This window comes from Chenopodium album, chromosome 23 (genome assembly GCF_948465745.1).
Source record: "Chenopodium album chromosome 23, dcCheAlbu1.1, whole genome shotgun sequence".
Lineage (NCBI taxonomy): Eukaryota > Viridiplantae > Streptophyta > Magnoliopsida > Caryophyllales > Amaranthaceae > Chenopodium > Chenopodium album.
The window spans coordinates 28,992,110-29,110,411 of NC_137856.1; the positions used below are offsets into that span (position 1 = coordinate 28,992,110).

Genomic DNA, 118,302 nt, shown 5'->3' on the forward strand with positions numbered 1-118,302 from the left:
TCAAGAGTAATATGTCTTTTCCATAGCCTCTCCTTTACGGCCATATTACCCTTTATAGCATTCCATAGGAAGTGCTTTAACTTTGGTGGGCCTCTAGCATTCTAAACCGACGTCCATAGATCCTCTTAACCTGCATTATTACCAACATTTCTAGCACCCATCTTCGCTAGCCAATATCCAGCTTTCATCGAATAAAGACCATTCTTTGACAACAACCAATATCGAGAATCAGTGGTAGGCGTGGTAGGTAGTGGGATTGGTTAGGACCCGGCGGCAGTAGCGGACCCAGCGTTGTTCACGTTGGGTCACGGGACCTAGGAAATTTCAGGTTAAAATCAAATTGAAAGCATAAATGTAGTGTATGCTTCTATATGGTTCAGTGGTTGAAAGCTATAAGTGTCTATCTTAACTGGCGCAGGATCGAATCCCATAGCAAACATTTTGTGTTTTTTTTTTCCAATTTTTCCTGCTGCAATTTTGAGAAGCGAGCTTGCAGGAAAATGAACACAGATAGAAAATTTTCTTCTATTCTTGTCATTAAATGGTTTGTATCATGACATTAGTTTGTCAGATTTCTTTATAGGCTACACTTTATGTATTTATTTTCAATTTTTTTCCCTAACCTTTTTATTTTGTACATGTATGTATTTTATTGTATATATACTTTACATTAATGAACTAATACTGCTATAAGTAGTATATAAGGGTAATGAGGGATGTTCTTTAATCAACCAAGTATTGTCAGAGTATTTATAATTTTGTTAGTCAAATGTGGTTGTGATTTTTTGCAATTTAGATCTACCCATTAATCCCAATGTTATATTTTGTCAATTAGTACAAGAAATCTGAGTATGCAGTGGAGTATTAAATTTTGTAGGAATTTGTTGAATTTTGACCCAAATTAGGTGAAATTTTTTTTACCATGATTCCCATTAATTTGGAGCCTACAAAGCAAACTTATGCAACTAGTAGTCTTGTAATTTTTTTAACAAATAGTAATCTTATAATTGGGTATGCTCTTTGTTCAATTTTACTAGCTGTGATAATTTAATATGCAATTACTCAGCTTAATTATCTTGGATTGTTTCCGCTTTAGGGGGTTGGATTTTGGAGAAACTAAGTGATCAATGGTTGGTGGTGACCTGGCACTGATGGGAAGGAGAACGGTAGGTCGTTGGGCTACCACCCCACCCTATCAAACAAAATTTGTAACTTAACTAACCCCTATTTAGCGTAGTGGTAAGTCAAGGTCGAACCCAAGGGAATGGATATCAAATGCACGATGCCTAAATCAAGCTATTTCGGAGTCAAGAAGGGGTTTGAGGTAGAACTTAGGCTAAACTAGGTAATGCAAAACTTATACGAAATCAATCTAAGACACTAGGGCAATGGATCCACATGCAATCATAATGGAAACGGTAATTTGGGAGGTTAAACTGACTAAGTCAAGCGATATGAAGGAAAATCATCATGTATCCAAAAGAGCATACTAAGATGGTTCACCTAGAGGTCTAACTAGCGTCAACTACGCTAAACACTACCTAGGGAACGTCACAAAGCACCTCAATCGTGAAATTGCAAGTTTACTAATCAATGGTCCGTATCATAGCAAGCTTACAATGCAATCTAGTGTATTAATCAAAGATGGCCAAACCTCAATTAATCACACACATGCACATGAAATATCAACCAAATTTAATCATATCATCAACTCCATCAATTATCCCCAAATTACACTATTCCACCATTCATACATGCTTCACCATTTCCCTAGCTAGGAAACTACTCACTAGCCATAGGAATTAAGATCAAAACTACAACAAGCATCAATTTCATCATCAACATAATTGAAATCAAAGATTAAACCAACAATCAATCAAAATCAATCAAAATTCAATCAATAACCAAATCAATCATCAATAACATGAAAAACTAATGAAATCAACTAAAATCAAACTTGTATTGAAATCAAGAAGAAGATCCTTACAAAACTTTGATCCAAAGATCAAATACAATGAGGAATCCTTGAGCAATCACCAAAAATCATGAGTTTCTCTCTCTAGTTCTTGAGTTTCTCTCTCTAAAATTCTCCCAAAAACTAACTATCCAATTCAATCTAAAACTAAAAACTCTTTCCTAAAAATAGGTAGAAATAACTATATATACAAAGGAGAGGTCGGTAATGACGCCCAAAAATAGACCCTCGTAAGTGCGGGCGCTCGGAGGAGAGAGAATGGCGCGCACGGGACACACCCAGACTGGTGCGCCCGCACGCACCTGGTGTGCGGCCGCACACGACCAATGTGCGGCCGCACACTCCCTTAGTGCGCCCGCACATTGCTGGGTCTTTCCCCCTTCTTCTCTTCGTCCTAGCTCAAGTGGTGCACGCATCCAGGATGATGATGATGGAGGACAAAGTAGGCAGGAACTTTCTTGAATTTCTTGAAGAGTATAAGCCATGAGGAAGACATAAACAAAGCCTTGAAGCTTGCCCCTTAGATCCACCTTTGATTTGGAACTTCTTGCACCTTCTTTAGGCATAAAAGCAATGAGAACTCGTAGAGAGGAAGCTCGGGAATTCTTGGACAATCAATTACCACCTACAAGCAAAAGATAAAAAGCAAGTAAAAGAGAAAAATAACAAATAAACTAGAAAAAGACATGAAAAAGAGAAACTAACTACAAAAAGCATAAAATGAAGAAAACAAGAATAAAACTAAGGAAAACTAAAGAAAAGAGAGATAAAATGAAATAAAAATCATCCAAAAAGGAACCAAATGAGTGCCAAAAATGTCACTCATCAGGCACCCGTAAAATCTTGGATCCGCCACTGCCCGACGGGTCCAAACCAGGAACTGGTTTCACCGGTTCCAATTCCAGGTCCTAAATTTAGGACCCGTTTGGTACCGGTTCTAATTCCAGGTCCACGATTTTTGGATCCGGTACCCACTAGGTACCCGGTTGTATAGTTGAGACTTGCTGAATAATACAAGTAGTACACTAGTACTTTTGTCCAATCTTTACAGCCCAAGTTAAAACAAGCCCAATATATTTTCATTTAGTTATATTCTTTGCATTAACCCTAAAATCACACAGCCTCCATCACATATTCTCTTAGCTCTCATCACCCCATCACCCCATCACCAATCACCATCACCATCACGGTCGGTGTTCACATCCTCCGAGAGCTCCACACCACCACCAATTCCTTCTGCTGTTGCCCACCACCTACATCCCTGTTCCACCTTTTTTGCCTCCTACCTCTAGTCGTTTATAAAGTAGCCACCATTGTTACCCAAGCCAGCTTCTTCAAACTTAAACCCCCCAAAATTACCACCTTAATTAATTCCTCTTGAATGGTTGAACCCACCAAAATCAAAGACACCCACATCATAATAATCAAGATAATTCTTTAATATTCTCATAAATAAAAAAGATAATTCTCTAATATTATCTCTCCTTCAACGCATACTCATCTTCTTGTTTCTCTTTGAAGTGATGCTGCTACTAAAATTATTCAAGCCCATTGGAATGAACTTATGAAAATTACGATGAATTAAAAAAGAAATCGGGTACCCGGATTTGGAACTGGTTCCAACCGGTTCCAAGACCGGGTCCAAAAATTTGGGACCCGGTATAACCGGTTCCAAGACCACTTCCAAATATTTGGGACCCGGTATAACCGGTTCCAAGACTAGGTCCTTCGAAATCAACCGGGTACCCGGTTGTGCTCACCCCTAATAGCCATCATTATGCTCTCTCTTGTATCGAGGTCAAATAATTCATTAACCTTCGCTGCATTCCACTCTCTTTTGTCCTCTGACATTAGTCCCATACCAGCATATTAGAGTTCACGGGGGAGGGGGGGGGGGGGAAGACATGACAACCACTGTGTCATCTTTTAGTACCCAGCCATCAGACTATACTCTAATGCCACTCCAACATTCCACCCTCCATGCAAGTCCATCCCTTAATAAGGATTTAGCTCCCCAAATACTTTGCCATGAGAAGCATCATGACCTCTATTCGCTGCTATAACATAGACTTCTTAAAATACCACGTCTAGAGAAAACGACCGTGTTTGTGAGAAGACGCCAACATTGTTTTGCTAAGAGAGCTTGATTAAAACATTTCAAATCACGAAACCCCATTCCACCCTTTGCTTTCGAAAGGCATAATCTTTCCCAACTTTTCCAATACAACTTCTTTTCATTCTCCTTTGAACCCCACCAAAATCTATTGAACAAAGTACGAATGTCATCAACGAGGCCTTCCGAAATTTTAAAAATACTCATCATGTAAGTTGGGATTGCCTGCGCCACAGCTTTAATTAGCACCTCCTTCCCCGACTTTGACAATAATCATTCCTTCCACCCATTCAACTTTTTCAAACTTCTCTCCTTAAGAAATGCAAACACAGCTTTTTAGATTTACCAATTATCGTTGGCACCCAAATATTTCTCATGTCTGTCAACTTTATGGACTCCAAGAGTATTTACTATCAATTGTCTCCTATCACCTTATGACACATTTGCTGAAAGCTACCTCTGTCTTACTCAAATTTACTATTTCACCAGATGCTCTTTCGTTTTACTCAAATTTAACTTCACGCAAAGCAAGTTTATATAGGGTCACATTGAGGCAAAGATAGAGTTCTACTTTAGAATATGGCAAAAGTATCTCCACGGGATAATAGCTACAATAAACTGTACAAAGGCTACCACAACATGTGTGTGTGTGTGTTAATTACATTGTGTAATATTTGTTTAAAATCGGGTGTATGACAATTATTCCTATGTGACAAAAGAGTTAAAAATCTCAATTACATATTCAAAAAATTATCAAACAAAGGAATATATATATATATATATATATATATATATATATATATATATATATTTGGTAAAACCTCTATTTCAAATTATGTAATCCAATAATTGATAATAAATACGAATCAATTACCTTATCATAAAGTCAAATAATTAGCTTTTAAATAAATTGATAATAGGTTACAGTAGGCCAGTGACAGCTAGTGTAAAACTGTCACATCGCTTTACATGAGGCACAATGATTGAGAGTAGTACTAGGATGGGTGACCTCCTAAGAAGTCCTCATGTTGGTTTATGTGGCCGACCCATTTATTAGATTAGTACGTTCAGGATGAAGAAAAAGCTAGATAATAGATATGAAGAAATTCAGATTGCATTTGAAAAAAGTTAATGCAACTTTCTCTCACTATTCATATTATTGCAATGTACTTTGTACAACCAATATAATTTAACTTTACATAACTAAGGAGACTAAAAAAAAAATAGCTATTTCATTGATAAATTATACTCCCTCCGTTTTTAAATACTTGCTCCACTTTCCTTTTTCGGCCGTTTTTAATTAAATACTTGCTCTATTTTCTTATTTGGAAAGTTTTTACAATATTTAATTAATTTCTCTCACTTAGTGGACCCAACATAAATCATATTTTATTAATTTCATATTCTCTCTCCTCCTATTCTCTCCACTTCTTTTAATTTACTTTATACAATTTTTTATTCTTCCACCCACCCCACTACCTACATATTGCATTATTTTATCCAATTTCTCTTAAAACTCCGCGCATGAAAAAATGGAGCAAGTATTTAAAAACGGAGGAAGTACTTCGAAACAAGTATTTCTTCAGAAAATAAAAAAGGTATGAAATTCCTTTTAACAGCTCAACCACAAACTACAATTTTATTTATGTTATAAATTGTAAGCTAAGTGTAATTTATTTATACCTTTTTCTTGTATATTTTTAAACGTTCGAGAAACAATTTTACTACCTCCTATTTTTTTAATTGTAACTTTGAAATATTTTATATCACTCAAATAATACTCCAAAGTTGCAACTAAAAAAAAATTGAAGGTAGTATTTTATTTTTTTGAATTTGGGGGGACATGTGTCCCTCCTAGTTCCTACGTGGCTTCGCCACTGCTTTTAGGTATGGAGGTATGCAGGTAATTACACAAAGCTATAAATTTCAAAAAAATACATGGCTAAAATTCAACAAACATTGCGAAACATTTTTAATGTTGATTACAGAGGGCTAAATGCAATCCATTTTTGCAACATTGCAAAACATTCTCGCGTCTTATATTCAGGGGCAATATGTCCTGCTCCCTACAAAATTACAAATTTGACTAGTATTAATTGTGCTAACTAAAAAGTGATTAACGATTTGTCTAGTGTTACTAAGTAAAGTAATGAATAATGTTACTCCCTTCGTCCCTAAATTACATTCCTATTTTTAGCATTTATTCCTCACATAATAGAGGAAAGTAGAAATGTAATTTAGGGACGGTGGGAGTATCTAATTTTGGTAAACTTGTACGAGCAAAATTTTACAAAGTAAGCCCATGTATAAATAAGATTAGTTTGGTAAACATAAGTTCAACAAAACTAAGGTACGTCCAATAAAATAGAAGTTAATTTTAGCAAAAAGCAAGTTAAGTTTATTGGAAATAAGTTTTAATCAATAAAATTTTATAATAAAAGAAAAAATAAAAATATATAATAATTTTAATCAATAAAAATTATTGAAATTGAACAAAAAATACTTTAGTTACAAAAAAATTATTTAAATTATTTAAATAAATTTAATCTTAGTAAAAATGATCAAATAAGTTTAATTCATAACAATGGGTATATTAAAGATTAAATTGAGTAATGCTTATACCTTAATTGTAGTAAATGTCAAATTGTAGATGTTATTTGAATATTCTGTAACATATCTGCATGAAACAAGAAATTCTCATAACATACTAAATTAGATTTATTTTAGTAATAAAATACGGTTGTAAAGGAAAAGTGAAGCAAATATTAAAATACCCCCTCCGTATTTCATTACTTGCTTTACTTTTCTTTTGCTGTAGTATTTTATATTACTAGTGTAGATCCTGTGCATGCACGGATAGTACTAAGATTTTTATTTAACTTATTAATTCAAATATTATCATAATTAAGCTTTAATGATAAATATGTCTCACCTTTGAATTTATAGTACTAACATTAAATGTATCAGAAATTATTATTATGTATAATATTTTTTTAAAATTTTTTATCATAGTTTATACATTTTCCTTATTTGTTGATTAGCAGAAATTTTAAAAATTATTGATTTAATTGAATAATGTTTTTCCAACTTTAGATTTGTTGTAATATAAAAAGAAAATTTATTGTTATTAATAGTTAATGAAATAGGCAATGAAATATCGTGTATGCACTTTCCTTGAAAATGATAATTTAAGTTATGGTAAGATTCAGTAACAACTGCACTAAAAAGAAAATTTTGGAAAGTAAAATTAGGCAGGAAAATATTTTATCACAAAATGACATGTGTCATTTGAGATTTGTCTTTAGTGTAGGTTTATTGATTACTTGCTTCATTTTCTCTTTTTGAAACCTTTAACAATATTTACTAATTTATTCTCTTTAAATGAAATCCTTAATTATCATACTTTAATATTTCAAGATTTTCTCTCTTAATTTCGAACTATCATACTTTATTTTTCCACAAACTGCACTTAAATTCCTTCTTATTAATTACGAGTAGGACCTGTTCTTTTTGGCTTAATTTCACTTCAGTTCAGTTTCTAATTTCCTTCTTTCATAAACAATTCAGTTCAGCTCAGTATAATTCAGTAAATCAGAACAGGCCCAAAGTTCACTAAAATATTTTTTTTTTGACATATCTACCTACACGTCATAATAGGTTGCAGTGTTAGATCGCTTCGTCCAACTCATCAAGATATAGATTCATTCTTAGATGCTAATTTATTTCATTTTTTTAGATGGTATTTTATTTCATTTAATAAGGTAAGGTATAATCTTTAGAGAAGACCCCTAAAACTTGATGAATTCCCCCACCCCACCCCACACACAAAAAGAAGAAAAAGAAAAAAAAAATGACAATAATAATTGCTCAGAATTTTTTAGGAATTTACCCTGTAACTTGGTCATTAAGAAACCAAGGCCTCCAATTATCTTTTGGGACGATATTTAGCGTTTTGATCCATTTCAATGTTGACATATACGGAACCATCATATCCTGGTCACCACTGTTCAACAAAGTCCACGTTAGCATAGTCAATGTATGCAATCAAGTAACCAATTAATTATATGACAATCTACTGCACAAATTTTCTTATTATCATCACCCGTTTCTTTATATTTCAAATAATTTTACGGCTATTTCACCAAATGCCACTGAGTAATTTAAAAATTCACCAAATGCCATCAGACTTTTCAGAATTCACCAAATGCCACCCAGTTTTTTAAAAATTCACCGAGTGCCATTAATGACCAACGGCCGTTAACTCCGTTAGTCATTAGGGGTTAATCATGACACATGTCATGATATAATTGGTCAATTTATCTTAATTCATTATAATTTTTTTTAAAAAAAACAAAAAAATTAAAATAACAAAAAACAAAAAAAAACCGAAATTTCTCAGCCACCTACCCACCACCGCCAAACCCTAGGCCCTCCCCTTATCTCGCCGGAAAACGGCCGGTAACCTCCTTAACCACTAACAATCGGCCGGCCGGCCCTTAAGCGCCCCACCTGACCCACCGCCGACCCCCAAAACCTCCTACACAAACTGCCCCGACCCCATAAACCACCATTATCGAAATCGGTCCCTTACCTCCGTCACCAAAATCAACCACCCTCCCTTTACCTCCGTCGCCAAAATCGTCCCTCCTTCCTTTCCCCACCCTCGATCGGTTGTTTCGACGGTGGGAGAAGGGAGGAAGGGCGTTTTATTGGTGGTTTTTGGGGTTGGGGCGATTGTGTGGGTGGTGTTTGGGGTTAAGGCGGGCAGCGTGGGTGGTTTTGGGGGTCGACGGTGGGTCAGGTGGGCACTAAAGGGCCGACCGACCGATTTTTGGTGGATAAGGTGGTGGCCGGCCATTGTCCGGCAAGATTAGGGTGGGGCTAGGGTTTGGCGGTGGTTGGGGTGGCTGGGGAAATTTTGGGGTTTTTCTTTAAATTTTTTTTTTTTTTGTTATTTTAATTTTTTTTTAAAAATTATAATGAATTAAGATAAATTGACCAATTATATCATGACATGTGTCATGATTAACCCCTAATGACTAACGGAGTTAACGGCCGTTGGTCATTAATGGCACTCGGTGAATTTTTAAAAAACTGGATGGCATTTGATGAATTCTGAAAAGTTCGATGGCATTTGGTGAATTTTTAAATTACTCAGTGGCATTTGGTGAAATAGCCGATAATTTTATTTTATTTTATTTTATTTATTTTTGTGGTAAAATTGGTAAAAACCACCTTTTATGTTCAACTTTTTTGAAAAAACCACCTTTTATGTTTTTTTTTAATTAAACCACCTTTTAAGTATCTAAATTTTTAATTGCACCACCCCTATTTCAATTATGACGAAAAAATTAACTAAAACGTCAAAGGGGCCCACAACTTGTGACTTTCGCTCCTAAATCATGTATTTTTTTCACCTCCAAATACATTTGACCCTCCCCTTTATATATATGCATGACTAAATTGAGTAAAGCTCTAAAAAACCAAACTTAATTTTGCTACAAAAATTAAATTGTAGTATTTGTTTATTCTCAAAACCTAAATTGAGGTAATTCAAGTGGATGGTTGAGATGGAAGGGAAAGATTTGCTATGGTTGATGATTTGGAAGTGGATGGTTGAGATACAATATGTTAGATTTGAAATAGGGGTGGTGCAATAAAAAATTTAGGTACTTAAAAGGTGGTTTAGTTAAAAAAAAAACTTAAAAGGTGGTTTTTTCAAAAAAGTCGGACAAAAAAGGTGGTTTATACCAATTTTACCTTTATTTATTTATTTTTTCCCATAAAATACTCATTTGTTGCAATTAAAAGAAATAAATGTAGTTTTACTTTACAAAAAGTGTTACTCCATCCGTCCCTAAATTACATTCCTGTTTTCAGCATTTATTCCTCACATAATAGAGAGAAACAGAAATGTAATTTAGGGTTGGAGGGAGTACATGTATTGCATTTGCTTGGTCAGAGTCTCTAACCAAATATTACAACTCATACAAACATAAAAATTAATTTTATCATATGCGATCTTGTTTAGTTTATAAATCTTTAAACACTAGATATGTATAATTGTAAGATTACGTAATTAAATATATTAAAAGGTACAGTGAGAGATTATATAACCATTTTTTTTTTTGAAACCAGATTATATAACCATTTTAGCGAGATGAAGGTAGTGTATGTATACTACAATGAGATAATAATATGAAGTAACTGTTATAACTAGCACATCATGTTACTTAGATCATTTTTGGCCTTGCAAATAAGGCATCCTACATACTAGAATATGTTCGATTCTCGTTAATTCCAACTTTATTGTTAGATATTGAACTAGTTTCATGCGTAAACCACAATAATTTACAAATAGAGAATATATATTGTTAGTGAATATGCTTAATATTCATTGATCCCTTTGTATTCTATAATTATTAGTGTGTAGCCTTCTGTATTCCATCTTTATTAGCTTGTAATATTTCCTTATATATTTCTGATAATGAGAAGGCAATCTCCAAGGAGAATTACACAAATTAACTATCTTACATGGTATCAGTTGCCTAAGGGTGACTCATTATCTTCTCTTCTTTTCCCTTTCGATCCTAGGCCTGCCGAAGCCTTCTAGCAGCCGCCATATCTCCCTCCTTCATCTATGGCCGGTGATGATGAAACCCCTCCACCTCCCTCCAACACCTTCCAACCCGCCTATGCCGTCAACAACATCAAAAATCTGATTAGCATCACCCTTGATCAAGAAGAAGGGCAATACGCCACATGGGTTGAGCTCTTCCATATTCAAGCTTGTGCGTACAATGTTCTTGACCACATCGATGCCTCCGTTTCTCGACCCTCAGATATTGATGATGCGACATGGACAAGGTTAGATGCAATTGTGAAGGGTTGGATTTACAGTACTATCTCCAAAGACCTTGTTCATACCATCATGAAGCAAGGTGCAACCGCTCTTGAGTTATGGACTCGTCGTGAAGAAGTTTTCCATGACAACAAGCACACTAGGGCTGTGTACTTGGAGGAGAAATTCAACACTACCTGACTTGAGAATTTTGCTAATATGGCAGATTATTGCAAAGAGATCAAGCTTCTTGCCGATCAATTGAGTAATGTTGACAACCCGGTCTCTGACAGAAAGATGGTTCTTCAGATGATTTCTGGTCTTCCAAAGGGGGAATATGACACGGTTGCTGCGATGATCTCACAAACCGACCCAACCCCGAGTTTCAGCAAGGCCCGCTCAATGTTTTTACTTGAAGAAACCCGAAAATCAAAACAGGAAGAACACGGCCACCAAGCCCTCGTAGCGCAGCAGCATACCACGGCCACCACCACCTCAGCACCGCCTGCTCAGCAACCCCAACAGCAGCCAGACGGTCAGCGTGGAGGTGCTGGCAGAGGTGGTCGAGGACGCGGCCGTGGGAACACCAGGAATGGAAAAGGTCGTGGGAGGGGGCGATCTTCTTTCTCACCACAACACCATCAGTCCAATGGACAACAATTTCCAGCCCAACAGCACCAACAGGGCCCGTAGTGGGGTGCCCAACCCACTTGGCAGCAACAATAACAACCTGGACAATAGGCCTCCCCACCTTGTCCATTTCCCACAGGTCCGTTTCAGCAATATAGGGGACAGCAGCAACAACCCTCTTTGTTGGGCCCACGCCCCACCCAAAATCAAGCTTACTATGCTACCCCGGCCCAATCTGGTTATGGTCCACTCATGTCTCCTACGGAATTCGGTCAAGCTTATAGTTCCATGAACTTCCAAACTCCCGATAACTGTTGGTACATGGACACAGGGGCGACTTCTCACATGACTCGTGATTCGGGTAACTTTTCTAAGCTATTTAATTTGAGCATTCCTCAATATATTTTGGTCGGTGATGGCACACGCATTCCAATTCATGGCTACGGATCCACCACTACCCCCCCACCTAACTCTTCTTTCCATCTGAAGAATGTCCTCTATGTCCCTAGCATTATTAAAAATCTTATTTCTGTAAGAAAATTCACTTGTGATAATTATGTTTCTATTGAATTTGACCCTCTCGGTTTTTCTGTGAAGGACCTTCATTCGGGGACAATTCTAGCGAGATGCAATAGTGTGGGGGACCTTTATCCACTATCCACAAATTCCGCTTCACACTCTCAACTTTCTCTAGCTGCAATTTCTCCTTCAACTTGGCATCATAGACTTGGACATCCCGACGCACCAGTTTTTCACTATCTTAGGAAAAACAATCTTATCAATTGTAATAAGCGCACTAGTACTCCTTTTTGCTACTCATGTCCTTTAGGAAAACATGTACAACTCCCTTTTAAGTCGTCCACTACTGTAACGTTTTCCCCTTTTGATATAATTCATGCGGACTTATGGACTTTTCCTATTACTAGCAAGTTGGGTCATAAATATTATTTGGTGTTGCTTGATGATTTTTCTCATTTTCTTTGGATTTTTCCTCTAAAATTCAAATCCCAAGTCTATGATATTCTCTTAAATTTTCGTGCTTTTGTGAAAACACAATTTGAAAGGGACATCAAAACCTTTCAAAATGACAATGGTCGGGAATTCGACAATTCTCCTTTTCTTACTTTTTGTGCAAAAAATGGCATTGTCTTTCGTTTCTCTTGCCCAAACACTTCTTCCCAAAATGGCAAAGCCGAAAGAATAATCCGTACTATCAACAATATGTCTCGCACAATTCTTTTCCATGCTTCTCTCCCACCTTCTTTTTGGGTTTATGCAATTCATATGGTAGCCTACATTCTCAACATTCTACCATCAAAAACCATCCAAAATAAAACACCAACCGAAGTCTTATACCGTAGGTTTCCCACATACGATCACCTTCGTATATTTGGTTGTCTTTGCTACCCAAATTTGAGTGCCACCGCTCCTCATAAGCTAGCCCCCCGTTCCAAACCTTGTGTTTTTTTGGGTTTCCCTTCCAACCACCGGGGTTATCTATGCTATGATATATCATCAAATAAAATAACTATTTCACGACATGTTACCTTTGTAGAGGATGTTTTCCCCTTTTCTGACCTCTCACATTTTCGTGAAAATGATTATGAGTTTTTGGACTCTAATGTCCCTTCCATTATGGCGCCTCTACTCACCCACGCTCATAGCAGCCCAGCTCCTAGGCCCAATAATGCTGGCCCAACTCCCCCACAAACAAACCCGCCTATTTCCCCTCCCCAATCTCCCTCACAAACTCCTCTCCAGACCAGTCCACAGGTGGGCCGTGGATCAGCCCAGCACGCCGCACCCAACCCACGGACCTCCCTGCCCAATTCGCCAAATACACCTTTTTCCCCCTTGATCCAATTTGGATCAATTCCAACCTCTGCTATTCCTAATCCTCAATCACGCTACATTCCAGTTCCCTCACATACAATGACTACTCATGCTCAGAGTGGGATTTTCAAACCAAATCCGAAGTACAATTGCTCGGCTCAAGCAATTTCTTCCCTTCCTAAAAATCCCAAAGTAGCCAAACTTGATCCGAATTGGAATGCCGCCATGCATGAGGAATACAATGCTCTTATGAAACAGGACACTTGGGAACTTGTTCCAAGACCGGAAGGGGTGAACATTATTCGATGTATGTGGCTATGAGAATGGTGACTTAGAGAGACACAAGGCGAGACTTGTTGTAAATGGCAAGTCTCAACAGGTTGGAGTTGATTGTGATGAGACTTTTAGCCCGGTGGTTAAACCGGCGACTATTCGTACAGTTTTGAGCATTGCTATGGGAAGAAATTGGCCTATTCATCAGCTTGATGTCAAAAATGCATTTCTTCATGGGGATCTCAAGGAAACTGTCTTTATGCATCAACCTCCAGGTTTTGTGGACCCTAGGTTTCCTCATTATGTGTGCCGGCTTCGAAAGTCTTTGTATGGTCTGAAACAGGCTCCTCGGGCGTGGTACCAACGGTTTGCGAATTATCTCCTTCGGATTGGTTTCGTGTGTAGCAAAAGTGATAACTCACTATTCATCTTCCGTCATGGCCCAAATGTTGCTTACTTACTTTTGTATGTTGATGACATTGTTCTCACCGCTTCTTCGGAGTCACTTAAATCCGAAATTATTGGGCTCCTAAAATCCGAATTTGATATGACGGACCTCGGCAAGCTACATTATTTTTTGGGCATTTCTGTGACACGGTCTCCAAGTGTTATGTTTCTCAGCCAACAAAAATATGCCGAGGAGATTATTAGTCGTGCCAACATGGGAAATTGCAAACCGGTTTCCACCCCGGTTGACTCCAAGTCGAAATTGAGTGCACTTGATGGTAAACCAGTCGCCGACTCTTCCTTATACCGTAGTCTTGCGGGTGCTTTGCAATACCTCACTTTCACTCGACCGGACATTGCCTATGCCGTACAGCAAATTTGTTTGTTCATGCACGACCCTCGTGAGCCGCATTTCAATGCCCTCAAACGCATCATAAGGTACATCAAGGGCACTGCCGACCATGGGCTTCACCTATACAGGTCCGCTCCTAGCAGCCTAGTCTCATATACGGACGCCGATTGGGGTGGCTGTCCGGATACACGAAGGTCGACCTCCGGCTATTGCGTTTTCCTCGGCGATAACCTTGTATCTTGGTCCGCAAAACGGCAACCAACCTTGTCTAAGTCAAGTGCCGAAGCAGAATACCGTGCCGTCGCGAATGTTGTTGCGGAAACCTGTTGGATACGCAACTTGCTGCTCGAACTTCATTGCCCAATCAAGCGAGCAACCCTTGTCTACTGTGATAATATTTCGGCTGTGTATTTGTCCAGCAATCCTGTCCAACATCAGAGAACAAAGCACATAGAACTCGACATCCTCTTTGTTCGTGAGAAGGTAGCCTCGGGTCAAGTAAGGGTGCTTCACGTACCTTCATCCTACCAATATGCTGACATTTTCACAAAGGGTTTACCTCGGCAGCTCTTCTTGGACTTCAGAAACAGTCTAAGCGTTCGGCCCCCTCCCGCTACAACTGCGGGGGTATGTTAGTGAATATGCTTAATATTCATTGATCCCTTTGTATTCTATAATTATTAGTGTGTAGCCTTCTGTATTCCATCTTTATTAGCTGTGTAATATTTCCTTATATATTTCTGATAATGAGAAGGCAATCTCCAAGGAGAATTACACAAATTAACTATCTTACATATATGAAGTATATATTACCTGAAAATTAGTGCCCTGAGAGGCTTGGTGGTAAGATTTTGATAATAACTGATGGCACTATCAGCATCAACATCAATATTGTACATAAACTTATCATCGCTGCGACGACCGCGGCAGCGAAACCATTCGTTAATCATTCCCTAAATACAATGTCAATATTAGATTGCAAAACAGGCAACACGATAACAACATCTAGCTAATAATAGAAAGTACTAATCTTCATCATTAGGCCCTAAATCAATTTTTTCACCTATTAAAATATCATTAGCAAATAAACAATTATTTCATAAATTAAACTTTAATTAACAAAATCTTAGTTAGAGATAGGAAATTTTGTCAAAAACTATCAATTAAAGCGTGTATTTTGAAAGCAAATACCTGTTAAATATTTTTTTTTTTAAAAGAACTACCACAAATTTGTAAAAAGTTTAAATAGCACTACTACTCTAACATCCAAAAAGTTCCTACCAAATATTTTCGTTTTTTATCCAAATTCCTCTCCTTACTCATTTTTTATTCAAATAAAAGATATTCTAACATCTCGTCATTTTCCTTCCTTTCTTGTCCCTCAATTTCCTTCAATCCAAACACAAGACTTCGAGCAATCCTTTCTATGAATCGATTTCATACCTCTCGAACATGAAGAGCTGCTTGGACGTTAATGTCATTTGCCCACAATTGAGACATGTAATTACGGTAGTATACCTGCACCATCAAAAACACACACGCACACACAAATTGTACAAATTCAATATTTATTACGAGTATTAATCACATAAAGTCTACTATTTCTGTGTCCAACAACTTTAATTTCCATTTTGAACAAAATTGTCTTAAAAATAAATAAATAAATAAATAACAGTGAAGTACTTTAATAATTATAGCCTCTTCAACTTTGAGAAATTTTGAATGAAAGAGGTAAGTTAAGCAATACGTACCCGACACCACTTATCGGGTGTTGATACATTGCATTTGGATTCCAGGATAAATGATTCTTCTACTGGATCAATGCACTGCATAGGAAAATCCGAAAATCGCATATCTTAATATATTAGATCATAAGATAGACCAATATAATTTAGTTTATCACACATGTATCCTTCGTTTTTGGGATATTGCATATTAGTTATACCATTTCCTTATATGGTAAATTTATCAATTTTTGGTTGTTTTCACACACAAAATTTCCTACTTACCCTTGTTTATATTTGATCACAACTATTATTATTATCCCACCTTTTCTATCTTTTATTATTATTATTATTATTATTATTATTATTATTATTATTTAACAATATGGGTACTTTTGACATACTCCATCTTTTACCCTTTTTCCTTAAATCTATTCAACCCAAATGGTGGAATTACATTATTAAAAAAAAGAGTAAGTATCATTTTGTGTGCAAATTGTTGAATGTAAAATATACTCACATTTGATATAGCTTCAAGATTCTCTTTGCATTGTGTATTACCTTCAGCAGCAATTGGCCGATAATCGTCATGGCAACTTAATTTGGCCGACTAACAAAGGTAATATACATGATGCATTCGTGAAATGATTATATTAATACAAAGAACACAACAAAATTAAAAGAGAATACATTAAAAATGCCTCATTAGAAGAGATTTTAAGAGTACATTTATTTAAATAGAGGAACAAACAATAATTTGAAGTTCTCAAGTAATCCAATTTTGTTGTGAACAAGGGTAAATGGCGTACCAATATTGCCAAGGCAACAGTCGTGTTAGTGTTACTAGGCCTAAAATTTTACAAAGTTTAATTCTGATACAATAATCCTTACTACATAGTGAGCAAGTACGGAGTATTAATTGGTTTATTCCTGTAAAGAATGCCTTATACTTTCTCCATTCTTTTGCAATATTTTTCATTTTATGCTTGTCAATGTATTGTTTTTAATTAGTTCTTTATATATTTAATTGTCAAAAAACTAAAAAAAAAAAAAGGAAAATTTGTTATTATTAATCCCAACTTTGGGTCATTTACTTTGATTAATCCCAACTTTCCATAATTATTGAATAATCCCAACTTTGAGGGGCATTTTCTTCTATCAGGTCATGACCGGTCAATAAAAGTCAAAGACCTATTATAACAGGTAATCTGACACGTGTCAAGCCCTGATTGGTCTAAAAAATTAAAAAATACCAAAATTGTAAAAAAACAAAACAAAAACTCCAGCCTCTTCCCTTCCGTTCACTGGACCATGTTATTAAAATATGAACAAGAAGGATAATATAGCTAGCAATAATGCAAAACCTACCTCACTTGAATAAATTTCTCCTAAACTAATAATCACCAAATAGTCAAAATAAAGCCCGTAAATAATGTTGTAACCTTAAAAGTAATTTAGTGACACAAATATGCTGATAATTAAGTACTAATACTACTAACCTCAAAAAGATCATCTGACAGTATAGATATACGGTGAGCATATTCGATTGCATGCTTTGAAGGGAATTTATCCGTCAACGGATTACCAATAATGTATGGATTACCAATAATGTATCCCTGGATTCAAATGTTATGAAAGGAGATATCATTACAAATTTCCTAACATACAACTCAGAAATTTTAAAATTGCCTAATGATCCTAGGGCTTAGTAACGATTAGTTTTTTTTTTTTTTTCCTAATAAATACTCCTTTTGTCCCTGTTTGATTGTAGTAAACATTAATATAAAAATAAAAGTTAAATAGTATACAAGTAGTGGCGGATCCAGGATCCCTAAAAAAAAAAAAAAAAAAAAAAAAAAAAAAAAAAAGTGACGGATCCAGGATTCCGGATTAGGGGTAGCACTAAACGCATACTAGAAAAATTAAAGGGACGAATAACCAGTATACACCTATGAAACTCAAACTAAATTTAATTAAGATGGTAATAACACATCAAGTTAAAGTTTTTGCATATTTGCGATTTTGCATAATTAAGATGGTAATAACACATCAAGTTAAATTTCAACTATCTGTACATTTTGCTTTGAGTTATTATTGCGGATAAAATTATGCATGTACAACATATTAGCTATCAAAATATATATTTCGTGAGAGTGAGGGATAGCTCAAGTGGTTAGAGCTTCCCTCCCGATTCCAAGAGATCTTGGGATCGATTCTCACCCCCGCCCTTGTGGCTCTCTAAACACCAAAAAAAAAAATATATTTCGTATAACAATCAAATAAAATTAGTCAATTTATCAGATATTACTAATTTTCTTCACGGATGAATAATCTATATATATTTATATATATTTCATACTATTATTGTTGTTGAACAAAATTTTATGGAAGTTTTTTTTATGTAATGTATTTTAAAATGAATGTCAAAAAAGTGAAAAGTTATTTGGAAAGAATCAAATTTTGCTGAAAGTCAATTTTATCTTATCTATTTAAATGTCAAGAAAGAGGAAAATTACTTGGGGTGGGATAAAAAAAATAAAGCATTGATAGGTGATTTTTGTTCAAAAAAAAAAAAACATAAAGACTTATAATAAACCAAAAAGAAAGTGTTTGTTGTCAAAAAAAAAAAAAAATATGAGAAAAAAAAATGAGCAAAATAAGGAGAGCAGAAATATGGAAGCTTTAATTACTTGCTTTGTAATTAAGGAAGAAAAAAGGAAGTGTAAGAGGAGAGAATTGAACTGCTGACCCCAGGGCACTTCAAAGGAAGCTTTATTTACCTACTTTGTACAGCTGAAGCAAATTCAATATTCATGAAATACATGCATTGTTTAATACTTACCAAGCATTTAGAAGGAAGGTTTTTTATACATTTTTTTTTCTTTTTCCCGGGGGTAGCACGTGCCCCCCTGGGTTCAAATGTAGATCAGCCAGTGTATACAAGTCTACAGGGATTACCTTTCTTCTTCTTTTTATTTTTATTTTGTTTTTTGTTTAGGAAGGGGATAATCTTATTGTCATATGATTTTCAAATGGAACCTTTCAAACCTTTGGGACCTTTAATGACTTAAGTGCACTGGGCCAATTTATCCATGTGAGTAGTTTGGTGTTGTTTCATTACAGATAACTAGTTCTGTGCAATGCATGAGTTACTCATAGAAAATTGTATTGAGAGATAAGTGAGAAAATATCAATAAGTCATTATGGGATATAATGTGTAATTGGAAACATGGTTGGGGGGGGGGGGCAAAAATTAAAGAGGGAAGAGGAAAAGATTGAATTGAAGAGGGGAGGTGAAGATGAAGAGATGAAGTGTGGATGAAAGATGAAGTATAATTTTAATGACAATTAAAGAAAGATAGTGTTATAAAAGTTAATAATGTAAGAAGACATGTGGCATTTTAGTTAGAGAAGAAGATAGAGAAGTATAATAGGATGGGGACGTGTGTCTTTCTTAGTTAGAGTTTTTGAACACAAAGTATAGATTGGTAGTGTATTTATTTATGTTTTATGTTTAAATAATGGTAAAGTTTTGGGTGAGACGGACTCACGTGAGTCCACTATCATGTTTTTGGTGTTGCGGGCCTCGCGATCGGGTTTAGTTAGCCCGCGCCTTTTATTGGACTTTTGTTATTGAGCCCGGTCTCACGTGAGTCCGGTCTCACACAAAACCTTTTGTTAAATAATATGATTGGTATATAATGGGTAAAAAGTTAGAGGAAGACTAGCTCGGTTTGTAACATTGATAATAAACTTGCAGATGCTTATCAAATGTCATTTTTTATTTGGAAAATTTACCAATTATAACTGATAAAACTACCCATTGTATGAGTTAGTGAGTTACAACTATCAAAGTTTATTTTTGCAAATTGCACAAAAAAGTCACCAAGCATATTAACTATAATTTGGTTTCAAAACCCTAATCTAAGGGTTCGTTTGGCATCATTGTGGTTTTCCAGTTTTTTGGTTTTTTGTTTTTAAAATCATAGTATGATATATATCATATAATGAATTAAAAATTAGTCAAACTTATTAAAATCATGATAATTGAAAAACTGACAACAGAAGTGAAAACATCTTTTTCTTGTTTCCTATTTTTGGTTTTAAAAAAAAAACAGAAAACTAAAAACAAAAAATAATGCCAAATAAACCTTAAGTTTACGAAAGCATAAAACAATAATACATACATTTTTCCCTGATTTCATTTGAGTATTGAAACAATTAAGGAGAATGATTTTTCAAACCCTGAGTTTAGTTTTCACTTTTTCGCTTTTTAGGTATTTGCTCAATTTTGAGATTGATTATAATGAATAATACAGCAAGGAAGATCATGAGAAGAAGGAAAGGGAAAAGTAAGGAGTGGGGCCTAAAGTGACGTACTGCAAAAAACTTTGGGCAAAAAATTGGTAAAATTGGTTGTGTTTAGAAAATGGTTGGTAGTAAAATAAAAGAAAAAAAAAAAATTTGTTGGTGGTATGTAATTACTACACTTTAAATATAGTAAGTGATAGTTATCAAATTTTTCAAAAATTAATGATAACAAACCTGAAGATTTATTCTTGCCCCAGATCCTGCTTCATTTCCTATAGAACATGAAACTCATATTTAGATAAATTGACATCAATGCAAAACCTATCATCATATTACATAATTTCCCATATAAAAAACATAATAGTTAAAGTTAGTACATGATTCCATACGAGCTACTAAAAGGGGACGTAGTTTATCAAATGATAAAAAATTTATTTAGTATAAGTCTATACGACCTTGTTACTTTCACCTTATTTATGTTGAACAAATATTTTTTAAGTCAAACTTAAATAACTTAATTTTATTGAATTCTGATCTCTATTATATTTGTTCTTTAACTTAATAATTTTTATTGATTACAATTTAATTTTATTAAAAAAAACTTAATTTTGTCGAGCTTAAATTACTTAATTTTATTGTTTTGCTATAATTGCACTTTAAATTACTAATTTTTGTTGAATGAACTTAATGCCAGAAATTAGGACCTTGGTTGTGATATTCAAAATTAATTTAAATTAATTATAATGAATATTACTTGAATAAGGTAAAGAGACCGAGAATACCAAAATTACTAAGTAATATATTAACAAAAGAAAAAAAAAATTAAATTCATTAAAGCCTTACAGTAACTAATTTAAATATGAAAAAAAAATTGGTTTTAAATAATCCCAACTTTTGATTATTATGGAATAATTTCAACTTTGGGCTCCCTTTTCTTTCTTCAATCTCAAAGACCGGAAACATGTTGAGGTTTAATTTTTTTTATTTTATTTTTTTTAAACAAGGCAAGTGTCGCATATTAGTTAGTTAAAAATTAAAAACAAAAATTTAATTACCCACCATCTCCCTTGAGCCACATGCCAGCTACCTTCCTTCCCTTTGCGCCAGTACCCAGATTCCACACATTCCCTTGCGCCAATTTCCCCTTCCCTTGCATTGATGCTCATCACCGATATATGACCCACCCCCACCGCACTCTCTCGAGTTCTCCCCCACCATAACCCCTCGAAAATCCCTCGAAACCCATCTGTTACCTTCAAATACCCCCAATCGCCCTACCTCGAAAACACAAACTGCTACAGTTTTCGAGGGTGGGGGAGGGTAATAATTGAGGGTTTTTTAGGGGTAGGGGAGGATTTTCTTAGGGGGAATAGGAGGGGTTTTGGGGAAGAGGGGATGGTGGTTAAGAGGGAAGAGAGAGGGGCGATGACTGGGATGAGGAAGAGGTGGCGAGCCGGCGAGACTAGGTTGGGCGATGGAGGTGGGGAAGAGGAGGGGCAAGGGGTCGGGTTTTCTTTTTAGTTCTTTTTTCACTTTATTTTCATTTTATTTTTTGGACCAATCACAGTTTGACACTGTCAAGTAACCTGTTATAATAGGTTGTTGACTTTTGTTGATCAGATGAGATTGAATAATAAAACAACCTTCAAAGTTGGGATTATTAAAAAAAAAAAACCAAGTAAATTTAGGATTACTAAAGCCAATTTTTTCGATAAGAAAATGTACAAGCTAAGCATTAAACACCAAATTTTCAACATGCAACCTACATAATTTTACAATTCTAAAACTAATTATGAATTGTCTCACTTTGTTTTGCCGTTGAACAATTATTATATAATTGCTTTCTTTGTTTCGTAAAATGTACCTACTTTTCGTTTTCATCCATTATCCTATGTTCATCAACTTAATTTTCCTTTTTTCTTTCAAAAAAAAAAAATAAATAAATTAAATAAAACTTAATTTTTTTTCCCCTTTTTTATAGCAACTTTTATTCATTTTTTTCTCAACTACAACCCTACTTTATGAGGACTAATTATATTTGTTAAATACAGGTCTGGGCCGCACCCGTCATGGGAGAGTGCAAGTCTACCACTTTACAAGACCAAGGAGGTTCCACCTCAAAACCATATGGCAATGAGGGGAGTAGCTCCTTAGCCTTATATTGTGGTGATAACTCTTGTATTCTTTCAATGTGGGATTTCATAACCACTACACCCCCCCTTTAGTGTTTAGTGTGGGACAAGAAGAATGCTCACATGTGGGTTGTTCATGAGCTCAACCCTCCCCCTCACATGTGAGCTGTCCATAGTGTTTTTGGCCCAATATACTTTAGCAAGGCCCCAATCGTGGGCCTGGCTCTGATACCATGTTAGATTTCGGGAAAACTCCTTGGGTTGGAGTGTGTACCATTGAATAATATATATAGTGTTACAATACTAGTCCTAATCTTGTTAGGAAACCTAGTACGATAAGAATACAAACTATATCACAAATATATACAAATATATCCTACTCTGCGACAAATATTATAATAATCCTATAATATCCATCACACCCCCGCAGTCATAGCGGGAGGAGGGCGTACGCTAAGACTGGACCTAAATTCCAGAAATAAATCTCGTGGTAGGCCTTTGGTGAAAATGTCTGCAAACTGATATCTAGTAGGAACATGCAAAACCCGAACCTGTCCCAAAGCAACCTTTTCTCGAACAAAATGAATATCCATCTCCACATGTTTGGTGCGTTGGTGTTGTACCGAGTTGCCAGAAAGGTAGATAGCACTGACATTATCACAATAAAATATAGTAGCCTGCTGTAGAGGACAATTTAACTCTAGTAAAAGATTACGAAGCCAACATGCCTCTGAGACAACATTTGCAACGCCTCGATATTCCGCCTCTGCACTCGACTTGGACAAAGTATGCTGACGCTTAGACGACCAAGACACGAGGTTGTCCCCAAGGAAACAACAATAGCCCGATGTGGAACGTCGGGTATCGGGACAACCTCCCCAGTCAGCGTCAGTGTAAGTAATAAGTCGATGAGAAACAGTCGGATATAAATGTAAGCCGTGATCAATGGTACCCTGAACATAACGCAGAATGCGTTTTAATGCCTCAAAGTGAGGTTCCCGAGGATCATGCATAAAAAGACACACCTGTTGTACCGCATAGGCAATATCCGGCCTAGTGAAAGTGAGGTACTGAAGAGCACCTGCTAAACTGCGATACAAAGTCGGATCTCGAAATGGTGGTCCTGCATCTGCACTAAGTTTTGACTTAGTATCAACTGGAGTAGCTGCAGGTTTACATGAGCCCATACCTGCACGCTCTAAAATCTCCTGTGCATACTTTTCCTGTGAAAGTAGCAAATAAGAGGGAGTGCGGGTCACCGCTATCCCTAAAAAATAACTCAACGGATCCAAATCAGTCATAGGGAACTCAGTTTGCAACTGAGATATGATCCCTGCACGCAACTTGTCAGAAGAGGTAGTTAATATAATATCATCAACATATAGAAGCAAATATGCCATATCATCACCCTGTCGAAAAGTAAACAGAGAGTTGTCACTCTGAGAGATGACAAAACCCAATTCGATGAGAAAATTTGCAAAGCGTTGGTACCAAGCTCTGGGAGCTTGTTTCAAACCATAGAGAGCCATGCGGAGTCGACAAACATGAGTGGGTGCTTTCTGATCAATAAAACCCGGAGGTTGGTGCATATAAATAGTTTCCTGCAAGTCACCATGTAAAAATGCATTTTTGACATCTAGTTGATGTATCGACCACTTTTTAGCCATAGCTAAACTGAGAACAGTGCGAATAGTAGCCGGTTTAACTAACGGACTGAAAGTCTCATCACAATCTACACCAATTTCCTGCGACCTGCCATCACATACAAGACGAGCTTTGTGCCTCTCAAGGTCACCATTAGACTTGTATTTATGCTTAAAGAGCCACATACAATTAACAACATTCACCCCCGCAGGCCTAGGCACTAATTCCCATGTCCCTGTTTTAATTAAAGCACTACATTCATAATTCATCGCCGCATTCCAATTATGGTCATTTAAAGCTTGTTTATAGGACTTTGGAAGTGGTGATTTATGATGATGGAGACCCGAAGGTTGAACGGTGAGGTTACAATATTTCGGGTTTGGCTTAAAAATTCCCCGTTGACTACGGGTGACTCGGGGAGAGGGAGGTGGTGGCCGGGTGGGTTGAATGGGTGGTATACCACGCAAAGGAGGCGGTGTATAAGGTGGAGTTTGAGTGGCTGGGCTGCTAGCCGAAACTGGCGTGGGCAGTGGGGTCCGCAGCCCACCCGCGGCTGACGCTGGGCTGCCGCAGCCATGCCGCGGAGTGGACTGCTGGGAGGGTGAAGAATTGTTGAGCTGCTAGGGTGGGCTCGTGTTAGAGAGCTGGGCAGATCTGGGCGGAGAGTGTTGTGGGCTGGGAGAGGTAGCTTGTGAGCTTTGTGGGCTGACAGGAGGCGCAAATGGGCCTTGGATGTGTGGGCTGCAGTTTGGGGTTTGAGGAGATAGTGGGCGTGCTATTTGTTGCGGAGTGTGAACAATAGGATGCAACAAATGAGGTGAGGGTGAATCATCACCTAAAAAATCATAATCTTGGCTACGAAATTTAGCTAAATTTCGGAATGGGAAGGTCGCTTCATCAAAAGTGACATGACGCGATATGATTATTTTATTTGTGGTGAGATCAAGACACCTATACCCTCTATGGTCAATAGGATAACCCAAGAACACACATAGTGTTGATCGAGGAGCTAATTTATGTGGAGCTGTTGCAGACAGATTAGGAAAACAGAGACACCCAAAGACACGGATATGATCATATGAAGGAGTTTTTCCAAACAAGGCTAAAGCAGGAGTATTGTGTTTAAGGGCTTTTGTTGGCAGAATATTTAAGAGATAAGTGGCCGTTTCAAGAGCATAAAACCAATACGAGGGGGGGAGAGACGCATGAAAGAGAATTGTACGCTTAATATTATTAAGTGTACGAATCATACGCTCAGCTTTGCCATTTTGTGAGGATGTGTGTGGACAAGAAAAGCGGAAAAGCATTCCATGGTCAATACATTTTTGCTTAAAAGGGTCATTATCAAATTCCCTACCATGATCACATTGAAAACATTTAATCTGACGTTCAAATTGGGTTTCAACATAATTTCGGAAATTAATAAATGATTGAAAAGCTTGAGATTTGTATTTTAGAGGGATTGTGCACACAAAATGAGTATGATCATCTAATAAGACTAGATAATATTTGTGACCTTGAGAACTACGAATAGGGGATGTCCATAGATCGGCATGAATAATATCAAAAGCACAAACAGTAGTATTATTAGAATTATCAAAGGGAAGGCGAGTATGTTTTCCTAATTGACATGAATTGCAAAAAGTGGAGTCATGCTCCTTATTACAATAAATATGATTTTTAGACTTAAGATAGCTAAAAATATGAGCTCCAGGATGTCCTAGACGGCTATGCCAAGTGGAAGGGTGAGGGAGGTAGCTAGACAGGTTGACGGAGTGGACTTGGTGATTTTGACTGGATATAAATCTCCCGAGCTATCACACCTCGTTATTATTGTCCCCGTACGAAGATCCTTCACAGAAAAACCAAAAGGATCAAACTCAATAGACACGGAATTATCAGTGGTGAATTTACGAACTGAAATAAGGTTCTTTATGAGTTGAGGTGCTAGGAGGACATCACGTAAAATAAGAGGTGTTTTAGGATGTGGAATAGTGCCATGACCATAACCTGTTACTGGAATACGATGACCATTGCCAACTAAAATATGATTTTTAGTGCTTAAATTAAAAAGGGGCAAGAGATTACCAGCATTATTCGTCATGTGAGATGTGGCACCCGAATCCACGTACCATTGGTTGTCGGGATTTGGAAGAGGCATTGTAGAGAAAGAGGATGCCAAGTCCGTATGGGTCATGGGCTGCCCATAATGTGCTGCGTAGGCCTGCTGCTGTGGCTTGGGTTGACCAAGGATTGATTGTTGTTGCTGGACCGGAAAGGGAGCAGGAGGTCTGGCCCATGTGGCTTGCTGAGCCCATTGTTGGAAGCTTGCCCATAATTGTTGCTGACTTGGGCCAGACGGATTAGAAGAGGTGGATTGGGCCGAGGCTTGTTGTTGGTGCTGCTGCTGGCCACCACGCCCTCTGCCTTTGGTCTTTGGCTTGCCTCCCCGTCCCTTGCTGCCACGTCCTCCGCCACCACCGCCCCTGCCCTGCTGATGTGGCGGCTGCTGCTGCTGGGCGGCTGCCGCGACGGTGGTGGTGGCGTTGTTAGCTTGAGTAACAAACGCTTGACCGAAATTGTCTTTTGCGGATTTGCGTGACTCCTCTAACAAAATTCTTGATCTTGCTTCATCAAATCCGGGAAGAGGTCGAATTTGAGTGATGGATTGAGCCACTCCATCATAATCTGAGTCAATTAAACCTGCACAAAGACGTAATACCAATGTTCTTTCGGACACGGGTTGACCAACGTTGGCTAGTTGATCTTTGAGTTCCTTCAATTTCTGACAGTAGGAAGACACATCTGGAAAATTTTCAACAAAAAGATTGTTAAACTAGTTTTCAAGATAAATAGCATGGATTTCTCCATTGTCTTGAAAAATATTAGCGAGCCTATCCCATGTTTCCTGTGCCGTAGCGTTCTTGTACAACACCGTGCTTCTTAAATCTGCAGAAATTGTATTGTAAATCCACTTTTTCACAATCGAGTCAAGGCGGTTCCACTGCGCCGTTGTGAGGTCCGTAGGACGAGGGGATTTAGGATCAATATGATCGATAACATTGCAAGAATGACAATGAATTTCAAAAAGTTCAACCCAACTACCGTAGTTCCCTTTGTCACGATCAAGAATTTCTGGAACCTCATTCTTGATGTTGCTAACTGCATTAGCAGGGTGATAGTCATTAGACGGAGGAGGAGGTGGTGGGGTTGGGTTTTCATTATCTTTGGCCATTGAAAATTAAACAAGAAAGAAACTTGCTACTGACCAAACAAATTCTTGCGGCTAGGAGGTCAAAGAAACAATGATGGAGGTAATGGAATTACCACGTAGAGAGGTAGCGGAAGAGAAAGGATTTGATTTGTCTTAGGAAATTAAAAAATTTGTGGAACCCTAAAAAAATCTAGGCTGTGATACCATGGTTAGATTTTGGAAAAACTTCTTGGGTTGGAGTGTGTACCATTGAATAATATATATAGTGTTACAATACTAGTCCTAATCTTGTTAGGAAACCTAGTACGATAAGAATACAAACTATATCACAAATATATACAAATATATCCTACTCTGCGACAAATATTATAATAATCCTATAATATCTATCAATATTAAAGAACTAGGTTAGGTCCCGTGCCATGCACGATAATTTTCAATAACTATTTTTCAAATGAACATTATGAGTCTGTTCACTTCAGCTTAATTTCAGTTCAATTCAGTTCAGTTCAGTTCTAATCAGTTCTATTCAATTCAGTTCAACTCCTAATTTCCTTCTCTCATAAAAATATTCATTTCAGCTCTATTCAGTTTAGTTTAGTTCAGCTCATTTCAGTAAATGTGAACATATATACCCTATATTAAACATTCGACTTTCATAAGTTATATTCATATCAATTGAAGAAGAACAATAAAAAAAAATGGTAGGAAAAAAAAAATCACACTAATTAAGGGCAGGTTCAAATCTGCTTAATTTCAGTTTAGTTCAATTCAGCTCAACTCCAATCAGTTCAGTTCAATCCAGCTCTAATCGGTTTAGTTCAGTTTAGTTCAATTAAGCTTCTAATTTCCTTCTCTCATAAAATATTCATTTCAGCTCTATTCAGTTCAGTTAAGCTCCAATCGGTTCAGTTTAGTTCAGCTCAGTTCAATAATTGTGAACAAGCACTAAGAATAATCAATGTGTGTTGTTCTTGGCAAGTATTATTGAAGTGTCCATAGCTAATTATAGATTATTAATTGATTAAAATTTTAATCACAAATCATTCAAGAAAATAACAAAAGTATCCTTTGTTGATTTGATATTTATATTTCTTTGTTAAAATTTGTAACTTCTATTACATTACTTTAAAAAATAAATAAATTCGAGAAGAAAAAAATTACATGATCTTGTACTGTCGTAATAAACGTAGTACATAATAATATAATACTAGTATATGTCTTTCCAAAAAAAAAAAAAAAAAAAAAAAACTCCATATGTCACAAGTTATGTTAAGAATCTTTTTATTTATTTTTTATTTTATTGCTTAAGTTTATAATTGTTAATATGTTTATTTTGAAAGGATATGATATATCGAATCTTTTATTACACACCATAAGTAATTATTACGATATAGTATTATATATTTAAAGATTCGTTTCTTATTAACAACTTTTTTTTAAAAAAAAAAAAACTAAGACACACCAAGAGATGACACGTGTCATTGTTGGTGTGTCTTTTAGTATATGTACTAGCATAGTGCCCGTGCGATGCACGGTTTATAAATCAAACTACTAATAATTATTAATCTCATATGGGAAAAAAAACAAAGATAATTCATTTAATACTAAGGGCTTATTAACTAATGGTGGATACAAAAATAAAGGATCCGAATGTAATTTGAATAGTATTGTAAGCTATTAGTATTTTTTAAGAATTCAATTTATTAATTAATTAAAAATAAATAAATATTGCTTCACATAATAATTAATACTTCATTTTCTATCTCAAGTAGAAAAAAAATTAAAATTTTCTTGTCATACATTTTACTTTAGTAGTTACAATTTTATACGAAGTATATATTTTGCCCGTCGTATTCACCAAAATTTTGTAATTATTATTATTATTATTATTATAAATTTAACATAAACTTTGCTTGGAAAATATTTTTTAACTTTTAGGTGTATATTTTTTAATCTAAGTTAATTTAATTTTACTTTAGGCTTGTATGTTAAACATTTGAAAACTCTATATTTATTTAAAATTACATTAGATAGTAGTCTAAAATTGCATAGCTAGAATGGAAAATATTATTTATAGAAATGGAAAGTATATGAATCAAAATAATCACAAATTCACAATTATATGATATGAAAAGGTGAACATATACGTAAAAAACTATGAACATAAACATTTTAGAAAGACAATATGCATAAACAGATTTAATTAATATTTCATGAACAACACATATTTACATTATGAATATTTGAAATTATATATGGACATATAAAATATTATTATGAATATAATGCATTTAATTATGAATATAAAAATTTGAAGAAATAAAAAATAATATGATTATGAAACATAGGCATTATAAGTATTAAATATTCATTTTTTTACGTGTTCATTTTTTATTATTAAATGTTCATTTTTTTTCATGTTTATATTTTTTTTTTACTAAATGTTCATTTTGTAGAGCATAGTGTTAATTTTGACGGATCGCGGATATGTTGTCTGGGTTATTAATTTAGGCCGCGCGTTTTGGGTCTTCCCTTGTTGCACCTATCTTAAGGCCAATTGCATTCACTCTAGCAAGTTGGGTTCAATCAAGTTAAATTTGTGTCTAATTCAATTTCAAGATTGCGTTGTATGTTGTATCGATTCAGGTTTAATAATGCAGGTTTATTGCCCATAAATTCGGGTTCAGGTAGAGGCTATCAGTAATTGAGTTAGGCCAGATATAAGTATATGAAATTTGGTGCTCAAACCCACAAATATGGTCCGGCCAATATGAGTTTTTTGCCTTTTTTGGGCTTTTTTCAAGTAGGACTTGAGTCTAGAAACAATATTAGATACACCTAACTCACGTCTTTTCAAGCCAGACTATTGTTGATTAACAGGCCCAATATTTGGGCTCAATAATTATTGGTTTAGATAATGATCAAGGGTTTAGTCTAGTTTAACCTATAAAACTGTTTGTTTGTTTGTTAATATCGAGTCAGTTCAGGTCAAGTTATAGTTTACTACTCCGTAGTTTTACCCCACTGTTTGGGTGTAAGTCGGATTCAAGTTATTTTTACGACATGTCGGTTTCTAGAATCTGGTCAACTTATGACAACTTTAGTAAAAACACTAGCTTAGGTCTCATGCCATGCACAATAAGTCTAATTTTTGTCATATAATAAAAAAAAAAGTATATTTAACAAATAAAAGTGATGCTTTAAAGTAATTTCTTTAATATATCAATAATATGAATCAATTTTACCATGGAGTATTACTTTTTTTTTTTGGCAAAATCTAATATTACTCTATTTATTAAATGATTAAATAGGAGTTGCAATAATATTTTAGGGAATATTTTGTCATATAAACAATATAAAAGATTTGGAATAACTGAGTTTTTTCAGTGCGGCAGGCCATATGTTGCGGCAGGGTTACTTGTATTCTAGGTTACTTGTTTCTGGAGTTACTTGTAGAATGTTACTTGTATTCTAGGGTTACTTGTATGGGTTATTTATATTTTGGGGTTACTTGTATGAATTACTTGAATGGGTTGAGTAACACCTACAAGTATCCCAAGACCAAAACCTCGTACCAAACCAATAACACCTTACAAGTAACGCTAACCAAAACCAGTAACACCCATACAAGTAACCCCATAATACAAGTAACACCTGACCAAAACTAGTAACACCGATACAAGTAACCCTAGAATACAGGTAACACCTACAAGTAACCCCTGACAAAACCAGTAACACCCATACAAGTAACCCCAGAATACAAGTAACACCTACAGTAACACCATACAAGTAACCCTTGCCACACTATATGGCCAACCACATACAAAAATTTGTATTGGAACAATATTAATATATTATTATAGCCGTATCAAATATTCACCAATAAATAAAAAAGGTTAAAGGAAAAGGAGAGTTTTGAAGGGAAAAAACAGCACCAGAATGTGACACGTGTCACTCCCGATGTCTGTTTTAGTATTAAGTTATTGATTGATTGATTGATAATTGAATGATTATGTGAATAACGAAAAAGTCAAATTATAACATTATAAAACAAAAGGAGTATATGTAAGTGAATAATTAGTCGAAAGTACCCTTTATAATCTCTAGCGTAAGAGAAGGAATGATTTTTCCTGAATACGAAGCACCAGTGATGTAAATAGGATTTCTTGCAAATTCAGGATGCTTGATAAGCCACTGTAAGAACAAAGATTTCGATTAGCAAAACACAAGCATTGTATGTGTTCGGTTCTTCGCGAATCTATCCACCCAAAATTATATATGTACAATAACTCTTGTTTGAGAGAGTGAGGGATAGTTCAAGTAGTTAAAACTTCTCTCCCGATTCCAGAAGATTCTGGGATCGGATCTCACCCCCGCCCCTATGGCTCTCTAAACTTCAAAATAATCAGTAACTTGTTTGAAATTGTCAAAAACTTACAAAGTATATAAAATATCCAAAAATTTATATCTAAATTTTAAAATAAAAGTTGAGATAAAAACTTATATAAAATGTCCAATATTTAATGTTCGTCTCACCAGGAACCCGGACTTACGTACGCAATACTATATCACTAGACAAAAGGTCGTCAAAGTATTAGACTACTGATAATACAGAGTACTCCATTTTTTTTCCCCCAAAGACTTACGGTGTATTTGGATAAAGAAATGGGAAAGAAAAGAAGGGGAGGGAGGGAGGGAGGTGAAGGGGAGGGAAGAGAAGAAAGATGTGTTTTCTTTCCAAATCTCTTCATTGTTGGAGAGATTAATTTCTTATAATTTAATCTCTCCATTTCTCTCCCCTTCAATTCCCTTCCTTTTTCTTTTATATCTAAATGAAAGATAATATATCCCTCCATTTCCTTCCTTTCCTTTCCCTCCATTTCCTTCAATCCAAACAAAGTGTTAGTTTTGTTTTTATTAATTGGAAATAGTATAACTAGATTTTATTAGTAAATAAAAAAAAAATCTTGAACATTGAAAATGATGAGTTTATATTGAAGGAAAACTTTAAAATGAAATTGAAAGTATTTGAATAATGGGAAAAGGATAGAGGAAATAACGTTTTAGGAATAGTTAATATATTACTTAATTAATCTCAATTCAAGCATGCCCTGACCTTAGTATAAGCACGTACTCCAATTTTATAAGAAATAAAACGAGCTAACCTTTTTCAAAAACTCGTATGCTTGTTTTACAGTGTTTGTATCACTAGGAATGTAAGATTTATTAGTTGTATAGGAGAATCCAGCGCCGACAGGTGAATCTGGAAATAATACATTTGCAACCTAAATAACATTCAATGCATTATTGTTAATTAGTTTACACAATAAATAGCAAAAAGTTTCATATACTAGTATATATGATGCCTTACTTCATTCACAACAAATATTTAATTACTTCATAAATGTATTGCACACTTTATAATTTCATAGTGATTTGTTGGTTAGGGTGGCCTGGTAGGGCGGGGCAACGATGAAATTATGGCGTGGTGTTAGGGACGGTGATGATGGTAGGGTATTGTGGTGGCAGTGAGTGTGGCGGTGGCGGGCTAGTGGGTGTGTATGTATGGTGTGAAGATGTGGTGGATAATATATTTAAAAATCTTCAAAATGAATTTTCTATATTTGTTTATTTTTAACTCCGAATTTTTGTATTTTTAGAAAGACACCATAATTATTCAAATATCTCATTTCCGCTATCAAAAAGTTGGATCACTTAGCTCCTTCTCAGAATAAATTATGAATTAATTCACTTTCTTTAATCTCAACTATATTTTCAATAAAATGATAAAAGTAATCTAATACTAGTATCTTGTATCACATTCACTTTCATGTAAAATACTAATTGATCTAATAAGTAATAACATATCATCAACTTATCACATAATACTATATATTAACACTTTTTTTTTTTTGGTACAACATATGTACTCATATAAATATTCGGATTAATCCATGATAGAAGGAACTTTTTTTAGAGCAATATAGATAAACTATATGCACATAAAAAATAGTGGTAATAAATAGATAGATAGTAGTTGGATTACCTTGGTCCAAGAATAAGGATTTGATTCAAGTCTCGGTAGACCATCCTCCCATTGTGATGATATGTTGAAGGATAGAGGACCTTTTTTGTCATCACAACATTAATCTATTAGGACATTATAAAATAAAATAAAATAAAATGGTTGAGGATGAGCCTTTTTTTTTTTTTGGGGAAAAAAGGGTCGTCTGTGCTAACATATTTCAATTCTTATGGCTCCATGCCTCCAATTGGTAGGAGATCGATACTAAGTGAGTGATAAATCTGCTTATAATGAATTTAAATGTGATATTACAAGAAATTATCATATACTTCATATAATTACTATTCCCTATTCTATAGAACCCCTCAAGACCTCAAGTGATAGAGAAGATAATGCAATTTTTTACGTTGTAATAACTTGCATGGCATAAACTACAAGTCATAAATTTATGTACATGCTATTATAACTGAATTCATTTTATTACTACAATTTATTGTCACTTATCAAATGGACAATTAAAGTTAATTAAGATGATGAGATGATTTTTTTTTTCTTGTCAAAAAAATAAAAATAAAGTGGATTTATCAAGAAGTGAATTTCTTGGCTTAAAAAAAAATAATAAATAAAAAAAAATCAAGAAGTGAATTTCTTGGCTTAAAAAAAAATTAATAAATAAAAAAAAAATCAAGAAGTGAATTTACCAATACGTCCAAAAACAAGATCCGTAAAGGAAGAACAGCCGGGTCCTCCAGCAAACCAAACCAAAAGTGGATCTGTTTTTGGGTCATTTTCGGATTTTATGAAGTAGTAAAATAGCTGCATTTGCTCCTCCCAAACTCCAATGTATCTACAATTATATTGTTGAGATAAATCATTCATGTTACCTAACACATTAATAAATTTGTAATTTATATAACATAATATAATACATATATTAATATGGATAATGTTATACATAGCACTTAGGGCTATATATAAACATTAAAAACGCTTTTGAAAATCGTATAAAATTAGAAATTCATGACAAAAACACGCATAGATCAGTGTAATTAGTGTGATGTTTTTGTCATGATTTTCCAAATTTAAACAATTTTCAAGATTGTTTTTAATGCTTATATGTAGCCCTAAGGTTATCTACATCATTTTTCTATTAATATTTGGCCCCATTGTTTTATTTGCCTAAAAAATAGACCAACATTTTTTTGTTGCAAATAATTAGACCAATATTTAATGACGTGGTTAGTTTCAATTGTCAAATACAACATTAATTTAGAAAAATTTAACTTAGGACCTGTTCTGATTGACTAAATTGAACTGAATATTTTATGAGAGAATGAAATTAAGAACTGAATTGAAAATAATTTGAAGAGACCATGCCCTTAATGATATGGAGTAATAAGCAGTGTAAACAGTTTCTTCATGTGACCCATACCCGCTTCTAGCCTTCTATTGGGATGGGTGCAGTGTGGGATGTGCATTTATACCTACCTGGGTACCTGTCATCCCTATATTTAGCCAGTGTTGGACCGATTGTCCGGTTCATCTAGTAGATGGTTTATTTTTGGGTGCTAGTATTATTGCCCTAAGAGTTGAGATAATTATGAATTGAATGACAAATTGTCATGTTGTTTGGAAATCTGTGCCATTGTTGAGATATTATCTATTAGTTTGTGAATGATTATTTGACTGATGTATGAGATCAAAAGGTTAAAATTATATTTTATTTTTGGTTTGAGGCTTCGCGTTATAAATCTTAGTCCTTGGCATGTTGGTAAGATGATGAAATCATGAGTTAAGAATAAGGTACAATTTGTATTATTCTTTTTTATGGTCCCTTACACTGGGATTTGGCCCATATGTGATATGGTTTAAGGTGTTTTTCTAGTTATTGAGAGTATTCAAGTTTTTATACTTGTTGGTTTGCTATTCGAATTACCCATGTCCAAGGCTAAGTATAAACACAAAGAGCGTGGCACACTTATGGGATATATGAGTTAATTGAGTAAAGTTTCGTATTATTATTCGAGGTTGGGTTGACAAAATGTGTAATGTAGTTTTGATCTACATTGTTTGAGTGAGCTAATTATATTAATTCTTCTATTACTCTTTTGTATTTTGGTAAGTTGTGATTACTCAGGCTTTTGCTGACGTGTATGTTATATTGTTATGCTATTTGTGTTTGCGGCCATGTCTTTTTCTTATGGTGGCCCTGCAACGATCTATTTGGAAATTTGTCCATAATGGTGAGCAGTCAAGATTATAACAGGTTGATCAAGTGATGATCTATTGCTAAAGGAGCTCAAATGTTTCGATTAGTTTGTTATAACAAGTTGAATTTATAAAGTTGTATAAATAGCTCACTTAGATTATTGGGTTGTAATTATTGGGATTTTGTAAGCCTTAACACTTGATATGTTTTCAAGTGTGGCGGTATACCTCTATTTAGGTAAATGCTTCCGTAATTTTATTCAAAAGTTGTTTATGCTTCCTTTAATTCTTGTTTATTATTAGTTAGTAAATCGGGGGTGTTACATAGGAGTTTATTAAAATTGCATGCAAGTGCCTAACTATAACAGTTGGAGTTGCTCTTATTAACCATCTTTTATGATCCGTGAAGAAAAATTATATAAGTGTTTTAAAATTCTAACTCCTAATCTAACAAAGTTATTTATCAATGTAGCCATGACACACAAAATTCAACCACTAAGGCATGGCTTGAACTCGATCATATGCAATCATGTTGTATTGTTCTTACGTGCCTAAAGGCCTGTTCACATTTACTGAACTGAGCTGAACTGAACTGAATTGATTGGAGTTGAACTGAACTGAACTGAACCGATTGGAGCTAAACTGAACTGAATTGAGCTGAAATGAATATTTTATGAGAGATGGAAATTAGAAGCTGAACTGAACTGAACTGAACTGATTGGAGCTGAACTGAACTGAAACTAAGTAAATGTGAACATAATCTGAATTGAATTCAACATATTTTAACGTGTTTGTCAATTGTCATGATATAAATATCTCATAGTGTAACATGGACAATAGCGTGTCATGCTATGCCTACTTTGTGTCATTTTCATGTCATATGTTACACTATTTATAATTGTGTTGTTATTAAATTTAACAAAACAATTATTGAAAATATAAATGGACAAGTTTAACAAATTAGCAAAAGAATGGTTCACAGTCTTAACACCACTCCATACAACCGAACACAAAAGATCGGTTCACATTAAATGGAAAAAATGTGTAATGATTTGGTACGTCTTTGAATTTAAATAAAAATACTTTTTTTTTTTTGAGGAAATTATAATAAAACACTTCGTATTTGTGGCTAATGATATATATAATTAATCTACTACCCAACTCATCAATGATTTTGTCAGATTAGAGAGTAATGAACTAATGTATTAACTATTACTAAAATAGAAGTTTGCTTAAATCATCCTCTTTCCAAATTGTACACGTATTGCTCTTTCATACAAAAATTTCCAACCAAAACCTGTGATGTCATACATAGTACATATTTCTGGTATTTTTTTTTTATTTTTTTTAAGGAATTGGTTATTTTTTTTAATTTAATTAATTTTATTTTATTCATTTGGTCGTGTTAATAAATAAATAAATTTTTTTGGTTGGAATAAATAAAGTGATATTGAGCTAAAAACTAAATTTTTTTTGTTTTGATTTTATTAATGTTATTTTGTGTGGTCTTTATTTTAATTTTTACCTAGCATTGAAGTCACGTACTAATAATATGGATGTTATACAAAAATGAGTTAATGTTGTTGGTAAATGTTACTGTATAATTGTTTTGTATTTCCAAGGTGCTTCAACTTATTTAAATTAGCATTACTTTTAATTTGTATTTCAAACTCTTAGATATATAACTTCGCATGCGTATGGTTTAATTAGATCATATTGGCTTTCTTTTTTTTTTTATATTTTTTTACTTATATAATCTATGATGATAGATATGTTATGATCCGATTTATAAGTATATACAAGGAAACAAATAATAGAAATAACTTCCTTTCAAAAAAAAAAAAATAATAGAAATAACTTATTTCATTTTAATAATTTAATCGGTGCATTGCACAAGTCTATCTAATAAAGTACTTCGTATATATTAAAAGTGTTTTATAACAATGAACAATACTCCCGCAATCTCAAATTAAGCACTAATAATTCATTAGCCATTAAACCATGTCATATTACATATTCTGATATTCATAACATTCCTCATATATTTTTTTACTTAAATAATTTTCTTAAAACGAAAATGTCATAGTATTACTTGACTTGTAATTGTATGGCAAGGCTGTACTAGTCAAATCAACTTAAATACCCTTACTTAACATGATAACATCTGATCTTTAACAACTAATAACCCAACTACCTTATTTAATTTTTTTTTGAAAGAAACCTTATTTAATTTCTTAATTACTCACATTTAATCACTCCCTCCAATTTTAATACCAACCCACTCAATTTTATTATTATTATTATTATTATTATTATTATTATTATTACATTTTTTTATTTTTTATTTTATGAGATTTTAATACCAACCCACTAATTTATTGACTACACTTAGGTATGTTGTGTTTACCTTATTTTCACTTATCAGGTTTAATAAGTTCAAATAAGATCAAATAAGTTAAAATAAGTTCAGTTGAGGAAAAATAAGTTCAGTTGAGGAAAAATAAGTTCAGATAAGTTCTCTTCAGGAAAAATAAGTTCTGAAAGGTTGCCTAACTTCAAACTACAACTAAAATAAGTTTTAATAAGTTTAGACAAGCTAAGTTAAATTCAGATAACTTCAGAGGAATCCTAAAATTTCTATAAGAGTCCAAGGACCACGGTAATTCTTGCCATATATGTATGTGTCACCACTCACCATGAGTTACAATGGCAAGTAATTCGATGCTGAGCTTTCTTATTGGTCAATATATTTTCCACCCAAAAAAGAAGTACCAATTACGTTGCTAATCACCTCACATAAATTAGTGTAGAGTTTTACCACCACTTTTATATACGTAGTAAAACTTATTATGACTTAATTCTTAAACAATTATAAGAGAAAGACATTCTTATAAATGATAAAATATTTAGTGCTCAATATGTACTATTGTACTTGCACACTCGAATTATAAATCTTTCATTGCACACCCGAATTATAAATTTTTCCTAGAGATAGAGTTACTTTAAGTCATACGTATAAGTTTTTAAAAATAGATAGCGCCATAAACAAAATATATATAAAATATTTCTTAATCAAATTTCTCATCTACTTTGTAATTCAATGTACAACTTATAGTGAAAAAATAATTCACCATTTCAAAATATAATACACAAAAAAAAAAAAAAAAAAAAAAAAAAGAATTAATCAATATGCATAAGATGAGTATATGAGCTTATAATTACAAGTAATTATATATTTTTTTTGAACCACAAGTAGATAGAGTTTGAAAGTAATGTCGAATATATAGTTTTGTAAATAAGCAATATTAACAAAAGATTCATATATTAACAACTTTTTTCATATAATTTGTAGCATAAAGTATGGTATAACAAGCATAAATATCTAAATAATGCAATTTAAAAAAAAAATTACAGAGAAAGTAATTGACATATATAAAAACATACCCAGTTTGAAGATTGAAAGGGAGAATTCCAGGGAAGCCAGGTAGAAATCGAACAATATTTGAATTTAAATGCGATGTATTTGTATTTGTATTAAGAATGGTATGATATTTGTTAGACAACGCAAATGATACCAAAACTATAATTAGGCTAGTTACAAATTTCATATTCATCATTTTCGGTTCTTGAAATTTAAGGGAATTGAAGAAACAAACTTTGAGATAGAAAGAGAAGTTCAAAGAGGAGTTATGGAGGTCTCCTACTCTCTTAATATGTTATTAACATTGTTACTCCATCCGTAATCCGTCCGGACTCAATAATGGCACGTGTTTTATTTTATACAAGTTAAGAGACGCACGAAAATTCGTGTGTGTTCATATAATTAATTTATCAAGATCAATTTTCTGCTCCTATTTTTCAATTGTAATTTTTTTAGATGGTTGTTTTTTTAAGACGGTGGTAGAGAGGGGTAGTTATGAATTATTATAGGATAGGGATTTTTTTTTTTTTTAAATTGCATTTATTTTTGGTAAAAATGTAATTTTAAAATGTAGAAGGGTATTTTAGGGAAAAAAAATTTATCAACCAAAAGATTCTTTCTCTTTATATGGACTATAGATGAGTGTTCTAAAATATTGTACTTCCTCTGTTTTTCAATAATTGCAATACTTTCCTAAAATGGAAATGTCACAATACTCGCAACACACTATGAATGGAAAGTTATTTTAGGAAAAAGATGTACTATCTCCCTTATTTAAAGCACATGGCCACTAAATTACACTCTTAACAACCACTCACCTCATTTTAAAGTGTATTTTATCATGTGAACCCCACATTTTCTTAAATACCATGAAAAAGTGTATGTTGCAACTATTAAAAAACGGAGGAAGTATATGTTTATATACTTCATCCGTTCTTTTATTATTGTACCATTAACATATACTTCCTCCGTTCTTTTATTATTGCACCATGCACTTGCCTTTTTAGGAAGTTTCACAAATTATTATTGCACCATTTCCTATTTAGGAAAAAAAATTATTTGTGTTCACACTACAAATACGAAAATACCCAACATACCTTTGCTTTTTCACACTTACTTTTTAGTTTATCAATATGTCACATGGGCGATTTTGTATTTTTACCTTTCTCTCTCTTACTTTATTCCTCTACCAAATATTTGTACCCAACCCCTATAGTGCTATAATACTCCCTCCGTCCCTAAATTACATTCCTCCTTTCTATTTTTGGTAAGTTTTTTTAGTAAATTAACTCTCTTTTTCTGTTTTATATTTAATGCTTGTGCCAAATTACAATGAATATGATTGGTTAAAAATTTTCAATTAGGAGCATGTGATTGGTCCTTTTTTTTTTGCAAAGGATTGATGACATGTCATGAGTAATAACTAATCAATCTTTGTACTTCCCATTGCATTATCTAATTATTGTTATTTGTCTTATTCTTCTCTTCTTAATTCTCGTGTAAATTTCCAAAGAGGAATGTAATTTAGGGACGGAGGGAGTAAAAAAACAGAGGAAGTATAAATAACATTAATTTTCATTGATATGATATAAAAAATAAATTTATATGATAATTTTTTAGACTTATAATCTATATCCAATATTGTTTTGAATAAAATTATAATTTATTTTTTACATATGAAATATTGGTATTTACCGAGAATAAAACTCTAAACTAACAATTTATTCCTAAAAATTCTATCCAAATTATATTTGATTAAAAATAGAATTCTAAACTAAATTTTTTATCCTACGAAATCTATCTAAATTTATCTAACGTTGTGCAACACTTGACGAAAAGTTAGAATGTCATGTGTTGCTTTCTCGTGACCTGGCTAAAAGTTTTGCTTTATATTTTAGTTACTAATTTTGTGCCCCGAGAGATGCCCCAGTTGTTTATCAATATTAGCACGTACGTAGGTTTCCTTAACTCACTAATTATTCCAAGCTTTGCTAAAAGAAAATCAACATTCAAATTATAAACCCTATTTGCTTGAAACCTCCTTTTTGGCTCAAATCTATCTTTGGTAGCCACGTACTCATGTATGGTTAGTTGTACCCGACACTACCCTTAAGAAATGTTGGAATATTCCTTGGCTAATCATATGGCTTAAGTATTGTTGTATCACGGCTTGACTAATTGTACAACTTTATATATATTTTATAGGGAAGATTAACAAGAATAATCACAACTTTGCTCGATTTGCCCAAAATGATCTCAACTTTGGATTATCAATAATCAATAACATATTACTAAAACATTCAAACTTATCGGTGTCGTGTTTTCCCTCCAAAAACTATTTTTTGAAAATAAAAATATTCTAACTTGATTTTTCTTTTTATATCATTTTTGTTGACAACTAATTTAAGACAACAAAATTCTATATTTAATTTATATATTATAATAGATATAAGAAAAATTCTTATTACTATTATTGATATTATTTGCTTAAAATGATTTTTTTTTTCTATATATTACAATTTGAGAATATTTTATTCTTTTATTTTATATTATACAATAAGATTTGATAACAGGCAATTTTGTATGATTATAGAGTGGTTTTTAATGTTGAATATGTGAGGAGTTGATGCCTTATTATTCATTCTATTTTTATGCAATTTTTGTGTATCCTATGCTTCACGGGTTTTTAGTGATTTATTGAGTTTTTAGGCCTAAAGACGACCAATTGAAACCTATGGATGATGAACCAAGGTTGAAAGTAAGAAGATGAAGGCAAGGGAGCCAAGTCAAGAAAAAGGAGAGAGTTGCAGTGGAGAGGCCTCTCCACAGAGAGGCGCGACCTCTCTAGGCCACGTCAGTGAAGAGGCCTCTCCACCTCGCTGTTGTAGCTGCAACCTCCTTGGCAGAATGTATGAATTTTGTGGGGAGAGGCCTCTCCAACATAGGTTGTGGCCTCTCCAACTGGAGCGACCTCTTCACTTATTTGGAGAGCCCTCTCTACCTCAATGCTGAACTTCCTACCTTCCTTGGCAGATTTGAAAGAAGAAATGCGGAGAGGCTCTCCAAAATAGGTGCGCGACCTCTCCACCTGAGGAGCGGCCTCTCCACCTTTTTGGAGAGCCTTCTCCACCCTGCTACGGATCATTCTGCCCCAATTTCTCCTAGTTTGGAGCGGCCTCTCCAAGACATGGAGCAGCCTCTCCAGTCCTTGGAGAGGCCAGGCCCTATAGGTCATGCGAGCTTTCTACTACGGAGTTTACTATATAATTGGGGGTTATAAATAGTTTTTGGGGGCTCATTTGTATGGAGCTTCTTCTCTCTTAATTCCCTTTAGTTTTCTTAGGCCCTTAGTTTCTCTAAACCCTCTTTAATTAGTTTAGTTTTCCTCAAAACTCAATCATTGTAAGAATTAATTGAAGTTTGTTCTCTTGAATTCAATATTTCCTCAACTTTGAAGCTTCATTAGTAATCTCTTTCCTCTATCTCTTGTTCTTAAATTTCTTTTTAATTTTACTTACTTTGAATTGCTAATTTCTTCCTTAATCTTGTTCAATTGTTGTTGCATGTTCAATCTACCTTGTTCTTACTACTTTTCTCAACTTGTTAATTAAATGCTAGAATTAGAACTTGTTGTTATGATGTTCTTCACCATGATTAGTGAGTAGTTAATTAGCTAGGGTTGGGTAACCAAGCCATGGGTTGATTGAAGTTTGTGCTTGCAGGTTCATTTTGGGTTGATGATTAATTGTTAAAGAATTGGTTAATTGCATGTGCAATTGGATGGCCACGTATTGCTCATGTATTCACTTCTATGTTTGCATTGAGAGATGAAGTGATCTAGTTGTGAGCCTTTTCTTATATGATTATGCTAAGTTCCTCTTGATTAGGGTCCCTTGTTTAAATGATGTAGTAGCCTTAGTTGCAACAATTAGGCGAGAAATCTCAATTGCTTGTGCCTTAGTGCTTTCTTGGACCGGAAAGACAAACCTGAGTTAGTAGTCTACTTCCCATCGTTAAGACTTGGTTGGTCTATCTTGTTAGTTGAGTTTGGTTTAGGAATGCTTAGTGTTGTGGCTTCAAAAGAAGGCAATGTTGAGTGCCTTTCTTTCTATCACCCAAATTTGTGTTCATGTTTGCCTATTGTTTTGATCCATTGGTTTGGTTGGTGTCGATTCCCATTTCCCCCTAGTGCTAGTCTCCATAGTAATTATCTAATCAAAACCCCTAATTTGTGACCGAACTAGATTGCAACCGTTTCATACTCTTGGTGTCCTTACCCTTTCCTTGTGGATACGATCCTCTACTTACCCTAGATTTGTCTTAAGTTGGTTTAGGTAGAGATATTGTTTGGCTTTAGGGTGATTGTCTAACGACCGATTACCTCTTCTACCAATATATTCCTACATATAAATTTGTGACGTAATCTATAATTTTTTTTATTAGTCGTGCTTGTAATCTACTATTTTCTTTAGTATGATATAATTTAATTTTTATAGTAATTACAAATTTTTAATATTAATTTGCAATTAGATAATTTTCTATAATTAAATACTCCCTCCGTTACATATTACTCGCAACAAAGGAATATTTTATGTCTCACAAATAATACCCCTTTGTTGCGAGTAATATGTGACGGAGGAAGTATAATGTAAAACTTAATCTTGTTTTTTTAATAATCCGAACCTTAATGTGAATTTTCTTCTAATGGTCCCAACCGATTTTTAACTTGTAATAATAAGTTAATTGACACGTGTTAGAGTGTGATTGGCAAAAAAATATATAAATTAAATTACAAAAAAAAAATTTAAAAAAAATTAAGACCCACCACCATCACCAGCCCAACCACCGTCCTTGACCCTACCCCCATTCCCTTGGCCAACTCTCTCACTCAGTTACCCACTCTCCCGTTGCTTCCAGACCCACGATTCTCCTTGCCGGTGCTTCCCCTTCCCTTACCCCTAAACCACCATAGCACAAACCCCACCTCAAATAGCCATTGATATTGGTGAAGTTCTAGAAGATATTTTTCAAGGGTTTGATTCTGAATTATAGGAAGAAGATTGTTAATGTGCTTCTTAATGTTGATTGTTAATGGGCTTTAGTGGATTTCGTGGGTGGAAAATGGGATTTTATGGTGGGGTTGTGGTGGTTAAGTGGGATTTCATTAGATTCATTTGTACAATCAAGATTTCTTCTCATTTTAAGATCATTCTCATTGAATCCCAACCTACCTATATATATATATATATATATATATATATATATATATATATATATATATATATATATATATACACATACATGTATATATATATATATGTGTATATGTATATACATATATATATATGTATGTATATATATATGTGTATGTATGTATATATATATATATGTATATGTATATATATGTATATGTATATATATATATATATGTATATTTATATATGTATATATACATACACATACATATATATACATATACATACACACACACACACACACATAAATATATATATATATATATATATATATATATATATATATATATATATATATATATATACATAGGTCTATAATAGGAACTAGGAACTCATCTAGATCGTAGATCGTACTGAATCTAACGGCTGAAGTTTCACTCGCCTCATTAAGGTCATTTTTTTAATTTCAGGCTTTGAATAAACTCTGTTTTAATTCTTGCACACGCTTTATTTTTTTCTATCTCTTCTTTAGATTTTCTCTCTCTTCCTCCTAGTTCTCTAAAGAGGTGATTCTATTTCTTCGCTCTTCTATTTCTTCGCTTTTCAATTTCTTCGCTTTTGCTCATCAACATCTCGTGATAATCTATTTAGGTATGTAATTTTTGGTTTAATTTTGAATTTGCTCGATTTTGAAACAAGTATTTTGCGATTTTGATTGCGGAATCAGGGTTTCTCAATTTTAGGTTATTTGATTTTCGATTAGGAAAAGTCAGTTGACATGTTATGGACTTAGGCTAGATAAGTATACTTTTTTGAGTATATTAATTAAGTCATGTGAGAATTTAGAGAAGTTTGAATTTGAATTTTTGTTTGGATTGCCATGATAATTTTATGATTTTTTTTTTTAATAATTTTTTTGAGTGAATTTCGATACTTGATTTTGTGTTAATGTTCATGTTCATAATTCTGTAATTGAATCATTGTGAGATTATTTGCACTTGAATTCATGTATAGTGTTCATGTTAATAATACTTCTACCGTTTCTTCTAGGCAATTGTTTGCATGCTAATTTTATACTGTTTTTATTTGTTATCGTTAAAAGTACTTAACAACCGTGCATCTACGGGGTTTAACCTAGTTTTTCAGTTAAATAATGTTTCATTATTGCTTTCATGAATCATACAAATAATGCATTGATCTTAACTTTACAATGCTTTTAGGTATGAAATTACGTAGTTACACAAATCTATATACTTCAAAATTACAAGGTAAGCGAAAATTTAACAAACAACAATGTTGATAAATTAAATCACAGAGGGCTAAATGCAATCCATCTTTGCAACATTGCTAAACATTCTTGTGACTTATATTCAGGGGCAATATGTCCTGCTCCCTGCAAAATTAGCAATTTAGCTAAGTTTTAATTGTTCTAACTAAAAAGAGATTAAGAACTGTGAGACATTTGTCAAGCTACTGTCACTATATAAAGCAATAAAAATGTTAATAAAAATAAGTTTAGTTCTGAAAAAATGTAATTAAATTTTATTTAGTAAAATTAAATTAAGTTCAGCAAAAATACAAGAAGTTAAGTAAAAATAAGTTAATTTTAACAAAATTAAGTTTAGTTTAGTGGAATTAAGTTTTAATTAGTAAAATTCAATAACTCCAAAGAACAAATATTGTATAGTTAATCGAAAAAATTTGTAATTAGTAAAAACTATTAAAGTTTAACAAAAATGATTTAATAAAAAGCTTATTTAAGTTAGGCAAAGGTAATTTAATTTCACTAAAAATGATTTAAGTTTAGCATTAATTTAAGTTTAGTAAATATCAGTAACAAAATGGGTATCTAAAGGATTAGTTTAAGTAATGCTTATACCTTGATTGTAGTAAAGGTCAAATTGTAGTTGCCATTTGAATATTCTGTAACATATCTGTATGAAACAAGAAATTCTCAGTCTACAATATAACTACTCATCATATACATAATGATCAAAATACCCTTAATATTACAATATCAAGTTAAATAAGAAAAATTCACTAATCACCACCACACTCAAGCTGTCAAGCACCACCCACTACTAGCTACCAACAACCAACCACATCCATAACTCCATCATAGAAACACCACTCCTCACTTCATCCAAACCACTAGCTATAAGATGTTAGAAGCGTCTAACTACTTGGACACCTCAATATCGATGGTAACCAAGCTAAGCTTGGTCTAGTGGTAAGTTTGTCACCTTACAACTAAAAGGTTGTGAGATCAAACCCCACTAGAGGCAATTTGGGGTGGGGATTCCCATTCCTTACCCTTCCCCCAATCTCAAATTGTCTAGCCCGCTAACCCGGGTCGGGTTGGACCTGTGAGAGGTTCCGGCCCGGTAGGGCTCTTCTCATTACCGCAATAAAAAAATAAAATATCGATGGTATTATTGGGCTCTAGTGGTCTGAAGCATGGTACGATTCGACACAAGGAAAAAAGCACAGTGTACAAGGCACGTGCATAGTGTAGGCATACACGACATGTATTGTGCGTGCCTAGCCTTGGCCGCCTTTATCTGTAAGAAGCACAACAAAGCACGCTAAACCAATGGACTTTGGCTAACGCACCCAAAACCTAAACCTACACGTCCCAGCATGATGGTGTGTGGCTTGGATCGTACGCGAGCCAACCTATTCAAATTTTCGGTACACTAGTCCTCACTTCATCCAAACCAGTAACTAATAGATGTTCCTAAAAGCATGAGGTTGGGCTCAACCATTTTTACACCTCAACCACATAAAATTCCTTTTTTTTTTTTGGGAAATTCTCAACGGTAACTCTAAAATTTTTAATTTTCTTAGTGGTAAATTGCAAAAATTCTTATTATCCTTGGTAAACTTTAATTTGTTATAATTTTTCAATGGTGAACTTAATGAACAATTATGTTAATTCCTAACCATGGTTAATATTTTTTATAAATAAAAATAAATAAAAATCCTGAAATATCCTCACTTAATACTATACACTCAAATCCCTTAAATGTCCTTACTCAACTCAACATATCATCATAATAATCATCATCTTTCATCATCTCGATCTCTTTCTTCCTCCTCACCTTTCCAACAATAACACAAACACCGAGCAAACACGATTTCAGCCACCACAATTGACCGACCACCTGCACACCTTGTTACACATCCACACCACCAAACCACACACCTTTAAACCTCCACCACCACACGAAACATGGAGAAACCCGCCGCACCTGCCAACAACAACCCGCAATATTAACAACAACAAAAAACCACCATTCAACAAACAACCACCATGCAACCACCGCGATAGTAGCCACCGAAATACACAACAACCACCAACCGCAACTACGTACCACCTTCACCCAATTCACCACCGCCTCGCCCACCGACAACACCATCCACCCCTTCGCACCTAAAGCTTCAAAAATCGAAGAAACCCATGATTTTCGACCATCTCGAATCCCTAATTATCTGATTTCGTTTAGGGATGAGAAATTGATCGAGACATTGAGATTTCGAGGAGGGGTTTTAAGGCTGAGGGCGTTGATTTCACGCAATCATTTTCCAATTTTTTCTTCAAAAACATCTCTTGTAATTTTGCATGTATATTCTTTACGATTATCATTCATCAATACAATTTCTATTGGTGAATTGAAACAAGCAGCGACCACCAAGCATAAATCTTTTCGCACATTCTTCAAGTATGTACGCATCGAAGAGCTCTAAATCTGGGCAAACTAGCATATTCCCAGATGATAATTTCTGGGTTCGAACCCTTAATCATTGTTACCAATTATTTGATTCAAATGTATGTTAGGGGCTGGTGGTTCATGGGGATAGAAAGGCACAGCAGGGAGAGGCCGGCGCGCTGGCAAAGGGGTGGTTGGGCGCCGGCATGGGTGGGGCGGGGGAGAATGGTTCACTGTTGGGTAAATGAGTAATAAAATTACTAAAATAAATGTAGAAAAAAAACTAACTATAGTTAAACATTTAGTTAAAATTTTACATTAAGTTCATTATTAAAAAATTATAACACATTAAAGTTTACCAAGGATAATAAGAATTTTTGCAATTTACCACTTAGAAAATTAAAAAGTTTAGTGTTACCATTGAGAATTTTCCCTTTTTTTTTTTTTTTTTTTCTATGGCTGTGACATTGCTAATTGAGACACGGGTGGCTAACAACAAGTTGCATGGGGTGATATTGTAATTAAACTAGCTTTTGGCCCATGCAATGCACATGTTGTATAAACTTGGTTAAGCTCATATTTTCGACCTCCATGATGAATTTTGGGGTAATTTATTTTGGTGAATTGTATTTTTTAATTATCTCCCTAAAATCTCTTACTTTCTTGAATTCTATTTTTCCATCTCCTCAATATTTGACCATCTTATTTTCCCGCCTTATATTTCCCTTGATTATTTTCATGACAACACACCTTCTATATTTTTATTATTCTCAGTCACCTTAATATAAAAACTTTCCATATATCTTTATTCACTTCTTCAAATAATTCCTTAATTCTTTTTATCATAATTTCTCCTACATTTTCCTACCATAATTCATACATGAGCTAGCCTATAAATACCCTTTGATTCATGGCCAAACACTCATACCAATTCTCATAATTCTCTCTTAAAGTATCTTCTCTAATTCTCTTCTTTTTCCTGTCTTCCTTGCACCAACCACCACCACCAAACACCACCATCCGCCTCCGGCACCACCTACCGCTGCCAGCCACCATCGACAACAGTCACCTACCGTCATACTGCTTCCCTTGCCGCCAACCTCTTCTTCTTTTTCCTTTGGTTTTCTATCTTTATTTTCTTCTTCTCTTTTCTTGATTAATTAATTATTATTATTTTGGGGGGATTTATAAAAATTATTATGAGCAGTTCTAATTATATAAAATCAAATTTTTATTCATGTTTATGTGAAAATAATTTATAAGGTTCATGTACATATAGTTGGGCCAGGGGTTTTAATTTAATTGTTGTGATTATTTGTTAACCTTATATTAATTAATGTTATATTTATTTGTAGGGTGTGTTCAATCAAGGTTCTTGAGGTTCTTTTGTATGATTTCCTAGCAAGGATCAACGTACGTTTAAGTGGCTAGATACTTTAAATATTGATTGGATTGAATAAGCATGTTTTGAATGATTTTTATGTTGATTGAATTAATTAAATTGAATTGAATTATAATTTGTGAAATAAAAGCATGTTTGAATAATTAGTTTTGATATATCAATTGGAGTATCAATTTTTCATATCATGTTTTGAATAATTAAAATTATTATTCATGTTTAAAAGGTTTGATTTTGAAAGCATGTGGAATTAAATTTGAATTATATTGGAAGTATTGGATATTAAAGGGATGCATATTTGGTTTGATAAGACCTTGGACTTTGTATGACCAGGTCTTTCCTCTAGAATAACCTTGAAATAGCTTAGTAGGAGACTAGCTTGAGGGGTATGCACACTTGGGTGAGGAATTGAATTTAAAGTAATGGGTTTTTTAAAGGAATTGGTTTATTAATTATTTTTATTGAATTATTGGATTTGGTTTTGAAATAATGAGTTGGATTTTATTGGATTTGGTTTTTAAAGCATGATTGCTTTTGGTTCGCCCTGTTTATTGTAATTGTAAGCAGTGTTAACTAAGGGCCTGTTCTCATTGACTGAACTCAGCTGAACTGAACTCGAACTGAACTGAACTCAGCTGAACTGAACTGAACTGAAATGAATATTTTATAAGAGAAGGAAATTAGGAGCTGAACTGAACTGAACTAAACTGAAATGAGCTGAGCTGAACTGAACTCAGATGAACTAAACTGAACTGAATTTCAACGTAAGAGAACAGGCCCTAATTTCAGGTGGAGTCAATAATTGAGCATATGGAGTCCCATGAATGTCTTCACCTAGATTAGGAATGTTGGTGTTTGTGTTTTATTTTGAATACTCATGACTATGGTTATTATTATGGTTTGTTATTAAAAAAGAAAGAGTATTGAAGTTTTCCGCTACAAATTATTGGTTTTATTTAGTAAATTTTGGTACCCTTGCGTAATCACGCGGCGGTAGTACACTTAAGTCTATCTTTACAGTATAATTATACATATTATACTGGTATTTCCGTAGAAGGAGGTATTGGGGTGTTACAGGCAACCCTCACCCACCAGCCTTTTTCCCTGGAATACTCCACCTTCCACTTTGGACACCCTACCAGCCACCCGGAAAACCCCACCATCCACCTCGAAAACCCACCCATCCATCTTGAAAAACCCATCCCAATGTTTTGAGGATCGGGATTCTACTTTGGATCGGAAGATTAGGGTAGGATCGACTCGTAAAATAGGATCATAGGATCGACCGATCCTACAAAAATTGCAAAAAAATAAAATTTTACTAAACTTGATCAAATGTTTATCCATATAAAAACTAAATTAAGTATATAATAATAATACTTCAATTTTTTAAAAAGTTATTTCCTTAAAATGTTATTTCCAGACACCTGAAAACTTCAGTCAACCCAAAAGCTCCACCTTAACCCCGCTTAACGCAGCCACCCCAAAATCCTCACCGCTACTCTAAAAATTTAACTACTCCGAAATGAAGATGAGATTGTGGCTTGTGGGTATGTAGGGGAAGAGTTACTAGGGAAAGGCGGGTGTGGGTGGTCGTTCGACGGCTTTGGGCAGGGAGGGGGGTGGCTATTCAGGTTGGGCAGCATGCGGAAGGAGGAGGGGCGGTGGTTGTATGTAGTGGCTAGGGGGAGGAGGAGGGTGGAGAGAGAATTTCTTTTTTAATAATTATTTATGTTTTTTAATGTTTTTTTTACAAACTTGGACCAATTAGAAGATGACACTTGGCAGGTCACCTTCTAAAACCGATCACTAATTTAGTGATTTGGTGAAAGGCTCATTTTAAGAAAATAGGGGTGACAGGTGGGTTTATTTCCAGAATATCTAAAGGTGGGCTTGTTTTGAACAGATAGAGCAAAGGTGGGATAATTCTTTTCAATTTTTCCATAAAAATATACAGAGTATTTTTTGTTGAAAAAAAAATATAATTAAAGAAAAGGATGACACTTTACGCTATTGATTAGAGTTTTTATAAACTAAGTATAGATTTGTCCCCTATAGTTTTGACTTCAAAAGGATTGATGAAAAAGTGGAAACTAAGTTAAAAAAACAACACACCAAACAAGATAAATTAAAAGATTCTTATTGGTTTATTTTTAATTTTGCACGTAGCTTCTTTTAAATTTCAACAACTTTTGTGCTGGTCACACCATATGATTAGCTAATTAATATAACATACGAGTAAACCCTGTATCATCGAGTAATCCATGACCGAGTAATAACCCTTGATTGAATAATCCCTAACTGACTGAGTATCCTATGACTGACTGATTAAGTAAACCCTAACTGACCGAGTAACACCTGACCAAGTAACCTAGACTATTCTTTAAACTAGTAACGATATATGTGGCTGGCAGCCACGGGTGTGACCAGCTAGTCAGTCACATATAAAAGTTTTTGTTTGAGTTTGCATCTTCATATCTAGACATCAACGGACAATTTTAGGCTTGTAGTTTGTGAAAAATTAAGTTTCTTAGATACAATGTCAGAAAGATGCAAAGTAAGTTCACTAACTTTTTTATATTACTCATCTACATGTGTATCAAATTATATATGTTGTCGCGTTAGATCACTTTTGCCGCACTCATCAAGATATAGATCCACTTAAATTCTCTTCTTTTATTTCACTTAATAAGCTAAGGTTCAGTCTATAGAGAAGACCCTCAAACCTTGATGTATTTACTTACCCCCCAAAAAATTAAATAATAATTCAGAAGACAGTTTCAATAATAAGCAGAGAGAGATTTTGTAGGAACTTAATTTACCCTCCGACTTGGCCATTAAAAAACCAAGGCCTCCAATAATCATCTTTTGGGACGATATTTAGCTTTTTGATCCAAGTCAATGTTGACATATATGGAACCAACATATCCTGGTCACCACTGTTAAACAAAGTCAACCAGTAAGCATAGTTAATGTAACGACCAAATGTCCAAAGTCCAATTAATTGGATAATGTAACAATCTACTACACTAATTTTTTTTGTTTTTTGTTATTAAGTACGAGTATCTTTTATCACATTTGTCAATGCCACAAGTTTAATAATAATAAATAAAAACTATTAAAAGTTGATATTCATTAATAAAATATTAATTGAGAAGATTCAAACAAGATCACATATGATTTTGTTTAATCATAAGTGTAAATCACAAATGCTACTCAAAATACATTTTATTAGCGCTATCAAAAGTCAAAATATGTCAGCTACAAAAGTATAGACGAAATACTAGTATAAGATAACCTAATCATTTTAGTGAGATGAAGGTAGTGTATATGAGATAATAAGAGTCTATTATGATTTATAGAACTGAACTCAACTGATTGGAGCTGAGCTGAATTGAATTAAATATTTTATGAGAAAAGGAAATTAGAAACTGAACTGTACTAAAAATAAGTTGAAGAAAACAGACCCTAAAATGAGGTATTGTAATTGTTATAACTAGCAAGTTACTTAGATCCAGGGGCGGAATTAGGGCGTGGCTGGGGATACCCATGGCCACCCCTATGAATGATAAAATCTATTAATTGTTAAGTATAATGTGGTAGTAAACTTGACAAAGTTGGTACACTTAGGTCAAAATAGTTTTGATACTTTTTGTTGAGCTATATTCGATGCCCGCAAAGGACATTTACTTTGATTTCTTTTGATTAAAACAAAACATTAAACCATTTTGTCCTCATGTTCTTATCTTTCTTTTTATTTTCATTTTTCCTTGCGAATTGCGTATGATCTTTCTATTTTTGCCTTTAAGATTCCAGCTTTTAAAATATACGGTTAAAAGGTACACCAAGAATTTATAACTATGGCCCCCTTTATATAAATTTTATGGTTCCGCCACTGCTTAGATCATTTAATCATTTCTGGCCTTGCAATAAGGCATCCTACTAGTAGAAAAGTAGAAAAGTGGTTCGATTCTCGTTAACCCCAACTTTATGGTTAGATATTGAACTAGTTTCATGGATAAAGCACAGTTTACAAATAGAGAGTACAAATGAATTACCTGAAGATTAGTGCCCTGAGAGGCTGGGCGGTAAGATTTTGATGATAACTAACGCTACTTTCAACTTCATAATTGTACTCAAATATATCATCGCTACGACGACCGCGACAACGAAACCATTCGTTAATTGTTCCCTAAACACAAATATCAGTCTCAAGATTAGACCGCAAAGCAGGGCAACATGATAATAGTACTGTATCTGTGCATGCATGAAACCTAAACTAGTTTTACTGATAATTGTGAAATTTTGACACGCCTGAGTGTGGGAGAAAGATTCAAAAGAGGTGTACAAAAATTAAATTAGAAAGTATTTTTAATTTTTATGGGAAAAACTGTATTTGATTTCGGGAGATCTTGTTTCTAAATCAATTTCATACCACTCGAACATGAAGAGCTTTTTGGACGTTAATGTCATTTGCCCACGGTTGAGACATGCGATTACGATAGTATACCTGCACCACCAAAAACACACATACAAATAGTACAAATTCATAAATTTGTTATTGATCACATAAAGTCTACTCTTTCTGTCTCTAACAATTTTTCCATTTAGAACAAAGTTTGTTTCGCAAACAAAGTCAACAAATAAAATAAAAAACTTTTAAAATTAACGACCGATGAATTACTTAAATTATGCCCCTTCAACTCAGAAAAAATTGTGAACAAAAGAGGAAAATAAACTAAGCAATACCCGACACCACTTATCGGGTGTTGATACGTTGCATTTGGATTCCAGGATAAATGATTCTTCTACGGGATCCATGCACTGCAGAGTCAAATCGCAGATCTAAAATATTAGTACATGAGATAGACCGATATATAGTTAAGTTTACAACACATGTACGTATGAACGAACTATATTCCACACTTTGAATTAGATTAAACTATTGAACTATATATATATACACACGAAGTATATATTATAAATGATTTCTTAGGGCTCATTCAACATATTCATCTTTAAGGCATTAGAACAACGTTTATAGACTAATTAATTTAAGTACGTAACTAGAGCTAATCGTATCCAATTGATTTAGTGTAAAACATATCATTTTCGTGTCTGTGTGTGATTCGTTGAATGTAAAATATATATACTCACATTTGATATAGCTTCAAGATTCTGTATGCATTGTTCATTTCCTTCTACAACAATCGGCTGAAAATCGCCATTGCAACTTGACTTGGCCGACTAAAATTTTTAATATACATGATGTGTTAGTGAAATGATAATAATACAAAGAACACAACAATAGAATTACATAAATAAAGCCACATTCAAAGAAATTAATCATGACAAGTATATATTTTCAAATAGAGAAACAAACAATAGTTTGAAATTCTCAAAGTAATTTAATTCTTTCATATGTGAACTAGGCTAAATAGCCTACCAATATTGCCGACGCCAAAGTTGAGTTACTAGGCCTAAATCTTACGAGTTATAATACTTATTCAATTCTTACTATTGGACCTTGGCCTGGTATTATCCTTCCAAAATTGCCTTGTACTTCTTCCGTTCTTTTACTAGCAACACTTCAATTCATTCTCTTTTCACGTTTGTCATTACATTATTATATTAATCACTTTTGTAATTAATTGTCAAAATTAAAAATTATATAGATTAATGTTATGAAATTATGAATCGAGACAAATGTAGCATAATCCCACATGAATATATATATATATATATATATATATATATATATATATATATGTGTTTTCTTAAATTCATCAAATTTAGTCAAAGTAAAGTATGGGAATACTGCATAAGTTGAAGTGTTGAAAATAAATAAAAACGGTAAAAGTAAGTATTGTTGACATACTATCTTGCATTGTACAAACGGCAAGTTGGCAACGTAAAAAAGCGTTTCAATTAGTGACACAAACATGCTAATAATTAAGTACTAATACTACTAACCTCATAAAGCTCATCTGACAGTATAGATATACGATGAGCATATTCGATTTCATGTTTTGAATAGTAATTATCTGTTGACGGATTCCCAATAATATATCCCTGGATTCAAATGTTATGAAAGGAGATATCATTGCAAATTTACATACAACTGAGATATTCAAAATTGCCTAATGCAAGTAATGCTCCTAGTTCGTAGTACCGATTAATTTCTTTCTAATTACTCCTCCCGTCCCTGTTTAATTGTTGAAATGTAATATTTCTAAACAACAAATGTAAGTGTCTCCACATTAATAAAAGAAAATAAAGTCAAGCATTACATATGGCATTACCACGAGGTCCCAAAAGAGGTTCCTTGTCTCTAGGCTGAGAATGTATAGCAACATTGAAGAAAACGGATTCCATTCTACTATAGAGTGAACTGGTCACTTGATTGCGAATGTTGACCGTCTTGAAAGACTAGGTCATAGCCAATACTTCTCTTATTGGTTTTCACACTACTCTGCTATCAGGGCGATAGGTATTAAAGTGAAACCCTTACCCGAACTGCTAATGGCTTCTTCTCTTGTTAAAGGAAAACCTAGAAAAAAGTCTTATTGATTTTGAGATGTAACCTCTTAGATCTTTGGGACCTTAATAGGGGCGGAGCTAGGGGGGCTGGTGGGGGCCTTGGCCTCCCCCTTGGCTCAAGATATTAATTAAATTTTCTCTTAATTGTCATTAATTTTGGTGTAGAGGAGTTGGTTTTTATATGTGATAGTATGCAAGATGTCAAGTGATCAAATCTTGTAGCTAACAAATTTTTTTTTTTTTTTTTTAAAAAAAGTAAATGTAATCAATTCAATAGTTGCAAAATTATATATACGTAGGTATAATCTTGGCCCCCCTCACTTAGAAATTCTGGCTCCGCCACGGGACCTTAAATGACTTGAGTACAATGGGGTACTTAACTTATCCATTTGAATTGTTAGGTGGTTATCTCATATGGTGATACAGAGTAATAAATGGTGAAAGAATTTTGTAATGCAAATAAATGTAAGGTCTTTTTTTTTTTTTTTTTTTTTAAGGGAAATGTAAGATCTTATTCACTTCACCTTATTTTCGTTGAACTACTATTATTTTTACGAAATTGTAATTATTTTTAGTGAAATGAAATGAAATTAATTTTACTGAATATCTATTATATTTTTTCTTTACAATTGTTGATTTTTACTTAATTGAAATTATTTTTAGAATATTTTTTTGAAAATTATATACGATATCCCTCGAGTTTTTAAAAATTCTATGTGGTGGCGGAGCAAAATATTTGTCGTTCAACCTAATACAGGGGTGTTTGCCAAAGATGGCAAAAGGAACTGACAGAATTGGTGCTGGAGTTGAGGCTTCTTGTCTCAGCTCCTCTTTTCTACTATGCTTTATCTTAGTTCTGTCACTAATGACTTTGTAGCACTTATTGTGTAGGGATAGCTGGTGTTAACTATCTTGTAATGCCATTATTCTATATAGAAGGATATAGTTTAGTGAATAATTATCTTTTGAGATTTTCTAACGTGATTAGGACTCATTTTTGTAACCCTATATATATGAATCAATGGAATGCATTCCAATCTAAGGATTTTCATATTATCTAACATGTACGAACTATACATCTCTTTAGGTTTTGAAGTATGGGTTTAAATCTTCTAATGTTCCTGTACTTTTTCCTAAAAAAATGATAACATACCTGAATATTCATTCTTGCCCCAGATCCTGCTTCATTTCCTACAGTACAAGAAACACATGCATACACGAGTATTATATATATTGATTTCAATACAGATACATATCATAATACATAATTTAACTAAATCGTTTCGGTAGTTAAAATAAAAAATTGGGCATCTAAGCATTAAACACCGAATGTTCAATAGGCAACCTACATAATTTCATAAATCCAAAATTATACATGATCTCAATTTTGTTTAATGTTGAATAGTGCATTATATAATTACTATATTATTTTAAGTTATACCCAATTTTCCTTTTCATCCGTTATTTTATGTTGGAAAATTTGTAAAATACCACCTACTATTCTACTCATTTTTTACAATACCATTAACATTTTTTTTATTTTATTGTACTACAAATTTTTTTTTAAATAGTTAAAAATTACCACCATGACGTCACTGTGGTCTGTGGGTCCATATAACTACCTTCTTCTTTCCCTCCTTCTCCCTCTCTAATTTCACGATTCACTTCCCTTTTCTCTCCATTACTCCCTTCCCTCCTCTTTTCTTTTTCTTTTGCAAATTTCATAGGCAATAATTAGGGTTTCATGTTCAACTGGGGTGGGTGAGAATTCAAATTGAGAGTTAAAGATGAGAGAGGACAATAATGGGGGGAACAGGGGAGAGAAACGTGAGAATAGAGAAGGAAAATAAGAATAATGTAGTTAGTGTGAACCACAGTGACGTCATGGTGATAGTTATAATAGTTTTGAAAAAACAGTTGGTAATACAAAATTGAATCTTGCCAGACATAAGTTTATGAAATCTTTGGTGCCCAAACTTGCAAAATAAGGTGAAGTTATCTTGTTCCATATGTTTAATTTTTTGTTTTGTTCAATATGGTAGGTCGAGTTATCAAAGATGAGACAAATAAGTTTGAGTTATGTGAAGTGTCACAATATATATCAGGTAAATAACAAATTGTATTTCAATTTTGGGTTCTAATTAGCTAGGTGCTAGTTCGGGTTTAGATCATTGTTGGGTCGGGTTATATCAATTGTAAATTGCTATCAAATTGGGTGCAAGTTTGAGTTTTGGTCAAAGAATATATATTAGGTCAAAACCATTTTTGTTAATACAAGGTCAATTTAATTAGGTCAATTAAGTTTTAGGTCACTAGTTTCAACTCATTGTTTGGGTGCAAGTTGGATTCAGGTCATTTTTAATTTGTATATGTTGTTTTTTCGGGTTGGGGTTAGTTTATGAAAACTCAAGGCAAAACCATTACATGAATAACTAAAAGGTCAAATTATAATTAACATTAAAAAACAAAAGGAGTATACGTAAATGAATATATATGTAGTTGAAATTACCATTTACAATCTCTAACACAAGAGCTGGAATGACTTTTCCAGCATATGAAGCACCAGCAATGTAAATAGGATTTCTTGCAAATTCAGGATGCTCAATAAGCCACTGTATGAACCAAGATTTCAATTAACAAAACACAAAGTATTGAGCGTGTTCGTACGACTTACACATAAAGGTCAGATTAGGCTAATGATAATACATATATAGTACGTTTTAATTTTAGTAATTGGAAATCATAACTAAATTTTATCAGTAGATTGAAAGTGAGAAAACGTCAAAATGAAATTAAAAAGTATTTGGAAAAGGGGAAAAAGACAGGGACAATAACGTATGGGAAGGAGTAGGGGAAAAATTAAACTAAAGAAAGTGAGAAAACATGACACTAGCAACTAGCAAGGAACCATTAGAAATAATACATCAAATTTAACCTCTTAGGCCGTACTTAGCTTGGATTGAGGGCAATGATGATATAAAGATTAATTAAGTCAAACTAGGAAAAATATTAGTGATTATAAGTAATGTTATAGGAGATAAATTGTTTACAAATAAGATAACAAAGTATTTGTGACGTGAGAAGAAGAGAGGGATGGAGAATTATTATTCTAATAATGAAGGTAACAGATATACACCCCCTATAAGATAACTATTACCCCCAGAATGAGGGTAATAGTTCGCTTTTGTTCACCTTTCACCACAACGCTATCTTATCCTTCCCTATACAAAGTATTCGATCATTTGCATTTTTTTTCTTTAATTTGATTTTTAGTATTCTTATAATAAATTACTCAATCTCAATCCAAGCATGTCCTCAGTAAAAGCACAACAATTCACTAATAAATGAACTAACCTTTTTCAAAAACTCATATGCTTGTTTTACCGTGTTTGTATCACTAGGAATGTAAGATTTGTTAGTTGCATAGGAATACCCAGCACCAACAGGTGAATCTGGAAATAATACATTTGCAACCTAAAACACATTCATTTTATGGTTAGTATACATTATAAATAGCAGAAATCTTTTCCAAAAAAAAATAATAATAACAAAATAAAAATAATAAAACTAATAATTCGTACACTTTATTATATGCACACCGGAAAAGTTGAAACAAACAGGTTGTTTGGCCGCCTAAGGATAAGGGCATGAAATTAAGAAAGGGATTGAGGGGAAATGTGGTGTGAGTTGGTGTGGTGGGATCGGAGATATATACTTACAGATCTTCAATGTGGATTTTCTATATTTATTAATTAACTATGTAATTTTTGTTTCACTTTCTTTAATCTCAATATATTTTTAATAAAATGATAAAATGTAATCTACTGTACTACTAGTATCTTGTATCACATGCATACTGTCATGTGAAATAATAATTCACAATAATGTATAATCACTTATACGTTTTTTTTTTTTTTTTTTTTTGAATAAATCTAGGAAGAGCAATATAGATGAAACTATACGTACATAAAAACGGTGGTGCATGATAAATAGATAGATAGTTGAATTACCTTGGTCCAAGAATAAGGATTTGATTCAAGTCTGGGTAAACCATCCTCCCATTGTGATGATATGTTGAAGGATAGAGGACCTTTTTTGTCATCACAACATTAATTTATTAGGATTTAATATAATAAAGCTTATGGTTTTCAAAAAAAAAAAAATATATATATATATATATATATATATATATATATATATATATATATAATAAAGCTTATATTTTAATTAAAGTTGCGGATGGGCCTCAAATGATTATTTTATAAGGTCATGTGTGCTAACATTTTTCAATTCTTATGGCTTCATGCCTACATTTGGTAGGAGATAGATACTAAATGAAGGTAATTAATCTAATAATATTAATTTAGTTGTAACATTACCAGAAATTTATATATACGTAGTACTTTATATAATTACTACTCCGTATTCACTAGAATCCTAAGGCCTCAAATGATAGAGATGAAAATGTATTTTTTTTTTATGTACTACAATGATTTGCATAACTAGAGGGATAAATTAAACTAAGAGTTACAAATTTTTTTACACCATTGGCAATCAATCAATAATCAATAATTATCAATAAATATTAAAACACACACCAACAATGAAACGTGTTATCACCAGGTGTGTCCTTAAATATTTTTTTTTTTACTATTGTTTACTCCCATGGAGAAGAAAATTTTCTTTTAAGTAAAGTTTTAATGAGGTAAAAAAACAAAGTTGACTAAAATGTAAATAACCTTAATTGTAGAGAATTAATTATTGTGGGGAGATCTATTGTGTCATTTTTAAAAAAATGACACCATAACATGATGATGTGGCATGTTATAATTGGTTAATTTTGATTTATTTTTAAAAGCCTAAATGTAATATACATGTATGTATAATTGTAAATTGTAAATACATTTATTTTTCTAAAGAATACATAATTATAGTTTTTTTTTAAATCTATTTTTATCTTTTTAAAATTATTTTCGAAAATAAAATATAATTAAAATTTAGAAAATAAAAAATTCATCGTTATTCTTCATTCATGATCTTAATTGATCACCCCCAAAATCTTGTATAATTTTTTGGAACTCGGATTGGAATTCCGACCAAAATTTCATCCAAAGATCGTTTATTGGGTTTCGAATATGCTTCCATGATTTGTATACAAATTTTGTTTTAGGGTTCGATTGATGATTTTGATTTATGTAAAAATCAAGTTGTTTGATAGTTTCGAGGATGAAAATAGCCTTAGGAGCGTGTATGATGATCTAAAACATAGATCTTTTATTTTTAACGATCAATGGATAACGAGGCCGGGTGTGCTCTGCGATTTAGAATTCGAAATATATTTTTTCGCAGACTTGTTTAATCTAGATTCGAGATCAGAGATTTTGTAATCTGTTTGTGGTTAGATAATTACTTGTATTTATTTAGGTCATTGCCTAAAAATTTTAGTTTTAATTACAAACAGATTATATAAAACACTGGTTTTCTTATGTAATGACCAAAAATAATTTGGTCATTATCCAAGCAACAAACAAGTTCGCGACCAAATCATCATATTTTTAAAGATCAAATAAAAGGGGCATGAAAAGAAAAAAAAATCAAAATAAAGGTTGTATTCTCCGATTATATAGTCAAAAGAACTCGTGTCACTCAACGAAATAAATCCCTATGCCACCGACCACCGCGGATGTTGCAAACCACCTATGTGATTCTTCTTTAACAAATGCTTAAAAATGAGATTGTAAATGAGATGATTTAATGAATAAAACCCTAAAATCAAAAACTGCAAAACAACAAAATGCAAAAACACAATTGTTATATGAACTTTGATCCCGATTTAAGGTTAGATTTGAGAATTTATCAACTATTAACAATGATTTTGAGAACGGGTGGCTAACTTATGACATGAATGAAAAACATAGATGAACAAGATGGAAAATTTTTGGGGGTTTTTAAATTATAATTATAATTTCAAAAATTAATTTATAAGTATGTATTTCTTAAAAACTACATGTATTAAAAAGAATACATAAAAACAATACTATATAATACACTATTGACATTAAGAAAATTCAAAATGAAAATAAAAATACAAAATATGGGTCAATCCCACATCAACAAATTATGGTGTCTTTTTTAAAGAATGACATTGTAGAATTTTCAATTATTGGCTAGATCTTTGATTATAGGAAGACTAAAAAAACACACATACTTAATTAGAGTTTATCGCGGTTGAAATGTTAAATAAAGAACTAATATGTTGTTGGAACGATATGGAACAATAATTTAATTAGGTTGCATGTTTTAATACAGTGATTTTAATAGTGTGTAAAAAAGAAATTTATTTATAGCCAATGTTTTCCATTTAGTTAACAAAGATAGCATTATAATTGTACATCTGTACCACTCTGAATACTTAAAATAATCATATACTCAAAGTCTCAAATGCTTAACTTTAAAGTATATATTTAGCTTTAGCTAATTGACTTTTTAATTATTATGTTTCATTTTAGTAATATAATTTGGTAGTTTACTTCACATTATTTTTCTAAGACAATTTCTTATACTAATTCAAATAGTGTTAAATTGATAATAATACTTAAACTTACTATGCATGACACGGAACCTAACCTAGTATTATTAAAATTGATTTCATTCTATTACTATAATTTATTATCACTTATCAAATAGACAATTAATGTTAAGTAAGATGATGAGATTATATAGAGACATATAAAGTTGATTTTACCCCTCAAGAAGATAATAAACAAAAGAAGTGGATTTACCAATATGTCCAAAAACAAGATCCGTAAATGAAGAGCAGCCGGGTCCTCCAGCAAACCAAACCAAAAGTGGATCTGTTTTTGGGCTATTTTCGGATTGTATAAAGTAGTAAAATAGCTGCATTTGCTCCTCCCAAACTCCAATGTATCTACACAATAATATTTTTGAAATTAAATAATTCATACTACCCAACAAACTAATAACTTATAATTAAAATATGCAAAAGTTAACGAACGTCTTCCGGCGTTAGAAAAGAGAACTAAAAGTAAAAATATTACAATAAAACTAATTAATTACACAGAACGATATGTGATTTTATCATGCATTTAAAACTTAATACGAAGTATTATTTTAAGCGGCAGTATATGTTTATTAATTATCTAACGTCTCGGAACGCTCGCTGATCGATCCATTAAAATAACATAACTATATTAATATTTGGGCCGAAAGATTTCACTGCAAGAAAACATCCGAATTACGACGGAAATTTTCCATCGGTAACACCCCGTTTTCCGTCGAAAAACCCGTTTCCGACGGAATTTCCGTCGGAACTGGTTGTCGCAATATAGCTCGTCGGAAAAACGCACTTTTCCGACGGAAATTCCGTTGGAACGACATTTCCGACGGAATTTCCGATGGAAATCAGTCCGTCTGAAGAGGTTTTCGGGCCTGGGAATGTCCGTCGGAAATTTCCGACGGACTGTATTCCGCCAGAAAATTCCGACGGAAATTCCGTCGAAAATGGTTCTAAAAAAACAAAAAAAAAAAGGCTTCCCCCACCACCAGCCACCACCGCACAGCGCCTGCCCCACACCAGCCCACCTAAACCATACCACCACCGCAGAGCGCCTACCCCACACCAGCCCACCTAACCCATACCACCACCGCACAGCACCAGCACATGTACCACCACCGCACAACAACAGCCCCACACCAGCCCATCAAAACCTCCACCAGAACCGCAAAAGATCAGACTCCCCAAACCCAAGCCCACCCAAACCAAACACAAATCTACAACCCTAACCCTTACAAATGTGGCTGAACCCCCCAACCTAAGAAAACCACCCACCACCCACCTAAAAACCACCAATGGTCACCGAAAACTACCGTCACCACCAAAAATTAACAAAAAAAATTAAAATCCTTAACCATTACAACCAAAATCCGAACTCCTATAGCAACCACCTTCATTCCACCACCATAAATTAAAAAAAAAATCCAATAAAACAACAAAATAAAATCAAAATTGAAAAAAAGTTACATACCTTATTTCGACCACACATATAACCTTGAAATTGGGTTTAAGAGGCCAAATTCGACCATAAAAACTCTAGATGTAGAGTTTTCATGGTCGAATTTGACCCGAAAACCTTTGTTTTAAACATGAAAAGAGGGAGAAGGGGCGAAAAAGACGAAAATTGTTGTTGATGCGTGTTGTTGATGTCGTTATTGCTGGTGTTGTTGTTGATGTAGGTGGTTAGTGTTGGCGGTGGTGGTGGGAGATTTGAGGTGGTCGAAAGAGGGGAATTGAAAGTAAAGTAGAGGAGAGATAGAAGAAGGAGAACGAGAGAGAAAGAAGAAGGAGAACGAGAGAGAGAGAAAGAAGAAGGAGATTCAGAGAGAGGAGTGAGAACGGAGAACGTAAGAGGAGAGGAGAGAGAAGAGGAAAGACAAAGAGAGGAGATAGAGGTAGAAGCGGTGGAAATAAAACAAGGGTGTTAGGGTTTCTAGGTTTTTTTTTTTAATTTTATTCCGACAGAAAAATTCGTCAGAAAAAGTAATTTCCGACGAAAATATCCGTCGGAAAGCACATATATTCCAACGGATTTTTATTCTGTCGGAAACTTCCGACGAATTTGTAAAATTCGTCGAAAATATCCAACGGAATTAAAATCCGTCGGAAATTTCGATTTTTCCGACGGAATAATGGGTCCGTCGGAAGCAGTCCGTCGCTATTTCCCTGTTTTCTAGTAGTGTTTATTAGCCTAATAATTAGACCAACATCTCAGGGCCTAGCCCCTCGTTTGAGAAAAACAAATTGGACCAACATATAATGACGTGGCTAGTGTCAACTGTCATACACATCATTAATTTAGAAAAATATATCTATTTCAATATCAGTACTTGTTTTTTTTTTGGTGTTTAGAGGGCCACAAAGGCGGGTGGTGAGAATCAATCCCAAGATCTCTTGGAAACGGGAGAAGAGCTCTAACCACTTGAGCTATCCCTCACTCTCACCAGTACTTGTTTATAGCTTAATAATAGTAAGCATTGTAACATTGTGTCAATTTAACTCGCTCTCCTTTCTGGATTCGAGTCATGAACCTGCCATTCAATTGCAGATCTGATGCTTATGTCAAAGCCTTAACATAGTTAACAACCAATCTTGGTGAATTCATGGAACTAGAGGAGGACACCCTAGGACTTGGATGTTTTAGGCAAATTAGATTGTTACAGGACATTGACAAACCCCTGCGTAGATATCAATGGGAGAAAGACAAGAAGGGGGAAGAGGTGCGAATTGAATTCAAATATGAACGGCTGCCGTATTTTTGTTTCGCATGTGGCATCATAGGACACTCTGAAAAAGATTGTACTACAGTGTGAGAGGAGGAGAGGACTAAAAGATTAGGGTGGGGGCTTTTCCTTCGAGCATCCCCACAGAAAGGTGTTCAAAAGCACATTGATGAGCTTAACCACTTTGTTAGCAGCAGGAAGCAACTCTCTATAACGAAGGAGAAAGACTTGGGCACTAATGACTAGGTTTTAACCGTTTCTCATGGAGCAAGTGGTGTCTCGGCAGAAGACAAGATTGGTCGAGGCGAGCAAAACACCAATGTGAGAATTTGTGAAACAGAGAAAGAGGTAGGGGAGCTGCAACTTGCTCTATCTGCTAATGAGAATGAATTGCAGGTGGGGCAACTTGGGATTGTGAAAGAGGGATTGGAGAAAGAGGTGGGAGTAGAGAAAGGGGGTCATACTACCCCCTTCCTTTACTTTTGGTGCGGCTGGGAAGAAAGGTGGGGGGGGGGGGGGGGGGAAGAACTGGAAAAGAGTTGCCGCGGGGGGAGAAAGAGGGGGAGGGGCAATGGAGGTAGATGATGGAGGTGGGAATTTATTTCCCGTGCCTCAGAAGAGAAGTTTTAGTATTGACTCAGCAGAGTCTATGGAGGGCAATGTAGGAGGGAGGAAACGAATGAAAAGTAGTTCCCAAACACCTGTGCCATCTACTTTATTGATGGAGGTTGGCGAGTTCCAACCCCGTCGCTTGCAATGAGTCTTCTATGTTGGAACTGTCGGGGTGTGGGCAACCCTTGGACAGTTTGAAGGCTCCGTAAATGGAGTAGAGCAGTCAGCCCGGATTTAGTTTTCCTATCGAAAACTAAAATCAATAAGGAAGTAGTTGAGAGTATTAAAGGGAGAGTTGGTTTTACTAATGCATTTAGAGTGGCTAGCATTGGTAAATCGGGGGGTTTATGCTTATTTTAGAACGAGTAGGTTATTGATTTTTCTCTAGTCTCGTTTCCTCAAAACCACATATGCGGTGATGTAGTTAAGGGTGTCGAAAGATGGAGGTTTGTGGACATCTATGGTTGGCCGGAGTCGGGGAATAAGCACAACTTGGAAACTAATTCAACACCTTTGTAATGAGACTAGTGATCCGATTATATTTGGGGGCGATTTTAATGAAATTCTATCATACAATGAAATTAAAGGGGGCTCTAATAGGGAAAGAAGATAAACTAGGGGTTTTAGAGATGTTATTGATGCATGTGATCTACAAGATCTCGGTTTTAAAGGGCAATGGTGGAAGTGGGAATGAGGAAGATCGGTGAGAACAAGGGTTAGAGAAAGACAAGACCCATTCTTAGCCTCCTCTTCTTGGCTGCTTATTTTTCCTAGAGCATCAGTGAAACACCTCTTAAAATTATGCAGTGATCATGCGCCTATTGTTCTGAGACTAACACCGAAAGCTTGAAAGAGGCGCAAAAGAACCAAGAGTTTTAAGTTTGAAACTTCTTGGCTGTTCGATGACTCTTGTGAGGCTGTAGTGAGGAAGGCGTGGCAATCTGCTCAAAAGCAGGATGTGATGGGTAAGGTTGTTGCGACTGGCAGCAAAATGATGGTATGGAGAAAGGACAAGTTTGATGATTTAGGCAAGCAAATTGAAGAGGTTGAGCATGCTTTAAAAAGTGTGCAACAAGAGCGAATTTCAGCAGACTCGTGTGAGAGAAGTGCAAGGCTCGAGCAGACCTTAGAGGACTTGCATAGAAAGCACGAAGCTCACTGGTTCTTGAGGTCCCTTGTACTGGAGGTGTGAGATGGAGACAAGAACACCAGTTATTATCACCATAACGCCTCTCAGAGGAAGAAAAATACCATTGAAGGTTTGTATGATGCTGAAGGCATTTAGCAGGAGGATGACGATCGTTTTGAAAATATTGCAAATGGGTTTTATTCAAACCTGTTTACTTATTCTGAGCCTTCAAGTGAAAACATCAATGAGGTGCTACATCATGTAAAAGCAAGAATCAGAGAGGAAAATAATGAAGAGTTGATTCAACCCTACACAAAAGATGAGATTTTTGCAGCATTACAACAAATGCACCCTTGCAAAGCACCCGGCCCCGATGGTATGCACGCTATATTTTATCAAAAATTTTGGCATATTGTTGGTGATAACGTGTTTAATTTTGCTCGCAATATTTTATGTGGTACCTCTTCTCTCGATCATGTGAACAATACTAATGTTGCCTTGATTTCGAAAGTGAAATCTCCAACAAGCATGTCTGAATTTCGTCCTATAAGCTTGTGTAATGTTTTGTATAAACTGGTTTCAAAAGAGATTGTGCTTCGTTTGAAGGCTATTTTTCCGAATGTGATTACTGAGAATCAAAGTTCCTTTGTACGGGGTAGATTGATCACTACAATGCCCTTAGTAGTGAGCTACATGGAGCAAAAGTGAGTAGGATTGGGCCCGTTATATCTCATCTCTTGTTTGCGGATGACAGTTTACTTTTTGCTAGAGCGACTCGACAGGAATGCGAAGTGATAGTTGATATACTCAACAAATATGAAGTAGCATCTGGTCAGAAAATTAATTTTGAAAAGTCGGAAGTGTCGTTCAATAGAGGGGTTAGCAAGGAGCATCAGAATGGGTTGGTGGATTTTCTTCATATGCGCACTGTTGATCAACATTGCAAATATTTGGGGATCCCTACGATAGCGGGGAGATCAAAGAAAGCCATTTTTAGAGTACTTTTAGACAGAATATGGAAAAAGTTGCAAGGGTGGAAGGAGAAGCTGCTATCCAAAGCCGGGAAAGAGGTACTGTTAAAGTCGGTCATCCAAGCCATTCCTACTTATTTGATGGGGGTTTATAAGTTCCCAACTTTAGTTATTCAGAGCATTCGGTCGGCCATGGCAAAATTCTTTTGGGGTCACACGGGATCCCAAAGGAAAATACACTCGAAATCTTGGAATGCTATGTGTACTCCCAAATGTCTTGGAGGGATGGGGTTTAAAGATTTAGAGGTCTTTAATGTGGCTTTGCTTGGCAAACAAGCTTGGAGGCTCGTGCATAATGAGAACTCTCTCTTCGGGCGAGTTATGAAAGCAAAGTATTTTCCTAATAGCTCATTCCTTGACTCTTATTAGGCACCAAAGGTAGTTACTCTTGGCGGAGTATTTGGAGTTTGAAAGCTTTGTTGAAGGAGGGATTAATTTGGCGTATCGGGAATGGCTCAATGGTGAACATTTGGAGGGATCCTTGGTTGGCCGATGAAGAAGGGAGATTTGTGACGACCCCAGAGATGACAGGTTTGACTAACGTTTGTAAGTTGGTGGACTTTTCAAGGATGGAGTGGAATGAAGCCATCATCTCCTCAACTTTTAACGAGAGGGATAAGAGGTGTATACTCTCTATTCCCTTAAGGGGATAAGCTTCAATAGATGTCATAACATGGGCGTTTTCGAAGGATGGGATGTACTCAACAAAAACGTCATATATGCTCGGTAAGGTTGTAATTTCGATATTTTCCACAAAGCTTGGGTTGAGATATGAGGACTGGAAGCGTCACCAAAAGTTAAGCACTTTGTTTGGATATGTTGCACTAGCACACTGCCGACAAGGGGATTATTAATCCGTCACTTGTTAGTGTTAGAGGAAGCTTGCCTTCCTTGGTGTGGGAAGGAGGATGAAACTACTGCCCAAGCCCTTTTTGAGTGTGTGCGTGTTCGTGACTTACGGGTGGACAGTGGCTGCACTAATGTGATCCTGAAAAATGGTGATAATTTGTGTGACATGGTAGTTAGATGGGGGCAGTTAGGGGGAAAGGCTCAACAACATGCTGCGGTGTTAGCCTGGGTGATTTGGAAGGAAAGAAATTATAAAGTTTTTGCAGGAACTACTACCCCTAACGAAGTGCTGATTGCGAGAGTGCATAGGGTAGTGGAGGAGCATGATCTTTATAGCAAGAAGGTATATATGGCATCTGCCAATAGACCAAAGCCTAGCAGTAGCAGGCGGATTGCTCCTCCATTCGGGTTGGTCAAACTCAATACAGATGCCTCCTTGTGTAATGAAGGGTGGGTTGGTTTGGGTGTAGTGGCGCGCGACTATGAAGGTAAAGTTCTTTTTGCTGCCACTCGAAGAGTTAAAGCTTGGTGGTCTCCGGAAATTATAGAGGGGAGGGCACTCCTTTTGGCTATGAAGCTTGCAAGGAAGTTTGGGTTTGAAAAAGTCATCTTTGAGTCGGATAGCCAACTTTGTATCAATCGCCTCTTGAAGACCTCAGTGTACTTGTCTGATTTTGATGGTGTTCTTGATGATATTCTGTTTTTGTGTAGTGATTTTATTTCGCTTTCTTGGTCTCATGTTAAAAGAGATGACAACTTTGTCGCTCATCACTTAGCTAAGCTAATGTCGTTTGGCGTAGAACAAGTTTGGGTTAACCATTGCCCGTCAATGATCTCTCCTTATGTACTCTAGGACACTTTGTCCATGAATTAATGCATTAACTTTGCTTCCCCTAAAAAAAAAATTAAAAAAAAAAACCCTTAGCTTCTTCATGTTAAAAGCAGTTTGTTTCGTTTGGTTACTTTCACTTTAGGGAAACTTTTTTTTTAAAAAAATAAATAAATCATTTCTTATCTTTTAATTGCATTATTTTTTTTTTTATTGGGATTTTACTACATAACACATTTCTTATTAACCAACTTTTGTGATCTATGAAGAAAAATATATTTGTGAGGATTTATTCGATTTGTTTCAAAGCTGGTCATTCGAATGAGGGATCTTTTGATGAAATAGTCATTCTAACCAAACTATTTATCAATATCATTGTTTTAAAATTCTAATTCCTAATCTAGCAAAGTTATTTATCAATAGTCATTGACAGCACAAAACCAAACACTTAAGCATGGGCGCATGGCCTAAACTTATATGCTATTATGTCATTCTTGCGTGTCTAAATTGAATTATGAATTGTCATGTTATAAATTTCTCAACGTGCACCATCGTTGTCATCAATGTCATGCTATGCTTACTTCGTGTCCCTATCATGTTGTGTTATAAGAATTATACTACGTCATCATACTCTGTTTACGGTTTAAGAAAATAATTATATTAAAAATATAAAAATAGATAAGTTTAACCGATGGCGGAACCAAGGGGAGGCTGGGATAGGCCTTGGCCTCCCCATTGATTTTTGTTATCTAATAAATGTTGCATTAATGTATGTTAGGTGTAACATAGATGAGTTGATTTTAGGTGAGAATATAGAGATTTTTTTAATTTCTAGCTTTAAGTTAGAACCTTAACATAAATGTTGCATTAACGATTTTTTTTGTCTCATTTTTACTAAAATATTTCAATATACCCTATACGATTTTTATACGAGACCTATTAGTACATATATTACACTTGGCCTCCCTTATAAAAAAATTCTGATTCTGCCACTGACGTTAACTATCTAGCAAAAGAATGGTTCACACCCCTGCTTCACACACAGCCACACACAAAAGATTGGTTCAATTTTTGTGCAAAAATGAAGTGTACTGATTTGGTACGTCTTTTAATTTTCATTCATTTAATTTTTTTTTTTATTTAAAAACAATTCAATTCAAAATTTGTGGCTAATGATGTAATCTAATCAACCAACTCAATGATTTTGTTTGATTAGGGAGTGATGGAGTATAGGTTTAAAAGATACTTCGTATAATGTTTTCTAAAAACAGAATTACTTAGTCACACAAATGATTTACAATGTACAGTTTGTAGTTCAAAATATAGTTCACCATTTGAAAATATAATACCCAAAAAAAAAAAGGCCAAAAAAAAAAAAAGGCCAAAAAAAAAAATCAATTATGCAGAAGAGAATGAAACTATGAATAATACAGTATAAATTATAATAACTCGAAGCATTAAATTATACGAAGAGTTTCAAATTCCAAAGTAGTAATTTAGAATATGGTTAGTAAAAGTCCTAAAAGACCGATGAAATTAACAACATTTTTCCTATAAATTGTACTCCGTAGCATAAATTGTGAATTAACAAACATAAACAACTAAATAATGCAATTAAAAAAAAAAAAAACAGAGGAAGTAATTGACATATAAAAAAACATACCCAGTTTGAAGATTGAAAGGGAGAATTCCAGGGAAGCCAGGTAGAAATCGAACAATATTTGAATTTGAATTTGAATTTGAAGTGGTATGATAATTGTTAGACAACGCAAATGGTACCAAACTCATCGCCAATACTAAGATTAGATGAGTTACAATTTTCATATTCATCATTTTAAGTTCTTGAAATTTAGGGGAAGAAACAAATTGTGAAATACAGAAATAGAAATAGAAGTTCAACGGACTGGGAGATCTTCTACTCTTTTAACTTTATTCGTCAATATGTTATGGATATAGTTACTCCATCCGTGATTCGTGCGGAACTCCGGACCCAATGATGGCACTTGAGTGTGTCGGTAGGGCTGTAGGGGTGGCAATTGGGTCAGCAGGTTGGTTTGGGTTAGATTTCAAGTCGATTTCTGCCAAAATGTTACTTTCTCTGTTTTTTAATAGTTGCAACACACACTTCTTCACAATATATAAAAAATGTGGGGTTTTAGGATGCACATAATATAATACACTTTATGAATGGGATGAATGATTATTAGGGGCTATGTACTTAAAAGTTTAAATAAGGGAAATAGTATAGTTTTTCCCTAAAATAACTTTTATGTATAATGTGTTGTAACTTGCATATATTGTGACATTTCCATTTTGGTGAAGTGTTTCAAGTTTTAAAAAATGAAGGAAGTATATATATGTTCACATTTTAATAAAAAGAAAGTAAAAAAAAAAAAAACACTACGACATATTTCAATTGATTGAAGTCATCAACATCTACAATCAATTATTAACGATAAACTAATAAAAAGTATATATAACAAAATATAATAAGAATTAACTAAGAAAGGCTAAAAATCCAAATACGTATATAAGATATAAACAATTAGGTACATTCTTGATGCATTAACTCATATAGCTTTTTTAACAAATTTGTTGTCATTTCGAAATTTGGGAGAAAGAAAAATTTTTGTGTTAATTTTGTAATTTACATCCGACCAATCAATCGTAGTCCCACATAGGCACATACCCTAAGATTAGGAATGGCATGTGGTTACCTTAGTTGAAGCGGGTATGGGTCCTACTTTGGTAGGTAAGTAGGTCACTACAAGAAAATAACTTTTTCGTAGCGATTATTTTAACCTTTAGTATCGATTGTAATTGCAACAAAAAGTTTTCCCAACGAATGGTCATTCGATACAATATCCCCCGTTGCAATCGACACGAAAAACTACATCTAATCGTGATGATTATTGTAGCAATTACAATCGCTATAAATGTTGAACTCATTTTCTTAAAAAAAAAAAAAAAAACATTCATATGATCTTTACAAGATTTGAACATGCAACCTCAAACTCTTATATTAAATGTTTCACCAATAAGCTATGACATATTTTATGTATTCATTGTCAAACAATATTTATATATCTAGTGTAGAAAAGGCTTTTCGTATCGATTTTTGGGATTTAGTGGCGATTGTAAATGATACGATTCCTCAAAATTATATAAATGTGTAAAATAGTGTGAATATGTATTATTATGTTTTCCGTGTCGATTTTATATGGGAAAACCATGGCGATTGTAAAATGATACGATTTCCTTAATTATTTCACAAACATACTTGCATATTGTAGCGAATGTACAATCGCTACAAAATAATCGCTACGAAAAGACATTTTTCTTGTAGTGGGTGGGTATGGGAACAAAAGTTATATCCATTGTGGGTAGTGGGGTAGGTGGTGAATCTAATATCATACATTCATACCCGCCAATTATAGTATTATCTGCCTACATACCCACCAAGTTACTTGCCAACTTATTACTACAACTAATATTTACGTAATTCTTTTTGAATTTGTATTGATGTAGTACTACTTTTATTGTTTTAACATGCACAATTGACTACTAGCTACCTTGTACAATATGCTATTAGCCTATTACATTATGTTTACAACAATTTATACACGGCATAATGACATGTCCTATAGGAAATTAAATAATTAAACAATTGATGTTAGGTTGGTTGGCGGGTAAAAGGTGAGTAGTAGTCGATATCCACATGGTGGTGGATCAGTTGTAGGTTTAGGTTTCTACTTGCTTAGAATGTGGGTTTTGAAATTTTACCCACCATTTACCCACCATGGGTGGTGCGTAGGTGGGCAGTAAATTTTTTTTGGTGGGTGCGGATATATATAGGGGAGGGGGTAGGCGGGTGTGGGTATGGGTTGGTGGGAGTAGGGGGGTGTAGGGGGGTGTACCCGAACCCATACGATTGTCATTCCTACTCGAGATTTTTCCAAGCACATAGAATACTTTGCCTTTAAGAAGGTTAAAAAAAAAAAACAATTTCAAATGAAATAGAAAAAATCTTGTCTTTTTGAAAGGAAAAAAAAATAAAAAAATAAAAAATAAAAAAATAAAAAACCTCTTTCTTTTGAGGAAGAAGACAATGCAAGTTCCTCCTAAGTGCAGGAATCATAATATTTTTTATTTTATATAAGAGCATCTGCAATGATTTACAAATAGAAACTTGCTTGCAAATAGTTAATCAAAATCGCAAGCTTGTAACTTACCATTGCAGTGGAAAAATTTATGTAACTAGATTAAGCAACTCTGCCCAAACAAGCTACATTGCTTGATTTTTCAAAGATAATATCACCTATTTAAAATATGACATGTGTATAGTAGAAACTATTTTATTTATCTATCTTTTTTCCAAGCTATAATATGCTATATTTTACCAGTGAAGTACTATGTTGTAAATGCTACATATATTAGCTTTTAAAAAAAGAAAATACTAAATATATTAACTTGATGTGGCAAAGTAAGCTACAAGGTATTGTAACTTACCATTGGATAAGCTCTTATTAGATTATTTACTTTTCATATAAAATAATCTTGCATTTCCAAATTTTCCATGTAATTATATATTTACATTGTTATATTTTCATAAACAAAATTCCCAATTCCCTTATCCATATATCTTTACTAAAGTGAAGTTTTATAAAAAGGAATTTATCATCCTAAACTCTAATTTTTTTTTTAATTTTTTTTTCCAGATTCATTAATTTGCCTAATGACTTCATCATTATGTATTTATCTATATACGATATCAATAACATCTATAACTTATACTAAAGTAGCAACTGCTGACATCACAGTTGACATCATCTCTCTTCAAAATTGTACACGTGTTGCTTTTCTATTAATTTTTTTCCCGCCTAAAAGCTTTGATGTCCTTTTTTTATTTTATTTTATTTTATTTATTTTTTTTGTGATATTCCATAAGAAGCTAAGTATAATCTTTCAACAAGTTTATTCTAGAAATTTGGAATACAACTCTTCAATTCGATTTTCAACTATCTATTTTTAATTATCTGATTTGTCTAAGATAATTTTTAAATATAATTATTTTTAATGATACGTATTTTCTTCTAAATTATGGAGTACAATCAACTTTACTTTAGTTTAATAGAAAAGCAACACGTGTACAATTTTGAAGAGAGATGATGTCAACTGTGATGTTAGCGGTTGCTACTTTAGCTTCTTATTAATTGAGTTTCTTTGACCAAATTTGTAAACCTAATTTTATTTTCAATATCTTATGTTATGCGTTGTTAAATATGAAAGGTACAATTTGTAATTGATTATTTTATGGGCTTAAAAGTTAGGAATTCATGGATATTAGGTTGTTAGTGCTTTAGTGGCATATTAATCTCCTCAAGACCTCAAATAAAGTACGTAGTAGATTTTCAGGAGTATTAAAAATCAGTTTATTTGGTGGAGTAAATTATGGCTCATGTTTATCCACTAAATACTAGCATTATCTATTTTTTAGTTTAAGTTTGTTATTGTAGGCCAAGAGGCATCTATGTATTTCATGATTGAATGAAGTATGCAAGTATCAGTATTATTTTCTATTAAAAAAATTATCAGTATTATTTTCAACGTTTATCTGTGTTCTCTTTTATTTCTTATTCCAACAGTAGGATGATTGATAGTTATGAAATTTTGACTTAGATTTTGATTTTGCAGAGTCTTTACAGCTCCTACATCAAAGGGTTTTGGTTATTCATCAATTTGGATGTTGTGTTAATTAATTTAGGGGGCGTTTGGTTCAAACAATGGTATGGGTTTGGAATGAGGAATGAAACCTGGGTGGTATGGGGTTGGAACTTGATACTTGATTTCATGTGTTTGGTTTTTATCTAGGAATGATAGTTTTCCTTTTAATTTTAAACCTAAAGGTATGGGTATGAGCCATACCCACCTCCCCCCTTGGGTTTCAAAAACCCATACCTTGGGGGTTTGAGGTATGTGTTTGAAAAATGAAATTCAAGAAACAAACACAAGGTATGGGTTTTGGTCATTCCAAACCCATACCTTATACCTAATATGCTTGAACCAAACACCCCCTTAAAGTTGGCTACATAGAAAACATTATTGAATGTATTATAAGTATATCATTAAATAGGCTTATGATTTTATCTATCAATTTATTATAGATGTATGGTCATTTAACAAGAAATTAAAGCTATTTATATATACATACTTATGAAATACGAGTATAAAAATATTGTGTTAGGATTTTCACCTTCATGAATTTATACCGTAACAATTTTGAAAAGATTATTTGTATTTGTAGTTCTATACTGCAATTTTATTTTATTATTTTATTTTTTTTTTGTTAAAACCGTGCACCGCACGGGACTAATCTAGTATATAATACTAAAACAAACACTAGAAATGACACGTGTCCCCGTCAAAAAAAAAAAAAAAAGAGGAAATGACACTTGTCGATTTCTGGTGCTGTTTTTTTCCCTCCAAAACTCCCCATCCCCTTTTAGCAATTATTTTTTTTTAAGAAAAAAATATATATTTTTTTTGGAACATTTATATAATACAACTATAATAAAATTATTCTTAATATTATATGTTATCTTTAAAATGATTGCATCCCTTTTTCCCTTAAAAAAGATGATTGTATTCCTTATTTCGTGTTCTATTGCTTAAAATAGTTACACAAGATTTTGAGACCTTTTAATTTTCATTTTATTTTATATATATTTTTTTTTAAATATGAGACCTTTTAATTAAGGGAGAATAAGCTATAATTTAGAAGGTTGAAATATTGTGAAGAGAATAAAATAACGGAAAAAAAAAATTTATTCATGGTATTGATTTGGAATCTTATGTACCATTAATAATTGAATTAGTATTTTGTTAAATATTTATGTAATAATTTACCAATATAACTTTTTTCTTTTAAAAAAGCTATTACTATTAGTAAAACACTAATGTTAGCTTTAAGTTTTTTTTTTTTTTTTAAAAAATATTATTTATTTATTTTTTTATAATTATTCTACTTAGCTTATTTTTTGGAAGTATATTGTATAGTTTTATTTTATTTTGAATTAAATTAACTAATTAATAAAAAGTCATACGACATCTACATTGTAAAATTTTATTGGGAATAACATGCATCAGTAATGTAGTATAAATGTATAATGTATATTATGTTTAGTTATTTTCAACACAACTAATCAACAATAATTATTTTTTCTCAATTGTAGTTTTAATAATTTTTACCTTATTATTTCATCATTCTCTGTATGCATGCATTACCCTTATTGTTTATTCAACATGAAAAAAATTATTAATTCCGTCCATCTGCACGGGCACTAATCTAGTACCTATATACTAAAGTGAAGTTTTTTCAGAGAGAATTTTCCTTCTTAAACTCTATGTATGTTTTTTTTTCCTTCTTTATTATAGATTAAGTAATTTGCTTAAAGTTCATCATTATAACTTATGTAACTATAGGAAAATCGTCATTTTAACCAGAACCAGTAGAGTACCCTGAAACTTGATAAAAGTATCACTTAAACCCAAATCTATGTTAATTGGACACGACTAAAATCGAGAAGTGTCCGTGTCGACACGACATGACTCGGACACGTGACTCAGACACTGGACACGTGTCCGACATTTTGTTGTGCACTCGGACACTTCTATTAAGAATGGAGAGGAAAAAAGATTGAGAAGAAAAATATGAAAGAAAAACACATCTTGTTTTAAGAGCACCATTGATATAGAGAAGAAGACTACCATTTATTAGAGAATTTGCCGACAAAAGAGTTAAAATAAAATAAAAAATAGGGGTGGATGCTTTGAAAAATTTAAAGCTTTTATAATATGTAATTTTAAGTGATGTATTGACATGTCCTCGTACTCGTGTCCAAATATTACAAACCTTTCTTGCCACATTTTTTTTATATATATAAAAACATTTTCTCACAAAGTCGGCCACTTAAAAGAACTTTTTGAAATTTTTTCTAATGAAATAATGTTTCATCATTGCTTTCATGAATCATACAAATAATGCATCTTTACTTTACAATGCCTTTTAGGTATGGAGAAAGGTAAATAAATTTTTAAAAGGCAAAATTGGCCTCAACAGCACGAACTTTTAACAAGTTGCAAGTAGCAGCATGAATTTTGACTAGTAGCTATAACAACACAAACTTTTTAAATAGGCGCACAGAGTATCATAAATGAAGCTTGATACCAAAAATTATGACGAAGACATGGTATCTAATATTTTATTATTATAAAAAATATTTTAGTATTGCGTGCCTCAATTTTTTTATGGGTAAAAAATATTAAACGAGGTTTTGGAGGTCAATTTAGTCAAATTTGAGATCAACTTTAGCATAAAAAATAACAAAAAAAAAATAAAAAAAATCGATTTGCGTGTTATAAAAATGTTTCGGTCAAAGTATTGGCTCAATTTGGACCTCCAGGACTAAATATGATATCAAAATTTGCAAACAGTTAATATATATTAATATTTGATAAAGTTTTCGATCCTAGGTTATAAAGTTTTCGATCCAATAAAAGTTTTTGATCCTAAGTTATAAAGTTTTCGATCCTAGGTTATAAAGTTTTTGATCCAATAAAAAAGTTAGTGCTGTTACAGCTACTAGTCAAAGTTCATGCTACCATATGCACCTTGTTAAAAGTTCGTGTTGTTGAGGCCTATTTCGCCTTTTAAAAATTCAACAAACATCAATGTTGATAATTCTAATCACAAACGGCTAAATGCAATCCATCTTTGCAACATTGCTAAACATTCTTGCGGCTTATATGCAGGGGCAATATGTCCTGCTCCCTGCAAAATTAGTAATCTGACTAAGTATCAAAGGTTCTAACTAAAAAGATATTTGACGAAATGTGATATATGTCTAGTATTACTAAGTAAAGCAATGAACAGTGATAGCTAATTATTTGATGAAAATAAGTTTAGTTCAGTAAAAATTAGTTAAGTTTAGCGAAGATATAATGAGTTTTGTTAAAATATGTTAAGTTTAGTCAAATTAAGTTTTAATAAGTAAATCTCAATAACTCCAAAGAACAAATATAATAAAGTAAATTAATAAAATAATTAGTAACTAGTTTAAGGCTCGTGCCATGCACGGTGAGTCTAATTTTTTTACAGAAAATTAATTATACACCCAACAAATAAAATTTGATAAAATATACCAATCAAATATATAGAAATTATTATTCAATAATCTATATTATATTAACAGGCAAAACGCCAAATTATCTAAAAAATGGATTTTTTTAGGCTGCCCAAACTCGGGAATTTTTTTGGCAGGGCTTAGTTTGATCAGGCCTATCTAGTGGCCATGCCAGTGAATACTTATTTATAAATATATTTTTAATAAACATCAAAAATCAATCAAATAACAAACTAATATCTCCACAAAACTATTAGCAAAAGTGCAAACATACGCAAAATAACAAATAATGTATCACCTTTATATCTAAAAAAATCATTTGTCAAACATAATATTTATTTTATAGCTATACTATACCCTATAAATCCTTGATTTTATAATATGTACGTATAGTGGTAAAATTTTCATAAACAAAATTGCAATTAACTTGAATATATAGTTATAATAAGTTGAAATTGAAATAAAATATTAGCTAGAAGTATTTAAAAAAATTTAGTGATGTTTTAAAGTCATTTCTTTAACATTTATTATATGAATCAATTATTATAATTTTTTTGGCAAAAATCTGTTAATACTCCATTTAAAAGATAGTTAAAATGAAGTTGAAATAAAGGTAAATGTATATAGAATAATTATGAACACCAAATAAAAAGGAATATATACTTGTCATAAAAATAATATAAAGACTTAGAATGATATTATTATAGAATCAAATATAAACAAAAAAAGGTCAATAAGGGAAGGGGAGTTTTGGAGAGAAAAACAGCACCAGGATGTGGCACATGTCACTCCCGGTGTCTGTTTTAGTATTAAGTTATTGATTATTGATGATTAGTAAAAATTATTTAAGTTCAGCAAAATTAATTTAATTACAAAAAGTGTATTTAAGTATGTCGAAACTAATTTAATTAAAATAAAAATGATTTAAATTTAGCAAATATAATTTAAGTTCATTACATATCAGTAAGTAAATGGGTATTTAAAGGATTAGATTGAGTAATGCTTGTACCTTGATTGTAGTAAATGTCAAATTATAGTTGTCATTTGAATATTCTGTAACATATCTGCATCAAACAAGAAATTCTCAGTTTATAATATAACTACTCAATCATAATCCAAAATGACCAAAATACCCTTATTTCCTTACAATATCAAATTAAAACTAAAATTAATACACTCGATCAAGCACGACCCACTGCTAGCCACCAACACCACCACCCACACCAACGACTGACCGCCATCATAGAAGCAAACATTATAATTTTTTTAATCATAATTATCATTATTAATTTATAAATATCATTAATATTTTTTATTGTGGTATTAGGCCTATTCACATTTACTTAATTTCAGTTCAGTTCAGTTCAGTTCAGCTCCAATCAAATCAGTTCAGTTCAGCTCCTAATTTCCCTCTCTCATATAATATTCATTTCAGCTCAGTTCAGTTTAGCTCCAATCAGTTCAGTTCAGCTCAGTTCAATAAATGTGAACAGACCCTTATTATATTAATAATTGTAATTATAAATATTACATCCATTTCTGAAATTTCGACTCACTTTGCATTTGCACGGTCTCCAATGAACATAATTCATCATGAATATCTTTAGCTATATATAAGTGAAAATTATAAAAAAAAAAAAAAAAAAAAATTGATATTTTAAAATTTAATAATAAGGGGAATCTAATAAGACCACTCATGCTAATTTATTTGTATTATATAAGTCATAGCATGTGGTCAAAATTATTATTATTATTATTATTATTATTATTATTATTATTATTATTATTATTATTATAATTATTTGTCTATTTATTTATTTAGGTCATTTTAGTTCCACTTCAGCTCAGTTAAGTTCAACATATTTCACTTCGGTTCAGAAAATTTTAATTCTGTTTAGTTCAACAATTTTATTCTAAAAGAACGGGGCCTAATTTTATAAAATTTTTCTTACACTTCTACATATATCAATTATGTTATATATCTACTTAGATGGTAAATTATCTGCTTTTATTTCACTTAATAAGTTAAGGTTCAGATGTTCAGTTCATAGAGAAGATCCCCAAACCTTGATGTATTTTACTTCCCTCCCACCCAAAATTAATAAATAAATAAAAATTCAAAAGACAAATTTCAAATAATAAGCAGAGAGAGATTTTGTAGAAACTTAATTTACCCTCCAACTTGGCCATTGAAAAACCAAGGCCTCCAATAATCATCATTTGGGACGATATTTAGCTTTTTTATCCAAGCCAATGTTGACAAATATGGAGCCATCATATCCTGGTCACCACTGTTAAACAAAGTCAATCGGTAAGCATAGCCGATGTAACTAGGCGTGCAATTAATTGGATACCGTAAAAAACTACACCGTATTATTGCACCAATATAAATATTAACATCTTTAATTATTAATAAGTAAAAATTATATATAGTAAATCTTTATAAAATACCAATTGAGAGGATTTAAATAAGATTGCACATGATTTTATTTAATCACAGTTGTAAATTACAAATGCTACTCAAAGTAAATTTTATACTATCAAAAGTCAAAATGTGACAGCTAAAAAGGACGGAGAGCCAAAACATGTGTGATTGAGGAAAATTCTACCCTCTCCGGGCTCTCTCCTTCTACTACCATTCATAAGGCTAGACTCCCAACTTTTCTCCCAATAGCTGACAACCAAGTGCTCATCAAAACTGATGCTTCCTTCTCCTCCTCAACCCTTTTAGCTGGCATAAGGTGTGTTTGTAGAGATAGTAATGTGGTCTGGTGTGATGGTATGGCTATGCATATATATCTCCTGTACTTCTGCTGTGTGGGGGAAAACCCTTGCTATCTTATATTCTCTTACTTGAGCAAATGTCAAACGGTTTGTAGCTAGATTTCTATTATGAGATTGTAAAGAGGTTGTTCATGAACTGACTAATGTATATGATGAATGCAGGGAATTCCTCCAGCAACTAAAGAGGCTATCATTAAAGCAAGGGAAGCGGGACCAAGTGCATGAAGTTGATATAGTAGCGCGAATGGCTAGACAGAAGGTCGTGATTTCAACTGCCTTTTGTAGGATTGCCCCGAAGCAAGTAGGGAGAAGCCTCTGGATGGTTTAATTAGGTGACATAGTTTTTGGCAATAGCAGCAATGTTTTTAGTGGTGTATGAATATGAAATTGCTAACTTTTGTTTGGGTTTGTAAAAACTTAATTGTCAAAGGCTGGGCCTTTGAGAACTGGTGTACCTTTGATGATGATGATAAAATGAATGACCAAATGATCGCCTTTTAACCCAAATTAAAAAAAAAAAAAAAAAACGGAGAAAATACTAGATTAAAATAATTTAACCATTATTTTAGTGAGATGAAAGTAGTGTATGTATACTTTTGAGATTATAATACAAAGTAATTGTTATAACTAGCACGTTACTTAGATCATGTGTAAAGCACAATTTGCATATAGAGAATATATATGAATTACCTGAAGATTAGTGCCCTGAGAGGCTTGGTGGTAAGATTTTGTTGACTACTTACGCTGTTATCACCATCATAATTGTACTTAAACACATCATCGCTGCGTCGACCGCGGCGAAACCATTCACTAATTGTTCTCTAAACACAATTACTCTCAACATAAGACCACACGCAAAACAGAGCAACATGATATAGTACATCAACTATCTAATCAAAGTACTAATCTTCGGAACGTTCATTGATATATATGATTATCAAGATTAGAATGTAGTTCAATTGATGATTGATCGAAGGGCCTATTATGATTTACTGAACTGAACTGAACTGAATTGAGAGAAGGAAATTAGGAACTGAACAGAACTAAATTGAATCGAGCTAAGTTGAATTGAACTGAACTGAATTGAACTGAAAGTAAGCTGAAGAGAACATACCCTAAATTGATACCTCTTTCATATCCTTATAATAAATATTTGTACATGCATGCATGAGACCTAAACTAGTTTTACTAAAATTGCAAAATTTTAACATGTTTAAGTGTAGAAAAGGGATTCAAAAGAGGTAGGTGTAAAAAATTTGAATTAGATCAAGTTTCAAAATACTAAAAACTTAAGTATTTTTTTATATATATACATAGTATATATTTTTCAGCAAAATTATACAAGACTTGAAAAATCCTATTTATAAATCAATTACATACCTCTCGAACATGAACAGCTGCTTGGACGTTAATGTTATTTGCCCACGATTGAGACATGCGATTACGATAGTATACCTACACCACCAAAAACACATACGCACACAGATAGTACAAATAATTCATAAATTTGTTATCGATCACATAAAATCTACTCATTCTGTCTCTAACAGTTTTTCTATTTTAACAAAATTTGTCTCATAAACAAAGTCAAAATAAAAAATAATAAGAAAAAAAACTTTTAAAGATGTTTCAATTACTTAAAGTATAGCCCTTTCAACTCTGAAATACTGTAAACGAAAGAGGGAAGTTAAGCAATACCCGACACCACTTATCCGGTGTTGATACATTGCATTTGGAATCCAGGATAAATGTGGATTCTATTGGATCCATGCACTGCATAGGCAATCGCAGATCATAGATATTAGTACATGAGATAGACCGATATATAATTAAGTTTATCACACATGTATGGAATGTACTATTTAAATTAGATTAACCTATTAAACTATATATTCCAAATGATTTTTTAGGGTTCATTCAATCAATTAATCCTTAAGGGTCTAAGAAAACGTTTACATACTAATTAATTTAGTACGTAACTAGAGCTAATCGTATCCAATCGATCTAGTGTAAAACATATCATTTTTGTGTGTGATTTGTTGAATGTAAAACATACTCACATGTGATGTAGCTTCAAGGTTCTCTTTGCATTGTGCATTAACTTCAGCAACAATTGGCTCATAATCACCATGACAACTTAATTTGGCCGACTAACAATTTTAATATACAAGATGCATTAGTGAAATGATAATAATAAAGAGCACAACAAATTATTTAAAATAGAATTATATTAAAAATGCCTCATTCAAAGAGATCATTGATGACAAGTATATATTTTCAAATAGAGAAACAAACAATAGTTAGAAATTCTCAGGTAATCCAATTATTTCTTATGTGAACCCTGGCCTACCAATATTGCCGAGGCCAAAATCTTACTACTTTAAATTACAAGGTTTTATAATAATATATACTTGTATAATTCCTGTTCAATCCTTACTACTAGACCTTTTCAAAAAAAAAAAAAAAAAAACTTACTACCAGACAAAGTACTATTTAGTCTGGTATTATCCTTCGAAGATTGCCTTGTACTTCTTCTGTTCATTTACTTGCAACTAACACTTTTCTTTTCACTAACTTGCAACTAAAGGTCTGTTCTCATACGTGTATTTTCAGTTTAGTTTAGTTGAGCTCTAATCAGTTCAAATCAGTTCAGTTCAGTTTATGTAGAATGAAATTGCTAATGATATGAAGCAAAATTTCATTCTTTTAAACTCTTATTACAACGACGACAATAATAATAATAATAATAATAATAATAATCTTTAATAATAAAATAATCTTTAAATTGTGTAAATTCTTTACAAGTGTTTTGTGTTCTTTTGTCATAATAATATTTTATTTTTTAATTAAATAGTATATGTTTTTAAAATGTTTTGGGGTTTCATGTTTTTAATATATTTTCCATAAGTATTATAATTTTATAGTATATTTTTCTTAAATATTTTAATATGATAATAATAAAATAATCAAAGATCACTAATCCGTAGTTAAAAATCACTAATTAATAAGTTCAATTCAGTTCGGTTCAGTTCAGTCAATGAGAACAAGCCCCAACACTTTTCTTTTCACGTATGCTAATTTATTGTTTTTAATCACTTTTGTAATTATTCCGTAATTGTCAAAACATATGTAGTAAGATCCCACAAGAATATATATTTTCCTAAATTCATAAAATTTAGTCAAAGTAAAGTATGTGAATACTGCATAAGTCAAAGTGTTCAAGTAATTAAAAACGGTGGAAACAAGTATTTGTTGACATATTATCATTGCATTATTGTACAAATGGCAACCTAAAATCTGTTTCAATTAGTGCACAAATATGCTGATGATTAAGTACTAATTCTACTAACCTCATAAAGCTCATCTGACAGTATAGATATACGGTGAGCATATTCGATTGCATACTTTGAAAGGTTATTATCCATCACCGGATTCCCAATAATATATCCCTGGAATCAAATGTTATGAAAGGAGATATCATTACAAATCTACATACAAATGAGAAAGCCAAAATTGCCTAATGCTCCTAGTGCGTAGTACCAATTAATTTTTTCTAAGCTAATTACTCCTTTTATCCCTGTCTGATGGTAGTAATGTAACTTTTCTAAACAAACATAGACTTGTCCCGACATTGATAAAAGAAAAGAGAGTTAGACATTACATAAGGCTAAGGAGCTAATCCTTTTAATCATATGATTTTGCATGTTATCGAAGTATCGAGCCTCCCAAACATTTGGGACCTTAAACGACTTAAATACTCAAACCTAACTTATCCATAGGAGTAGTTCGGTATTGTTAGTGGGCCGACCATGACGTCACTTAAATAGGGTTTGGGAAAAGAGGTGGTAGCTTTTTATGTTTTGAAATTGTAATTATTTCGATACTATGCGCTAACATAGTTTTAGGAAAGTAATATAATATTATGAGTGGGTGAATAAATTATTATAGTGAAATTAAGATGGGGACCATGAAAGAGAAAATATGATATAAAGGATATATAATTTTATTATTTAAGCGGAGACTATAAAAGAGAGCAAAATGATATAATAATTTGAAATTGATTTAAAGTAAGAGAAAAAAATGATAAAATATAATACATTATAAAATTACCAAATATAGAAGTGATGCATTTAAATAGAAAACATTCATAAACGGAAATTGATGCAAATAAAAAAAAAAGCGGATGGAGTATTACTAAAACGAGTTTAATAATATGTGGTACGGAGTACTTTTCAAAATTTCCAAAAATAAATGATAACATACCTGAATATTCATTCTTGCCCCAGATCCTACTTCATTTCCTAAGAATAAGAACTCATACATTAGATAAATTGATATCAATACAAATACTTATCATCATACTCCATGTCTAGAATAACTAACTCGGTCAAAATTTACACATATATCGATGCAATAGTATAACCTACTTTTAATACAATTAAGTATCAATAGAATCATAAAATAATTTATATTATGAAACAATTGTAATTGATATCAAATCGGGTGCAAGTTTGAGTTTGAATTGGGTCATAGGGCATTTGATCGAAACCATTTATTTAACAGAGTCAATTTAGGTAATGTTACAGGTCACTAGTTTCACCCCATCGTTTGGGTGCAAGTCGGGTTCAAGTCTTTTTTGGTACATGCATGTTGGTTTCTCGAGTTGGGTCAACTTAAGATAATTTTAGTCAAAACCATTACGTGATGAATAACAAAAAAAGTTAAGCTATAACATTCAAAAAACAAAAGGAGTACATATAAGTGAATGAATATTCGAAAGTACCATTTATTATCTCTAACATAAGTGATGAAATGACTCTTCCAGCATACGAAGCGCCAGCGATGTAAATAGGATTTTTTGCAAATTTAGGATGCTCAATCAGCCACTGCATGAACCATGCATGATTTCAATTAACAAAACACAAAGTATTGGATGTGTTCGTTTCTTCACAAATCTATCCACCCAAAAATTATATATATGTCCAATAACTTTTATGAAAATTACAAAAACTTTATATAAAATGTCTAAAAACTTATATGAGTATCTAAATTGCAAAAGTTGAGATGCTCATATAAAATATCCAATAATTTATGTCCTCACTCTGAACCCGGACGAATTATACAAAACTTTCTAACTAGACAAAAGGTCAGAGTAGACTATTGAAATTCGATAATACAGAGTACTTTTTTAATATTATTATTATAAATCACTAGATTTTATTAGTTAGTAAATAAGTAATTCTTGAACATTTAAAAGATGATTGAGTTTAAATCAAAGAAAAACATTAAAATGAAATTCAAAAGTATTTGGGAAAGGGAAAAGATTCCTATTTTGATTTACTAAAAAGTAAAAACAACTAAACTGAACTGAACTGATTGAGGATGAACTGAACTGAAATGAATTATTTATGAGAGAAGAAAATTAGAAACTAAACTCAACTGAAATGAAGCTGAACAGATAGAAGAAGCCCTAAGAAAATAATGTTTGGAAAGGAGAAGGGGAATAGTTAAAGTAGAGAAAGTGAGAAAACATGCATGAACTAGCAAGTAGCTTAGCAATGCAAGGAACCATTCGAAAAAAATCAAACAATACATTAAATTTAACCGCTTAGGCCATGCTTTGATTGAGGGCAATGATTTAAAGAGTAACAAGTCAATATAGAAAAAATAAGTGACGTTATAGGGAATAAGATGTTTACAGACAAAATAACAAAGTATTTGTGACATGTGAAAAAGAGAGATAAATATGGAGAATTGTTACTCATAATAATGAGGGTAATAATATAGGCACAGTGGCACACACCCCTTATAAGATTACTATTACACCAAAAAGAGGCTAATAGTTCCCTTTTCTTCTCCTCTCACCACAACATCGATCACTATCTCATCCTTCTTTATATTCATTTGCATTATCTTTAATTTGAATTTTATTACCCTTATAATACGGGCCTGTTCATATTTACTTAATTTCAGTTTAGTTCAGTTCAGTTCAGTTCAGCTCTTAATTTCCCTCTCACATAAAATATTCATTTCAGCTCAATTCAGTTCAGTTCAGCTCTAATCAGTTCAGTTCAGCTCTTAATTTCCCTCTCACATAAAATATTCATTTCAGCTCAATTCAGTTCAGTTCAGCTCCAATCAGTTCAGTTCAGCTCTAATCAGTTCAGTTCAGTTCAGTTCAGCTCAGTTCAGTAAATGTGAACAGGCCCTACATTACTTAGTCTCAATCCAAGCATGCCCTTAATATATAAGCACTCTGATTCGCTAATAATTGAACTAACCTTCTTCAAAAACTCATATGCCTGCTTTACCGTGTTTGTATCACTAGGAATGTAAGATTTGTTTGTTGCATAGGAAAATCCAGCGCCAACAGGTGAATCTGGAAATAATACATTTGCAACCTAAAACACATTCAATGCATTGTTAGTTTACAGATTAAACAGTACTTTATAAATATTTACTTTATAAATGTACTTTATAAATGTTTACTTTATATAAATGATGCCTTACTTCACAATATATTTATAAATGTACATTGCACACTTTATAGTTCAAGGTGGTTTGATGATTAGGGTGGTAGGGGAAACCACGAATTTATGGCGTGGTGTTAGGGATGGTGATGATGGTAAGGTATGGTGGTGGTAGTGTGTGTGGCGTGGCAGGCCATGTGTGAGCTAATGTGTTGCATGATATACTTAAAAATCTTCAATATGGATTTTCTATATTTATATTTTAATTCTTAATTTTTGGTTTTTTAATTAAAAAGGTTAAAAGGACACCATAATTATTCAAATGTCTCCCTTTCGCTATCAAAAAGTTAGATCACTAAGCTCCTTCTCACAATAAATTAAGAATTAATTCACTTTCTTTTATCTAAAATATATTTTCAATAATATGATACAATGTAATCTACTACTAGTGGTCTTATACAAGTATGTTTTATAAAATCTACTTTCATGTATGTTAAGTAATAATTGATAACATATAACATTCAAAAAAACCCGTTCAAAAAAAAAAAAAATTGATAACATATCATCGACTTGTCACATAAAACAATGTACTCAGTTTTCTTTTTTTTTTTTTTTTTTTGACAAAATATGAATTCATAATAGTGTTCGAGTTAATCCATAACAGAGGCAACTTTTCTTAGAGCAATATAGATGAACAAGCTATATGTACATAAAACTGTGGTGATAAATAGATAGATAGTTGGATTACCTTGGTCCAAGAATAAGGATTTGATTCAAGTGTTGGTAAACCATCCTCCCATTGTGATGATATGTTGAAGGATAGAGGACCTTTTTTGTCATCACAACATGAATTTATTAGGATTTAATAAAGCATATATTTTAACTTTTTCTATGTTTTTGTTTTTTTTTTTTTTTCGCCTGGCCTCGGACTCGACTAAGACTTCTTTCAATTGCTTACCCAGCTTCAGGCGGATCATTGAAAATAGGGTTGTGTACTTGTGTGTGCCAACATATTTCAATTATTATGGCTTCATGCCTCCATTTAGTAGGAGATAGATACTAAATGAAAGAAATAAATCTAAAAATAATGAATATAATTGTGATATTACAAAAAATTATCATATACTTCGTATAAGTACTACTCTGTATGCAATAGAACCCCTCAAGGCCTTAAGTACTTTTATAACTACTAGAGGCATAAACTAATAGTTAATACAAATTTTTATACTCCCTCCGTCCCTAAATTACATTCCTATTTCAAACATTTATTCCTCACATAATAAAAAGAAGTAGGAATATTATTTAGGGACGGAGAGAGTACATAATATTATAACTAAATTCATTCTATTACAATTAATGATCTTGTCAAAAAAAAAAAAAGTGGGGGGTATTTAATGATTTACTTCCCTCAAGAAGGGAAAAAAAATTAAGAAGAAGTGGATCGGATTTATTACCAATATGTCCAAAAACAAGATCCGTAAAGGAAGAGCAACCGGGTCCACCAGCAAACCAAACCAAAAGTGGATCTGTTTTTGGGTTATTCTCGGATTTTATAAAGTAGTAAAATAGCTGCATTTGCTCCTCCCAAACTCCAATATATCTACAATTATATCGTTGAAATTAAATTATTATATTCATGCGAACCAACAAAGTAATAAATTTGTAATTTTTTTTTTGGTTGCAAACGAGGGACAAGCCCCAAGCCCCATAAATTAGTAATTGAAATTAAATAACATACTTATGTGGCATAGCAAGCAAATTTGACAATTCTAAGCTGACAATTAGCTTAAAAACTTATGTGGCATAGCAAGCTAATTTGACAATTAGCTTGTCATTAGAGTTCTTATTTAAAATCGATCCTCTGACAAGTCATAAGTCACAATGTAATGTGACAACAACATTACTCTTTTTTAAGGCATCCAACAACCTTAGTTATTTTCTCTTAATTATCCACATATAACCACTCTTCCAATTTTAATTCTCACCCTTTCATTTGTTCACTACAGTTTACATACCTGATGCAATATTTAATTTTATTTAATTCTAGATTTTACTCTACATTTCTTCATTTTGTCACATTATTTGAAGAACACAAATCAGGTTCATAAGAACCCTATAATTTCTCCAAAAGTCCAAGGACCACAAAACTTCTTGCCATATCTCTATGTGTCACCATGAGTTAGCAAGTAACATGACGTTGCTGAGTTTGTTGGTGTTCACACATTATTTTCTACTACATTAGTCAATATCTTTAGAGCTGTTCATGGGCGGGACGACCCGCTAAGCCCGCCCAACCCGACCCGTATAAAAGGCGGGCCCGTTAATATAAATGGACGGGTATGGACAAGAAAATATATATTGCGGGCTAGCCCGCCCGGCCCGTTTACTAATTTAATAGTAAAAATATTATTTTAATAATTTTATTTAGTTACTAATTATGAATTTATGATAGACTTTGTGTATTTTAGAAAATAAATACAAAGAGACTATATTGAACTATAAGATTTTATTAGTTACAATTACTTATTTTTATTTTATATTTAATCATTAACACTTATTAAATAAGTTTTTTCTTCCATTATATGTCATATTTTCAACCTTTTTGTTAAAATCTATTATCATTTGTGAACAATAAATTTTAAGACAACTCTACCAAAATAATTTTAGCAAAGGTAAATAATAAAAAAGATGAATTAGTACTATAAAAATAAAAACAAAATTTAAGGCCCGTTAGCCCGCGGGCAAGCCCGACCCGTTTAATAAGCGGGTATGGACAAAGTATCAAGTCCGCATAAAAGGGTCCGGGTTTGCTATATAAAGCCCGTTGGACAAAAAATAAGCATAAGTCCGGCCCGCTACCCGCCCAAGCCCGCAAATGATCACATCTACAATATAACCACCACTTCTATATACGGAGTATATATATATATATTTTCATATATACGTATAGTAAAACTTATTATGAGGGTCTGTTCTCTTCAGCTTAATTCTAGTTCAGCTTCAATCAGTTCAGTTCAATTCAGCTTTTAATTTCCTTCTTTCATAAACAATTCGGGCCTGTTCTCTTCCGTTGAAATTCAGTTCAGTTCAGTTCAGTTCAGCTCTTATGTCTAATGATATTGCTAATGATATAAAGCCAAATTTCATTCTTTTAAGCTCTTATTACAACGACGCAACAAATAATAATAATAATAATTATTATTATTATTATTATTATCAATAAATAATAATAATAATCATGAATAAATAATAATAATAATAACAATAATACTAATAATAATAATCAATAATTAATTATAATAATAATAACAATAATTAATATTAATAATAATAATAATAATAATAATATCGATACAATTCATTGTTCAAATGGTTCTATTTTTTTGATACACATTTCTATTGTTAATCTTATTGAGAAAATTAGAGTACTACACAACTTAAACTAATTTTCATAGTCAGTTAGTTCTTCGTCTTCTTCTTGTCCACCAAGCTCCTCCATTACCTCGGCATTCCTCTGAACTGACTCCCATATCTGATCAGTTATTTCTTGTCGGACAATATCCATAGCTGCTTTTCTGCTACATGTAAGTGTTTTGTGTTCTTTTGTCATAATATTATTTTATTTTAAAATTAAATAGTATATGTGTTTAAAATATTTAGAGGTTTCAAGTTTTTAATATATTTTCCATAAATTTATAATTATATTATAAATTTTATAATTATGTCATATGAAATAGTACATTTGTATATACACATAGGTATAGGTATAGTAATATATAATCAAAGACCATTAATCCGTAGTTAAAAATCACTAATTAATAAGTTCAGTTCAGTTCAGTTCAGTTCAGTTCAGTTCAGCTCAGTTCAGTTCAGTTGATTTCAGTCAATCAGAACAGGCCCTTCATTTCAGCTCTATTCAGTTTAGTTCAGCTCCAATCAGTTCAGTTCAGGCCCTGACTCTTGATTATTAAACAATTACTTCGTATATAAGATGTAGGCATGCATTCTTATAATTAAATGTTTAACATTTACTGCTCAAATGTGTTCTTGTATTTGCTTAACAACTTTTTATTATCAAATTATGTTTAATTTTTCATTATTAACTCGAATCATATACGAACGAAGTATTTTTCTAGAGACAGAACAAGTCATACATAAAACTTTGTAAGATAAGTAGCGCTATAAACAAAACGTAAATCTACTCGCGTCGTAATGTTTTACATATTATTATCAATCAAATGTGTTAGGTTTTTTCCCCTCCAAATTATACATCTACTTTGTAATTCGATGTACAATTTGTAATTCAAAATTTAAACTCACCATTTCAATATATAATCCCCCCCCCCCCCCCCCCCCCCCCAAAACAAAAAAAAAAAAAAAAAAAAAAAAGAATTAATCGATGATGCAGAAGAGTATAAATGCTGTATAATTCAAAGTAGTACTTTTGAATATGGTAAGCGACCTTAGTGTAAAAGAACCATGAAATCAACAGCTTTTTTTCCTAAATTTTGTAGCATAATTGTGATATAACAAGCATAAACAACAAAATGATACGAGTACAATTAAAAAAACAGAGGAAGTAATCGACGTATATAAATACATACCCAGTTTGAAGATTGAAAGGGAGAATTCCAGGGAAGCCAGGTAGAAATCGAACAATATTTGAAATTGAATTTGAAGTGGTATGATTATTGTTAGACAACCCAAATGATACCAAACTCATCGTTAATACTGAAATTAGATGAGTTACAAATTTCAAATTCATTTTGTTTCTTGAAATTCAAGGAAATTGAATAAATAAATTTTTAAATACAGTGATAGAAAGAGAAGTTCAACAGATCTCCATTTTTTTATTTTTATTGTGGAAAGAACTGTAGAGATCTCCTTTTTTATTATTTGACAATATGTTAATGATAATATTACTCCATCCGTGGACCGTCAGGGCCCAATGGTGGTCCGTGTTTTCAAGTGTCCTAAAATGCTAATATTGTTTTCAGTATACAATCTTCGGTTTTATTTTTTTTTTTTTTTAATGCATCACTTTTTTTTTTTTTTTATGAGTGTTATTTTTTCTAAATGCATTCTTTTTTAATACTTCGTATATGATTACTTTATACTAGTATATTATGTTATCTAAGAAAAATTAACAAAAATAATCTGAACTATTGAACATCTTGTCATTTTAATCCAAACTACTCTTTAACTCAGAATAAACGAACGTATAGGAGGGAGGAGTTGCTCATATTAGACATGTGGGGCCTGCTTTTAATTTTTTTTTTAATTGCATTTAGGGCCTGTTCACATTTAATGAACTGAACTGAACTGATTGGAGTTGAACTGGACTGAACTGAACTGATTGGAGTTGAACTGAACTGAACTGAACTGAATTAAACTGAGATGAAATGAATAATTTATGAGAGAAAGAAATTAGGCGCTGAACTGAACTAAACTGAAATTTAGTAAATGTGAACAAGCCCTTACTCTTTCTCTCTCATTTACCAAAAAGGCAAAAACTAATGTACCAATCGTGCCTTTTATGAGGGGTTTCCTCCATGAAAGTTCCTTCATCAAAAATCAATTTCACATGTATGACCTTTCATCTTCAAATTTTGTCATCAAATATTATAAATTTCCATTTTTTTTTCTCTCCTTGATATTCAATTATGTATTTCCTTGTTTCTAATATTCCAATAAAAGTGAGCCCCACCCCACATGTTTAACTTAACCTGTTTAGCAGGTTGCTTAAACAAAATTTAAAAAAAAAAACACCTAAAATTTTGAAAAATAAGTGCAAAACAACGCCTTAAGTGACTTTCTGTATGTGTTAAATCATGAATGATTATCCTAAAGCAAATTCTTTCTAAATGATTTCACTTAAAGTCAAACAATAGTTATTAAATTGGATGCACATGAATCATGTCATATGTATTATTATTGGCTTATTGCCCGACAGCCAATCCAAAAATGTGAGGCATGAGAGTAGATTTGTAGTATATTTTAATTGGAAAATGATAAAAGTAACACAAGGGGTACATTTAGAAATTTTAAGGAAATATATATATATATATATATAGGGGAGGGATCCGGTGAGAATAGGTCCATATGTGAGAATTCATACTTATATGAGAACTGATTTAAAATTTAGAACATATGAGTAAAAATTTAGAACATGTGAGTAAAAATTTAGAACATGTGACTCAAACTAAAATTCTGAACATATATGAGTAAAAATTTAGAACATGTAAGTAAAAATTTAGAACATGCGAGTTAAAATTTAGAACATATGACTCAAACTAAAATTCTAAACATATGAGTAATAATTTAGAACATTTGTGTGAGTAATATGTTTAGAACATCTAATTTAAGAATTTGAACAAGTGATTAAAAATTTATAAAATTAGCTTTATGAAATTTTAAACATATGAGTAAAATTTAGAACATTTGATTTAAGATTATGAACATGTGAATAAAAATTTAGAACAAACTGATATAGAATATAGAAAGTGTGAGTAAAGAATTTAGAACATACGTGTAAAAAAATAGAACATACGCTTTAAAATCTGGAACATATAATTAAAAATCTTAGAACACACGTTTTAAAATTTAGAACATATAAGTTGAAATTTTGGAACAAGTTATTTAAAATTTATGACATCAAACTTAACTAATTTATGGTTTAGAACATCTGAATACTAAATTAGAACATTTGATTTAATTTAGAACACCTAAGGAAAAGTTTAGAACATCAGATTTAAAATTTAGAACATACGAGTAAAAAATTAGAACATAAAGAGTGTTCTCACATAAGAAACATTCTTACATAAGAAAAATTCTCACGAGAGCCTTCCCCTATATATATATAACCAATCATACTGATTTATGCATTTTTCTCAAAAAAAAAATAATAATAGTATGAATATTTATATCGTGCAGTGCTTAAAATAAAAAATATTTAAGCCCGTGTAAAAGTAAATCTAGAATTTTTTTTTTTTTTTTTTTTTTTTTTTTTTTTTTGCGTGGTTTTCTTTTATAACTCATCCCTTAAATGAATTTTTACATCTACTAAATATAAATAATATAGAGTAATAAATTATTTCAATATACCGTATATGCAAATAAGTAAAGTATATAACTTTATGTACGAAGTATAAAGAGGGGGATAGTCGTGCACGCATTGTATGCATGCGCCTCTAAACTTGTTTCAAGTAAAATGTACTCCCTTAAATTTTTTTGGATTTTTTGTAAATAACTACCCCAAAATGTACTCTGTATTGAATTAACCACCTTTTTTTCGAAATTAAAAAATACCACCCATTAATGTCAAAATCAGTAGATTTCACCACCCTTCTCCAATTCCGGCCAGTTTTCCAACTTAATCCGACTTGTTTTCCGACTCAGGGGCCCACAAAATATAAAATAAAGATTAAATCATAAAAATCCAAGCCCATCGCTGCCACTGACCTCCGGCAACCCATTCCCTTCACCGTTTTCGTTCCCGGCACCCCTTCCATTTCCCACCCCCGTTCCAGCAATCTCATCCACTCCTCAATCTCATCATCACCGTCACAACTACCGTCACATTGTCACAACTGTCAACCCATATTTCCAGAGAAAATAGCAACTCTCTAAATCTCCTCTTTTTCCACTTTCTTTCTCATCTTCAATCAATTACAAAATCACTTGAAAATTTCAGAAGTTTTGTACATGATTCAAATCCATTGTTACTTGAATTAAATCGACATTCTTATCAAACCAACAAATCAAAACCCTAAAAAACATAAAATTAATTTAAAAAAAAAAAAAATTGAAGAGTGCAAGTGCAACCTTGTGAGCAGAGGTAGCGGCGACGTGGTAGGGGTTTTGTGGGAAAGCGGCGAAGTGGGTGGGGTTTCATGAGGAAGCAGAGACATGGGTAGGGGTTTGGGGTAGGGGCTAGGTGGGGTTTTGCGAGCAAGGGTTGGGGCTTAGCTTGGTGAGGTTCGCCGGCAGGAGTAATGGTGCTGGGGTGAGGGTAGTCCGGTAATAGTGGTTGATTTTGGTGGGGTGATAGGAGATGGAGGAGCTTTAAGGGGATTTTTTTTAAAAAAAAAATAATTTTGAGCAATTACATGGTGACACATGTAGCCTAAGTCGGAAAACCGGTCAGAATTGAAGAAGGGTGGTGAAATCTACTGGTTTTGACATTAATGGGTGGTATTTTTTAATTTCGAAAAAAACGAGTGGTTAATTCAATGTAGGGTACATTTTGGGGTGGTTATTTACAAAAAAATCCAATATTTTTTTTTTATTTTATTTTGCATCACTTCCCTTTTCATAGGTGTTCTTTTTAAAATGTATCATTTCTATATTTGGTTACTTCATACTATATTTTATAGCTTTAATATAAAGGTTGTCAACTCAGGGGTGGAGCTAAGGGGAAGGGGGGCTAGGGTGGGCCATGGCCTCCCCCTTGGCTAAAAAAAAATATTAAATTTTGTATATAATTTATATAAGCTTTAGTGTAGAGAAGTTGGTTTTGGCCATGTGATATTAAACGAACAAGAGGTCAAGAATTAAAATCTTGCAACTAATATTTTTTTTTAAACAGTAAATGTAATTCAACGAACTCAATAATAGTTGCGAAATAACACATACATAGATATGATAGATCTAGCCCCCCTCACTAAAAAATTCTGGTTTCGCCACTGTGCCAACTGATGCACCTTGCGTACCTGATGCACCTTGCGTACCTAACCCCTACCTACCTTACTCTATACGTTATACTCCCTCCGTTTTATTTTTATATACATCACTTGGGAATGCACATAGTTTTAAGAGATAAATATAATATTGTGAGTGAATGAATAAATTATTATAATAAAAGTATGATGGGACCATGAAAGAGAGTATTATTATTTTTGACCTCCTAAGTACTCCGTGTATGTATTCTTTTTCATTTTCCTACTTCTGCTTTATTAATATGATCAAATTTAATTTCTAGTTTTACATATAGTCCACTTATAAAATGTAATAGGCAGCGGCATGCGAGTAACATTTTATTTTTATGAAAGAGAGTATTATTATAATAAAAGTATGATGGGACCATGAAAGAGAGTATTATTATTTTTATTATTTTTATAAAGGTGTAAAGGAGATAAAGGTCACTGAAAATATTATTATTATTATTACTATTATTATTATTATTATTATTACTACTACTACTACTACTACTACTACTAATATTATCGCATTATTATTATAAACATTAAATTTTTAAAGTTAAATATTAATTATTATTATTAGAGCCGACCCCAGTCCATTCCCCAGATTAACGAATTTGTTTATCTAGGGGTATAATTATCTTTTCAAGTAGCAATGGAGGGGTATATGCATCTTTCCATGTATTAGTTGAGGGGTACATGTGTAATTTCCTCACTAAACAGTTTAAGCAAAAGGCAAACAGTAATTGAACAGTACTTAATAAATGACCCTGCTTTTTCAATATATTTACAAAAACGCCATCAGATTAACAAAAATTCGTTTATCTGGCAGATTAACTTGTATTTTCCATTATTATTATATTAATTTATTATTATTACTATTAAAAATTAATAATTAGTATTATCTTTAAATATTAGTTATTATCTTAATATTAATTGTTATTATAAAAATCAATTATTGTTATTATAATTAATATTATTAGTTATAAGTATTATTATTACTATTACTACGAGTAGTATTATTACTATTATTATTATTAAATATTAATTATTATTATTAATTAATTATTATTTTTATTAAATATTAATAATTAATTATTATTTTTTTTTTTATTAAATATCATTAATTAATTATTATTATTAGTAGTAGTATTATTATTAAGTATTAATTATTTAATTATTATTATTATTAAATATTAATTATTATTTATTATTATTATTAAATATTATTTATTATTATAATAATTCAATATTAAGTATTAATTTTAAGTAGAGCAGAGCAGGGCAGAGCAGAGCATATTTCAGGAAAGCAGAGCAGAGCAGATTTCAGCAGAGCCGAGTAGAGCAAAGCAGCTCTAAAGAACGGGGCCTTAGTAGTTTATTGAAAAGTAATGAATGTGAGAGGAAAGATATAATAATAATAAAAAAAGTAGTAGTGGGCTCATGAGAGGAGACAAATATAATATTTTAATGTAGTTTTGCCAAAAAAGGAAGTGTAACACTTATTAAAACACGGCCGGATTTGATAAGTGTAACACTTATTAAAATTAAAACATGGAGGGAGTATATATTAAAAGAAAGCTTCCCATTTTTATATGAATTACCATGTAGAAATAGCTTTCTAATTTAGAATATACTCTCTCCATCCATAGTAATTCTTCCCATTTTCATGCATATCTTTTTTTCCAAATTAAAGCTCATACTTGATCATCAAATTATTTAGCTTTATATAAGTAACAGTATTTATGAAAATTTACATAGAAATGTATATAAAAAATATCGCATGTTATAGTTTTTTGTTCTTCTTATATTCAATGCATCATGTCGTATAAAACTTTAACCGATTGATTGATAATAATACTAATACATACTTTGTAGTGTATAATTCATGGAGCATTTAAGGGACTGCTTTTTAATTTGATAACACTTATATAGTTATATATGGAGTATATATTATGGACAAATTAAAAAAAAAAACACTAATATTAGTAAATATGGGGTTTTGTTTTAACAAGTCAAAGTGGTACATGTATAGTAAAAAGGTCAAAATTGTGCATGCACTTACAAAAATAGGGAGGGGTATAATTTTTAGATAACACATTATTCCCTCCGTATTTTAATAAGTGTTACAGTTTGACTTTTTTCACTATTCACATAATGTTTTGACTTGATTAATTTACCTATATATAAAAAACAAATGTTATTGAATAATACATTGTTGGATTTGTTATAACGCATACTTTAATATTATAAAATTTCCTATGATTATACTAACATATAATTAATTAGATAAATTAATGTTCAAAGTAGTGTCTCGAAATGTGTGTTTGGTTAATATGTAACACTTATTAAAACACGGAGGGAGTATATAAAGTTAATCCAATTCGTTCAGTTGAATGTTGTATACTGTGACAATCTAAATAGTTTATTATGACTTTATGAGTTCTAGTTATTTACGGTTTGCTAATAGTTCGTTATTAGAAATTCTGGATCCGCCACTCAAAGTACCCTATCTTTAGAAGGTGATGATGATAAAACTATATCTTTCGAGGGAGAAAAGTTTGTTTAAATGATAATTAGCACAATGATTACATTATAGAAAAATTAGGATGTCACTTCATAATATGGTTATTGAAAAAAAATCCACTTGATAGAAAATGAAAAAACCTAAGGGCCACCAACCATGTACAATAGCAATAAGCAATAATGCATGTATGCATCGAAATAGTTGATTATGACTGGTGAGCCTATGTATCGAAAGTCCTCGTGTGTGTTCAGCTGTGTAGTCTAGAGGTTGCTTTGAGATTGGTCGTGGTTGTCCTATAATTCGTTGGCGGAGCGTGTGGGCATGTTGTCCAATGGGCATGGTCCAATGTGTGGTGGAGAGAGAACCTATCTCTCATGTGTCATCGAAGTTTGGTGATCTGGTGAGCCTATGTATCGAAAGTCCTCTTGTGTGTGTTCAGCTGTGTAGTCTGGAGGTTGCACTAAGATTTGTCGTGGTTGTCCTGTAATTCGTTGGCGGAGCGTGTGGGCTTGTTGTCCAATGGGCATGGTCCGGTGCGTGGTGGAGAGTGAATCGTGGTAGCTGCTTGTGTAATCAAGCGGCGGGTCCCGTGGTAGTAACGGCGGTACTGAGATGGGCTAGTAGCAGATTGGGGCTATCGTTCGAGGGGAGGATTGTTGGGAATATGCATCCCAAGTCCCATATGGAAGAAATAAGGAAAGGATGACTTCCTTATAAGTAATTGCACACTCCAAATAGTATGAGGCCTTTTGGCAAGGTGTCCAAAAACAAATCTGTGCGGGCTAGGCTCAAAGCGGACAATATCATACTAATGTGGAGTGGAGTGTGCATGCGACCCGTTAAGGTGAGTGACCTGGGCCCAGCAATTGGTATCAGAGCCGACGGTTCGGCTGGGACAATATGGGCGTTACGTGTGCATGGGACGGTTCCCTCAAATGTGTGACCTCACGATTTGGTGCCTTGTGTCGAAAGTCCTCCTGACATTGTGGCTCAGGCGCGCGTGTCCCGTGGATATAGCGGCGGTGCAAGATAGTTTCGTTGGAGGGGAGACCATGAGTTATGTGGTCCTTGGTCTGAGGGGAGGTTTGTTGGGATAGTTCATCCCAAGTCCCACATGGAAGAAATAAGGAAAGGATGATTTCCTTATAAGTGATTGCACACTCCAAATAGTATGAGGGCTTTTGGGAAAGTGCTCAAAAATAAATCCGTGCGGGCTAGGCCCAAAGCGGACAATATCATACTAATGTGGAGTGGAGTGTGCGTGCAACCCGTCAAAGTGGGTGACCCTGGCCCAACACTCCACTCCCTAATTCCTTATCACTCGAAGAACTTCATAAAAGGTAGGTTACTTTTCTAGTTTTTGAATTACACCAACAACAATCAAAACACCCTACAAAACAGAAATTGATCACTTAGAGATGAATATGAAGGGAAAGAGTAAGGTAATGAAAAATATTATGCTAGTTATTATGGTTGGGTTTATGTTGATTGTTGTCACTTCTGCCAATGGTAATCACAATAATATTAATAGAAAGATTATGTCTCTTCCATCAAAAAACATCTTGTTGCAGCTTGAGAGAATCATGATTCCTAATAATCTTGGTTGTGTAGGCTTTGGGGAGTGGTGTGACGGGTTTTTTTTACCAATGTTGTGATCCCTATCACTGCACCCGACCCGTTACCGGTGTCGTAAGGTATCCCCCAATATAATGGCACAAAAATTATTTCCTTAATTACTTTTTAAGGAATTATGCGAAAAATTAATGTTGAAGTGCCAAAATGATTACCCCAAATAAATTGATGGTCAAGTTTAATGTTATGTTTGTTCTCTTTATATTGTTGAAGTTATGTATGTACGGACTCCTTCCAGGGGCGGAGTTAGGGGGGCTGGTGGAGGCCCTGCCCCCGTGGCCCAATTGCAAGTTTCATTAACATCAAAAGCTGGCCCCCTTAAAATATTATTATAAACAATGAATTTACATATTAGAATTGTCTTGTAATAATCCATTGTTCAGTGGTAGGAGTGGACATGTGATTCAGCCCATTAGCAAAGAGGTACCGAAATCGAGACTTAGTGCTTTGTTTTTATGCATGCAACTTAAGTGAATGCGAAAACAAAATTTACCTGGGAAATATAAATTTGCACAAGTATTGTTGCAAATTGGAGTAATATTTATGGTTGTTGGAAAAAGCAAATAAGGTAAACATTTCACGCCCTAATATGTGCATTCAATCTTTTCTAAATACTCGTGTATGCATGTGTTTCTTAATCTTAACGTGTTTTATAAGCTTCTAAATCTCAAGCATTCCAATCTTTTCTCAATTTTAGACAATATGTGCAAACTCAATTTGAAAGACCCGTTAAATGCTTTCAAAGTGACCATGGTCGTGAATTCGACAATGATCCTTTCAAGAAATTTTGTCTAGATAATGGAATGGTTTTCAGATTTTCATGCCCTCACACTTCTTCCCAAAACGGCAAAGCTGAACGTATGATTCGCACTATAAATAATATCAAACGCACTTTACTATTCCATGCATCCCTTCCTCCGATTTTTTGGGCCCATGCTTTAGAGACCGCTACTTATCTTCTTAACATCTTACCGACTAAGTCCCTAGAGAACTTAACTCCGGCTCAAGCTCTCTTTCGCAAAAACCCTTCTTATGATCATCTTAGAGTTTTTGGTTGTCTTTGTTACCCAAATTTAGCCTCTACCGCTCCACATAAGCTTGCCCCGAAGTCTACTCCTTGTGTCTTCCTAGGCTATCCTTCCAATCACCGTGGCTATAAGTGCTTTGATCTCACCACAAACAAAATTATTCTTTCTAGACACGTTGTGTTTGATGAGTCGGTTTTCCCTTACAAAAATTTGGCTAATTTCAGATTGTCAGATTATAATTTTTTAGGCTTTGATGAACAATCTCCATTGCTCACTCATTCTTATTTACGGAATCAACTCACTCACTCAAACCCAGCTCCTCAAACTCGGCAGCCCACACCCCAGGCCCACACACCAGGCCCACCTTCGCCAGCCCACCCCTACACTACTCCAGCTGGGCCAGCGTCTAATGGGCCAGCCCCTGCAGCAACCCAGTCCTTCTCTTCACCCTTTTCACGGACTGGGCCTACTTCCTGTCAGACCACTCCGCAACACAATTGCGGCACACCCACTCCTCCCGCAACATCACCGTGGACCCCACTGCCACACAACCCAGCCTCGTCTACATACTCCCCCCCACTGATGCGTGGCATCCCCCCTCTCCAACCTACTCGGCCACCACCCCCCTCTCCCCGAGTCACCCGTAGTCAACGGGGTATCTTTAAGCCAAACCCGAAATATTGCAACCTAACCGTTCAACAATCGGGTCCTTCTCACATCAAATCACCCCTTCCAAAATCATATAAACAAGCCTTAAATGACCAAAATTGGAATGCGGCGATGAATGATGAGTATAGTGCTTTAATTAAAACAGGGACATGGGAATTGGTGCCTAGGCCTGCGGGGGTGAATGTTGTAAATTGTATGTGGCTTTTTAAGCATAAATACAAGTCTAATGGTGACCTTGAAAGGCACAAAGCTCGTCTTGTATGTGATGGCTGGTCACAGGAAATTGGTGTGGATTGTGATGAGAATTTCAGTCCGATAGTTAAACCGGCCACTATTCGCACTGTTCTCAGTTTAGCTTTGGCTAAAAAGTGGTCGATACATCAACTAGATGTCAAAAATGCCTTTTTACATGGTGATTTGCAGGAAACTGTTTATATGCATCAACCTCCGGGTTTTGTTGATCGGAGGGCTCCTACTCATGTTTGTCGGCTCCGCAGGGCTCTCTATGGTTTGAAACAAGCTCCTAGAGCTTGGTACCAACGCTTTGCAAATTTTCTCGTCAAATTGGGTTTTGTCATTTCCAAGAGTGACAACTCTCTTTTTACTTTCCGGCAGGGTGATGATATGGCATATTTGCTTTTATATGTTGATGATATTATTTTAGCTACCTCATCTGACAGGTTGCGTACATGAATTATTTCTCAGTTGCAAACTGAGTTCCCTATGACTGACTTTGAGTTATTTTTTGGGGATTGCGGTGACCCGCAAACCCTCTTATATGCTACTTTCACAGGAAAAGTACGCACAGGAGATTTTAGAGCGTGCAGGTATGGCCTCTTGTAAGCCTGCAGCTACTCCAGTTGACACTAAGTCCAAACTTAGTGCAGATGCCGGACCACCTTTTCGGGATCCTACTTTGTATCGCAGTTTAGCAGGTGCTCTTCAGTATCTCACATTTACCAGGCCAGATATTTCTTATGCGGTACAACAGGTGTGTCTATTTATGCATGATCCCCGGGAACCTCATTATGAGGCATTGAAACGCATTCTGCGTTATGTTCAGGGTACCATTGATCACGGCTTACATTTATATCCTACTGTTTCTCATCGATTGATTACTTACACTGACGCTGACTGGGGAGGTTGTCCCGATACCCGGCGTTCTACTTCGGGCTATTGTTGTTTCCTTGGGGACAACCTCGTGTCTTGGTCATCTAAGCGTCAACATACTTTGTCTAAATCGAGTGCAGAAGCAGAATATCGAGGCGTCGCAAATGTTGTCTCTGAGGCATGTTGGCTTCGTAATTTATTACTTGAGTTACATTGTCCTCTACGGCAGGCTACTATAGTTTATTGTGATAATGTCAGTGCTATCTACCTTTCTGGCAACCCGATACAACACCAACGCACCAAACATGTGGAGATGGATATTCATTTTGTTCGAGAAAAGGTTGCTTTGGGGGAAGTACGGGTTCTACATGTTCCTACTAGATATCAGTTTGCGGACATTTTCACTAAAGGCCTATTACGAGATTTATTTCTGGAATTTAGGTCCAGTCTTAGCGTACGACCTCCTCCCGCTACGACTGCGGGGGTGTGATAGATATTATATTTAGGATAATATTTGTCACAGATTAGGATATATTAAATGTATATTTTGTATGTTTATCGGATCTAGGATTCCTAACGTGTTTAGGCCTAGCGTTGTAAACTCTATATATTTGATCAATGGTACACACTCCATATTGAGGAGTTTTCCCGAAATCTAACATTTTGGGACTAAAATTTGTCCATAAGGGACTATCAAAAGTGGACGGAGGGAGTATTAGTTTTGTTTATTTTACTTTTCCAATCCTTCTTATAATAATTTTCTCCATATTCTTAATCTATGTATAATATTATCTTAATTAATATAAGTCTCGGCCCCTATAGAATTTAATTCTTGGCTTCGCCCCTGCACTATTCCTACGTTCTATGCCACTAGGTGTCTAAGGAGCCATAAAATTAACACCACTAGGTGTCTAAGGAGCCATAAAATAAATGTTAATTATGTAATTAAGGTACCTTTCGTATTTGTGTATCATTTGTATTTTTGAATTATGGTTATTCGTCGTTTGTCGTGATTGATTGGAGGTGAGAATATGTGCCGGTGCCCGGTGGAGTTTCCTTTCAACGTTACCATGATCATCTTTCCAAGAAAGTCATGAAAAATCTTGTAAGATGAATCGTTATTTTCTTGTGTGATTATTTGATAAAGATAACTTGACTTCATATATTTCTATCAACTTTTTTTATACGCTCGTATAATATTCTGCTTTAATTATGTTATTCTAGCATATAATACTTCATAATTAATATGTTATTAGATGAAGCCCGTGCGATGCACGGTTTGTTTGAATTTTCTAAAACATATTTTTTTGTATTTATGTGCTAAAATTTGTTGCATATTTAGATAAAATTCTTAATATCAAAAGATAATATTTTATATTTAATTAATTTAAACTTAAAAATATCATTTGTCAATTTTGCTTACGTGGCATTTGAATTATTTAATTGTAAAATAAATTAATAATCTCTTATTTAATTGGCTACAACTAAACTTTATAATCATACGTGGCGTGCTAAGAAAATTAAATCCTACGTGGCTCTCTAAAAACTCGGGAAAAAACTTCCCTTTATATATATATATATTAGATTTGGTGCCCTAATACTAAAGTACTAGATCACTACTAAAATTTGGTCAAATTGCGACCGTTTTTCTACGACCGTCATTAAAACGGTCGCAATTTATGAAATTTGCGACCGTTTTCAAAGCGGTCGCAGATTTGCGACCGTCATTTAGCTACAAAACCGTCGCAATGGTATTTTAACTTTTTTTAAAAATAAAAAAAGCGTGTAAAATAATTCAAAATATAAATAACCCAGTTGCGACCGCTTTTAACGGTCGCAAAAGTCAATAATTGCGACCGATTATTTGCCGGTCGCAAATTTGCGACCGCTAAAAGCGGTCGTAAAAAGAACTTTTTTTTTTTAATTAAATAAGGGTATAAAAGGGTGGTCAGCTAACTTAACCCTAATTTTCTCTTCTCACGCCGCTTCTCTCTTTTCTCTCTCCTCTTTCTATTCTCTATGTTCTCACGCTTACTCTCTCTTCTCCTCTTTCCTATCTCTCTCTTCTCTTTCCTTCTCTTCTGCTCCTCCTCTTTGATACTGCTAGCTCGTCTATCCTCCTCACCCTAATTTTTTTCTTTTCTTGCGTTATTCACCGAGCAACAAACGAATTTTGCGATATTCATCGAGCTACAAACAATTTATGGTGTTAATGGTCAAATTCGACCATAAAAATTCCAGATCTGGAGTTTTCATGGTCAAATTTGACCATATAAACCCAAAGAGGAAGAAATATTGTAAAAGGTATGTTGTTTTTTCTTGAAATTTTGTTTGTTTTTATTTATTTTCGATTTTTGTGGGTTTAATTCATTTTTTGTTCGATTTTTTGGTCGAATTCGGTGTAATTTATGCCCATTTAATTTTCTTTGCGATTTAATTTATATGGGTTTTATTTCATTCGATTTTATTTATGTGATTTTGATACTTGTTCAAATTTGAATGTGGGTATAATATTTGTGATATTATTTATGTGGGTTTAATTTTTTTGTTTGTTTTTGGTTTTTTTCAATTTATGTGGGTTTTAATTCTTTTTTTGTTCGATTTCTTGGCCGAATTTCTTGGATTTGATTTTTGGTCGATTTTTTGGTTGAATTGTTCTTCATTCTGGGTTTGGTGCTTTTTCATTAATTTTGGTTTTATTTTTGTTAAACGTATGTTGATTTTTTTTATTTTTTTTTTGAAATACAAACGTATGTTGATATTTTAGGTTGAATTGTTCTTCATTTTTATCGGTTTGATTTTTGTTAATTTTCATTTTGAATTTGTCTATGATTTTTGGTAATTTTTTTGATTTTTTGTTTGATATTTGCGGTTTTTTGCTTGTAAAATTGATTTATTTTCTGCTGGGTTTCATTTTATTAATTGATTTTTGTGGTTGCTGCTTGTAATTTGGATTTTGTGGTTTGTTTTTGCTTGAATTTGATTTATTTTTATTTTTTGTTTGCATTGATTTCTAGATTTTGGTTTCGTTTGTTTTAGATTTTTTATTTTATTTTTTTTTCAAATTTTAGCGACCGCTTTAGGCCGTCGCAAATGATCATTTTTGCGACCGTTACTATACCAGTCGCAAATATTATACATTACGACCGTTAATGTAACAGTCGTTGAAAATAACGGAAACGGTCGCAAATAAATTGCGACCGTCAACCAGTCGCAATTTTGAGTTTTTGCGACCACGTGAATAACGACTACCACATTACGACCGTTGACGGTCGCAATCACTTTTTGCGACCGTTTTTGCTCTTTTTACGACCGTTAGAGACGGTCGCAATTTAGCCGAATTTTTGTAGTGGATGAAGCCCGTGCGATGAACGGGTTGATCTATTTTTTTTTTTTAAAAAAAAAAAATATTTTTCATATTTATGTGATTACATTTGTTATTTTATTAGTTTTACGTAATATATCATTTTCTCCGTATTTATTTTAAAATATTAAATAAAATTCATAATCTCAAAAGATAATATTCCGTATTTAATTAATGTAACTATTAAAATCTCATTGGTCAATTATGCTTATGTGGCACTTGAATTATTTATTAGATATAACTATAATTTATAATCCTACGTGGCACGTTAACTTATCTTGGGTGGCATAATCCTATCGTAGTGTTTTAAAAATATTAATCCTATGTGGCGCTCTAATAATTTTTAAAAAATAAAAATCCTACGTGGCGCTCTAAAATCTCGGGAAAAAACTCCCCTTTATATATATATATTAGATTGGCACAATGATACATGGTAAAATTGAGCTAGAGCACACTTTTGTATTTAATTTATAATCCACGTTTTGATTATGGTTCTTTTTACACGATCTAACCCTAATTTTCTTATTCTATTCATTAAAAATGATGAGGACAAAGAAAGGTGATTTTGACCTGGCCATTATTGACGAGTTTAAGAACACTCTAGATAGGAGGGATTTAGATTGTATATAAAATAGAGCCCCTCATTTTTTGAATCATGCACACAATTATAAACTTTCTCAACTTCTCAAGCATTCTTACAAGCATCTTTCATAATCCTCTCTCTTAAATATATTCATACTTGATTTCTACTTGTGCCTTTAAATTTCCCACACTTATCATCATATCACTTTGCTCTGCTAAGTACCTTGGGGAGTTGGAGAGCCTTAACTAGAGTCTAATAGGTGGTGATTCTAGTTGGCCGCGTGCAAAAGACCAAGGGGAAATAGTTAGCAAGTAACATTATGCCATTATAGATTACATATTTACATTAATATGCACCCTTTTTTATTTTATTTTATTTCAAACTAATTGCTTTTGATTTTACTCCCTCCATACTCAAATGTTTTCATTTTTTTCATTTGCTTTTAGGAGAAAAAAATAACTATTGGGTATATATATAATACGGGTATACACGCCGATCTGTGATGTTACATATTCATATACATTAATCAATAAGGAGAATAGGTAAAGATTTTCATGATTTATTAATTACTTAATATTTTTAGTTGTCTTAACCAATTTTTAATTCTAGTTTTGGTTGAATTGCAAAGTAATTTTTTTTTAAAGATCAATATTTGGTAAATAAAATTTAGTTGCTTCGCAATATCATAAAGAACCTATTTTAAAACTTTTTTTTTTTTTTTTTTGTTGATGCGGGATTATGTCAAGCTGTAGTAGATCATTGAACTTATAGCTATGCTTGCATTACAAAAACATAAAAGCAAAAAGACATAAAGTTGTGAGAATTTGTTAGCGTCTCGGTCACTTAGAAAATTATAAAACAAAATTTTGATCTTGTCCAAATCCAAAAATGTTAAAGCAAATTTATGATTGATATAGAAAGTACTCAATCGAATAAAAAACACTTTATATACCATGCTAGGTTCACGAACACCTGAAAAAACAATCATCAAAAATTAAGTAACAGATAGCCTCGTTAAGTAGGAGTTAATTATAAGCTTAGAGAAAAATAGCAAAGATAAATTCCTTCACCATCCCATAATCTAGCCTTTTGCACATAAAAACAACTTTTAAAGGTAAAATATCGATTAGATTATAGATCAAACCTCCCATACCTCAATATTCCTTAAAATTGGACTCATAGGTGTCCTAGTTGGAGCAAACAAATGAGCATCCTTGTGAAATAGAGTCCCAACACGCTGGCCTTCAATTATTTTGATAATAGTGTCTGTTTCTATGCCACTTCAAACAAGTCCAAAAAAAAAAAAAGAGGTTAAATTTGATGATTACACGTACAAAGACGACAAGGTAGTTTAAGGTGCTCAATCAATACATACGTTTTACCCATCATAAATGTACCTTTTTTTTTAAAAAAAATATTTATTTTTTTTGTGAGAAACTACGGAGTATCTATTAAAACAACACTTTTAAAGCAAATTTTTTATTATTAATTATTAAAAAAAAACTACTAAAAAAACCTTCAAAATTTGAATAGCACTGCTCATTAACAATTTCCGTCCATACATAGAGCCATACCTAGCTATGATTACGGGAATTCCATCACGGGAAGCAGCAAGAGCAGATTTTACTTTGATTGTGAAACCCCCTTCGCACATTCTAGTCTTAAATCTAAGACTGACTCCTTCTCGATCCTTGTTTTCAATAAAAGTGTGTATAAGCTTTGATTGTTGATCATCTGGTGCACCATTATAAAGACCGTTCATATCACTCAACAAAATGAGGAGATCTGCCTTTAGTACCACAGCAACCAAAGCTGCTAAACTATCATTATCCCAGAATATTCCTGATGAATCCTGCTCAAAGTTCTTACAATTAGATTTGTCAAAGCTTGCAGAAAAAACGAACCATTAGTTATTTTAATTAAGAAATTATTCACTCTGCATCTATTAGTATGTTACTTCTGGGTTCAGCTTAAATTAAATTACGTGGGCGTGTTCGACAACAGTGTTTAGGTAGCTACATAAACAATTTGTGTGTTTGGCACAACAGTGGTGAAAGTAAGGGCTTGTTCTCTTCAGATTATTTTCAGTTCAGTTCAATTATGTTCTTAATTTTCTTCTCTCATAAAATATTCAGTTCAGTTGAACTCAATTCAATTAAACTCAGTTCAGTCAATCAAAACAGGTCGTAGCTTTTGCCAAAAAGTTATAACTTTTGAGTAGTTGTTAAATTAAGTAAATAAACCATACATACCTCGTAAGGCGCTTTCCTGGTAGTTACTGCATGATTTTCATTTACTACAGGTATAATTTTCAAATCCAGTAACTGGTTTACAGTTTCAGAAAGCTGTGTTCTAAAATTTGGATTCCTGAAGTCGTTGTCCGTAATAAGTAGCTGAGCACACGTTAGATCCAACTGCAAAAATACATTATGCACTATGCAATCAGTTTATTTCACAATCATGAGTATATATTTCACAATTACGTAATAAGTTGCTCGAATGGTGACCTGACTAAACAACGCGTCATAAAGATCCATGAGACCATTCTGTCCAACAGCAGCACATACTTTGTCATCAAGTTCACTGCAATATTGACAAATAACTCAAGATTACCAAGTGATAGTCAATGTTTATTTGGTTTATAAACAAATTTTCTGTTGTAGTTTGCACAAAAAGCATTGAAATAATGTAAGAATTGAAAAATAGCTTGACAAAGTATTAACTATACATTTCACATGAGACATTTCAATACATAACTTCTATAGACATTTCACCTGAATTGAAGTTTCTGACGACCAACACTGACAGCACCTGAAGTCACTATAATGACTTCATATCCATTGATGTGTAACTTCTTGATCTGCATCGAAAAAAATGTGAAGCAGTTCAGTTTGAATAAGATACACCAAATATGAGAAAAGTGAAGGATTTCTATAAATACTCGATCGATCAATCGAGGTGAAATTATAAAAGGAATAATAGAAGTTACTTGACCTGCTCACAAAGTGCTACTAGTCTTCCAAGTGCTATTCTCCCATCTTCACCACTAGTAACAACGGCAGTTCCAACCTGCTTATGGATAATGGATTGAATTCAAATCGTTCTATAACAAATTTCATTTCTCAATATGAGAAACAGAATCATGATCAGATCATCTACTGATACTCGGCCCTAGCAGCCTAGCTGAAGCATGCAGTACATTGAGTTACAGAGTATATATTCATTAGCTGTTAAACTAAACTCAAATTCTAGCTCCATGATCATTATATTGCTTGTTTAGAGTAGTTTGGGTACGCTTGAGCCTCTCACCCTTCAATTATCCCATCGTTTATTGAACATATCTATTACAAAGTAATTAGTAATACTCCCTCCATTTTTTTTTTTAAATGTATCACTTGGGAATGTTATAATAAATGTAAAATGGAGATCATGAAAGAAAAAACATGTGATTAATTCTATGCTAGAAAATAAGGTCAAACCCTATTTTTCGGCATAAGGTATGACTTTGCTCGCAAAAAAAAATTGGTTTTTGAAGAGGTTTGTGACAAAATTTCTTACATACTTCCTATATCAATATTTAGCACCCAATAATTTTGTATGCACTCCACTCCAAGAATAATGGTTAGCTCCGTTATGAGATTTTTGGAGGATGAAGCAAAGTGGAGATGGAAATCAACAATAGATGTCAATTTCAATTTTCTATTTTCAACTACAAGCAGCTACAACAAAATAACTAATCAGATGACAGATATCATCTCTCAAAAGTTCCGAACAATATCAATAAGTTATTCATTGCAACAAAATCATGAAACTATGTCTCAATATAATTGAAAACAACCTTAATGTGAAACATGTGGTGTTGTGCCTAAATATCCCATTTGCAACTTTTCATCAATAGATACCACACCAAAATAATGAAATTGTAATTTAAAATAGTACTCCCTCCGTCCCAAAAAGAACGACCCATTTGGCCAAAACTTTGTCCCAAAAAGAATGACCCATTTGCAATAAAACACCCACCAAATTTGCTACAATATTTGTGCAAAATTAGCTTCCCCATATAAAAATTTGATTTTTCATGTTATTTTATTATTTTCTCTCTCTATTTTTTTTACAAACCCCATGTAAATTTATCTTTTCAATATACTTTTACTTCTTTTTACTTAACTTCCTTAATACCCGCGTAATCAACCCAAATGTGTCGTTCTTTTTGAGACGGAGGGAGTATATAATTAAAATATATATCAAGGATATTAACTCGTGTCAAAATTAGCCAAAAATAACAATGTTAGTCAATAAATGCTAAAATACAACTAAAGAATTATAGTGAATGAAAAATTTCTTAAAATCTCGAATCGGCACATTATTAAAAACATCGTCAAATTCAATGATCACAAATGAATTAAAACCTTCGTCAAAAACAAGAATTAGCATGCAATTTCATCAAAAAAAAAAAAAAAAAAGGAACGACAATGCAATGAAATTGACCTTGACGACGATACGCTTGACATCCTTAATGAAGACTCTGTAAGGGTCCATTTGGAGAAGTAGAATAAGAAATCAGACGATTCAGAGAGTCGATCAAATCCCAAATAAATCGACTTGGTAATTTGGTAATTGGTATAACAAACCAGCTGATACGGTGGAGAAAGATTACGAAAAAAAAAAGAAATGATTATTAAGGTTTTTTTTTTTTTTTTTTTTTTTTTTGGGTGAAAGCTAGAAGTAGAAATGGTTAAGTTAGGGCAGTTAATAACTTAATATACATAGAGTCATAAACCACTAAACCTCAAAATACTATGCCCAAAAAATTGCACAGCGGTTTGGTTTTTGTTTTGAAAATCGAATTAAAGATGGTGTGGTTTGGTTTGGGTTGAATTATATGGCAGGTACGGTTGAAAAATCCAAAATCGAATTAATATGGTTTGGTATTGATTTCTTTGTTTAAATAATTCCTTTAAAAAAACATAATTTTTTAAGGAAAATAAATACCCCCAATATAAACCCTACTTTAAATTTAACAAGCCTTCTGGCCCGTGCAATGCACGGGTTATTCATATAAAATTATATTGAGAAATAAGTGAGGAAATATCAGTAAGTTATTATAGGGTATAATATGTAATCGGAAACATGATTAAAGAAATTAAAATTTTGGAACTCTAATCGAAATAGAGGCTTAAATAGAAGGTGGAAGGGCTAAAATTAAAGAGAGAATAGGAAATGGTTGAATTAAAGGGGAGAGATGAAGATGAAGAGATGAAGTGTGTATGAAAGATGAAGTATAAGTTTAATGAAAGAATTAAAAAAAGTGGTGTAATAAAAAGTTAATAGTATAAGATGACATGTGGCACTATGGTTAAAGAAGTGTAGTTGAATGAATGGGGACATGTGTCTTTCTTAGTAACTGTTTGGCCTAGTTTCTACAAGGGTTTCTTTATCTAAGAAATAGAAATTGGGCCAAACAAGGATTTTTAAAAAACAGAAACACTTTTTCAAGAAGCCCAAAACAGCTTCTAGAGTGGGCAAAATGAGAAGCACCAATTTTGAGCTTCTCTACATCAGTTTCTCGGGGAGCTATTTTCCCATTTAATGAAACTTTTTGTTGGACAAAAATATCCTTAACATTTCACAAAAAGACCTCTTATATCCCATTAAAAAAAGAAACCCCTCTTCTCTCTTCTCCTCTCTCATAAACATCAGCTCTTTCTCTCTCCTGAAACACAAACCCCTCAACCCTCAAGGCCAAAAATCATCACCGACGACATGCAATCTGGTCCTCCTAGACCACCGGCGCCACCATTTCGTCCACCCAAGAGGACACAACCAAGCAATAATAAGGTATTAATTTTTTTTATTTATGGAAATTTCTTCTCTTTTGTGGGTAGAACCCTAATTTCTTTGCATTGATTTTGAAATAGGAGAAAGATATAAATCTCAGTGGTTCTCCTCATCCAAATCATCCCAATATGTCACGAACCAGAAGTTCTGCCAATGAGGTTAGTGAATTTGGTCCAAAATTTAGATATTGAAATTTTCAATTTTGATTCAATTTAGGCGTTTCATTTCAAATTCTGTATTTTCAATTTTGATTCAATTGAGTTGGATGAACTAGGATTAATATGACAAGTGTTTGGGTAGTGCTGTAGTGAATTTCAAATGACATGGTTTTGTTGGATGATTGATTCAAACCAATTATGGCTAGTTGTTGTTGAAGGGTCCATTTTCTGTGAGGATAAATTAATTAGGAGTATGTTGTATGTTGTAAGGTTTGTATTCTCTTAATTTCAAAAGGCAAATTCTGGTGAGATATCTCTTAATACCACACATGCACATTTTGCCCCACAAAGCTAAGGCTGCTGGACAATGGACATGATCAACTCTTAATAATAAGTATGATTTATACTATGTAATCATGTAAGTATGTTTTGTTTTATCTCTTGAGTATGTATAGACATATAATAACCTCAAGAATAGTCCTAAATCTTATTAGAACCTCTACTAATTATTAATGTTTGTGTAAACGTAAATAAATTACTCTTGTCAATTGTTTAATGAGAACTTATCCTTCTTGTAGATCTTGATAGAGTATATATTGAAAATGCATATCAATACTTTATTAATAATTGACGGTGTTGTTGTCTTGATAATCCTTTGGAGGATTAGACTCGTGATGACAGAAATGAGCAAACTTTATAATGTTTAAGATCATCCAAATTTTGTCAAAACTCTGATATCAACTTATGAGTTTTATTCTTGTCAACTAACGGATTAGGGGGGGAAAGTAGTGTTCGATCTTTCAAATTTACATATTTTGGTGTACACATACTAATTAAGTCACTTGTCACAACTAGCTTTGATTTCATACTAGTTACACTAGCATATTTAATTTACATGATTTGTGGTCTTGATTGTAGTATATTGTATATAGTAAATCATATTCCAAATCATTTAAATTAGTAGGCTAAAAAAGCTGAGATTAATGATAAATTTGTTGAGATTCTATCAAAATCAAATGAATTAAAGAAGATTTTATTACTGAGATTATAAACTACTCTGTAGAATCTAATTCTTTAGGCACTTTTGTTTTATTACAATTCTTTACACACTTCATGAACATAGAAGCTAAGGTATATATAGCTAGAGGACAAAAATAAAAAAAAGTTGAACTTTTGAACACATGTTTACATACACATTTGGTAGAAACCAATAAAGAAGTGGAATAATTTGGCCAGTATAGATATATAGGGATCATTGCCAAAAAAAAAAAAGTTCATGAAAAAGTTGATGGTACGTTATTTTGGTACAATGGTGTAAAGCAGTAATCTTTGGATTTGATTGAAACTATTTTCAATTATCAGGAATTAAATTTTTAAAATGAATAACTCGTTATACAACATCTATACCAAAGATAAATAATGATACACGGATTATAAAGGATCATATTATGTATTATTGTTTTATGATAAATGCTTGTATGTTGTAAGGTTTGTCAATATAATGCTAGTAGAATTTATAAAGCGTGACATTGGGAGGCAGATTGCATTGTTATGTTGTGTGTATGGTTGGTGAAGCTTATGCGTAATGCACAACATTTCATGGCTTTGTTTGTCTTTAGATTAACGAACAAGTAAAGAGGTCAAAAGCAACTTGGTCTGATGAAACAACTAAGATTTTTTGTGAGGTTTGTGCTGAAGAGGTCCATGCAGGGAATATACCACACACTCATTTTAGCAAAATTGGTTGGAATAATGTGGTTATAAAGTTCCAACAAAGGTCTGGTAAAATGTATGACCAGAAACAATTAAAAAACAAGTGGGAGAAATTAAAAACGGAGTACACTACATGGAAGAATCTCATAGAAAAGGAGACAGGGTTAGGATGGGATCATGAGAAAAATACAATTGTTGCATCCGATCAGTGGTGGGCACTCAAAGAACAGGTGAGCATAACAATAATCTGATTTCTACATTTCCTTTTTCAAGTAGTTAGTTGTAACTAATTACATTTATTTATTTGTATAGGCCAGTCCGGGTGTTGCTAAATTTCGTGAAGCTAGAATCCAAAATTTAACAGATTTACAGATCATGTTTGCTAAAATAATCGTTTCTGCTACAACTTCATGGAACCCTTATTCACAAGATGATACTGAAATAGAAGACTCGTCTACCATAGGCAACGAAGAAATAGAAGATGAGGAGCAAGTGGATATTACTATGGATGGTAGTATTAATGAAACAGTATCTCAACAACTTGAAAGTGAAAGCATTGACAAGACCAAAGTCAATACAACATCGGAAGAAAGAGGAAAAAAACACAAAAAGGAAAGAAATCTAAAGTTAGCACAGCTAAGCTCATGCAAAATGAGCTAAAACGTATTGTTGGTGCGATGGAGAATTTTTCTCAATCTAGTGCTACTGTAACTTCAAAAAGAACTGACCTTCCTGGTTGTAGCATTGGAGAGTGTCTAACATTGCTTGCTACAACACCAGGGGTTGAATTAGGAAGTGAGCTTTATATGTTAGGAACTCGTTTATTTGTGAAACGAGAATATAGAGAGATGTTTGTTGGTATTCCTGATGAAAATATACGGAGTGTTTGGCTTGAGCAAGAATTGGAAAGGGAGAAAAAAGCTTCTCAACGTTATTTTTTTTTTATTTGTTATGAAACATTGTATTTATGCTTTTATTGCTACTCTCTTTAATTACCGTGTTGTAACAGACTAACTTTCTTATTTATATCAGTTATTTTGATTTTCTTAGTATTTGTTATATATCATTATCATTATACTTTCTTGAGTAATATTAGCTTTTTATAGTTGCTTTGTTATATAAGGTTTACTTTAAAGTAAACAATTTTAATTGGTTCCTTGTTTTTTTTTATAATCATATTAGTTCAAATGGAAGTGCTTATGATGATGTAATGGATGAATCCTCCTCCGAAGAAGAAGACGATGAAGAGTTAGTACTTCAAGAACAACTGAGGGGTAAACAAATGATGTTATATGCTGCCACAGGGGTAACAATACTTACCAAATACTATCTTAAATATTTATGTAAACAACCTACTAGGATTTCGTTATGTTCTGGATGGCAATGGTTGCAAGAGGTTTTATCTACACCAGGTGAAAGTTATAGGATATTAAGAATGGAACCCCATGTGTTTTATAGTCTTGCAAAATTATTAGTGGATAAATATGGATTAAAGTCAACTAGAACCATGCCTGCTGAAGAAGCACTCGGAATATTCATATATTTATGTGCACAATTTCAATCCAATCGTAATATGCAAAATCGCTTTAAACATTCTGGTGAAACGATAAGTAGAAAATTCAATGAAGTTCTTGAAGCAATGACAAGATTTTCTAAAGATATTGTAAGACCTTCTGATCCAAACTTCAAGGAGGTTCCAACCAAGATACGAAATAATTATAAATATTGGCCACATTTCAAGGATTGTATTGGTGCCATTGACGGAACTCATATTCCATGTGTTGTTTCGGAGGAGGATAAAATCCCTTACATAGGGCGCAAAGGTATCCCTACACAAAATGTGTTAGCAATTTGTGACTTTGACATGTTATTTACATATTTTGTTGCTGGATGGCCGGGATCTGTTCATGATAATCGAATCTTAAAGGATGCAATGGAAGACCCCAAGAAATATTTCCCTCATCCAACCGAAGGTATATATTTATGAAATTATTATGCGTATAATCGTTACCATTATTATATACTATGGTGTCATTATCTAATATTATACAATGTACATGAAAATATTATGTTGTTGACGCAGGCTATCCGAATATGAAAGGATTTTTGGCTCCTTTCAAAGGTGAACGATACCATGTTCCTGATTTTCGTCGTTCAACACAACCTCCAAATGGTTTCTATGAAGTCTTTAATTATTCACATTCGTCGTTGAGAAACGTTATAGAGAGAACATTTGGTGTCTGGAAAAAAAGATGGAGGATATTATCAATTATGCCCAGCTTTCCGTTGGAAACTCAAAAGAAACTTGTTGCAACTACTATGGCTATGCATAACTATATAAGAAGACACGCGCTTGAAGATTTGGAATTTGATAAATGTGATGCAGATCCTTATTATATACCTGAAGTTGAAGGGGATGTGGATATTGGAGGCAACCCGGTAACTACTCTTGAAGAACATGATGGATCAATGGATGATTTTAGTATGGAGTCTATTCGCTACAATATTGCAACTTCTCTAATGAGTCGTTGATTGTAACATTATTGGATCTTTTATTAGGAATAATTATATTAGACATTATGTTTGTAATTATGAACGTATGAAACTTTTGGATATGAATTATTAATATGAAATTTAAAGATCTAAGTATTTAGACTTATGAAATGTTCAAAATTTTAAATTAAAATTTTATCTTACAAGCAATTATAAACAATTTGCTAACCAAAATTAAAAAAATAATAATAATAAAAAAACTACTATTAACAACAATGTACAAGAACTTAATACTAGTTTATTCTCCCAAATAAT

The 118,302-nt window shown here is 33.0% G+C and overlaps 4 protein-coding genes across 5 annotated transcripts; all 4 read right to left on the reverse strand.

The window, feature by feature from the left end:
- Positions 1 to 5,983: 5,983 nt before the first annotated feature.
- Positions 5,984 to 39,379, reverse strand: LOC145607295 (serine carboxypeptidase-like 18). Its single transcript, XM_081663000.1, has 13 exons — positions 39,170 to 39,379; positions 34,219 to 34,364; positions 33,539 to 33,618; positions 32,658 to 32,777; positions 31,584 to 31,686; positions 20,734 to 20,771; positions 17,688 to 17,804; positions 16,216 to 16,290; positions 15,908 to 15,982; positions 15,278 to 15,417; positions 7,978 to 8,091; positions 6,711 to 6,765; positions 5,984 to 6,154 (listed from the first exon to the last, which is right to left on the reverse strand). The coding sequence occupies exons 1-13, from the start codon at positions 39,340 to 39,342 to the stop codon at positions 6,071 to 6,073; spliced, it is 1,320 nt and encodes a 439-aa protein (XP_081519126.1). The 5' UTR covers positions 39,343 to 39,379; the 3' UTR covers positions 5,984 to 6,070.
- Positions 39,380 to 45,479: 6,100 nt separating this feature from the next.
- On the reverse strand, positions 45,480 to 71,641 carry LOC145609638 (serine carboxypeptidase-like 16). 2 transcript variants are annotated; one of them, XM_081665090.1, is made up of 14 exons: positions 71,401 to 71,641; positions 62,773 to 62,918; positions 60,001 to 60,080; positions 59,345 to 59,464; positions 58,500 to 58,602; positions 57,144 to 57,181; positions 55,424 to 55,522; positions 54,608 to 54,697; positions 54,200 to 54,274; positions 53,886 to 53,960; positions 53,509 to 53,642; positions 52,273 to 52,389; positions 46,221 to 46,275; positions 45,480 to 45,734 (listed from the first exon to the last, which is right to left on the reverse strand). In XM_081665090.1, the coding sequence occupies exons 1-14, from the start codon at positions 71,568 to 71,570 to the stop codon at positions 45,651 to 45,653; spliced, it is 1,386 nt and encodes a 461-aa protein (XP_081521216.1). In that variant the 5' UTR covers positions 71,571 to 71,641; the 3' UTR covers positions 45,480 to 45,650. The 2 variants fall into 2 exon arrangements, with proteins under 2 accessions (XP_081521216.1, XP_081521217.1); XM_081665091.1 differs by lacking the exon at positions 55,424 to 55,522.
- Positions 71,642 to 77,795: 6,154 nt separating this feature from the next.
- Positions 77,796 to 93,019, reverse strand: LOC145609639 (serine carboxypeptidase-like 16). The gene is made up of 14 exons (XM_081665092.1): positions 92,778 to 93,019; positions 89,628 to 89,773; positions 88,922 to 89,001; positions 87,985 to 88,104; positions 86,487 to 86,589; positions 85,967 to 86,004; positions 85,054 to 85,152; positions 83,764 to 83,853; positions 83,402 to 83,476; positions 83,084 to 83,158; positions 82,394 to 82,524; positions 81,094 to 81,210; positions 79,929 to 79,983; positions 77,796 to 78,567 (listed from the first exon to the last, which is right to left on the reverse strand). Exons 1-14 carry the CDS (start codon positions 92,936 to 92,938, stop codon positions 78,484 to 78,486), a joined length of 1,374 nt encoding a protein of 457 aa, XP_081521218.1. The 5' UTR covers positions 92,939 to 93,019; the 3' UTR covers positions 77,796 to 78,483.
- Positions 93,020 to 108,521: 15,502 nt separating this feature from the next.
- On the reverse strand, positions 108,522 to 112,324 carry LOC145607298 (delta-1-pyrroline-5-carboxylate synthase-like). The gene is made up of 10 exons (XM_081663001.1): positions 112,274 to 112,324; positions 111,370 to 111,504; positions 110,780 to 110,854; positions 110,560 to 110,645; positions 110,293 to 110,368; positions 110,038 to 110,199; positions 109,360 to 109,637; positions 108,939 to 109,065; positions 108,738 to 108,757; positions 108,522 to 108,561 (listed from the first exon to the last, which is right to left on the reverse strand). The coding sequence occupies exons 1-10, from the start codon at positions 112,322 to 112,324 to the stop codon at positions 108,522 to 108,524; spliced, it is 1,050 nt and encodes a 349-aa protein (XP_081519127.1).
- Between the last annotated feature and the right edge of the window lie 5,978 nt (positions 112,325 to 118,302).

Coding starts and splice junctions, on each gene's coding strand:
- LOC145607295 (XM_081663000.1), bottom strand. CDS start 39,342: ATGATGAATATGAAATTTGTAACTAGCCTAATTATAGTTTTGGTATCA. Junction 31,687..32,657: donor CATACGAGTTTTTGAAAAAG/GTTAGCTCGTTT, acceptor TTGTTCTTACAG/TGGCTTATCAAGCATCCTGA. Junction 20,772..31,583: donor TACGCTAGAGATTATAAAGG/GTACTTTCGACT, acceptor CATGTTCTATAG/GAAATGAAGCAGGATCTGGG.
- LOC145609638 (XM_081665090.1), bottom strand. CDS start 71,570: ATGATGAATATGAAAATTGTAACTCATCTAATCTTAGTATTGGCGATG. Junction 57,182..58,499: donor TGTGTTAGAGATTGTAAATG/GTAATTTCAACT, acceptor CTTGTACTGTAG/GAAATGAAGCAGGATCTGGG. Junction 53,961..54,199: donor CACCCGATAAGTGGTGTCGG/GTATTGCTTAGT, acceptor TTGGTGGTGCAG/GTATACTATCGTAATCGCAT.
- LOC145609639 (XM_081665092.1), bottom strand. CDS start 92,938: ATGAATTTGAAATTTGTAACTCATCTAATTTCAGTATTAACGATGAGT. Junction 83,159..83,401: donor CACCGGATAAGTGGTGTCGG/GTATTGCTTAAC, acceptor TTGGTGGTGTAG/GTATACTATCGTAATCGCAT. Junction 82,525..83,083: donor CAGCTGTTCATGTTCGAGAG/GTATGTAATTGA, acceptor AATTGTGTTTAG/AGAACAATTAGTGAATGGTT.
- LOC145607298 (XM_081663001.1), bottom strand. CDS start 112,324: ATGGACCCTTACAGAGTCTTCATTAAGGATGTCAAGCGTATCGTCGTC. Junction 109,638..110,037: donor CCAGGAAAGCGCCTTACGAG/GTATGTATGGTT, acceptor AACTTTGAGCAG/GATTCATCAGGAATATTCTG. Junction 108,758..108,938: donor CAATTTTAAGGAATATTGAG/GTATGGGAGGTT, acceptor TTGTTTTTTCAG/GTGTTCGTGAACCTAGCATG.